The 144,179-nt window shown below is 39.7% G+C and overlaps 1 protein-coding gene across 1 annotated transcript; it reads left to right on the top strand.

The window, feature by feature from the left end:
* Window positions 1-35,327: 35,327 nt before the first annotated feature.
* On the top strand, window positions 35,328-129,189 carry TET2 (tet methylcytosine dioxygenase 2). The gene is made up of 10 exons (XM_063458387.1): window positions 35,328-35,761; window positions 95,217-98,283; window positions 98,630-98,720; window positions 105,616-105,709; window positions 112,677-112,885; window positions 115,468-115,618; window positions 119,753-119,842; window positions 120,234-120,371; window positions 121,020-121,377; window positions 127,223-129,189. The coding sequence occupies exons 2-10, from the start codon at window positions 95,262-95,264 to the stop codon at window positions 128,524-128,526; spliced, it is 5,457 nt and encodes a 1,818-aa protein (XP_063314457.1). The 5' UTR covers window positions 35,328-35,761; window positions 95,217-95,261; the 3' UTR covers window positions 128,527-129,189.
* Window positions 129,190-144,179: the final 14,990 nt, after the last annotated feature.

The raw sequence follows: 144,179 nt of genomic DNA, 5'->3' as shown, positions 1-144,179 counted from the left end.
GTACTCCTCGGATGACACTCTTATGGGCTTCCCATATGGTGATTGGGGATATCCCGGGCGTATCATTTTCCCTGAAAAATTGTTCCAGCTCTTGAATGATTTGTGCCCTGGTTCCCGGGTCCGACAGGAGAGTTTCATTAAGTCGCCATGTCCACCTGGATGGCCGGAATAGAGGGGACTCTAGTTCCATCGTCACCGAGCCATGATCGGACCATGCAGCCGGCTCGATATCTGCTTTATGTAGCCTAGACAAGCCTTCCTGCGTGATAAAAAGGTAATCGATGCGGGAATATCGATCGTGTAAAGCCGAATAATACGTATAGTCCTTAGTCAAGGGATTTAGGGTTCTCCAGCAGTCGACCAACCTCATAGAGTCCAGTGACTCTCGAATGCTTTTAATGTTGCGTTGTGACAGGCAGCTGTGCCCTGACGAGGAGTCTAATGTCGGGTCCAATGGAGCGTTAAAATCGCCTCCTACTAAAAGAATCCCTTCCGTGAAGTCTTCCAGTTTGTGTAGAACGTTACGTAAAAAGGGGGCCTGTTTCTTATTGGGGACGTATATCGTCGCCAAAGTGTAGACTTTGTCGGCTAAAATGCCCTTTAAGAAGAGGTATCGCCCTTGCGGGTCAGTTTCTCGATCTAGTTCCCAAAACGACAACTCGGCTGCCACGACAATAGCTACTCCTGCCCTGTGGGCCGATGGGTGGTTGCAGAAATAGGCGTCAGGATAGTGCCTATTGTGCAATCTGGGTGCCGAACCTTCCCTGAAGTGGGTTTCCTGGAGCATGGCTATCGAGATCTGTTGTTTCTTCAGTACTCTAAGTAAATGCGACCTGCGTTCCGGGGCATTTAAGCCTCTGCAGTTTTGTGTGAGGACCCTCAGGGGTGCGCAGCGGTATGCCATTGCGGAATCGCGGCCTATGCGGTTCAAGCGTCAGTCAGGTCCAGGACCCACGATACAGATCCGTGCCAGAAGAGATGGGGAGAAGGGGAGGAAGGTAGGAAAGGGAGAGGGTGGCCTGTGAGGTACCAGGAGGGGGTTCCTCAAGAGCTCGAGGTGACTGGGAAGAGAGTTGGTCAGCGTGTGTGATGAGTGGGGTTGGGAGGGTCACAACTACTGGCAGTGGTCGTCCTTAGTGTTCGGGTGCGTCCCGAGTCTAGGTTAAATTAGCTGAAACTAAGTCCTTTCCTTGAGGGGGGGGGGGGGGAGGTACAAGTGCTGCAACCAGCGCCGATAAGCACCAGACCTGGGACCTGCCCTGAGGTCGGGAGAGCCTACAGCCTGGCTGTGAAGCCTGAGCACTAGTAAAAATGTGATGCAGGGTCCGCACCAGATGTAGAGGTAGAGGAGATAAGGAAAGGTGTAAACAAATGTAGAGGATTTGAGGTCACCCGTCCCCTCCCTCTTATCTGTTTTGAGTGTTAGGCTTGCAAATGCGTTGTATGCAAATGGTCACACGTGTCAAATGTGTACAGACATTAATGCAAGATTGTATTAACTTTCAACATGACAGTTTCGTTTCTTAACCAGACATAGCAATACTTTACATGAAATATGAAATACAAAATATGAAACATGAAATACTAAGTATTAATCATTAAATATTAAAGATTAAAGACTACCCCTGTGTCCAGGTTCAATTCCCTTCAGGCTATGCGTCATCCAATGAGCTCCTGTATCACTTCACCCCATGTCCCATCCCCCCTCCGAGCCATGTCACCTTCGTGGCGTGTAGTCGGTCACCGCTCCCTAGGTGCGAGACCACCCCCCCCCATATGTGTGTGGGTTCGTGTGAACCTCGAGGTCAGGATCAGTGTCTCCCCCACCCACCCAGCGTTAAGTGTGCCTATGAGATGTCATACAAGTTAGGGTCGTGAAGTGGGCAGTGTGTGTGTGGAACTTCCAGTAGTTAGGGTGAGCCATCCAGCTCAGGGGGGGCCTAGAGAGGTCTGAGGGGTATATGTCTTGCCGTGTATCATCAAAGCCCACATATAAATTATCTACAGTTAGTTGCAACATATGGCATGGGTGACATGGGTGAAGTTCTGAACACCCCGTGTCCGGGCCTTAACGGCAATGTAACGTGGTTAGAGTCAGGTACCATACGCATGGGAAACAGTGATCAAACATGAATAAGTTAATATAGAGTTCAAATAATTAACGTTTAGATTGCATATTCACGTGTTCCGCTGTGCTGCAGTCTGGTCCGGTTCCTGAAGACTTGTAAAAGTTGGCAACTTGGAGACTGACCCCAAAACCCATATTCCTCAACCTGGCATCCCCCACCCAACATGTATCCCCAGGGCCCCGGTAACAGCGGAGTCAGGCGGGCGGGGGGGGAAAGAGGGGGGCAATGAAGGGGGAGCGGGCCACGCACCAGACATAGTGCCACGAGTCCACAGTCCCGGAGGGATCCCCACTTAAAACCCAGTGTACCTGGGGGTGTCAGCCATGAGCTTTCCGTTCTCATCTTCTGTCGTAGGGAGCCCAAGAAACAACCTTCTCATAGCAGGACGGTGAGGTTCCTTCAAGGTAAGCCGGAACAGTAGTGGCGTTGAGGCGACACTGAGCGAAGGGCAGACCGGGACAAGTGAGGACTCTCAGGATGATCCTTGGTAGCCGTCATCGGGTTGGATGTTTATTCTTCAGGAGAAGTTGGGTTTCTGCGTCGCCTGGTGAGCTGAGGCGGTGGGGATCTTGCTTCCCTGCGTCTGCTCCCTCTTTGCGGTCTTGGAGACAGGCTTGGAGGGCCTAATATCCAATTTGGTACTGGCAGTGGGGGAAGGCCGAGTTCTTCCAGGAAACCCGGTACGTCTTCTGGCCCCCTGAGAGATACCCAGTGGTTACCATGTCGTGCCATGAGGGCAAATGGGAACCCCCATTTATACGTGATGTGGCGGTCCCTGAGGGCATTAGTGACCGGGCGGAGTGCGCGGCGTGCTTCCAGAGTTAAGGGCCATGCCGGTCGGTCCCGAGCCTTTTGCATGATGGCATCTTTCGTTGGGAAGGAATGTAGGCAACAGAGGATATCCCTCGGACCGTCCTCCACAGTTCGTGGTCGCAGTGTTCTATGGGCCCTCTCGAATTCAATCAAGCGTGGGGTGGGTGTCTGGAGTATAGAGTGGAATAACTCCGTCAGCACCCCCTCCACGTTCTCTGTGCCCTCCGATTCCGGCACGCCACGGACCCGGATATTACACCTCCTGCCCCTGTTATCGACATCCTCAAGGTGTCTCCTCATGGACAGGAGTATCGCACCCTGGCGTGCCATAGCTGTGTCTGCGGATTGGAGGCGCGTTGTGAAGGCCGCGGGTGACTCCTCCATGGCGGTAATGCGGCCTGAGTGTGCGGCTACTTCTGCGCGGAGCCCCGCCAGTTCCATCCTTACCGCCTCTTGAATGGATGTGGTAAGGGTCTGCAGGTCGGCTTTGGTGACCATTGCAGCCGTTAGGTTCTGCAGTTTCTCCTCAATCCTCTCGAAGGGAGCATTGCCGGAATCCGTCGAGGACGGCGGCGCCATCTTGGGGCTGCCCGGTTCCCCGCTCGTGGTAGGATGCGGTTGCAGATAACCGTCCAGGGGTCTTTGAAGCTGAGTCCTCGGAGTCTGGGGATGATCTGGTCGCTTTGTGCGACCCATTTAGCCTTGGCAAGCGCTGTTAAGAGCTGTTATGAGGGATGGTGGAGCGGAGCTCTTCTCTCACGCGTCCATCTTGGTCGGCACCTAAACCACCCCATTTAGGAGTTAAATCCCTTTGTTTATGAACCCTAGTCACACCTCCCTGCATGTGACTTGCACAGCCTTCCATAAACACTTCCTGTAAAGAGAGCCCTATTTAGGCTTTCTTTATTGCAAGTTCTGTTTAATTAAGGTTTTCTTATCCCCTGCTATGTTAATCGCTTGCTAGACCCTGCAAGAGCCTCCTGTATGTGATTAAAGTTCAATTTAGAGATTGAGATACAATTATTTAAGATTATTTAAATTACATCTGTTTGAAAGTGAAACCAGTTTTTTTTTTTTCATGCAGGCTCTGTCAATCATAGCCAGGGGAGGTGTGGCTAGGGCTGCATAAACAGAAACAAAGTGATCTAACTCCTAAATGACAGTGAATTGAGCAGCAAAATTGCAGGGGAATGATCTATAAACTAAAACTGTTTTATTTAGCTAAAGGCGAAATTCTCAACCACCTACTACCGACGCAAATTGACCTAACCCCGGAGATATGTCTCCTGTACATATGGCCCGAAAACTTAAATAAGGTGCAATCCAAACTCTTATTCCGCACACTAATAGCCGCCTGCACCCTAATAGCCAGAGCATGGAAAATGACATCCATCCCCACGAAACACACGCTGAGACAACAAATCCAGACCAACTGGGAATATGAACTCATGGCCGCTCAGCAGATTAGTAAGTCAGGAGCAATTACAGAGGCTGGACGTGTGTGGGAGACATACTGGCACACGGTGAGACATCAGGGAACAGGGAATGAATGTGCGAGCGAATGAGATATGCAGCTGCGAAGACGGCAAGCGGCCTTTTAGATACATAGTCAGAAAGTCCTACCCGGTCAGATAGGGACGAGCGAGATGCCCTGAAAGAGGCCGCTTCTGTTGGTCGTTGTGTGTAGGAACTAGTAGCAAAGAAACTAGTAAAGAGAGAGCATGAACCACAACATAAGATCTCTATATAACATGACCAAACTGGAGGTGCTGCTCACCGCCCCACACCACATCTTGCCATAGGGCACCAGTCAGATGATGAAACGAATGATGAACCAACTAAAGTATTTAAGTATAAGCAAAATGTCACTATGTATTAAGGGGCTGAGAACTGCAAACAATGTTATCTGATCACCTGAGTGCAAAAAGTATCTCACCTATGCCAAGATTTCAAAGTGGTATTGTTGCACAAAAATGTACCAATATGTTATAACTGCAAAGTGTCTTTTGAACCCTACCCCCCCACCCCCTTCCTTTCTGTACCCAACTCCTCTTTGAAAAAAAAAAAAAAAAAAGATGTTTGCACAATCCAACAGCTGACTTTAGATTTTGGGGTTTTGTGCTTTTATTTTATGGCAATTAGCATCTGCTGGTTATGGCATGTTGCCACTGTGAAAAGATGCCAGGGGAACCACCAGTGTTGGACAAGGATATTTAAATATCAGGCGTATCTGTAACTTAGGGCATGGAGAAAAGAAGTAACAACAAAAAAAGACTCATTATTGCTTTTGGTGGATTGCATTTTTGGATCAGTTTAAGTTAAATGCTGCACGGTAACTTTTCAGATGTTATCCAACCCATGTGTTGGCTTCAACTTTAAACCGTCTTAGAATCTTTGTGACTGGTATTGAGATATTAAAATCTTTAGCATCTGGTAGGTGAATCTAACTTATATGTTGTGAATAAACACTGTAAGTCAGTGTGCAAGCAGCAAAGCCTTGGAAATCCGAGAAAACCTGATTTAACTGCTACATAATCTAGAAAACTAGATTGAAAAATGAAAAACAGGCATTAATGTTTGTGTGCATGATCCGCTAATTTAAATCATTTTTCTTTTCAATTATCAGCACTAACCATCAAGTGCTAGAGGAATGTACTATGCTTTAAACACATCTTGGATTTAAAAGTGTTATATAGGTGTTTTAGCACAAATATTGAAGCACTAATGCGAACGTATCTTTTTCCCCTCCCTCCATTGCAGATTTTACATTCCTCAGAACCCTTGCAACCGATGCTCTGTTCTTGCTGGGAATGCTTCATGGGAATGTGAGCTTGTAGCTGGTGTTTTCATGGGTTACAGATCTGTAAGGATTCGATTGAAAAACCCAGGATCCATTAAGAGTCAGTGTAGGGTATTTAACAAAGCAACCAGAAGGTGTCCAACAGTCACACGTGTGCAAGAGAAAGGCAGCAAGAACAACATGGGCTACGTCTTCTGTGCACGAGTCTCTAGAGCTGTAAAGCCAATAACAAAGGGTAAATATGTGTATTTATTTTACTTCGCAGTTTCATGGTTCTCTTACAGTACTGGGTATCTTGTTGGTAAAATGGGAGGTGCTTAGGGTTTTTACGTTTTACAATCTCTGCTTTTGAGTGACTGAACAAGCTGAAACTGTTATTCTAAACCTTGTTTTGAAAATAAGTATTCTTCAGGCTGTAGTGATTAAAATACATTTAACAGGGGCTACACAAATCATGAGTGTTGGGATATTCATGCTTTGGAAAAGGGGTGTCGGGTTTAGCTTCAGTAAGACACTCTTTTTAACATAGTACACCACACATAGTACACCACACATCTTTACAGTGTAACCTCTATACCTAGAACGTGCTAGCACAATTCATTCCTAATTCCTTTCCTTAAGTACACAGTATGGGCTTTCTTGTACTTTAAAAGAAGGACATTTTTTTCTTGTATACATTGTATTTTGGATTTTCCTTTCAATGCCTCATTATTGTAATTGTTGTATGGTTCCTGTGAGCATTTTTGTATCATAAGTATATTTATTCATATACTACACTGTGATACTATATGCTGTTTCAATGAGACTATACTTGAAAAGCAGCCCCCCATGTTTTATAATAGGGTTTTGTGCCTGTGTAAGCTTTTGATTTATTATTGGCATGTGAGCCCAACAGGGTGAAAATGCTTTCTCGCATGCCACCAATATTTATAAACAGTATTGGTAAATCGTGCATTATAGCTTTACAGTTCCGTTCCACTGCAGGCTAGCATTGGACACGTTGTTTTTGTATCTGCACTATTACTTTTTCTATGGAGAAGCAATATTGCAATAGTGTACGTCACACCTTCATTCAGCTAAATTATAGCCACATCACACACCTGGTAATGAGTAGCCAGGAAGATCTGCTCATCCTTTACTACTCTACAATTTACAGGCTTTGTTTTATTTTTTGGGATTTAATGAAAACTATAATTGGAATATTGATTTAGTAACCAGGGTTAATATTCACAATGGTACCGAGGTCTGGTTTTATAGTTATATTTACACACTGTTAAGGTGTTTATAGTAGCTCATTAAGAAAGGAATTGTTATTTTTATATTTTTATGTTATTTCTTTTATCCTGTGTAGGAAACCGGGTTATTCACTATTCTGCTCAATTCTCTATCATTTACATTTTAATTCACTTTGTTTAATATCCCTAGCCGCACCTCACTGCCTGTGACTTGCACAGCCTTCATAAACACTACCTATAAAGAGAGATCTAGTGTTTAAACTTCCTTTATTGCACATTCAGTTTAATTTAGAATGTATTGCCTCCTGCTCTGTTAATAGCCTGCAGGAGCCTCCTGTATGTGAGCAAGCTTTCGGTCCAGCTAAAATCCAGACCAAATTAAATATTTGTCTGTTTTCTTTTTTGTAGCACTTGAACCAACCAATCAGTGCCCTCTTACTAATTCATAGTGTGGAAATGCCTTTCCCCAAAATGAGAGCGCAGTCTGCGGCGAGTCCTCGGGGGAAGATGATTGATTCATTATATTGTGTTATGTTTTTTTTTTTTTTTTGTGAACATTTTTGGGTTTTTTTTATTCACATTAGTTGCAACTCGATTTATGGATTTTTATTTGCCCCTTTTTTGGGGCTGAAAAAAAGATGTATTAAAGAAAGAATACTTCTGCGTGGGTGGGTGGTTGTGTGTGTGTGTAAACAGGGGGCTGCACTCACCTGAACATGCATAAATGAGGTGCACTGGGGCCAAGTCATACAACAACTCACTGTGACTGTGCTGGAACTTATATATATATACAAATATATAGAAAAATATGTTTATTAACAGGTGTTAGTTTTACTAGGCAGAGAGATGTTAGGAAGGGCTATTCATGTTTAATAGGGTGACGCAATGACCTCCATTTGTTTAAATATACATAGGGATTTAGGAGAGAGCGCAGGTAACTTTTTCTTTTGTTTTTACTGTATGTATTGCGGCTGATGTGTACTGTGGTCGTTGCTGCCGCCCAGGAGTGATGGGAGTCAGCGCAGAACTTATCTTTTTGTATTTGTTTGTGTAGTGTGTGTATAGTGAATGCAGTGTGTGTTTGTGTAGTGTGTGTATATAATGCAGTGTGTTTGTGTAGTGTGTATATATAATGCAGTGTGCATGTGTAGTGTGTGGATATAATGCAGTGTATGTGTAGTGTGTGTATACAATGCAGTGTGTGTATGTTTCTGTAGGTATGTAATTTAGGGGAGGTGGCATTTTTATTAAATTTCTTTAAAAAATATTTAATTATTATTTTTTTTATTCCCCCTGGTGGTGCAGTGGCATGGAAAGTACAGAGGGGGACCCGCAGCAAGCGCTTACTTACCTTCCCTTCAGCTACCTGTGTAAATCTCGCTGCCAGGGTGCCGCGCGGAGCCTTGCCATGGTAACCCGTGGCAACGCTCTGACAGCCGCGGGACTTGCAAGATTAACACAGGGAGCTGCTGGGAAGGTAAGTAAGCGCTTGCTGTGGGCCCTCCAGGACTGCCAGGCTTGTAATGGGCCCAGCGGTCCTGGTATGTATTATCGGCAATATCAGTATCTCTATATGCCGATACCGATATTGTAGAAAATAGTGAATATCGGCCAGACCGATAATCAGTCGATTCCTATTCCATATCCTTATTGCTCTTACTGTAAAAAATACATTTTCTTTGCTTTCTTCTGGCCTAAATGTGTGACCTTGTGTCCTATGTATTGCCCTGTTTATGAATAGATTTCCAGATAATGGTTTTTACTGGCCCCGAATATATTTGTATAATGTTATCATATCCCCTCTCAGGCGCAGTTTTTCCAAGCTAAAAAGATTCACATTTTTTTAACCTTTCTTCGTAACTAAAATGCTCCATTCCTTTCATCAATTTTGTAGCTCTTCTCTTTTCTAATGCCATGATATCCTTCTTTAGAACAGGTGCCCAAAATTGCACAGCATATTCAAGGTGTGGTCTTACCAACGATTTGTAAAGAGGCAAAATTATTTATTCATCCCGAGAATTGATTCCCCTATTTATACATGACAAAACCTTACTGGCCTTAGCAACTGCAACTGACATTGCATATTGCTGCCTAATTTGTTGTCTATAACAGTTCCCAAATCCTTCTCATGTGTGGGTATCCCTAATTCACTACCATTTAGGGTGTAAATTGCTTGTTAATTCTTAATCCCGAAGTGCATAACTTTATGCATTTCTCTACATTAGAAAAAAGAAAAAAATAGAGTCTCGATAACAAGAAAGAGACTCTAAACTGGTTTTACAATACAATTAATAGGACAATAATAATTATGGTGACCACACCAGAAGGCACTGTTCCATTTAAACCTAAAAATGCATCAGATGATATATGGCATGATATAAGGAATTACATAGCTCCAAAAAGTGGCTCAATAAAAATAAAACTTACTTTATTGGTAAATAAACAGGAGAGAGGACACTTTAAATGGAGTGTAATAAATAGGGCTGAATACAATATATCAATGTAGAGGCTAAATACCACTGTGCAAAAAATAAGAAGGTAATTGGCAGTTTAGCAAAGGAGCAGTAAAGAATAAATCCCCAGAGTATTCAAAGGCGGCTCAATCTACTGACTCCTAAATAGAGAGCCCCAGGAAATAACCCTATGGCTCCTATACAAGGCACCTTCCAGGATGCGCTAAGCTGCCCTTGTTGCTATATAATGGGGGAGAGAAGTCCCCAGATGAAGCAAGGCAGCCAGTGACAGGAGTAGAGTAAATATAAAGAGCAGAAATCCCTGTAACTCCTAGAAACACCTTCGAGGGTGTTCCATACTGTCCCTATATGAGAAAACAGAAAGGAGATTGACACAAGCAGCTCCACCAAATTACTCCTAAGTAGAGAGCCTAAGGAGATAACCCTATAGCTCCAGTAAAGCAAGACAGTCTGCCACAAAGGAAAATAAATAAAAAGAACTGGTATCCCTGTAGCTCCTAAATAAAACACCTTCAAGGGTGTTCTGTGCTGTCCCTACATGGGAGAACGGAGAAAAAAGGCAGACTGACTGCAGCTGAAATCACCTTTAAAGTAAATAGAACAGTGCTTTAAAAAAATAAATCAAACAACTAGTGCTACCATTAGTGTAGAAAAAGTGATAAGATTAAACCCGACGCGCGTTTCGGTGCGTCTGCTGCACCTTCGTCAGGGGCTAAAAATACCTCTGTCAGTGGGGAAGCTTTTAAATCCTAAATGGCCAATCATATGCGCAGTCCCATCACCCCGTAAGTATCAGCCGGTGTATGCACGGAGCATATTGTGGGAGGAGCAAACGGCCGTCATCTGGTACTTCTGATGAACGGTACGCCAAAGTGTGCGTCACAACCCACGTGGGTATCCAAGGGCGGAGCTAGGGGCGGCGAAAGGAAGGGTTCGCTCCTCCCTTACTCCAATCCGGCTCGAGTGTGCCGAAGTAATGGGCGTACGGGGGGAGGTAGGGACCAAAATACCGATATGAGAAACTCTGGCAAATTGCAATATATTATGCCGAGAGTTCGAAACATCAATCCATGGAATCATGAATGCGGAATAAATAAAAGTATATAAAAACCCAGAGCCAGATATTTAGCCCTTATAGACTAGGCAAAGTGTCATATATCTAGGGCTAAAATGCTGCATACGTATATGTAAAGAAAGTATATTATAAGGGTTAAACTGGATCTCTATATCAAATGGTGATTAACCAAATGTTCTTATTTGAGACAAAGGGCGAACCCATACCTCACATATATCATATGTATGTCATATGTGGTCATAGGAATCTAGGAATTAACTTTGATTTCCATGTAATGTGACTGAAATAGGAGATAATTCCACATTGAATTCTAGAGGTAATATTAAAAGATAATAAACGTGATAACAAATAGTGATGATTAGAAATGGTGTGATTAAAGTGTCATGAAATTTATTAAATGGAAATCCTATAAAAGTATAGATGATGTTATTATAATCAGAGATCACTAATGAAGGGGGAGTAGGAAAAACCTTCATTCAATCCCTTAGGGGACAGTGTATTAAGGCGATAAATCCAAAAATTGGTCAAACTTGACAAAAGGAAGGGGAATTTGGATAAAATCCTTAGGAGGCGAGAGTATTTTTGGATTTATCGCCTTAATACACTGTCCCCTAAGGGATTGAATGAAGGTTTTTCCTACTCCCCCTTCATTAGTGATCTCTGATTATAATAACATCATCTATACTTTTATAGGATTTCCATTTAATAAATTTCATGACACTTTAATCACACCATTTCTAATCATCACTATTTGTTATCACGTTTATTATTTTTTAATATTACCTCTAGAATTCAATGTGGAATTATCTCCTATTTCAGTCACATTACATGGAAATCAAAGTTAATTCCTAGATTCCTATGACCACATATGACATACATATGATATATGTGAGGTATGGGTTCGCCCTTTGTCTCAAATAAGAACATTTGGTTAATCACCATTTGATATAGAGATCCAGTTTAACCCTTATAATATACTTTCTTTACATATACGTATGCAGCATTTTAGCCCTAGATATATGACACTTTGCCTAGTCTATAAGGGCTAAATATCTGGCTCTGGGTTTTTATATACTTTTATTTATTCCGCATTCATGATTCCATGGATTGATGTTTCGAACTCTCGGCATAATATATTGCAATTTGCCAGAGTTTCTCATATCGGTATTTTGGTCCCTACCTCCCCCCGTACGCCCATTACTTCGGCACACTCGAGCCGGATTGGAGTAAGGGAGGAGCGAACCCTTCCTTTCGCCGCCCCTAGCTCCGCCCTTGGATACCCACGTGGGTTGTGACGCACACTTTGGCGTACCGTTCATCAGAAGTACCAGATGACGGCCGTTTGCTCCTCCCACAATATGCTCCGTGCATACACCGGCTGATACTTACGGGGTGATGGGACTGCGCATATGATTGGCCATTTAGGATTTAAAAGCTTCCCCACTGACAGAGGTATTTTTAGCCCCTGACGAAGGTGCAGCAGACGCACCGAAACGCGTGTCGGGTTTAATCTTATCACTTTTTCTACACTAATGGTAGCACTAGTTGTTTGATTTATTTTTTGAAAGCACTGTTCTATTTACTTTAAAGGTGATTTCAGCTGCAGTCAGTCTGCCTTTTTTCTCCGTTCTCCCATGTAGGGACAGCACAGAACACCCTTGAAGGTGTTTTATTTAGGAGCTACAGGGATACCAGTTCTTTTTATTTATTTTCCTTTGTGGCAGACTGTCTTGCTTTACTGGAGCTATAGGGTTATCTCCTTAGGCTCTCTACTTAGGAGTAATTTGGTGGAGCTGCTTGTGTCAATCTCCTTTCTGTTTTCTCATATAGGGACAGTATAGAACACCCTCGAAGGTGTTTCTAGGAGTTACAGGGATTTCTGCTCTTTATATTTACTCTACTCCTGTCACTGGCTGCCTTGCTTCATCTGGGGACTTCTCTCCCCCATTATATAGCAACAAGGGCAGCTTAGCGCACCCTGGAAGGTGCCTTGTATAGGAGCCATAGGGTTATTTCCTGGGGCTCTCTATTTAGGAGTCAGTAGATTGAGCCGCCTTTGAATACTCTGGGGATTTATTCTTTACTGCTCCTTTGCTAAACTGCCAATTACCTTCTTATTTTTTGCACAGTGGTATTTAGCCTCTACATTGATATATTGTATTCAGCCCTATTTATTACACTCCATTTAAAGTGTCCTCTCTCCTGTTTATTTACCAATAAAGTAAGTTTTATTTTTATTGAGCCACTTTTTGGAGCTATGTAATTCCTTATATCATGCCATATATCATCTGATGCATTTTTAGGTTTAAATGGAACAGTGCCTTCTGGTGTGGTCACCATAATTATTATTGTCCTATTAATTGTATTGTAAAACCAGTTTAGAGTCTCTTTCTTGTTATCGAGACTCTATTTTTTTCTTTTTTCAAATACTTTAATCCGGGTACAAGCCCTTTATTGGTGGATCTGGAACCACCACTCTGACCCTGGGTGTTCCAACACTCTCACATTTTGTGTGAGTGGTTGATACACTCTTATGTTTTTCTCTTTAATATCTCTACATTAAATTCAATCTGCCATTTTAATGCCTCGTCCCCCGATCTATCCAAATCCCTCTGCAGCAAAGCAATATCCTGCTCACATTTTCTTACTTTACAAAGTTTTGTATCATCTACAAACACTGAAACATGGCTTTCAATGCCTATATTCAAGATAATTTATAAATTTGTTAAATAGAAGCAGTCCCAAAACAGAACCCTGAGGGACACCACTTACCACTTTTGTCCAGCCTGAAAATGTATTATTAATGACAACTCTCTGTACTCTTTCCTTAAGCCAGTGTTCCACCCAAGAACAAGAATAATCATCTAGACCAATTTCTTTTAGTTTGAAGACTAACCTATTGTGAGGAACCGTATCAAATGGCCTTGGCAAAATCCAAGTAGATCACATCCACTGCAACACCCTGATCTATACTTCTACTTACTTCTTTGTAGAATGCAATTAGGTTAGTTTGACATGACCTATGTTTCATAAAACCATGCTGATTATTGCTATTAACAAAGCTCTTACCAATGAATTCCTGAATATTATCCATTAATAGCCCTTCAAATATTTTCCCCGTCATAGAAGTTAAGCTCACATGTCTATAATTTCCAGGCAAGGATTTTGAACCCTTTTTAAAAATAGGAACGACATCTGCCTTCCTCCAATCCTCTGGTACAATACCTGAAACAAAAGGATATTGAAAGATTAAATACAGAGATCCCTTATTTCCCCATTTAGCTCCTTAAGTACTCGTGGGCGAATACCGTCAGGCCCCGGAGCTTTATTTATACAGGAAGTGCAGAATTATTAGGCAAGTTGTATTTTTGAGGATTAATTTTATTATTGAACAACAACCATGTTCTCAATGAACCCAAAAAACTCATTAATATCAAAGCTGAATAGTTTTGGAAGTAGTTTTTAGTTTGTTTTTAGTTTTAGCTATTTTAGGGGGATATCTGTGTGTGCAGGTGACTATTACTGTGCATAATTATTAGGCAACTTAACAAAAAACAAATATATACCCATTTAAATTATTTATTTTTACCAGTGAAACCAATATAACATCTCAACATTCACAAATATACATTTCTGACATTCAAAAACAAAACAAAAACAAATCAGTGACCAATATAGCCACCTTTCTTTGCAAGGACACTCAAAAGCCTGCCATCCATGGATTCTGTCAGTGTTTTGATCTGTTCACCATCAACATTGCGTGCAGAAGCAACCACAGCCTCCCAGACACTGTTCAGAGAGGTGTACTGTTTTCCCTCCTTGTAAATCTCACATTTGATGATGGACCACAGGTTCTCAATGGGGTTCAGATCAGGTGAACAAGGAGGCCATGTCATTAGATTTTCTTCTTTTATACCCTTTCTTGGCAGCCATGCTGTGGAGTACTTGGACGCGTGTGATGGAGCATTGTCCTGCATGAAAATCATGTTTTTCTTGAAGGATGCAGACTTCTTCCTGTACCACTGCTTGAAGAAGGTGTCTTCCAGAAACTGGCAGTAGGACTGGGAGTTGAGCTTGACTCCATCCTCAACCCGAAAAGGCCCCACAAGCTCATCTTTGATGATACCAGCCCAAACCAGTACTCCACCTCCACCTTGCTGGCGTCTGAGTCGGACTGGAGCACTCTACCCTTTACCAATCCAGCCACGGGCCCATCCATCTGGCCCATCAAGACTCACTCTCATTTCATCAGTCCATAAAACCTTAGAAAAATCAGTCTTGATATATTTCTTGGCCCAGTCTTGACGTTTCAGCTTGTGTGTCTTGTTCAGTGTTGGTCGTCTTTCAGCCTTTCTTACCTTGGCCAAGTCTCTGAGTATTGCACACCTTGTGCTTTTGGGCACTCCAGTGATGTTGCAGCTCTTTAATATGGCCAAACTGGTGGCAAGTGGCATCTTGGCAGCTGCACGCTTGACTTTTCTCAGTTCATGGGCAGTTATTTTGCGCCTTGGATTTTCCACACGCTTCTTGCGACCCTGTTGACTATTTTGAATGAAACGCTTGATTGTTCGATGATCACGCTTCAGAAGCTTTGCAATTTTAAGAGTGCTGCATCCCTCTGCAAGATATCTCACTATTTTTGACTTTTCTGAGCCTGTCAAGTCCTTCTTTTGACCCATTTTGCCAAAGGAAAGGAAGTTGCCTAATAATTATGCACACCTGATATAGGGTGTTGATGTCATTAGACCACACCCCTTCTCATTACAGAGATGCACATCACCTAATATGCTTAATTGGTAGTAGGCTTTCGAGCCTATACAGCTTGGAGTAAGACAACATGCATAAAGAGGATGATGTGGTCAAAATACTCATTTGCCTAATAATTCTGCACTCCCTGTATTAATTTTCTTTAACAGCTGTGGCACCTTGTCTCGAGTCATCCAATCACAAGTTATCTGCAAGTTTTTTTTTAACAATCATTTGCCATTTTCATATACTGAAGAAAAATAGTTATTTAAAATGTCCGCCTTTTCCTGGTCTTCATTAGCTAACACACCCATCTCTGTTTACTTAATGCCTATATGCTAATAACCAATATATGCACTATTTCCAAATAACAAACAAGCTGGCTTACCTATTTGTGTGATCTTCTGGGAGTTGCAAAAGCTATACGGAGGAAATGAGTTCTGGAAAAAAAACAAAAGGTATAGCTGTTTTCAGCCATCAGAATATGCTCCAGAATTTAGGTGTATAAGAAAGGAGAAATGTTAAACAGGGGATTCTTACTTTAAAGGAACACACCAAACACCTAAATACTACTGAAGTGCTTTATGTGTGTAGAATGTGTCCTTTTTTTTTTCATTTTACAAAAAATTCAAATTTTGATAAAAAATAAAATTTTTATAAATTAACATTGTTATACCCCTCTCACTGTCAATCATACAACTGGTTATGTCCTGGTTGTTTAGATCTGTGGATTTAAACTCAAGATGCAACAATTGCCCAGAGCACCTGCCGTGCAAAGACTTCTGAACGATCTGTATTGAGTATTATGTTATTGGACAGCCACAGAAAGTATGGGCTAAGGAAGAAGGTGGCAGCTTGCAAAGCATTGTTTAGATATACTGACAATGAAACAAAATGCAAACTTAAACGCATGCATTTTTCATTGTTGGTATATTTATTTTATTTGGGCAGTGGGGTATCTTCCTGACAGTCACTAGAGGCACTTCAGAACAGAACACTTCAGAACATTTTGACTGTCGCTGCAGGTTATGGAGGCTTTTATTTAGACCAAATTTTTATGAATGAAGAAATAGGGTGAGATAGAAGATTGAAATGAAAATATTTAATCAAGAACATATTAGAAATTATGTTATTTTAGTTAAGTTAAGAGGGCAAAAGGGATTAGGCACGCTTTGACTTTGATAGTATATTTACGACTAGAGGGATTGGGTAACTTTGGGCCCAGGAGCAAGGTCATTAGGGACCATTTACCTAATTTGGTAGTATTACTATTCTTTACCTCATCTTTGAGAAAAGACTAGAGACCATTTGTTTGCCCACTGCTTCGTTTACCCTCCCTCCCAATGCCATATTAAAAGGACACTATAGTCACCAGAACAACTATAGTAGTTGTTCTGGGGAGTATAATCAGTTCCTGCAAGGCCAGCTTTTTGCAGTAAACACTGCCTTTTCAGAGAAAAGCAATTGTTTGCAATTCCTGCCCAGGGACACCTCCTGTGACCACTACTCATATGGCTACTAGAGGTACTTCCTGGTGCAGTGCTGCATCTCTATGAGTAGATGCTGATTGGCCAGAGTTGCGTTTGTCTACCCCCAACCGCGGCTGCTTGACTGAGAGCATCTTTCTTATAGGAAAGCATGTTGATTGGCTGAGATCATCACTTCCGATTATGTCAGCCAAGGACACAAATCTGGGGCCTAGCCAGTGCCGGCATACTGGAATGAAGGTAAGATTTTACTATATATTAGGGGGAGGGGCTAGATTGTGTCATTAACGCTATGTGGTCAGGAAAACATGTTTGTGTCCCTGACCCTATAGTGTTCCTTTAACACCTTAAGGACAGAGGGGATACTATGCCATCCAAGAAAGGGTGGCTCTAAACGCCGGATGGCGACATAGTATTCCCAGCCGTCCTGGACCCCTGTACTCACCTGGACCAGCAATCCTGGGCCAGGGGGACTGCCCGAGACCTTAGCAGCTCTGGCCACCCCGGCCCTGCAGGGCCATGTGATCACCATGATCACATGGCCGCAATAGAAGTCTATGGAGCTGCCTGCAGGGGGACTGTCTGAGCTGTCCCCCTGACTGTCTGAGGCAGTCCCCCTGACACCGAAAAAGTAAAAAAAAAATTAATACTCTTATAATGCAATTATATATGTATTATATTATAAAATGCTTTATTTCTTTTATAACACACAATATATACACTCTACATATATATTTTAATATTAATTTTACATAATTATTTGATTTTATTAATTATAATTTTTGGGACCTGTCTGGCAACCCAGGCAGACAGCCCAGAGAATGTAATTGGCAAGCCCTATTATTTCCAAAACATCATAAAACCTTTATATGGGGGGTATTGTTATCACCAGTAAAAGTGCAGTTTTTGTTTTAAAAAAAAAATATGCAAAAAACAAATAAAAACACTAACTTTGGCCAGCGTTTGTGTCTAAGTGGCTACTACAAAAGACTGTAAAATCCCCCTTTTGAATACCGAATACTCTGGGTTGTCTACATTTGAAAATGGTATGCCATGATGAGGTTAATTCACATTCCAGGGCTACCATATGGTCTCAAAAGGCAACATAGATCCAGCAAGCCAATCTGGCAAACTGAAATGGGCAAGCCCTATATTGACCTTTTAAAACACTATAAAACCTGTACATGGGGGTATTGTTATACCAGTTTTTGTGGAAAAGAAAATGCAAAAAACAAATATGAACGCTAACTTTGGCAAGTGTTTGTGGCTACTACAAAAGACTGGACATACCCCATTTTGAATACCCTGGGTTGTCTATTTTTTCAAATGGTATGTCATGGTGGGGTTAATTTTCATTTGTGGGCTGCCATACCGTCTCAAAGGCAACATAGCCAATCTGGCAAATAGTAATTTTCAAAAACAGAAATTGGCAAATCTTATGTTTGACCCTGTAACTGTCCAAATCACCATAAAACCTGTACTTGAGGGTTACTGTTGTACTTTTGAGCCATTACTCTACACAAATATGAGTGTTTTAGAGCAGTAAAATGTATTATACTGATATCATCGGTGAAATGGCAGTTTGTGTAAAAAAATTGCAATATATATATATATATATATATATATATATATTATATTATATTTAAAAAAAACGCTAATTTTGTCCAGGCTTAGTGACTAAGTGGCTACTATAAAAGACTGGGCATACCCCATTTTGAATTCCGTGGGTTGTCTACTTTTACAAAAGTATGCCATGATGGAGTTAATTTTCATTCCTGGGCTGCCATTTGGTCTCAAAGGTAACATAGACCCAGCAAACCAATCTGGTAAATTTTAATGTGCAAACATGGAAAAGGGGAAAGCCCTACATTTGACCCCTGTAAGTTTCCAAAAACCCATAAAACCTGTACATTGGGGGCACTGTTATACTCGTGAGACATTTCTGAATACAAATATGTGTATTTTATTTCAGTAAAATCCAACAGTATTATGACCTACACAGTTTAAACTGCGATGGAGAACTTGAAAAATAACAAAATTTCTTAATTTCTCATACTTTTTTAGATTCTATTCATATTAAATTATGTTTCATATGTAAATATTTGATATGAAATAAAAGTCCTGTTTCTCCTGAACAAAATTATATATAATAAGTGTGGGTGCACTTAATATGAAATAAGTGAATTAAGGTTGAGCCACATATAGCGCAAATTCCAGGTTTTCTTTACGTTATATTTTGATCAAAACGTGTACAATTGGTTCAGTCCTTAAGGGGTTAAGCTTTTGGCCGGAACAAAAATGTTTGTATTTATCTATTATTATGAGAAAATGAGTGAGTAGTCAATTAGCTCAGTGTTAACTCTCTATTTTTACTTGCTGGGTCCTCACAGATCTAATTACAGGCTGATTTGAACCTATTTAGGCATATTGGATTAGCTGTAGTGTGGTTCAGGCTAAATACAAGCCGCACATAGAACATAGTATGTTAGTGTAACTAAGCGTGTTCTGAGTTAAGCGCATGTTTGTTAGGTCATGCTAAACTAGCTACGGGCTAAGTTGGCAATACATAGCAGGTTATGGGATCACTGGCAATGATTTGGACAGAAAATCGATGACTGTGCTAGTGCGGGGTAGTCATTATGGGTTAAATAAACAAGTGCCAATGGAGAGATCTATCTTATTAAACAGAACTAATAATAAAACTAATAATAAAGACGTTCCCTGGGGTCCCCCAGGTCAAAAAAAGTCCCGCTCTCATCAAGTCGGCAGGTTTGAGTGTATGCCCTCGAGGTCGTGAGTTCCTGCAATATCTTTGGGCAGGTCTCACGGTCAGGAGAGCTAACGTCCCGGTTCACCCGATGCCTCTTTGGTGCTGCTGTTGCCCGCGATGGTGCTTCACAGCATAGCTATCGTGCGGGTCTGTGTGGAGTCGGTCGTTCAGGCCATGCCGCTTGGATAGGGTCACTCCTGCTGCTCTGGGTACCTGAGGCGGTCTGGAACTTGGCGTCGATGGTCCCTTCCACTGTGTGGACTTGCTTGGAAAAGGTAAGTGCTTTACCCTCTGCCGTCTCCTGATTTCTGCCATCTTGGGCCTTGTGTTTCTGTCCCGAACCCGTGGGGTTGGAGGGGAGCAGTTCCGATCGAGCCCTCCGGCGTGGTGTCTCACAGAAGGGGCTGTATGCATGCGGGAGGGTTGATGTGGTAGTAACCCTGGGATGAGTCTCTGTGAGGGATTTAGGCGACTCACCCGTGGTCGAGTATGGGGTTGCTTTTGATGTCGGCCCCGCTGCGTCTTGAAGGCCGCTCTGGAGTCACGGAGTGGGTTTCCCTGCAGGCTGCGCCGAGTGGCCGGTCGGAGCCATGCTGTCAACTCTCTCATAGCCATCCTGTACCGCTGTCTCTGGGTCTTGAGTCTTGCCCACAGGTAGGTACTTAAACTATGTATATACTCCATTGCATGCTTAGGCGGTGTAATTAGTGTGTGCTTGGGCCTGGGCTGCGTCCCTGCCGCCATTTGGGCTGGGCCCTGTAGATCCCGTTTGGTCGACAGCTTTTTCATCCCCATGTGGGGTCTGCCAACTTGCTAGTCGCTTGTGCCCTCACCGGCAGGGGGGGGTGATCGGGGTCTTAAGCGGTGCAGTCAATTCCCGCTGGTCCGTCGGCGGGGAGGTCGGCCGCCTCTCCCACGCCAATACGCACGTGTAGGCCGCAGTTCAGTGTCAGCTACAGAGTGCCTCTCTGAGTCCGGTGATCCGGCCCGGTAAGTCCCCGGGAGCCGCCGCTGCTCTGCTGTGTCCGATTAGAGGGCTCAGGGTGAGATAAGGGTTATAGATCGCTTTTTAGTCGGGTTTTCTCCCGGAGCTCCTGTTTAGTGCGACCGGTCTGCTCAGCGGTCAGGCCCCGCCCCCAATTGTACCCATTCTAATCAAAACAAAACCTGGCATTTGACTACATGTCTGTTCAACCATAATTCACCTCTTTCATATTAAGTGCACCCACACTTATTATATATCATTTTGTTCAGGAGAAACAGGGCTTTCATTTCACAGCAAATATTCATATATAAAATGTTTAGAAATAGTGTTACTTTTCAAGTTCTGCATGACATTTTAACTGTGAATTAGGGATCGAATTAGGGATCGACCGATTATCGGTTTTACCGTTATTATCGGCCGATATTCGGTATTTTTTTTACCGATATTGCCGATAATACATACTGGGGGGGGAGGGGGGAGGGGCGGCAGCAAGCTGTGACTTACCTCCCAGCAGCTCCTCCAGCTCCCCAGTGTAAATCTCGGGTTACCATGGCAATGCTCAGCGCGGCACGCAGACCACGAGATTTACGCTGGAGGAGCTGCTGGGAGGTAAGTCACAGCTTGCTTCCTCCCCCCCCTCCCACTGCTCAGCCAATGCCACTGGACCACCAGGGAATGCTATATCTCCTCTCCCTGGCCAGGTAACCAGGGAGGGGGGACTAAAAAAAAATAAAATATATAAAATAAAAAGCCCACCCCCACCCCCCCCGCTCATTTTACACAAATTACATCTCTTCACAAACACACACACACACACACACACACACACTGCATTCATTATATACACACACACTATACACACTGCATTATATACACACACACACTCTGCATTCATTATATACACACACTACACACACACACTGCATTATATACACACACACACACTACAGAAACACACATACTCTGCATTCATTATATACACACACTACACACACACTGCATTATATACACACACTGCACAAACACACACTCTGTATTCATTATATACACACTACACACACACACTGCATTATATACACACACTGCACAAACACTGCATTCATTATACACAGACACTACACACACTGCATTATACACACTACACAAACACACACTCTGCATTCATTATATATACACACACACACACTGTATTCATTATATACACACACTACACACACACTGTATTATATACACACTACACAAACACACAAACTCTGCATTCATTATATACACACACCACACAAACACACACACACACACATACCCTCTGCGTTCATTATATGCACACACTATACAAACACACTGCATTCACTACACACACACATTGCATTCACTTTACGCACACTACACACACACTGCATTCACTTTACGCACACTACATTCACTATACACACACTACACACTACATTCACTATACACACACTACATTCACTATATATATATATATATATATATATATATACACTACACAAACACACACTCTGCATTCACTATACACACTACACAAACACACCCTGCATTCATTATGTACACACTACATAAACACACACTTCATCCACTACACACACACACACACAGCTCCCCTGTCTAAACACACTCCATCCACTACATGTGGCGTGTATATTTTGTGCATTTACCTTTAGAAATAGTTTATTTTTTCAAAATGGTAAATGTACAGAATATCGGAAAGTTATCGGCTATCGGCCTGAAAGTTCACAGATTATCGGTAACGGTATCGGCTCTAAAAAAACAATATCGGTCGATCCCTACTGTGAATGTCATAATGCTGTTAGCTTTTGCTGCAATAAAATACACATATTTGTATTTAGTGATGTCTCACGAGTTCAGCAGTACCCCCCATGGCAAGGTTTTATCTGATTTTACAGGATTAAAAATAAGGCTTTCCCTGTTTACAGTTTTTACATATTAAAATTTGCCAGATTGGTTTGCTGGGCCTATGTTGCCTTTGAGTCTGTATGGCAGCCCAGGAATGAAAATTACCCCATCATGGAATACCATTTGAAAAAGTAGACAACCCAGGGTTTTCAAATGGAGTATGTCCAGTCTTTTTTAGTAGCCATTTAGTCACAAATGCTGGCCAAAGTTAGCATTCATTTTAGTTTTTCTGAAGTTTTCACAAATATACTGCCCTTTCACCAATGATATCATCAGCATTATAAGTTTTATTGCTCCTAAACACTCATATTTGTGTTCAAGTAATATCTCACAAGTACAGCAGTACCCCCATATCAATGTTTCATGGTGTTTTGTAAAGTTATAAGGCTTGCATTTCAGTTTTTTCACATTGAATTTTGACGGTTTGGCTATCATGCCTTTGAGACCATATGCTAGCACAGCAATGAGAATTACCCCCCATCATGGCATACCATTTGAAAAAGTAGACAACCCTGGGTATTTAAAATGGGGTATGTCGAAAGTGGACAGTCGCATGGCCTCTGAACTCAGGAGTATCGGAGGGGGAAAAAAACGCATAATTCTGCCAACCCACGCTCACAAGTATCACTGGGTGACCCCAACAACTACACCATGGGGCGGAAAACAAAAACCTGACAGACCCCGGCTGGGTATGAGCATCAGTGATCTGTGGCGGCAGGCACATGGCAACCGCGAGCCCAAGATGGCGGCCCTCCACAGCGGCTGTTCTGACTTCTCCGACCATCAATACCAGCGACAGCCTGCCCGGCACCACCATCAACGGGAACAGACGCCGCACCAGCGGCTATCAAGGAGCTCATGGCGGACCTCCACCAGAAAATATTTGATGTGGCCATGATAAGGGAAGACCTGACTGGCCGCCTTGGCGTAGTGGAAGGTACCTCACAAGAGCATACTCAAAAAATCACGGAGGTGAAAGAGCTGCAGCAACGGAGCCTAACCTATGAACACAGGCTCGACGCCCAGGAGGATACAAGAAGGCAGAAGAACCTGAAAGTCCCGGAGAATGTACTGACGGCTGAACTCCCGCACTTCGCTCGACACCCCATGGCAGCCTTGCTAACCCCGAAACAGGCAAAAGCAATGTCTCTAGATGGAATATTCCAACTCCCGAGACCTGCCAAAGCACCACCCGCAATCTCAGGGGACCTAGTGGTCCAGTTTTAAAGCCATAAGGATAAATCAGCGGTAATGGCCGCCATTATATATTATATTATTTATAGAGCGCCGTCAAATTCCGCAGCGCTTTACAATGGGTGGACGAACAGACATGTAGTTGTAACCAGACAAGTTGGACACACAGGAACAGAGGGGTTGAGGGCCCTGCTCAATGAGCTTACATGCTAGAGGGAGTGGGGTAAAATGACACAAAAGGTAAGGATAGTATTAGACTAGTGACAGTTGCAGAAGAGGGGCAGTCACCTTACAGCTTTGAGGAGATGTCACTAGCCTTTTATGTGTATCTCTCCGGGGGGGACTCTGGCCTGGCGGTGATTACTTCGCAAGTTCACATCCCTCCTACTGGCAAAGATTATTGGCTACCGATGGTGCCCAGCTCACACGCTGCTCATCTCACTGGGAGACTCCACCATCTCCATCCATGACCAAGCTGAAGCGGCAACATACCTGCAGGCTCTGGGTCTTCCTCCTGATTCCCTGGGCCCATCAGTACAGGCTGCGGGACACTCGAACCCTCATGGCTGGGACCCAGCAGCCACCCGGGACTTTGTGCCTAGATGCACTACTTCGAACTCTTATGGCATGGCCACAACTTGATTTTCTATAGGGCACAGCTGCCACTACTATTGTAGCATGTACCCCAAGTGAACCACCTTTACAGTTCCCCACACCGGGACAGAACGCACAGTTTCCTGACTATAACCCACACGATGTCTCCCACCCCCCCTCCCCTCTACGCCTCAGGATAATTCAGGCATGTTAAGTTCACCTTTATGGCCAGCACAACGGGTATAACCCCGACTATCGTAAATTAAGAGATAGTCATAACAACATAGCCTTCTTAACCCCACATTTCTGTATGTCCCCCTATCCATTAGATGACTTAACGATCCAGGTCTTACCGCAAGCATAAGTCAGCAGATACGTATACGACAGGAGCATACACATATGAACACCCAACTTCCGCCACCTACAACTTGCCCACTATGGGGTGCCCCACACACACAGGCACGCACTATTCCCGACTGGTACGGCACTCGGGGCAGGCATAATTAGTAGATAATATATATATACAAGCAAAAAAGGCGCTAAGTGATATAAGTAATAATATTACTATTTACAAATCAGTGAAACACTATGTATAACTAAAAAGCTGCACCTCAAAGTGAAAAATAGCTCAAAATCACTGAACATACAATAGAAAAACGAATAAGGTGCGCTGTACCTTTAAAAATATATAAATAATAAGTGCATAAATAATTTAAAGTGCAAGTGCAATGTGCAACACGTGAGGGTACCTTCAATAAGGATAAAACACACTTACAAATAGCAGCTGGAACATATAGTTCAGTATGCCCTCAGGGTAATATATAAAACAAACACAGAAAAAAATCATAGGGTAATATGCAATACCAGAGATAAAAGACTAGGAATTATAGGAGTAACACTCACAATGGTAGAGCAGTGAAAGTCTGCTCTAACTTGAATGGCATAAGTCCTCTTTTCTCAGGACTCAGAGACCTTTAGGATCCATACAGCAGCAGATTCAACCTTTTAAAATAGGTTTATTGATAGACGTATGTATAAAACAAAATTCAAAGTGATATGCCTCTTACAGCCCGTATAGGAGATATGAAAAAGGCCTGTTTCAGGGTTTTTCAGCTCTCTGTTTCCACTCACAGGAATCAAACACAATCGAGATTGTGTTTGATTCCTGTGAGTGGAAACAGAGAGCTGAAAAACCCTGAAACAGGCCTTTATCATATCTCCTATACGGGAGTATAGTAATTTGGAGTAATTTTGTTTTATACATACGTCTATCAATAAACCTATTTTAAAAGGTTGAATCTGCTGCTGTATGGATCCTAAAGGTCTCTGAGTCCTGAGAAAAGAGGACTTATGCCATTCAAGTTAGAGCAGACTTTCACTGCTCTACCATTGTGAGTGTTACTCCTATAATTCCTAGTCTTTTATCTCTGGTATTGCATATTACCCTATGATTTTTTTCTGTGTTTGTTTTATATATTACCCTGAGGGCATACTGAACTATATGTTCCAGCTGCTATTTGTAAGTGTGTTTTATCCTTATTGAAGGTACCCTCACGTGTTGCACATTGCACTTGCACTTTAAATTATTTATGCACTTATTATTTATATATTTTTAAAGGTACAGCGCACCTTATTCGTTTATCCCAGGCATAATTAGTACCCGCATGATTAGAGAGGGGGCTCACAATCCCTTGCAACACATGGCTATCTGGGGATACTCACCCACTTATGTGCTTAGACCACCAGTTGATCTTTCTATATTTACATACAACTGGTCAGTCCACACGAGCAGTTAATCTTTAATGCTAGCATTACACTACTGTTTATATCACCTTAAATTACAAAATGTGCACGGTTATAAATATCTAACTATTATTATATGTTGATTGAAACGCCAGCAATAGCTGTTGGGGCATTGTCCAGTCTTTTTTAGTAGCCAATTAGTCACAAACGCTGGCCAAAGTTAGCATTCACATTTGATATCTGCATTTTTCACACAAAAACTACACTTTTACTGATGATTTTGTTGTGATACATTTTACGGTTTTGAAACACTAATATGTGTGTTCAGTGAAGTCTCCCGAGTAAAACCGTACCCCCCTATGTGCAGGTTTTAGGGTGTATTGGAAAGTTACAGGGTTATATATAAAACTTGGAAATTACATTCTCTGGTCTTTCTTCCTGGGTTGTCAGTAAAAATTGGGTTGTCAAATTTTAATTGGTAAAATATACATATATATCTATTTAAACTCTATGTGTATATTTATGTAATTATATGTATATATGTGTATTTTTTATTATTTTTAATTATTTATATTTTTAAAGGGTTATATATTATTTCATTCTAACTGTATTTTGATACAAATATATAAATATATTAATATTTAAAATACACTTAGGATGGAATTATTGGAATTACACACACACACACACACACACACCATATATATACAGGGAGTGAATAATTATTAGGCAAGTTGTATTTTTGAGGATTAATTTTAATATTGAACAACAACCATGTTCTCAATGAACCCAAAAAACTCATTAATATCAAAGCTGAATAGTTTTGGAAGTAGTTTTTAGTTTGTTTTTAGTTTTAGCTATTTTAGGGGGATATCTGTGTGTGCAGGTGACTATTACTGTGCATAATTATTAGGCAACTTAACAAAAAACAAATATATACCCATTTAAATTATTTATTTTTACCAGTGAAACCAATATAACATCTCAACATTCACAAATATACATTTCTGACATTCAAAAACAAAACAAAAACAAATCAGTGACCAATATAGCCACCTTTCTTTGCAAGGACACTCAAAAGCCTGCCATCCATGGATTCTGTCAGTGTTTTGATCTGTTCACCATCAACATTGCGTGCAGAAGCAACCACAGCCTCCCAGACACTGTTCAGAGAGGTGTACTGTTTTCCCTCCTTGTAAATCTCACATTTGATGATGGACCACAGGTTCTCAATGGGGTTCAGATCAGGTGAACAAGGAGGCCATGTCATTAGATTTTCTTCTTTTATACCCTTTCTTGCCAGCCACGCTGTGGAGTACTTGGACGCGTGTGATGGAGCATTGTCCTGCATGAAAATCATGTTTTTCTTGAAGGTGCAGACTTCTTCCTGTACCACTGCTTGAAGAAGGTGTCTTCCAGAAACTGGCAGTAGGACTGGGAGTTGAGCTTGACTCCATCCTCAACCCGAAAAGGCCCCACAAGCTCATCTTTGATGATACCAGCCCAAACCAGTACTCCACCTCCACCTTGCTGGCGTCTGAGTCGGACTGGAGCTCTCTGCCCTTTACCAATCCAGCCACGGGCCCATCCATCTGGCCCATCAAGACTCACTCTCATTTCATCAGTCCATAAAACCTTAGAAAAAACAGTCTTGAGATATTTCTTGGCCCAGTCTTGACGTTTCAGCTTGTGTGTCTTGTTCAGTGGTGGTCGTCTTTCAGCCTTTCTTACCTTGGCCATGTCTCTGAGTATTGCACACCTTGTGCTTTTGGGCACTCCAGTGATGTTGCAGCTCTGAAATATGGCCAAACTGGTGGCAAGTGGCATCTTGGCAGCTGCACGCTTGACTTTTCTCAGTTCATGGGCAGTTATTTTGCGCCTTGGTTTTTCCACACGCTTCTTGCGACCCTGTTGACTATTTTGAATGAAACGCTTGATTGTTCGATGATCACGCTTCAGAAGCTTTGCAATTTTAAGAGTGCTGCATCCCTCTGCAAGATATCTCACTATTTTTTACTTTTCTGAGCCTGTCAAGTACTTCTTTTGACCCATTTTGGAAGTTGCCTAATAATTATGCACACCTGATATAGGGTGTTGATGTCATTAGACCACACCCCTTCTCATTACAGAGATGCACATCACCTAATATGCTTAATTGGTAGTAGGCTTTCGAGCCTATACAGCTTGGAGTAAGACAACATGCATAAAGAGGATGATGTGGTCAAAATACTCATTTGCCTAATAATTCTGCACTCCCTGTATATATATATATATATATATATGTGTGTATATATATATATATATATATATATACACACATACACACACACACATATAATTTATGTTTTTTGGTATTTTACTTTTTTTTTTAAATGCATTCATTATTTTTATTATATATATATATAGTGGAAAATGCATTCATACTTACCGTAATTTTCCTTTACTGGCTATTATTCATGTCAGCATATACATCATGGGTTAGCTCTGCCCCTTACAGCTGATAGGACAGGAAAAACACCAAAGGCTTTAAAAGGAGGCTCCATTCCTAAGGTCCTCAGTCAGTAACAAGCTCTACAGTAGATAAATAGAGACATTGATGGGTGGGTAGTATATGCAGCTCCAATGCTCAATGGATACCCTTTGGCAGGATTTTGCTAAATGCAAGATAACCATATTCTGTTGCAAACTAGTGTATTAGGGGTTAACAGAACCAAGCCTGGAGTTCACACATTCTCTTTGCTGAGGTACCAGCAACAGCACTTTCTGTGCTACCACCATGGAAGCGCCTGCTAGAGGTTCAAATGATGGTTTAGTCAGAGCCTGTGAGACCAGTAGTACGCCACATATTGGCTTCAACACCCTCAGTGGAGGCTTAGTTTAATCGCTGCTTACATGAAGCAAAGCACCAGGGGCTCCAATGTTCAATGGGCATTGATGGCTCCAACCCATCAATGTGGAAAGTGCAGATATGTGCTCCTCTAGAGTGTTATAACTCAGATCGTTTCTAGGCCTGATGGAGGAGTAATTCCAACCTATATTCTTGAAACCAACAGACAAATGCATGCCAAGTTTTGTAAAGTATTTATAGGACTGTAAGAGGATCTCAATGACCGTCTCAGGGATGCCTATACTTACAGAGACTCCCGCATCAACACCAGAACTTGAGGATCTTGGTGTGTCAAGGGACCTTGTAATAGGTCTGGACGTACTGGAATTACCCTTGGAGGTTCCACATTCATCTTACTCATCACAGGAATTTAGCGTTTACGTGGCCTTCCACTGTCTCCTTTTGAATTACCTTTAGGAAAGTGGAAAACTGGAAATATATGTACATCATACTAAAATCAAATTTGAGTCAGCGTATCCTGACCTTGAGAATTCAGCTTATAATTGACCAATGAGGTTCTGTTCACTGGAAACCCAGACATATATTCTCTCTTTTCAGCTACCAGGTAAGGTGTAACTCCACTGATGGTGACATCGTCAGTGTCTGGTTCCAATTCCTCTCTCTCTTGTTGAACCAAGATAGAAAGAACCTTTGAGGAATCCTGAGATGCCATTGGGCCCATCTGACAAGTCTGATGGTGGAAGTCAGGATTCCTGGTAGTTGCATATACTTTCTTGCGGTTACCAAGCAAAAATGAAGAAACTGGAAGAGAAACTTTCACAATCTGTGGAACTGTTCCTGAGATAGGGAAAAAGCAGAGCATAGAATTTTCCACCCAGAAATGTCAACCTCTGAGCTGGTGTGAAACGGCTTTTCTTCATATTCATCAAGCAGCTAAACTTCTGGAGTTCTGAAAGAACTATATTCCTCCGTGTGCCTGCCTTCTGTGGGTCTGAGGTTACCAGAAGTAGATCATCCAGATAGGAACCAGATGGAACCAGGTGGTTTTCTGGACTCTCAATATAACTATAAGCATATATAAGGTTCTTGGGGCTGCAGTGAGGCCAAATGGTAGGGCACTAAATTGGAAGTTCTCTTCTGAGATAATGCTGAAGATCTAGTGCTATTGTGATAGTAAGCATCCTTGAGATATATAGAGATTAATACAATTATCCTTCCAAATTACTTAAGATATGGATCTGATTGACTCCATCCCGAAGACTCTGACATTCAGCCTTTTGTTGGCACTTCTTAGGTCCAGCATAGGCTTCCATGTGTTTTTTATTTTAGCACCAGAAGAGAGGCGAATAATGGCCCTGGAACCGCTCTTGTTATGGAACCTAAGAAATCGCCTCTTCGTCCAGAAGGCTTCTTACATATTCCTTCAGTGCTATACCTTTTGATTTATCTCTCTGAATTCTCTTGTCGGTATAGAGACTCCTGTATCTGAAGATAAAAAAACTTCAGTCTATATCAATCTGGGCTATGGATACCACTCAAGTCTCCAGAATGTGACGAGCCGAGGTATGTCTGATCAGAAAAAATAAGGCTCCTAGTACAGAGGACAGACACAAGTTTATTACTGAAGAGCAAAATGATTGCTTCATATCTCTGTTAGAACCTCGAAAGGCAGGTTTACCAACTGCCATGAGTTACCTCTAGAGCAGGGCTGTCCAACCTGCGGCCCCCCAGATGTTGCTAACTACAACTCCCATGATTCTCTCAATTAAAAAGGTAGCCAGGGAATCATGGGAGTTGTAGTTCAGTAACATCTGGGGGGCCGCAGGTTGGACAGCCCTGCTCTAGCGTATTCCCTGCAGGGTCAGTAACTCCACGTATCTCAGAAATGCTGGTCACTGGAGGTTCTCCTGTCTGACCATGAGGAGCTGGGATTTTTGGATCTTCAGTCCTGAGGTACAAATACCTTGCAGCCCTCAACCGCCTATGGATCCATCCAAAACTTTCCCAAACAGCAGCTCCCCTTCAAATAGAATGGTGTAGAAGGCAGACTTGGAGGATGAGTCATCATCCCAGAAACAGAACCATAATGCTTTCCTAGCTGCTATAGATAAAGCCAGAATTTATAGTTACATCTAGGGAAGCTAATGTGAAGAAGTCAGTTAAAACCTGAAGACTTCAGACTGCATCTTCAATTTTGGCTCGTAATATCTCTCTCCATAGTAGCCTTTAGATCTTTAATCACACTTTTCATGGTTCTAGAAAAAGCAGTGAAAGCTACAGCTGGATGACATCCTGCATCTGCAGGCGTATAAATTTGGACAGGTCTGCGTCCACTTTTGATCTATAGGCTTGCGTAAAAAAAACAAAAAACAGAGTGGTCAAGCAGTAGCATCGTCCACAGGCTACCCTGGAAATCTGTGCATCCACTTCAGGTGGTGTAGTCCAGGGGGTGGAAGTACCTTCCTCCACAGGGTAAAATGTGGCCTCTATTTCTTACGCCTAAGGCCTCTGAAATACTTTGGAACTTCCTTTGTAAGCCATGACCGCATGTCATTTGGCTGCACAGGTATAGGTGATGCTGAAGCAGCTACCTTCTGGAGACAGTCAGTGCATAACGGTTTTCCTTCCACTGCATTCCCATCACAATCAGAACATGGTGTAGATTCAGACATCAAGTAAACAACAAATAAATAAATATTACCTGTGGCAAAGTACTAAAGTAAAAAAGAGCACTGTCAAATTCTATTATCAGGAAACCAGTCAAACAGATTTAAAACTGTCTGAAAACAGCACTTACTCATGTCTGGAGACCCTGCAAATACTTTCCAAATAATTTTGTGAGGTTTACTGTAATTTTCCCTCCATTTTAGGTACTTTCTGCGCAACATGTATTCCCATAATGCAAGCCATCGTTATTGGGTCCTTTAAGGCACAAACTGCACATGCGCGGGCGTCTTCTGAGTGCATTTGCCGTTTAGAGAGCGGGGAGAGAGCTCGGTCTGCAGCATACATGGCCCCTGAACACACAGGGAATAGGGAATAAATCTCTGGGACCGAGGGGAAGCATAAGACATAATGTAAAAATGCCTGCAAGGTGATTAAAAGGCAACAAGGTGCAAAAGTCAAAGTATATACCACTGTTTAAAGGCATCATAGTATAAAAGACATTACAGCCTAAGGCACAGCTGCATAATTCCACACAGCTTAAATACATCACAGATTAAATGTATCACAGCATAAAAGCATTACAGCATAAGGCACAACTGCATAATGCACCACAATTTAAAGACATCACAGTAAAAGTACCGTAGTATAAAAACCCAACAGTATAAAGTCACCCTAATATAAAAAAGAGAAAACACATACATGTCCATAAGTAAAGGGAGCAAATTGCTCACATCCTAACGGCTGTAGGACAGGAAGAAGACTGAAGACCGTAGCAATGGAGCCTCCTTTTAAAGCCTTTGGTGTTTTTCCTGTCCTATTGGCTGTAAGGGGCGGAGCTTACCCATGATGTTTATGCTGCCATGATTAGCCAGGAAAAGTATATATACAATATATATAATTATTGTGTGTATCTATATAAATATATATACAGCGGGACCTCGGTTTACGAATTTAATGCAGTTTCCCCCAGAATGTTTCTTATTGCGAACAATTTGTAAACCGAAACATGGTTTCCCATAGGAATGCATTGAAAACCAATTAATCCGTTCTGGAGGTCAGAAAAAAAGTCAAAACCAACCCACAATGCAGAACACATAATAAAAGGCATGCAAATGACGAAGCTCAGCTCCCTACCTTTCCACAGCTTGAGAAATGCACCAAAAAGTCCCAAAACAACTGCAAACAATTTCCAGAATGGCTCCAAAACTCAATGCAAAAGCCTCTCCAACACCTCCACACTCGACGCCACATGCTACCCACAGGCTCCAGCATGCAGGGGGCAGTGCTATAAACCTCCCAGGTGCAATGCATCCTGGGAAAACTTGCTTTGTATTGCAAAAAAAAAAAATTGTAAACCGAGGCATTATTTTCAATGGATTTTTATTTGTAAACCGAAAATTATGTTAACCGAGGCATTTGTAAACCGAGGCCCCATTGTATATATACATATATATTCTATATAGATGTAATTTCATTCTAAGTGTATTTTTATATTAATATTTTATATTTATATATTAATATAAAAATACACTAAATATGAAATTATGTATATATAAGGTGTATATATATATATCTTATATATACATATATTTAATTAGTGTGATTTACTAATGATTGTTTTTCCATTTTCAAACAGCAGGGGGACTGCTTGACAGCCCAGCAGTCCCCCACAGGCAGCTATGCCAGCCATGTGATCGCCCTGTGAGAGCGATCACATGCCGAGTGGGGGCCTGATTTGTCAGGTGGAGACTGCCTGTAGTGTCAGGCAGTCTTACTAAAGCGGATCACGGCGGGGATAAGTAATTTGGAGCTCCTGGGGCCGAGAGACGTTTTGATGTTCCATGCTGCTGCAACGGCTTTAAAGCCCATTATAGTGGGGATGGCATGGAACACCCTAATAGCATTAAGTGGTTAAAATGGCACTGTCACCATTTGCAAAGCCCCTTGATGGTGACGTCGCTGCTGGTGGTCCGGTGGCCAGCGGGTGGGGGCAAGCAAAGGTGAGTTTAACTTGTCTGAATATGTCCCTCGCTGGTGTTGCCATCTTTTTGTTCTGGCCAGTCCTCTCCACCAGGAGCCGACGTCACTGCTGTACTTTTGTACATTAAAAATGTTAGCCCTTTCAATCACTGCACGTAGGAAAGCATTGGGAATATAGTGTGCATGCGCAGCAAAATGCTGCACTGTGCCAATCAAATGGTCTATATGAGACCATAATGTGGAAGCACCTCTAGTGGCTGTCAGTGTGACGGCCACTAGAGGCATGTTAACCCTGCAATGAAAACATTGCCATTCCTGCAGAACGGTAATGTTTTTAGTTGCAGGGATAAAGTGACAAGGGCATGGCACCCAGTCCACTTCATGACTTTCTGAGATTAAATTGTCTGGGTCCTATAGTGTTCCTTCTAGATTTATATATTAAACTCTGATTTGTACATATTTGAAAACAGAATAACAACATTTAGAAAAACATTTACTTTTAGGAAAATTCCTCCTACTTGGCAGTTTTAGCCCCATTTTTGCAATCATTTTTTTCAGTTTATTACAGTTCAGCGTAGTGAAGAAACGCCGCAATGTATTCGTAGCTCAACTTACAGAACCTACTGAGCAGTGTGCGATTTTTGAAAATATAGGCAAACATAACCCATTATTAATGCATTATTAAATGAAGGTGGGTGCATATCTGTCATTAGAGATGACAGTCTAAAAACAAGCCTCAAAAGAGCAGAAAAGAGCACTGTCTGTTGTTTAATCAATCTGCTGCACATTTCCTTGTTGAGTCTATTGTCGTTGTTTTTCCTTTGTTTCTACATACTTTTATATATTCTTGTAGTTCTAAATTAGGCCACATGAAGCTATTAGCTCTAATTCTTCAGTCAGTTTTTAATATAGAGTGCTGGGGGAGGGGAGTGGAGTGCAGGATGTCTGAGAGAGATTGGTTGGATCATGTTTCATCCTCCCCCTCCTCTAAAGAAATGTAAACTGCTTTTAGTGCAAAACGTTGTCCTCCCATGTGATTTGTGTATTTCACAGCTTGGTCTGTAGTCAGACACTTCATTAAATGTTATTTTACTATCACTGCAAGCCAGTTAGAGAGTGTGCTAAAACCAGGAGGCACGCTTTCCTTTTGGATATTTTGAATGGTCGCTGGAAATACCTGTACATGAAATGCCACTTTTCTCTTTTTGCAGGTAACCTGATGTTTTTTGGGGGGGCTAATATTATGGAGGCAAAATATCGGAGGCATCATTTTATTTAATTACTTTTAGTAATTGTATAAACTGTGAATGAACAGAAACAAATTGTCATCAGAGTATTGCTACATTGTTGTTGTTTTGTTTGTCTTTAGGGGTTTATTATTATTTGTAAAGCGCCAACAAATTTTGTAGCGCTGTACAGAGGTTTTTTTACATGCCTTCTAGCTTATATAGACATTGTAAACAAGTGGTTGTTATTGGCATGGCTTTACTGAAAGAATAAAAGTGCTGAGTTTGGAGAATTGTTTAAAACTTTTGGGTCTTATTCAACCACAAATCTAGAAACCTGAGCACAGTCAGCCAGCAGGCAACCAAACCGGACTAGTGTGTGCATAAGTAAATGCAGTACTAGCTGGCTTTCAGATCAGTTTAAAGGAAGGAAATGTGTATGTAATAAGGCGTGCTTAAAGGGAGGGAAGATGAAAAGGAGGAACTTCTGCAAACATACTGTAATCTGATATTCAGAAAAATCAGCTATGTAATCTTGCCTGCAAATTCCTTCCCCCTTTAGTATGCTAGAAACCAGTTTACTGTGCTGTGGCTGCTACAGTGTAGCTGAAGGCAGTGTCTGTGAAGTTGCTCTGCCATACTTAGAAGGAGACAGCCAGGTTACCAGTGTGATCCACTCCACAGCTTCAGTGCAACCCAGGCTTCTGCTTACTATTGTACAGCCAAAAAAAAAAAGTGAGGCTTTATGTGGGAAGCCCTTAGTAGGGAACTGATTTACATTAACCAAGCTAGCAGGCAGAGCTCCTTGTCAGCAGAGGTTGCTTTTTGGGTTGGTTCACATGCCAGTCACGTCCACCCTTTGGAACAGCGAACAGCAACACTGGGGCTTCATCAAGTGATGAGAACAGACGTCAAACTGGCCTATGAATATTGATGTGGAGGCTAGTCTGCTTTCGTAGAGGAGCAGAAGGAAGCAAGATGGCTGCCCTTTAGGATTTGTTAGAAAGGAGACCCAGACTGTGTTTGCTGGATTTCTGCAAAGCTGAGGGACATTTAAGAGGTCAGAGATCTATATTTATTCCCATTTGTTCTTGCCTAACCTTGTCTTTTTTGTTTCTTTTTTTTTCTCACTCTTGAAAGTAGCACTGGTTTTGTGTAATGTGCAATAATAAAGAGGAGAAAATATACTGATTCTTCTCCAACATGGCTGACAAATAGTTTTTTTTTTATGTGTTTTTTTTTTTTTAAATAAGACATCATTCCACCACCTTCTTTGTCAGACATTCTTTGAGTTTAATACATATATTGTATAGATTTTTCTTTCTTTAGTGTGCAGAACTGCAGAGCTTCTGTGGTGTGTTTTTGCCATTTTTCTAAATGTTTCCTGTTCTGTCTCAGTGTAAACCATGTCTGAATACTTAATAATTATGCTTTCATTTACAGTTAAAGTACTATATAGCAGATATTTTGACTCCTTGATTTTGCCTTTGTTTAATATATTCAAGCAAACTGATGTATTATTTGAAACCATACTTTATTTTTTTTATTTATATTTTTGTTGAGCTAAAGTCACATGCTTAAGAACATAATCTGTAAATTCAGCATTTTAAGACATGGTATGAACTAATTTTTTTCCTTTGGGCTCCCCGGCATGTGTTTGAGAATACCTTGAGGTTTTTTTTTTTTGCCTTTGTGCTGCTAGTGAATCAGCTATTCTTTGGATTGCTGGTGAGTGACAAGCGGACACACAAAGACAGGCACAGTCAAAGAAACATAAGAATAGAGTGGCAAAGAAGACAATTTTAGAGTTTGAAGCCTGCCAGGTTAAAAGGTTTGAAGGATGCAAAATGTACTCCAGGACAAAGCATTTAAAGATCCCATATTCAAAAATGGATCTGTCAATTATTTTTTCCGTAGTATTGAATCATTAAAATGACGAAGCAGAGAGCTTAGTATAAAGATGATAAAAATCTCCTTTTGGAAATAAGAAAGTAAAAAAAAAGTCACGCAAAAGATATGAGACATCACTTAATCTTATGATCTGTTTGGCACCTCCTAATGGAGGGTAGATGGTAGATAAGTGTGCAGTGTTATTTGTGATGTGTGACCATTAACGCCTACTCAGTGAAGCGTTAAAACATATTGGTGATCATGCTACCTGTATTTCAGTAAAGCCTACATGAAATGACCTAATGGCTCTTTATGCCTTGCCTTTTTTGATGTAAGCAGTTGGATAATCCTATGTTGAGAAATGATTTGTCAGCCCGCTATTTCCATTGGTAAGTCAGGTAGATGAAGCAGGCATCAGCTGTTCATTATAAAATATAAGGTCATCTCAGTGCTGTTGGTTTCGTCACTGCTTGGCTGAACCATACACAAAGCGAGGAACAGTGCGCGGCTGATCCATTCAGAAATCTACTTCCTAGTTTGGATGTGCCCACTTATCAATGGTCTTTTTCCAGAACAAATTTAGGTGCAAGTGTTTTGATGCAGGTTCATAGAGGTAGTTCAAAATTTATTTTAATAAATGTTGCAAATAGTGCATGGGGGAAGCACTGTGTAGATGTAATTCTATATTTCATGTGTATTGCAGCACAAGCAGTGAGTTTGTACATGCTTTCACTAAAATGGAAGCCTTTGGGAACAGGACAAGGTTTGGAGATGTTAATTCTTATTGCTAAAACAATAGCAGTTTAAATTGGGCATTGCTAATTGATTTTCAAGAGTTTCTACACATGTTGATTATGAATAGTTTCTAAATGTCAGCGACCTAATGCCTTTTTAGCTTCAAATTCATAATTTGCTAAGAGGTGAAAAAATGGTGAGTATACCATAGATTTGTAACCATAGCTCATTTTTTTTTGGTAGGGACACTTATGGGCAATATGTACCCTAAGTCTACATTTTCATCAGGGCTGCCTACCAAAAAAGCATTTTTCACTTGAATATAAAATTCCTGAGACATTCAAATACAGGGCCCTGTTCTTTTTGCAAACTAAAACAAATCACAGCCGTACCAGCCAAAATCTAGTTGCTGGTAAAGATTTATGTAATTTTTAGTTTGCTCACAGATGTTGGTCATACCCCTTCTCAGATATATGGCAGTCTTCACTACTCCAATGGTTTGCCTTTATTTAAGTTTCTCTCAGTAGTGGAGATTAATAAAAGTGTTGCAAATAATAAAGTTAGGCAAACTGGAGTAATCCCAGTGAAAACCAATTCAATAATCAGTCAAATTCCTTGGGTGTCGTAGTGATTTTGGAACTTTTATAACTTTTCCCAATATTTGTATTTGCAGACGTATGATGCATTTTGTCCTTTTTTTTTTTTTTTTTTTTACAAAATATTACCATATTTCTGTGTACTGTGTAGGTGTGAAACATATAGGGCAGCAATTTGCTGCCATCCTCGTGGTTCTAAATTAGAATACAGGTACCAATAACACTCAGGCATACCATGCAGATGGAGAGCCTTCAATAATATCACATAAAGAGATAACTGCTGGCTTCTCAGTAAAAGAACTTAAACTGGAAAAACTAAATTTCAGTGAGTTAGCTTTCTGAGCCACAAATGCTTAAAATGACAGATTTTAGCTGTGTGAAACATAAAAAGGAAAAATTGAAACATAAATCCAAAATTAGTGCTTCTATTTTATTAGGTTTTTTTTTCTCAAGATCCCATTATCATTTTTGTCCTGTCTCAACATCTGCATCTTTACTTGTTGACAGATTTGTTAAATTGTTTTGGGTTCAGTCCTGGTATTGGTAGTGGAAGTTTGTATTTCTCATTCAAAAGAGTACTGGCACTCATTGGACAGTTTCTGGCATTAATCCAGGGCACTGGAAGTGTTTTGATGCAGCGCGTGTGGTCTTGGCCTCTCCACATGTCAACATTGTTTAAAGAACAAGCCACATGCGTTGGGCTCAGGGCTTGTTATGACGGAGACATTTTCAAGGTAGTTTATCAGCATTGGGGTTGCGTTAGGTAATAGCGCTAGTACAGATTTGCAAAGAATATGGCATTTGGTAACCGAACAATCAATATGCTAACCCTAGGGACAAAATGCTCCACACTTAATATTCAGTGCAGAGGTTCACCAAAAAATTGGTTCACATTGTTTGCCTCTGTTTGAACCTGCAGTAATTTATGGTGTACAGGATGAACTGTTTACCCACTCAGCGGATTATACCACGGTCGAATTTGCATACAGAGAAGTCTACCCATGCAGCCAGCTAGCTTTGACACTGGTAGATGCAGGGTGCCAAGTTTCTAGGAACGTCAGTGGTTACACTTGGAAAAGTAGTCTGCAGAACAAGACCACAAATGATTTTGTCTGATACACAATATTCTAGTAGTAAATACTGTTTTATGATTCCACTTGAGGATTCTAACCAAACATTGTACATTGGCAATGTTTTTTTCCCTGCTAGATAATTTATTATATTTACAATTAAATAATATAATGCAGTCATAATTTTGTTTGTGTAAATTGATGAAATTGTGTTAATCCCTTAAATATTAACTGGGCTGTCACAATACTGAGTCAAGCACCGCTATTTAGGAAGCTACTTGATTTTAGTTGAAGTTGTGCTCAGTAGTTTGTCTTTTGCATCAGAGTTTTGTGGTAACGTTTGTAGGTGTACTGGTGTCCTGGAAGCTGTCATGGTCTGTTGAGTGACTGTCAATGACATTAGGGACTCCACAAATTTCTTAAGACTAGAACATATTTTAGGGTAAGAAAAACTCATTGCTTTGTCAGATGTTCAACAATGATGACAGGAAATGCAAATTCACAGGAATATCAGTGGATAGTCATGCATATATTTCAGATGTAATTACACTTGCCAGGAATAATCAAAAGTGTGCATTGTAAATGGTTTGATTTTTATTTCAAGAAATATGTGCAAGTGTCAAAATCTGTGTCATATCCAGTTATACTGTACAAGTACACTGTATTTGTGGCAGGGTAGTGCATCTTTTGGTTAGACAAGGTTAGGCGTGACTGCCATCCAGTTTAATAACAATTAAATGCATTTCCCATGGGAACATTGTTATACTATGTTGCTAAAGTAAGCCAGCAGTTTACAAATTGATAAGTAATGATACCTGTGTATTAGAGAATTACACCACCTAATGACCTGAATGCACTATATTTTTTATTTTCGCAACATAATGTAGCAAATGATACATTAATCTTTGGGAATGATCACAGGGTATACAATGTGTCTTTTTTTTTTAGTTGTTTATACATTTTTCTATAGTTGTATGAGTTGTAGGTCTGTAACAAAACTATAATCCCATGAACACTTTATAAAATGAACTTCGTGCAAAGAAAAATTCTACATATAAGCCAGTGGACTTTAGTTTTTATTTGAATCAAATAGCACTTGCCTTACTACTAACAGTTATTTTCTAAAGAGAAAATTCAATGCGAATCCAAACTGAATGAAAAATTTAAGATCGAAATAGTTGAACTGGACAAAGTCTTTGTCATCTATCCTTTCAGTTTGGCTATTCTGGCCTGTAACCCTGTAAGAGCATTAAAGGAACACTACAGTGTTAGGAATACAAGCTTAAATTCAATGATTTACCATGAGCTTTTGCATCACGTGACTGGGTTTAACTCGGTCAATGCTGCAGAAGCTTCTCTAAAACTAAACGACCACTTCACCCAGACCACTTTGTTGAGATGAAGTGGTATGAGTGACTTTCGTGGTTCTTTAACATTTAACATGGATTATACGGGAAGTGGAGTCTGACATACCCCAGATGAGAAGTTAAAGTGTAATAATGACTACTTAAAATGGAGGGGACTCAGGGCATTACAAGTATCATAACCATTATAGAGTGCTTTACTTGTTATGGTGCTTGGAGTCTTCATTAAAATGATATTTGTAACAAGTTTAGGTTTAAGCCTGCACAATGGTTCTGCACAATGTATTGAACAGGTGTTACATACGTTAAAGAATAAAAGTATTCTATTTGCATGCTCTGAGCAGGTGATGCAACCATATCATGCAGGTATCCATACATTTTATTTTTGTCGTGATTCTAGGAAAGTAGGTTCTTAGGATTAAATGTGATTTTAAAAGGTAGTGTGGTTTGTTTGTTTTACCTATTGAGGTTTAGGTAAAATCCAGTACAGAATGAAATATTGAAAGTAGTGTTGGGTATTGGAACATTTGAAGCAGGTATTAATGTGTAGATTCAAATATTATCCTCAAGATTTTCTTCCTAATATTATATTCTTACTGGCTCAGCTATACTTTTCAGAAAATTATATGGAATATGCTAATGATTCACCTTTGCAAGCAGCATTTCCACATTATTATAATCAGTAAGTTATTGTGTGACATCAAAAGATACCAGCAGCCAGAGAGATTGACTTGAATAGTTCTAGGATTGCTTGCACGCTATAGTGAGATACTTGATTAATAGGAGCATAGGGTATAGAAATGTACTGTTTTGGAGGGTGGAATGTCATGTCATTTTAGTTACTGGGAGCCTCAATACTAGAATATGAAACATGCAGACTTATTTTTTTTTTTTAGTCAAGGGAATTCCCTCACAAATTCAAATTTTCCTGATTTTTCTAAAAAAAAACAAAAAACACAAAATCTGGTCTTTTATAGCAGCAGATATTGGAGCCTAGCTGATTAATTACTGCTTGGAAATAGGTTCTCAATCAATCATTTATATGAAGAAATAGCAAATGTATGATGTGTTTATTTAAATTTATTTTTTGGAAACCTATTACATAATATTTGTTGTGTGGCCAACTGTTGCACCTACTGAAACTTGCAAGAACTGGTTAATCCGGTTCGTATTTTCTGCACTGTAAACATTGCAATATGCAGTGTGTGCCACTTTGTGCCTAACCCCAACTTTTTATATATCTTTTTATTTTGTATTGGAAAGAACTAATATTTAGGGTGAAACTGCCGAGGTCACTGACCTGTGTCCATGGAATCAATATAGGGGACCCTGATTAATTTCCCTGTATCAATTTCATTTCGTAACAAGGACATGTCAGCAGTAAGAAAATCCCACAATGACTGCCACTAATTGGTTGGGGCTCATGCAAACTGGGCATGTCTTCATTCTGATCAGCTGACCGGTAATGATACGCTTTAGTGTATCTGTGATGTGCATCTAATTAACTGTACTCTGAGAGTCGAAGTATTGTAGCGTATGTTTCTATTAAAAGATTGAAAGCAGAATTTTAGCACCGCTTCATTGTAAATCACTTTCCCATGATTCTTTTTGCCTCTTTTATAAACATCATGAACATACCTGCAAGATGAGCTCTTTTGAAGTTGGCCTGGACCCGTCTCACTATGTTGATATTACTGTCTTTACTTAGAATGATAATTAAATTTGCAAAAGACAGTACAATTTTGAAATTCAATTACTAAAAATTCTGACACATTAACAAGATGAAAGATTGATTTGGTATCCCAGGGCTTGACAAATTTGTTTGGCACCAAGGAGCCAGCTTAAAAACTTTAGCATCCTGTTAAACTAACAAATAATTATTTTCAATGACAAAAATGCAATTCTTAACCCCTTAAGGACACATGACATGTGTGGCATGTCATGATTCCCTTTTATTCCAGAAGTTTGGTCCTTAAGGGGTTAAAGGGAAACTATAGTCACCAGAACCACTACAGCTTAGTGTAGTGGTAGTGGTGTCTATAGCCTGTTCCTGCAGACTTTTGAATGTAAACATTGCCTTTTTATAGAAAAGGCAGTGTTTACACTGCTACCTTATAACACCTCTAGTGACAGTCACACATACGGCCAATAGGTGCTTCTTAGTTCAGTGCTGCATAGTGTGCAGCACCCGTGTTCAGTGTCTCCACACTCTGCATGGAGCCGCTGAATGTTCCCTATAGAGATGCATTGATTTCCTTTGGGAAAGCATCACCTTGGTTGAGATCATCAAGCTTGATGATTTTAGCCATGGAGGTGGAGCCAGCCACAGCAAGACTGGCACAGAGTGCGAAAAAAGTTGAGTAAAAGCATCTTTCCCATGTTATCGGAGAGGAGCCAGTCACCTAAACAGACACACTCACTTACAGACACAAACACATACTGACAGACAAAACACTCACTGACAGACGGGCACAGAAACACACTCAGACACACACACTCACTGACTGACACACGCTCACTGGCAGTCAGACACACACACACCCAGACACGCACACTGACAGACATATATACAGACACACACATTCACTGACAGACACACTGACTGACAGGCATACAGACACACACACACTCACTGACACACACCTTTACTGAAAGACAGACACACACACTCACTGACACACACCTTTACTGAAAGACAGACACACACACTCACAGACAGACAGATTCAAACAGATCATCTCACACATTGAAACATTATTATTAAGTCCACCCAGCCTCCCTACCTTTGGGAGAGCTGGAGTGGATTATTTCACTGGAGAACAGTGTGGTTGCAGTAATCTTCCAGCTTTTCTATCTCTGCTCTGTCACACACCATTTAGTAATGCCGGGGACAGAGTTAAGTCATATCCGCAACGGGCATGACAGCAGAACGCGCGAGGGAATAGAGCAAGAAGAGACGGATGATTTAGCTCCTTAGATGCCTGGCTCCACTCTCGCTCAGCCTGCTGCCTCTACTGGTCCTCTGCCGGCTCCACTCTACCTCAGCCAGATGACTCCATTCTCCCTTGACACTGAATGGGCTGACAAATCTCAGGTACTGGACAAAATTCCTTGTCACCATGGCAACCTGCATATGCATTTTGTTAATGCATTTTGCATTAAATATAAAAATGGAGCTCCTTAATCCAGAATTTCATTCAATTGCTGCAAATCTGCAGCTTCTGCAGAAAACATTAGGATGTTTCCCAGCCAGTCCTAGTCTTATCATTATTTACAGAGGGATTATTGTGTTTATCAAATAAAACCTGGCCCAGCAGTGCTAATGGTATTAGATTGCCATGTAGCTTCATTTATTTGTTTCATGATTGAAACTACTTATGTGGAAAGCTTTTTTTACTGAAAAATACAGAGTGTAATAGAAGATTATTGTGTTTTGAGAGCTCCTTTAATTATTTTTATAGCTTGTGTGTTTTAGGCTGTTTATATTTTTTCATTCGTATATTCATTGAGTCCTTATGGCGTTAGTGGAAGCATATAGAATATATTTGTGGACGCAGTAAAACAAACATCAGAGGCTGAGGATTGATACGCTAGAAAATGTGATTTTATTATTGGAAACCATGAACCTTTGGAGATTTCATATAACATATTACAGTACTTTGTTTCACATTGCTAATATTGCTTTCAATTATACTCACATATTGTAAAAGTATTTATTTTTGTTGTAATTTGTTAATGTAGCTTGAAATCTGCTATATTTTGTGTCTTTGAATGTTTGACCGTGTGGTTCTGTAACTCTGTCCATATCTTCTGATACGTTGCTTGCAGGAAGAGTTAATTTGATGTGGGTTCTGTGCGCACGTGGCTACACTGTTTACAAAGTGACGGCCCAGAATTCTCCGGGACAATTACGTAATGAACTCTAGGTGGAGGATGACAAGTTACGTCTACAATTCTTACACTGCAGTACCTGGTTTTCTGGTGTCGCTCGCCTGTGGCATTAACCGAGAGTATACGCTATCCCTTCAACGAATTTAGCTTTAATCTTCCTTCCAATACTGTTATCCAAGAGATATGGAGCACCACGAAATAAAGCGATGTGTTCTACAGTGAGCCAAAAATAGACTGCAGTCAGCCTCCCAAGCAAGAGGAGCTGTGGTGGCACATGCTTTACACATTTGTAATAATAACCTTTGGTGTTTTGTAGAGGAGCTATAAATATTGTTGGTCATGGAAACCTTCTTAAAGTTTGTCAACAAAACACATTCATTACTGAAATGAAACACTGTGAGGGCTCAAATTTGTTTTGTTTTTGTGTTGCAGTAATATTTCTGCTTGATACCACAGTCAGTGTTTTGTTGCCAAGATGCATTGTGTTGTTCAGACTCCTTGTCATTTCAAAATGAAGTGAAGTTGGGCTGGGACTCCATATACCTGTTACATAATACCAAAGAGCAGGAACAAACAGACTCACTCTCTATTTTTTATTACCTTTCTGTAGATGTTCCTCATGTGTTTGAAAAAAAAAAAATGATAAGCTGTTTTATGCCCCATACAAATTAAATTAGAGATTTCTTATAGCAGAGCAGTCCTGATTTGTAAAATAATATGACTCCTCATAGCTGCATTACGTGTTAATAATTTCCCAGAACATCTTGTATTTTTTCCTGTGGCCTGACTTGAACTGTATTGCTTGCAGCCATTATCAGTCACTATGTGTTACACTGTTTTATCATATGTGTGTGTTGGATTCCCTTATTAGAAGCAGTGAATGAGCTTCCTCTGTACTTTGTCCTTCTCTGCCTTGTGTTACGCAAGATTACACTGTATGTTCTCACCTTGTATGCCCTCCTTGACCGTATTCGACTTTTCTTTTGAGTGGAAAAAGTAATTCCCACTAAAGTACACGACAAACAGATGTAAAATTTCAGTTGTTGCTGAGCTGTGCTTTACGTAGTACTGAATGCTATTAATAGTCAAAACTCTGATGCCAATACATTTTTGTTGCCTTGTTTTGGTTGATCCTTCACTAATGGTTACCGTAGAGAGAGAGAGAGAAAATGTAGTGCTCCTTGTGAAATTCCGGTTTATTGGGAATTGATCACTAGTAGATTAGCCTCTTGCATTGCTGTATTCTCAGTTGCGTGTGTTTTTGTTTGTGTTTGCAAGCATGCACAAAGGTTGCTTCACAAACCTCTGACTCATATATAGATATCAATACAGAGCTGAGGCTTGCATCAGGCCTTTTAAAATGGTATGACGTAAATAGGGAAAACCTGCCAGGTTATGCTTACCTTTTTTCTTTATTTTTTTATGAATATTTGACACAGTTCAAAACATTTTGCCAGCCGAGAGATTGGGAGAGAGTTAAAAAGGTTCCTGGCCATGCTGTATTGTTACTAGTGCCAGAGGTTACTCCACAAATAGTAGATTCCAGGTCAGTGCTACGCCTCCTCACGTGGTGACGCGCACATGGCTACAGTGTTTACAAACAAGTTCCCAGAAATCCTATGGAGAGAGACTAGCGGATGCGGCAGTCCTATTAAATATCAGAGTTGCTGGGCACTAGCACAGAAAGGAGGGACCAAAAGCCAAAATTGAAAACCCCATGTACATAACCGGTGAAATGATGGGAAGCTGTTAACAACAACACAATTTGTGAATATCTCTAAAACAAAATCCGTTTGTCTTAAATCAAGCAAAATTAAAAAAAGAACGTAATCAAGACCTACTTGTTGTAATGCAATTAGAGAGAGCGTTAGTAGGCAGTGCAGTCTATGCTTTAACCCTTTTAAGACCAGTGTACTCAGTCATTATTCTGACACAGAATAGCTGGAGTATTGACTCATGGGTGGGCTCTAAAGAAGTGCTTTCTTCTACCTAAATAGGAAAAGGTCAGGTTGTATTTAAAGGTGCTCTTCATGCATCAGGTTTGCATGCATATAAAATGTACATATTCTTGTAGTTGGCATTGGACATGAGTAGGATGAAAATTTATTTTATGTTAACTTCTGCCTCTACAACATTCCTGTATAGCTTGATATTGGTCAAAGAAGCTGCCGTGCGTTTGGTATGGTGCATGATTGTTTATTGACAGACTGTCAGTAGCAGCCATGCCCACATGTGCAGGATAGCATTGATGGCTTCCACTGATTTGAATGAAAGCCATTGTGGTAATACTGCACATACAATGTCATGTGCTACTTCTGCTTAACGAGGGCAAATAGCTTGGGGATTAGCTGCAGAAGTGAAACCAAATGTTTGGCGTGTGTCGTATTTTTTAGAGATAAAATTAATTATCACTGTATGCACACTCAAGGTTGATAAAAGCCCTTTATGTTTAGGATTCTGCTGACTTCACAATAAGGGGTTACTTAGTAAAATAAATGCGTTTATTTTTGTATTGAGTTGTTCTAAATTAAATGTAATGTTACCATTGGAGAGCTCTACGGTACTTTCAAAATTTTAGAACACAGAAGCCATTCATGCTCCTGTAATAGTTAACCAATCTTATTTTCCTTCTGTTTTTTTTTTTTTTTTTTTTTTCCTTCGCACAAGCTGCAAAAGAAGAGGTATTAGCTGAGCGTCCTGGAAGCTCCTCTCACCGGATTTGCAGGATGTCAAGATTGCAAGAGTGTAACCAGGTCATGTTGGGACATTAGGAAAATAAATACATTTCTGTAACATCATTCAATGACTCTTTTAATGTTCATTGATGCTGTTTACTGAATTAACATGCTCTTTAAAGGGACTCTCCAGTGCCAGGAAAACGGATATCCGTTTTCCTGGCACTGCAGGACCCCTCTCCCTCCCACCCCCCGTCCCGTGTTGCTGATGGGGTAAAACCCCTTCAGTGACTTACCTGAATCCTCGGCACAGGGTCAGGCTCCACCCACGCTCCTCCCCTGCCGATGTCAGTCGGTGGGGGAGGCCTAATGCGCATGCGCGGCAATGGCTTGAGTGTGCGCATTACACCTCCCCATGGGAAAGCATTACTCAATGCTTTTCTATGGGGACTCTGGCGACGCTGGAGGTTATGCATGAGGACTTCCAGCGTCACTTTTCGGGTTTCAAGGACAGCCACTAGAGGAGGTCTTAACCCTGCAAGGTAATTTTTGCAGTTTATAAGGGTTAAGGGTGATGGAAGTTGGCACCCAAACCACTCCAATGGGCAGAAGTGGTCTGGGTGCCTGGAGTGTCCCTTTAAGTTCCAGTCTTGGAGAGACCAACATCTATATTTTATATAAATCATTGTGATTTTTGCTTTCCTGCAATTTATTCTGCATACCATCACTTGTGTCCTCTGCTAAACACCTTGTATGACCACTCTTTAAACTGCACTCTCAATTCATAAAACATAGGAACACTATATTGTTAGGAACACAAACATTTATTCCTGACCTTATAGCGTTAGAAACACTGTCTAGCCCCCTCTCCCCCTGACCTCCTAAATATAGTAAATTCTTAACACTATTCCAGTCTGCTGGTGCTGGCCCCTAATATGCCACCTTGACTGACATCATCAGAAGTGAGGATCTCATCTAATCACAATACTTTCCCACAGGAAAGCATTGGAATGGCAGAGATTGACAATCAGCATCTCCTCAGAGAAATGCATTGAATCAATGCTTCTCTATGAGGAAAGTTCAGAGTCTCCTTGCAGAGAGTGAAGACACTGAATGTCAGTGCTTCACACTGTACAGCACTGCCCCAGGAAGCACCTCTAGTAGCCATATGAGGAGTGGCCCGTGGAGGTATCCTTAGGCTATAATGTAAATACTGCCTTTTCTCTGAAAAGACAGTATTTAGTGCAAAACGCCTGCAGGGACTGACTATACTCACCAGACTAACTACATTAAGATATAGTTGTCCTGGTGACTATAATGTACCTTTAACCCCTTAAGGACAACTTCGGGAATAAAAGGGAATCATGACATGTCACACGTGTCATGTGTCCTTAAGGGGTTAACAAATAGTTGTTCATACATCCTTCATATGATTGGTAATGTTACATAATTAAATAGTTACATAGCTGAAAAGAGACTTGCACCCATCAAGTTCAGCCTTACTCACATATGTTTTTGCTGTTGATCCAAAAGAAGGCAAAAAACCCAGTCTGAAGCGCTTCCAATTTTGCGACAAACTAGGAAAAAATTCCTTCTTGAGGAAAGTTCAGTGTCTCCTTGCAGAGGGTGAAGACACTGAATGTCAGTGCTTCACACTGTACAGCACTGTCCCAAAATTCACACTGTACAGCTTCTTGACCCCAAAATGGCAGTCAGATATCTCCTTGGATCAAGCAGCTATTACCCCACTAATTAGAAATTATATCCCTGTATGTTATGTTTTTGGAAGTATTTATCCAATTGCTGTTTAAACATCTGTATGGACTCTGATAAAACAACCTCTTCAGGCAGAGAATTGCATATCCTTTTAGTTCTTACTGTAAAAAAAACTCTTCTTTGCCTTAGATTACATCTCCTTTCTTCCAGCTTAAATGCTTGTGTCCTATGTATAGCCCTGTTTATGAATAGATTTCCAGATAATGGCTTGTACAGGCCCAGAATATATTTGTATAATCATATAATAATAAGAACAAGAATATTCATCTAGACCAATTTATTTTAGTTTGTAGAACTACTGTGAGGAACTGTATCAAATGCCTTGGCAAAATCCAAATAGATCACATCCACTGCAACACCCTGATCTATACTTCTACTTCTTCGTAGAATGCAATTAGGTTAGTTTGACATGACCTATGTTTCATAAAACTATGCTGATTATTGCTAATAACAAAGTTCTTCCCAATAAATTCCTGAATATTATCCCTTAATAGCCTTTCAAATATTTTACCAGTCACAGAAGTTAAGTGTCACGCTGCAGATAATGGCTTGCAACCCGAACCCTGCAGACAGCAAGGCGTGACTGCCCCTTTAACCCCTTAAGGACCAAACTTTTGGAATAAAAGGGAATCATGACGTGTCTCACACGTCATGTGTCCTTAAGGGGTTAAGAGACCTGGCTGGGTTTGAACCCAGTCAGGTTCTCTACCATGCTGTCCACCTTTCTGCATTATTCTGCTTCCTGACTCCTTGCCTGGATGGAGCAGTGCTGATCCACCTGCAGCCCCTTTCCAATTAGGGTCAGCTGCTCCTAATCAGCAGGCTGTAAAAGCCAGCTCTGCTTGAGACCTAGGATCTGGTCATTTTGTTTGTTCGGTGTTCCATCTGGTGTTCCATCCTGCCGGATCTTTGTTTCTCTTCTGACTGATTTCCTGGACTCTGACCTCTGCCTGCCTTACTGACTACGATATTCCGCTGCCAGCCCTGACTTGTGCTTCTCGTCTGACCCTGCCTTCTCGTCTTACCCCTTTATCTGTACTGTGTTTTTTGTTTTTGCCTCCTCCTTGTGCCATCTCCTGCAGCTGGGCTCCAACTCCCTGGTAAATTGTTACATTAAGCTCACAGGTCTATAATTTCCAGGCAAGGATTTTGAACCCTTTTTAAATACAGAAACGACATCTGCCTTCCTCCAGTCCTCCGGTACAATACCTGAAACAAAAGAATCTTGAAAGATTAAATACAGAGGTTCACTTATTTCCCCACTTAGCTCCTTAAGTACTCATGGGTGAATACCGTCAGGCCCCGGGTCTTTATTTACATTAATTTTCTTTAACTGTTGTAGAACCTTGTCTCGAGTCATCCAATCACAAGTTATCTGCAATTTTTTTTAGCAATCATTTGCATATATCTTGCCATAGGATCCTCATTAATATATACTGAAGAAAAGAGTTATTTAAAATGTCTGCCTTTTCCCGATCTTCATTAACTAACAGAGTAAATAGAGTTGAATCCCAAAAAGCATGATTAGTGAGTGCCAAGAGGACACCCAACCAGACATATAGTAAGTATATTGCTCCAGCTTTTTGTCAAACATAGACTTCACCCCTGACTGCACAGAGAGTTAAAGTGCAACTATGGTACATTTCTGTCCCACCCTGCTATCCAGCATTTTTCCTTTTTTGCTACAATAACACAGTGCTACAAATAAGCATCACAAGGGTTGATAAGTAGAAGGCTGATAAATGAGCTACAACTCCCAGAAACACTTTATATTTAAAAATATATATATATTTTGATTTGGTAGTTTCCAGAACACGAATGCCATGTAAGCTGGAGAGATAGTTTAGTAGCTTGCATTATATTTTATATATGTAATGCATCATTGTATAAAAATCAAAAGGTTCTCTTTCTTTTCAAAGGATATCCATGAATAGAATAACAATGTTATGTATTTGTGGATTAGTGAACTTAAACCACAAATGCATAATATCAAAATTGCTAACATTAGATTATAGAAGAAAATAGAACCAACCATTGTCTTCCTTCTTTAAAATGAATATTTTCTTTACTAGCCACAAGAGTTTATGCATGTACAATATTAAAGGTGGGGCGATGCAAGCACTCATCAAAACTATTTTTTAATATAATAATCCTTTCATCAAGTTTTGAAAATAAATATTTTTTTTAAACGAAGTATATGTAAAGGAAAAAAACAACTTTAGTATTTGACATGATCCTTTAGCTATATACATGCAGCTTGAGTCAGACAGCGTTTGAAAGTTTGAAAACTGACCGTCTCAATGGTTTGCTTCACCCCCTCCACAGAAGCACTGTCTGACCCAAGTTACCTGTATATGACTGACCAACAGTTAACCTCTGCTCTTCTTTGCAAGGAATGTTGCAGGGAAGGTCATGGAGAATGTCAGTTTTCAAACACTGTCTGACCCATGGGTCGTCAACCTGGTCCCTACCGCCCACTAGTGGGCTTTTCAGGATTCCAGGTGGGCGGTAGGGATTTCAGCTGCTAAATCCTCAGATTAAGAGAGTGGGTGGCTGGGCTGGTGTGGCTGGGGCCGGGCTGACAGCCCTAATGGTTTTTATGATTATTCCTCCCCTCGAACTGTGCCAGCCTGTCTGTTTGAGGGGAGGGAGGATGGAGGAGGGAGGAGGGAGGAGGAAGGAGCTGGGGGCTGGTGTGACTGCCAGCAGCTGCAGGGAGACCTGTCAGTCTCCCTGTACACTCTGAAATCATTCCGGCCGCATGACCCGCCCCCAAATGGAAGCCCTGCCTCTCGCCCACAAGCTCCGCCCCCACGCACGTTACTGGGAAGCTGCCCACCGGACCAAGAGAACACTGAAAGGTATTTACCTTTTTCAGCCCCCTACCCACCATTCAAACGCCCCCCACCTCACAGACAGTCCCTCTACCCACTATACTGCCCCGCTACCCACCTCACAGCCCCCCTACCCACTGTACTGCCCCCCTACCCACCTCACAGCCCCCTACCCACTATACAGCCCCCATACCCACCTCACAGCCCCCCTACCCACTATACAGCCCGCCTACCCACCTCACAGCCCCCTACCCACTATACTGCCCCCCTACCCACCTCACAGTCCCCCTACCCACTATACAGTCCCCCTACCCACCTCACAGCTCCTTACCCACTATACAGCCCCACTACCCACCTCACAGCTCCCCTACCCACCTCACAGTCCCCCTACCCACTTTGCAGCCCCCCTATTCACCTCACAGTCCCCCTACCCACTATACTGCCCCCCTACCCACCTCACAGTCCCCCTACCCATCTCACAGCCCCCCTACCCACTATACAGCCCCCCTATTCACCTCACAGTCCCCCTTCCCACTATACAGCCCCCTATCCACCTCACAGTCCCCCTACCCACTATACTGCCCCCTACCCACCCTTTACAGCTCACCTACCCACCTCACAGCTCCCCTACCCACTATACTGCCCCCTACCACTATACAACCCCCCTATTCACCTCACAGTCCCCCTACCCACTATAGAGCCCCCCTACCCACTATAGAGCCCCCTACCCACTATAGAGCCCACCTACCCACCTCACAGCCCCCCTACCCATCTCACAGCCCCCTACCCACCTCACAGCTCCCCTACCTACTATACAGCCCCCCTAACGCAGCATCAACCTCAAGGACCTCATTAATCACTAGTAAAGGTAATTTCAATTTACTTTATTGTTTTTCTCATTAAACTTTATAAAGTTAAAAACATTATAAACATGGATAAAGTAGAAATAAAAAGATAAATGTACGTACATTTATTTTATTTTTAAAAACACCCTCCTTTCTAAAAAATATTCCGCACTTGCGCGAAAACTGGTGGGCGGTAAGGAAATTTTTCCATCAAGAAAGATGCATTAGTGGGCGGTAGGTAGAAAAAGGTTGCCCTTGTCTGACCCAAGGTGCATGAATAAGGCTGACAGATTGTTCCCTATACTAAAGATAGGGATGTTGTTTTCTTCACTGTCTTGCTTATTATACTTCATTCAAAAATTCTATTTCCTTTCAAATCTCAATAAAAAGGACCATTATGCTAAAAATGGTTTTGAGGTGACAGCTGTCACCTTTAAGTCCAAATCGATTTCCAAATATATATTCATTAGGACAGTTTATCTGTAGGAAGAGCTGAAATTCATAACTTCTAAATACGTGGACCATGAAAATGTAGCCAGAACCATCCAGTTACTATTAGGAGCTTTCCACAATCAGTCTATTCATGATCCCTGCTAAAAAGGCATATGATTTTTCTGCTTTTAATTATGTAAGATAGAGATGACTCAGTGTTAAGATGTTAGAACTCTGTTAGGTGGTGATGTCACATTAGGTTTTGGCACCTTCAAATAGACTAATTATAGAGGTTTTCCTCTACCGACCATGATGAAACATGGCAGTGTTTGAGCATGCTACCATAGAAGAAAATATTTAGGTTTCATACCAAAACATTAACATTACAAATAATATGTGCTGTGACTTTATTAGAATGTATAGCTCAGACAACACGTTGTGTCAATATGTATCACAGTTTTTATCTCCAATAATCTTCCACACATTTTAATGGAAAATTCTCAAATTATGAGTGTATGTGATGTATATGAGACTTACAAAGGTAGGATGCACATGGCCACTTATTCCTTTAGTTTATATAATTTTTTATTTATTTATTTTATTTTATTATTTTTAGTAGCTTACAAAGGGATTACGCTATAAAGCTTGAGATGTGTGTGTGTGTGTGTGTGAGGAGTGGGAGATGCTGGATGAGAAATGCAACTGTTTTTCGAGGGATTCTGAAGGCATCCTTATAAACTTTGAAAATTAATTTGTCTATAAATGTCTCAAGGTCACAGATAGGAATTCATTTTCCCCTAACACACTTGTTGTGCATCTTTTACATTACATGATATTAGTAGGGCTGATGTTAGGATTAGGGTAGGGCTTAAGGGTCAGGGGTAGTGTAAATAGTGTAGTGTAGTGTATGGATTAACATTTTATGTAAGGGTTATGAGGAGGATTTTATTGCTAGTGAATAGTGATGTCGCGAACATAAAAATTTTCGTTCGCAAATTTCGCGAACGGGCGAACCGCCATAGACTTCAATAGGCAGGCAAATTTTAAAACCCACAGGGACTCTTTCTGGCCACAATAGTGATGGAAAGGTTGTTTCAAGGATACTAACACCTGGACTGTGGCATGCCGGGGGGGGATCCATGGCAAAACTCCCATGGAACATTACATAGTTGATGCAGAGTCTGTTTTAATCCAAGAAGGGCATAAATCACCTAACATTCCTAAATTGTTTGGAAAAACGTGTATATGGCATCGATTTTAGGAACCGGGAGATGGAAAAAGATGCTTGGTTGGTCCTCCTACTTCAAATTTGGGGCACTGCGCGTGTAATCTAATGTGCCACCAGATAGGAGTGGTGTGTTAAGTAGTCCCCCTCATCAGGCCTTTTTTAGTCGAATGTATCACCCACTGTCAGTCCCTTAGGGATCCATCCCTCATTCATCTTAATAAAGGTGAGGTAATCTAGACTTTTTTGACCTAGGCGACTTCTCTTCTCAGTGACAATACCTCCTGCTGCACTGAAGGTCCTTTCTGACAGGACACTTGAAGCGGGGCAGGCCAGAAGTTCTATCACAAATTGGGATAGCTCAGGCCACAGGTCAAGCCTGCACACCCAGTAGTCAAGGGGTTCATCGCTCCTCAGAGTGTCGATATCTGCAGTTAAGGCGAGGTAGTCTGCTACCTGTCGGTCGTGTCGTTCTCTGAGGGTGGACCCCGAAGAGCTGTGGCGATGCATAGGACTTGAAAAGCTCTGCATGTCCTCCATCAACAACACGTCTGTAAAGCGTCCTGTCCTTGCCGGCGTGGTTGTGGGAGGAGGAGGATTACTTTCACCTCTTCCCCTGTTAGATTCCCATTGTGCTGTGACATCACCCTTATACGCTGTGTAAAGCATACTTTTTAATTTATTTTGTAACTGCTGCATCCTTTCCGACTTGCGGTAATTCGGTAACATTTCAGGCACTTTCTGCTTATACCGGGGGTCTAGTAGCGTGGACACCCAGTACAGGTCGTTCTCCTTCAGCCTTTTTATTTGAGGGTCCCTCAACAGGCACAACAGCATGAAAGACCCCATTTGCACAAGGTTGGATGCCGAGCTACTAATGCTCCGTTCCTCGTCCTCAGTGATTTCAATGAAGGTATGTTCTTCCCCCCAGCCACGTACAACACCACGGGTACCAGATAGGTGACAACGAGCACCCTGGGATGCCTGTTGTGGTTGGTCTTCCTCCTCCTCCTCAAAGCCACATTCCTCCTCTGACTCCTCTTCCTCACATTCCTCTTCCAGCGTTGCCGCAGGTCCAGGCTGTTTCTGGTGGTGATGGTGAGCACAACTCTTCCTCTTCACGCTCATCTACGGCCTGATCCAGCACTCTTCGCAGGGCACGCTCCAGGAAGCAAAACAAATGGTATGATGTCGCTGATGGTGCCTTCGGTGCACTGACTAGGTTTGTCACCTCTTCAAAAGGACGCATGAGCCTACAGGCATTGCGCATGAGCGTCCAGTAACGTGGCAAAAAAATTCCCAGCTCCGCAGAGGCTGTCCTAGCACCCCGGTCATACAAATACTTGTTAACGGCTTTTTCTTGTTGGAGCAGGCGGTCGAACATTAGGAGTGTTGAATTTCAACGTGTCGGGCTGTCGCAAATCAAGCGCCTCACTGGCATGTTGTTTCGCCGTTGGATATCTGAAAAGTGCGCCATGGCCGTGTAGGAACGCTTGAAAAGGCCACACACTTTCCTGGCCTGCTTCAGGACGTCCTGTAAGCCTGGGTACTTAAGCACAAAGCGTTGTACGATCAGATTACACACATGTGCCATGCACGGCACATGTGTCAACTTGCCCAAATTCAATGCCGCCAACAAATTTCTTCCGTTGTCACAAACCACTTTGCCGATCTCCAGTTGGTGCGGAGTCAGCCAATGATCCACCTGTGCGTTCAGGGCGAACAGGAGTGCTGATCCGGTGTGACTCTCTGCTTTCAGGCAAGTCAACCCCAAGACAGCGTGACACTGCCGTATTCAGGATGTGGAATAGTACCTGGGGAGCTGGGGGGGTGCCGTTGATGTGGAGCAAGACGCAGCAGCAGAAGAGGACTTAGCCGAGGAGGTTATGGAAGAGGATGGAGTAGGAGGAGTAGAGGAGTTGGCAGCAGGCCTGCCTGCAAGTCGTGGCGGTGTCACCAACTCCTCTGCAGAGCCACGCATTCCCTGGCCCTGACCATGCTTTGCAGACCAGGTATCAGTGGTCAGATGGACCCTTGCCCCAACACTGTGTGCCAGACATGCCATTACTTCCTTTTGCACAATCGAGTACAGTTTGGGGATTGCCTTTTGTGCAAAGAAATTTCGTCCGGGTACCTTCCACTGCGGTGTCCCAATAGCTACACATTTTTGGAACGCCTCAGACTCCACCAGCTTGTATGGTAAAAGCTGGCGGGCTAAGAGTTCAGACAAGCCAGCTGTCAGACGCTGGGCAAGGGGGTGACTTTGTGACATTGGCTTCTTACGCTCAAACATGTCCTTAACAGACACCTGACTGCTCAAGGCGAGACGGAGAGGCGGATGGTTGAGAGGGGGCATGGAGGACAGCAGTGGTTGACGTGGCTGAAGATGCTGGACCAGGAGGAGGATGGCGGCTTTGAGTTTGTGTGCTGCTTGTACTCGTGTGTTGATCCCATAGGCGTTTGTGATGTGCGATCATGTGCCTTCGCAAAGCAGTTGTACCTAGGTGGGTGTTGGACTTCCCACGACTCAGTTTCTTTTGGCACAGGTTGCAAATGGCATCGCTGTTGTCAGAGGCAGACACACAAAAAAAAATGCCACACTGCTAAGCTCTGCAATGACGGCATTCTGGTGGTGGCAACAGCATGCGTTGATTGGCGTGCTGTCTGGCTGACCCCGGGTGCCGATGCATGCTGTCTGACTGTGCCACTGTGCCACTAGCTCCTTGCGACGACCTCCCCCTGCTTCCAACTCGTCTCCTCCTCCTCTCTGTCTCCCCATCTGAACTTTTCCCCTGTTCTCCTTCTCTTCTAGCGGGCACCCACATGACATCCACGGACGCATCGTCATCATCAACCGCTTCACTTGTATCCGACAACTCAGCAAAGGAAGCAGCAGTGGGTACAACATCATAATCATCACACCGTACGTCCATGTGTGTAATGCTGCCTGACTGAGACATATCCCAGTTATCTACATCCTCTGGCAATAATGCTTGCGCATCACTCATTTCTACCAACTGATGTGTAAATAACTACTCTGACATATCAAGTGAAGCAGCTGTGGTGCTAGTGTTGGTGGTGGCAGCAAGCGGGCGAGTGGAAACTTGAGAGGTGCCCGAAGCTAAGCTGGAGGAGGATGGTGCGTCAAGGTTCCGAGCGGAAGCTGTAGAAGATTGGGTGTCCTGTGTTAGCCAGTCAACTATGTCCTCTGAACTTTTCGAGTTCAGGGTACGTGGCCTCTGAACACTGGGCATTATTCTAGGGCCAAAGGGAATCACAGCACCACGACCACGACGGCCCCTGAGGGGTGGCCTGCCTCTGCCTGTCATTTTTTTTTTTTTCGATTAGTGGTAATATGCGTGCAAGCTACTGTGACAACAGATATGAGTGGCACTGTGCACTGGCAGAAGTTGGCAGAGTAGACGCTGTAGGCCTGACACACACACTTGCAGACAACTAACTGCTATTCAATCTATTACAGTCAAAAAATTATAATTTTTTTTTTTTTAAATGTACACTACTGTTACACCAGATATGAGTTGCACTGGTGTGACACTGTGCCCTGGCAGGCCCTGAAACGCACGCGCGTGAAGGAAACTGTCTGCTATTATATTACAGTCAAAAAAGTTTTTTTGTTTTTTTTTTTAAATGCAAGCTATTGTGACACCAGATATGAGTGGTGGCACTTGGCAAGGGGGCTCAGTATACGCTGTGAGCCTGACACATGCTGGCACGCAGGCAACTGCAATTAGATTACACAGGGAAAAAAAAAAGCAGACTGATGTTCTAGCCCTAAAAAGGGCTTTTTGGGGTGCTGTCCTTACAGCAGAGATCAGATGAGTCCTTCAGGACTGTAGTGGACACTAGATACACTAGCCTAGCTATCAATTTCCCTATTAAATCAGCAGCAGCACACTGTCCCTCCTCTCACTAAGAATGCAGCTTCAGAATGAATCTAAAATGGATGCTGTCCAAGAGGTGGGAGGGTCTGGGAGGGAGGGACTGCTGCTGATTGGCTGGAATGTGTCTGCTGACTGTGAGGTACAGGGTCAATGACAGGGACGAATAGGGGGCGGACCGAACATCGCAAATGTTCACCGTCCGTGGCGAACGCGAACGAGCTATGTTCGCCAGGAACTTTTCGCCAGCGAACCGTTCGGGACATCACTACTAGTGAAGCACATATACTGGAAGACACCGTCTAAAGCTACAGCTATTTCAGTTGCTACTTTTAAAATGCCACCGGCTGCCACTGAAAATTGTAACTCCCACTAATCACAGGCAGGTACTAATATGCATATTCTGGTTCTGCCCTGAGATTAGGGTACCATAGTGTACATAGAACAATATGGACACCCCACCATGCGGTAGGTACAGTTACCAATAAAGTTTGAGTATTCATATTTTATTTTTGTAGGTTTTGTTACAAATTATAGCAAAGCTAAAATATATGTAATCTGGCAATAGAGATCGCACACATCAGCTTTAATTTAGCGTGTTTCACAAACCTACACGCATTAGTAATGTGAGGTTTGTTTTTTCACCTGTTACTGAGGCCAGGGTAACATGTTTGTTATGATATATTTAAGCAGACAGCAAGCAATGTTCGTAAATGCCAGTAGTATTGCCACAAGCAACAATACAAGCCTTGTAAAGGGCTGAGTGTCTCAACAAGTGAACAAAAATCCTGCTTAGCAAGTTATACAAAAAGCACACCCAGTTTTCTTTTTTCTTACACAATATGACAATGTGAAAACGGCTGTTTACTAGAAATATGAACACCTGTTTCATACCCATCCTCTTTAAAAATCCAGCATTCACTCTCTATCTGGTCTTATGTATGTCAGCTATCACATAAGCAAGACAGGCCGTCCAAAATATAAAGCAGCAGATCTTGTGGGTAGTGATTATCATTTAAAGCAACCTTTATGCCATCTGTTGTGGTTCCAAAATTATTATTTGCTTGACAACAACACAAGTTCTGTGTTGGAATAGTGCATTTAATAATAAATGCAGAATAAATACAGGAGTAATTTAAGATTCCTCTTTGGGGCGTGCCAGTAGAACATCTATTCCATTTCATTTCTTTTTGTTTACATGATATATTCAGCAGATGTTTTATAAAACTGACATTTCATTAGAACAGTAATGGTACTTTGTAATCTAATGTGAAATGATCCTTCTTTGTCACTCTGTATGTTAGAATTTGTTAACTTGTGGACAAGATATATAGATAGATAGATTTTTTTTATGATTGAAAGCAATAAAAAAAAAAGTGATGTCTACGTCTGCTTTCTGCAAAATTAAGTGCTTACTTAAAGTTAGACCAGTAGTTTTTAAAATACCAACTACAAAAGAGATTCTGCATCTAAGGATGTATAGGAAGTTACCAGCAGAGCTTCAGCTTCCACTACTGACTGCGTTATTTACTAACGTTAGATTTCAAATATTCCAAAATAGCTGAACTTGAAAAATTCTTCAAGTCTAAAGGTTCTACTACTTTTTTAAAGGTTTTAAAATCTTAATTCAGTTTTAATTTACTTTGTATTTTTTCACTTTAGTGAATAGCCCTGTTAGAGTACAACCAAGGAGGAAAGCTGTTCAAAATTCACAATATAGAGACAATTATTTAAAGGGACACTCCAGGCACCCAGACCACTTCTGCCCATTGGAGTGGTCTGGGTGCCAACTCCCATCACCCTTAACGCTGCAACTGTAATTATTGCAGTTTTTATAAACTGCAAAAATTACCTTGCAGGGTTAAGACCTCTTCTAGTGATTGTCCTTAAAACCCGAAAAGTGTTTTAGACGACGCTGGACGCATGAGGACCTCCAGCGTCGCCGGAATCCCCATAGGAAAGCATTAGATAATGCTTTCCTATGGTGAGGTCTAATGCGCGCACGCATGGCTATTGCCGCGCATGTGCATTAGGTCTCCCCCACCGGCTGACGGCGGGGGCGCGTTGGCGGAGCCTGACCCAGCACCGAGGGACACTGCAGGATTCTGAAGTGCCAGGAAAACGGATATGTTTTCCTTGCACTGGAGAATCCCTTTAAGAGGTATTTGAGTGCCTTAGAAATCCCACAGGAATTGAGATCCATGTGTGCAAACTTACAAGACAAGAACCATAAGCAGGACAAACAGGAAAATAATGGAAATCACCATGAGTGCATCAACAAATAACCAGATTAGTGTGGGGGATGAGAAGGAGAACAGTTTTGGTACAAAAGAGTGTTACTAGTGTCACTGAGCTTTCCTCATAGAGATGCATTGAGCAGGGTTGTGTTTGGCTTGTGCTGGCTTTGCCCTGATCTGCATAGTTGACAATCTCAGCCAATCCAATTCTTTCACCATTTCTGATGATGTCAGTCAAGGTGGAAGATTAGGGGCAGAACCATCACCAGCACACTAGATTAAAGGTAATATTCCACTATATTTAACCCCTTAACGCCGTTACGGCGTTCTATGCCGTCGCGGCTTTAAAGGGCTTTAAAGCCGTTGCGGCGGCATAGAACGCCGTAACGGCTTGCAGCCCCAGGAGCAGAGGTGTACTCACCTCCGCCGCGATCCTCTTCTGGGGGGCTGTCTGAGAGCCCAGGCAGCCCCCCTCCGCCAAATGAGGCCCCCGGGGGCCATGTGATCGCTCTCAAAGAGCGATCACATGGCCCCCTATAGCTGGCTATGGATCTGCCAGCAGGGGGACTGTCTAAAATATTAGACAGTCCCCCTGCTGGTAGGTAGTGTAAAAAAAAAAATATTAAAATGTTATAAAATAAATTAAATGCCTTTTTATATATATATAATATGTATATATATTATATATATAATATATATACATATTATATATATGTAACGTCATACGTAATGTATTTTAATATTAATATTAGTATATATATTAATATTAAAATACACTTAGAATGACGTTACATATATATAATATGTATATATATTATATATATAATAGATCTACATATATATATTATATATATATATACGCACAATTACAATAATAAATAAATAAAATAATTAAATAAATAAATAAAATATTGAAACAAAATATAAAACAAATTATATATTCATATGTAATTTCATTCTAACTGTATTTTGTTATTAATATATATATATATTGGAAACAGAATACACTTAGAATGACATTCTATATATATCTATCTATATATAAAATACAAATAACCGCAAATATATATATAGAGATAAATACATATAATTACATAAAAGATTACATTAGTATACACGTAGAATTTATATACCTATAAATGCATATATATTAAAATTCTACGTGTATATTTAAGTAATTTTTTAACATAATTATGTCATTTGATTAATTAAAATTTGATTGACATGCCTGACAACACAGGGAGAAAGTGCAGAGAATTTAATTCGCAAGCACTATATTAGACCCTGTAACTCTCCAAGACACCATAAAACCTGTACATAGGGGGTACTGTTTTACTCGGGAGACTTCGCTGAACTCAAATATTAATGTTTAAAACTGGTAAATTGTATTACAACGATGATATTTTAAGTAAAAGTGACGTTTTTTGCATTTTTTACAAACAAACGGCACTTTTATGGACTATATTATTGTTGTAATATGTTTTACTGTTTTAAAACACTAATATTTGTGTTTAGTGAAATCTCCCGAGAATAACAGTACCCCACATGTACAGGTTTTATGGTGTTTTGGAAAGTTAGAGAGTCACATATAAGGCTTGCATTTCATTTTTTTGACATTGAAATTTGCCAGATTAGTTATGTTGCCTTTGAGACCGTATGGTAGCCCAGGAATAAGAATTACCCCCATGATGGCATACCATTTGCAAAAGTAGACAACCCAAGGTATTGCAAATGGGGTATGTCCAGTCATTTTTAGTAGCCACTTAGTCACAAACACTGGCCAAATATTAGTTTTTTGCTTTTTTCACACAAAAACAAATATGAACGCTAACTTTGGCCAGTGTTTGTGACTAAGTGGCTACTAAAAAAACTAAACATACCCCACGTTCAATACCTTGGGTTGTCTACTTTTTCAAATGGTATGCCATTATGGGGGTAATTCTCATTCCTGGGCTACCACACCGTCTCAAAGGTAACATTACTAATCTGGCAAATTTCAATTTGAAAATGGAACGTTCTATATTTGACCCTGTAACTTTCCAAAACACCATAAAACCTGTTAATGGGGGGTACTGTTGTACTCGTGAGACATCGCTGATTACAAATATGTGCATTTTGTTGCCGTAAAACCGTATTATGACATTTACAGCTAAAATGTGAGGCGGAACTACAAATTTAAAAAAAAAATTAAAATTTCTCACAGTTTTTTTTTATTTTATTCATAATAAATTGTTTCATATACAAATATTTTATATGAAATGAAAGCCCTGTTTCTCCTGAACAAAATGATATATAATAAGTGTGGGTGCATTTAATATGAAAGAGGGGAACTACGGGTGAACAGACATATAGCGCAAATTCCAGTTTTTGTTTACGTTTTGTTTTGATCAGAACGTGTACTATTGACTCCGTCCTGAAGGGGTTAAGGGGGTAAAAGAGGACCAGAGGGGCTAGATAGGGATTTTAACACTACATGGTCAGAAATACATGTTTGTGTTTCTGACCCTATAGTGTTCCTTCTGATAAATGAATGCTTTACTTATATCCCTATGAGCAGAATCCTTTTTACCATGTGTCTGTATTTGTAAAATGCTAGATTTTGTGTGGGTATCTAATTGAGTTATATGCCCAAAGTCCCATTATTACAAAGAATGCCAAGTTTACACATCCACTTTTCTTGTATTTGCAGACATGCCGGAGATCACCACATTATCAAAACATGTTTAGCATTTAGAACCTTGAATATAGTTTCCTTACCAAAATGGTCAAGTTATAAAAGCGAGAAGTAGGAAATATAAAAAAGGGAACAGCGCTAAGAACACTTGCTAGTTAAAATAATATTGATGGGAGGCCGCTAACCCCTGAACTGGGTATCGCTCTTCCCCGCTTAGGTGACAGTAAAAAAGTAAAACAACAGAATGGGTAGCGCCACAGAGTAATATAACCTAACTAGCAGGGAAAAACAACTTAAATATGGAAAATATGATTGTATATACAGAAATGTCCAGATTTTAAAGTCCAGAGGTTGGATAAGCCCAACACTAGTATTCAAATATGGATGCAAGTTAGCCAGGAGTGGTATCCGGAGGTTCAAGCAAGATTCTTCTATAGGGATGTCAGAGATGATCAGCAGTAGATCCGTATGTGTAAGAAGAAAGGAGCTGATGGTGCAGTGTATTCTATAAAACAAATAAGATATGGTCCTACTCACGTTTTATGGAGCTAGAACTAGCTCCAGTATGGATAGCATGCAGTGGTATAATCCCCACTTTAAAGGATACGTGAATAAAGCTTCTCATTTGTGTGAGGACCATAAAATATAAAAAGGAACGACAAATAGTGCTCACAGTTTAAAGGAACACTATAGTCACCTAAATTACTTTAGCTAAATAAAGCAGTTTTAGTGTATAGATCATTCCCCTGCAATTTCACTGCTCAATTCACTGCCATTTAGGAGTTAAATCACTTTGTTTCTGTTTATGCAGCCCTAGCCACACCTCCCCTGGCTATGATTGACAGAGCCTGCATGAAAAAAAATGGTTTCACTTTCAAACAGATGTAATTTACCTGAAATAATTGTATCTCAATCTCTAAATTGGACTTTAATCACATACAGGAGGCTCTTGCAGGGTCTAGCAAGCTATTAACATAGCAGGGAATAAGAGAATCTTAATTAAAAAGAACTTGCAATAAAGAAAGCCTAAATAGGGCTCTCTTTACAGGAAGTATTTATGGAAGGCTGTGCAAGTCACATGTCACTTGTTTTTCCCTGCACCTTAGGTTATAAAAGTGACTGAAATCTGTAGCAAGGATGAGAACGATCACAAGTGTATAGTTTACATTTTGAGGATTAATAACAAACCTTCCAAAAAACTGTGCATGAAGTAATATATTTCTGATTGTTTACCCACAGCAGTATTCTTAAATTGAACAAATCCTCTCTCTCTAATATTTTTTTCCAAATATTAGACTCTCCACGTTACATAGTATTTAAAAACAAATTATTATTTTATTGAGAAGAATAAATCAGTATATGATGCTCAATGTTGAACACTGGCAAAGTGCAAAAGCGAGGAGATAGATACCGTTCTAAGAACAGTTTTATGTAATGAGGACATCAACGTTAGTACACTCAACAAATCCAAATACTGGATATCATACAGATACAATAACATTGAGCAAATAAAGAACAACATGAACCAATGAATAAAAGCTGTGCAAAATAGAGGGAAGCAAGACACTGACCACTGAACACAGGCTATATGAAGACTATAAAAATATCCAGAAGCACGAAATGTTTTAGAAACAGATATCAGTGGCTTAAATAATACACTGTAATATCTGTGTTGATTGATAGGGTATCCTAAGGAAACAGACGAATAGTGCAGTAGACATAAGTATAAAACACATTTAAGTTGGTAGCAGATTTATTGCATGCTGCTCTTTAAAACATAACGGTCACAACTACTATATTTGTACACCTTGATAGCTAGGTAAAAGTTAGCTATTGGTTGTTCTATTTTAAATCTCAATCTTTTCTGTGCTTTCATTTAAGTTGCATGTCTGTTTGTCCTGAGCATGCATGATTAATCCCCATATTACCATGTATGTCATTATGGCAAGTAAGCGTATATAATTTCTCTCCAGATAACTTAGTATACTGGAACCACCATGGGGGCAATGAAGTACTGTGGAGGAGAGTGCTTTTAATTTTTTTTCTGTGTTTATACTTTCACTGCACTGTTTATCCTAGTACTATATGAATATGGATTTATTGCACATGTACTTTATCTTTACATGGAAATATTACTATTTATGAGAAATGTGAATGTTTACATTTGTCTTGAGAACTTGCCTCTTGTGGCTGTCAGACCGACAGCCACTAGAGGCACTTACCCCTTTAAACTTTTGATTCATAGTGCATGACCACACCAAATGCAGCTAAGGCTTCTTATAGAGAAGCATTGGATTGGCAGAGTGACGAAGAGTCTCTCCATGTGCCCTTCCCCATTGCTTCTCTAATAAAAGCATTGGACTGGACCAGAGATCATCAGTCTTGATGTTCTAACAGTGGGCAGATTGACTGGCGGGGGAAGCCTCTCATCAATAAAGTCAAGCTCTCATGAATGTAAAGAGAGCAATGAACAATCTTACATTCATTTGCTAGCTAATATTGTGGTGGTGGTGGTGGTGGTAGTGGTGGTGGTGAAATGAGGAGCTGTCTCTCCTAAAGAGTTGACAGTTGCACCTTAAGGTGTACATGTATAACCTACAGTGTCCCTTTAACTTTTGACACCTTTTACATACATACCTGTTAAATATAGGTATAGATAAGTGTGACATTAAAAAACCTGGGAACTGACAGTTCCCTTTGAAGTATGTGCACAAGAAAGTCCTGGTGAGCCATACGTTTGCATCTTCTGCAATTATCAAAGCAGCTTGAAAAGATAATGTATATTGGAACAAGATGTAGACTAGAGTATAGAAGTACTGCAGGTAGCTTCTTGCCTAAAATTATTGACAGTCTGTAGACAAATGACATTCTGTGCTAAACTATAATCAGAAACTACAAGGATGCAGGTGTGTTCTTAATTACTGCTAGAAATTAGAAAAGGTCTAAAAATGAACCCTGTAATTATAAGTGAAAGGTTGTCATCAAACATTTCAGAAACTGTCTTTGTCTACTACAAGGCTTGAGAATTTTCAAATCAAATAAATGCTTTACAGTGCCATCTTTATGCAAAACATATTCTTATCTGAAGTTCCTATTCTTTAAAAAAATGTGTGTGTGGGATAATCTAAATCAGGCTTCCCCAAACTCCGGCCCTCCATATGTTGCTGAACTACAACTCCCATGATTCTCAGCCTATTTATTTCATTTATATAATCATGGGAGTTGTAGTTCAGCAATATCTGGAGGGCCGGACTTTGGGGAAGCGTGATCTAAATGCACACTGCCACAGTAAGCAATACTCCTTCTCAGAATGCAGTGCAGCTGCACAAATTGTATTCTTAATTTACACACTAGCCTCCCACCAGGACATCGTGCCTGTAGTTAAGGTATTAGGTGAGTTTTTCAACATTTGTTTTTAGTTATATAGTTGTAAAAGCATGATTAATAATGTATAGTGTATACTTTGTATAATGTAACTGTGACATTTTTAGAGCCCACTGCAGTATTAATAGCATTGAAATGTTCAAGTGTTGACTTAATGTCTTTCACTAAAATGCATAAAATAGAAGTTACTCAACCTTTATCTACAGGCTTCACATTATCACTAGTGAGGATTTTCTAGGCCAACCTAATGTTTCTCATATAAACCATTGGGATCCTATGCTGATAAAATGCGTATCTATTATTCTCTATGAAAAGCTCTAATTAACCCATTAAGGACCAAGCTTCTGGAATAAAAGGGAATCATGACATGTCACACATGTCATGTGTTCTTAAGGGGTTAAAGGGACACTATAGTCACCAGAACAACTACAGCTTATTGAATTTGTACTGGTGAGTAGAATCATTACCTTCAGGATTTTTGCTGTAAACACTGTCTTTTCAGAGAAAATGCTGTGTTTACATTACAGCCTAGTGATAACTTCACTGGCCACTCCTCAGATGGCTGTTAGAGATCCTTCCCAGGTCATGGCTGCCTAAAATGCATCCAAACATTCAGTGTCTCCTCCCTCTGCATGCAGACACTGAAGTTTCCTCATAGAGATTCATTGATTCAATTCATCTCTATGCGGAGATGCTGATTGGCCAGGGCTGTGTTTGAATCATGCTGGCTCTGCCCCTAATCTGCCTCTTTGTCAGTCTCAGCCAATCCAAGGGGAAGCACTGTGATTGGATCAGGCTACCACTTCTGATGATGTCAGCAGGCAGTGGGCAGGTCTAAAGGAAAAAGGGACAATCTATGCAACTGCAGGCTTGAATTCAAATAAGATTTTACTTTATGTTTAGATTCATGAGGGGCCCAGGGGGGGCTAGATAGTGGTTTTAACCCTATAGGGTCAGGAATACATGTTTTTGTTCCCTGACCCTATAGTGCTCCTTTAAGTAAAGTTATTGAAGAACAATTCAAGCAGTCTGACAGCCAGGAGAGTGCTATTTCTGACATTTATTAAAGTACCAAATGAGGAGGAGACAACCAGTTAACCCATATAGCCAAAAAAATTTAGGTATCTAGAGCATAAAGGAAAAGCTCTATAAATGTAACACTTAGGATAAGTTCCATTCTGTAGAATGAATATCCAGTACATTGTATTGTACAGGTGGTATAAAATAGATTTTAAGTTTCTGTGTGTAAGAAAGTACCAATGTAAGCTCTAAAGCGGATGGAATGCATTATGAGCAGTTCAGATTGTTGCTGGGAGAGAGCTATTTTTAGAAAGCAACACATAAATGATTAGCAATTGATAGAAATATATGTACAGCCTTCGACCTACGCTCTGATAACTCGCACGTTCATTCATCACAGGACCATTACCGACTAGCGTGTCCCAGTTTGAACTCAAATCAACAGTGAGCACTACGCAGCCTTCAACGTCATCCTGTACCCAGCCAATAGACACCACGCATCTATTCTGAGCTAAGGAGAAAGCATTCTTGCATGTGATGAATGCTTATCTTGACGTTTTGTCAGATCTGCCATTTGATTTATTTTAAAGTTGTGCTGTTTAAATTTCTTTAAACATTTAGCTTTTTTAATATATATTTATATGATGCAGCCAGAGTGTCTCGAGCATTGTAAAAAAAAAAGCACAAAACCCTTAACATAGTATATGTTACATATTACATATTTGTTTCCAGATTTATAATGTCTTTTGGGGTTTAGCGTATATTGGTTGGACATTATTCCACCTGCTCTTATTTTAAAGGGTTATTCCAATGAAGAAACAGCGTTTTAAGTACTCCCTACATCCTGATCATCCCTGTCTGATATTTCTTACTCTTGGCGAAGGGGAAAAGACCTATCTGGTGCATGGAGTAACCCTTTAATGTCTGTAAGGAATTGAGCTCCCATACAGAACATATCCATGTTGTCTAAGTTTTAGGGTTTTTTTGTTTTGGTTTTTTACATATTGTCCAGTTATGACATTAAGTGTCTGGTACTTCTTCCTTTAATGAGTGACTCAGATGTCCTTAGCTTTCACTGGCCCAATGCCAGGGTACTGTAATAGTGATTTTTGATTTTTTTTGAGCATGGATGTTCTTTCCAAACTGATGATACTGTGCCCAATTTTCAGTAATAGTTTTTAAGCAGTTTCGTAACAGTACCTGCAAAAAAATCCACTTTTTTTATTTTTTTATTTATTTTTTTTTTTTTTTTAAAAAGGGTTTATTTTACCTAATGTGTAATCATTTTGCTGTCTGCAATTATTGTGTTTTGAGAAAAAAAAATGATGGTTATGTTTATTTTCTAAATTGAAGCCTGCGAAAGTGAAGATGAAACCTGTCTTTCTATAGGTTCTTGATCAGATATTGATATTGCTGATAAATATATTGTCAAAGTAATCACCTTGACAGGATTTATTAGACAATTGTGTTGCCACATGACCTGTTTTGTGGCTAACATAAACATACCTTACTAGCCTTTGGATGTATGGATTCTGACTACAGAAATATGGTTTGCATGTAAAAATATTACAGTATGTTATGGTACTGTTACAATCATTATATTTGCTGTACAAATCTGGTTATTAAATATTGTCTTCTTAGAAAATATTTATGACTAATAAATACTTATTTTAACAGTTTGATGCAAAAAAATCTGATGTATAAAGGAATATAAGGTTTGCACAGGTACTCTTATGGTCAGACCATGACTATTTGCAACAAAAATAAACTTACAGTTTTGTGTTGCTTACTTTCTCATTCTCTAATAATGCCTTCTGTTATTCTGTATTTCAAAAAGGCTCTTAGAGTCTTCTTTACACCAGTTTAGGTGATTCATCCCTACTTTAGTTTGTTTACACAGGCCCATAACCTGTGGCCAGACCAAGGACATGTATATCCAACAATAAATATCTTCAGGTGTATGTTTAATCACCTACAATTCTACTATGGTATGGCGTAGGGAGGAGGGTTTGAGTATTTACCCTTAAAGCCTGCGGTCTCTAATTAACATTGTTAGTTTCTGCAAGGTTTGACCTTCTTTGGGTAATGCTTAAAGGTATACTATAGTCATCCAGACCACTTCATCTAAATGAAAGTGGTTTGGGTGCAGTGTCCTTGTCCTCTAACATAATGTTATGACTTTGGTATTTAGGAGTTCAAATATAATAAGGCAAATAAGTGATTTTTATTGAATTTGAATATGTACCTAGAATCCCTTGTGGTAGTAACATCACTGCAAATGTGGGAAAAGCAAGTCTTATGACTGGTGTGTGCAGATCTGTGTTTAACAATGCATTGCCTATCCACTGTATTTAGATGTTGTTATTCAGTTACCAGCTATCTACAGTAGATAACTGACAGTGGAATAACAACTCCTTGAAACCTTTGTTGTGCCAAAAAAGGATTCCTTTTGATATAAGTTTAATAGTGACATAGATATCTGAGTGAGCATCATTGGCTGAATCACTTCCTGGTCTGGGCAGTGTGCCCTGTAGAAGCCGCTAATCCTGGCTATTTATAAGAAATGCAGGAATTTCACTTTGAGTATTTTTTATTAAATTTAATTTATACTGTTTATACCCATTTTAGGAGTATCTGTAAAAAAAAATTACAAAAATGTGGACTCTTTCTTTTAGCATAACTATGTATTATAAAAACACTTTAACACATTGATGTTGAATGTAGCACTTTCAAATGTTATTTTACAGGAGGTAAGCTTATGCATGCACAAACCTCCCCCACCTTTCCCCCATTATTTATGGTGTGACAGCAGTGTTTGTTTTAAGTGTCAGTAGCACAATGCAGCAGCACACTCATTGCCTAGCTAGCTATAAGTTTACAGGAGCAGGGTATAGTCAATGACTTTCTATACCACAACAACAAAGGCAGTCCTTAAAATAAGTATCAAAAGGATTTGGTGTAAGATTTAACAAGGCTTTGAATGCAGGAATTAGCCAAATTCCAAGATTGTTGTCTAAAAGGGTTATTCCAACCGAAAATAAAAATAAAGACACAAAAAGAATACAACTTCCATTCCAGTTCTCCCAACAGCCCAATCCTCTGTTGTCTTTACTCTGCCTCAGATGTCAGGGAAGGAGAACTGAGGGAAGGACATGGGTGGCACAGTAGGGAGCAAGCATAGCATGTTACAGGCTGACTAATGGCGCCCCAATGATGCAATCAGAGGTGCAGTTACACCTCTGGCACCAGAGTCGTTAAATCGTTAAACTCTGCGTTTGTACAATTTTATAGCACAACATTTCACGTACAGACTCATAACATAACCACTTCGAATTGCTAAAGTGTTAATGGTGCCCTGGAGTAACCATTTAACTTTCATAACAGTAACTATATTTGACTTGTGGCTTATTAGAATTGCATAGGTTTTTTCTAACCTTAGTAACTTGACTTCATATCTTATTTTACATCCTTCCTGTCCTTGTGATGGGTGAAGCTCACATAATAGTGTATTAATAAACGTTTTATCTTTCGGTATCTCTAATCACCCTAGTTCCCTTGAAAGTGAGAAGAATGGCCTGTGTGCTACTAAAACTAAACCTTTCTTATGTTTGTAATAGTTAATTCACTGTCAGAATGGGGTGATTAACCAACTGATACAGCTTATTGTATTATTATATAGGCTACTCGTAAAAATTGAAGCTTATAATTGCCTACCAAAATTGGAAAGGTTGGAAGTTCACTTGGCTATTAGCTAATCCACAGTAGGCACTACCTTTAGGTAGTGGCACTCAAATTGTTTGACACAGGAAGATTGCATCTGAGGAATGGTGCACCATAACCACTGTAATGGTGGTAGTGTTCATTTAAATGCAAGAAATTAGGACACATAAAAACCTGCAATGCTATACACTAATGAAAAATTGTTACTCCTGTAAAAAGCATGAAAGATTTTGTATGGCAAAGTTAATTAATTGTTGCTTTTTTAAACATTCAATACTGTACCATATTAGTGTTAGCATTGTTTTTGTGTAATATCCAAACTAAAAAGTACATTTACTTAAGACAATATGTAGAAACCAAGAAAGGAATGAGTGTTTATTTGTGATTTAGTTGTGTCTATCGAATAAATATATTTTTAATCATAGTATTTTATTTTTGTAACACATTTTACCCTACGTAAATACAGCTACTTATTAAATTATGTTCTCTCTTTCTGTTGGAGTAGCAGAAGATTGTTCTATTTCTGATAAATACAGCTTCAGCAGAGTGTTGGTTGTAAGAAAAGATCACATCAGTTGTCTTTTTTTTCTGCAGCACAGAGGAGGAGAAGGCAGATTAAATGGTGGGTGTTTCCAACGTGAGATCAGCAGTATGGAGTTAAGTAAATACTGGACTGGCTCAGCTGCTAGCCACTGGATTCTGGATCTAAGGATTCTTCAGATTACAGTAGCTGTGTGCATTGCAGGAAGCAGATGGTTTCTTAAAAGCCTCCATGGGACACTAGAAACAAACTGAAGCTTGGAACACATAATGGAATAGTCATGTTTCTCACTGTTTGATATTCTGCACATGAAGCAGAAAAAAGTGCAGTAAATGTAAAAAAGTGAAGTACAACTGCTGCAGTCTGTCCAAATCCCTGCTGTAGTTTGGGAAGGCATGGTGCACTGCAGGGCAGTAGTTGTTACTATAATAGATTTGCAGTGCATTTATTGATTTAGATTCTTACAGGATTAATCATTTCACAGTTTATTATATGCTTATGAATTATAGCTTGATGTAGAATTAAAATTAGTTTTCAACGCCGTATAAAGAGATAAAGCATGTAATAGGAGAGAAGTAAAGAAGTACCTCAAAGGCGATTACAGTGGTTTATAAACCTTGATAATTTTTGTTTTGATATTTTCTTGTGAAAGTTTATGAGGAATTAGGATTTTTGCAGTACATTGTGAAAGATACTGGCTGCCAACAATGTGCAGTGTAGAAGTGAGAGAAATACATTAAATATCAGTAAAGTTTTATTTTGCTGTTGATTCGGTAGATCTTATCTGTAGTGTGCTTACATCTCTTATTTCGGATTAACAATGCAATCGAACAGGTTAAAAGGGACACGCAATGCTGGAATACAATATATAATAGATGAAACAGATGAAAAAAGCATATATACACACACACACACACACACACCTTTAAAATAACAAAAGTTGCTTATTGCACAGGAGAGCAGCAGCAAACACTGCCTGAAACAGGAAAATTATTCTATACCATTAACCCCGAAGGGTTATATAGCTCATTCCTTGGCTGTACTTCTAGTCTCATTGAAGTGGTTTGGGTGCACTGTGTCTGTCCCCTTAACTCTGCAATATTTCTGCTGTAAGACTTCCTCTAGTGGTGCTTCTCACTGGTCATTCTCACGTTGTGCATAAAGTATTTCCCATGGGGACAGCCTAATGCACGTGTGCACGCGCAGCCACACATGTGCATTTGATGTTCCACCATGATGATGGAGGAGATAGAGATGAAGCCTACCTTGTTGCTGGAGTCAGATAAGTGTTTCAGGGCATTTAACTCTTTGATTGACATGCAAGGTGGCCCTGAGGGGGCAGAGGGACACTGTACAGGGTAGCCCATAAGTCCTATCCATATATCGTATGTATCCAGCATATATGTGTGCTGGACTGGTAGGGACTTATGGGCCGCCCTGTAGAGTTAGGAATACAGTTTGAATTCCTAACACTATAGTGTTCTCTCTTTTTTTTTTTTTTTTTTTTAAAAGGGGGGGGGGGACGGATGGACAATGAATGTTGTAAGAGGGTTCATTAACCATACTATTACGCCCTATTCTAAGCGGCTCTAAACGCCGCAGGGCATAATAGTACGCCCTCCGTTATTTTTTTACTTTCCCGGTCGCCGGCGATCGCGGTTGGGGGGACTCACCTGGGATCCCAGGGAGTCCCCCGCAGCAGAATCTTCCTCCTGTAGCCCCCCCGGCCATGTGAGAGTGAGGTCCTTGCGAGGACCTCACAATCACATGGCTGGGTTAGCTGGCTGCTGCATTGAAATGACAGTTAGTCCCCCTGCTGGCTGAAAATAAAATAAAATTAAAATAAGTGTAAAAAAAAAATTATATACTTAGATCATATATATATGTTATATATATATATATATATGATCTAATTATATATATACACACACACATACACAGTCTAGGAGTATTTTACTATTAATATATATAATATATATATATATATAACAAATTACACGTAGACTGATACTGATTATATATATATATATATATGTAATTATTGTTATATATATATTTATATATAATATAAAAAATAAATATGTAAATACGTTAAAAAATAAAATTAAAAAAATAATTAAAAATAAATAATTAGAAAATATATAGATGTGTGTTATTTCGTTCTAACTGTATTGTGATATTAATATATATATATATTTATATCAAAATACCTGTAGAACGAAATAGTATATATATCTATAAACATAAATATATACATATATATCACTATATATATACCTATATATAAATAAAAATATTAAAAAAAAAATATATATATATATATATATTAATTCTACATATACATTTATGTAATGTTTTTACATAATTAGGTATCTTAATTAATTACAATTAGCGGGACCTGCCTGACAACCCATGCCGAAAGTATAGAGAATTTAATTTGCTAGCACTATATTTAACCCTATAACTTTCCAAGACACCATAAAACCTGTACATGGGGGGTACTGTTTTACTTGGGAGACTTCGCTGAACACAAATATTAGTGTTTCAAAACAATAAAATGTATTACAACTATGATATCGCCAGTAAAAGTGACTACGTTTGCATTTTTCACGCACAAACAGCACTTACAGAGACAATATTATTGCTGTGCTACTTTTTACTGTTTTGAAACACAAATATTTGTGTTCAGCGAAGTCTCCTGAGTACAGCTGTACCCCTCATGTACAGGTTTTATGGTGTTTTCAAAAGTTACAGTGTCAAATATAAGGCTTGTGTTTCATTTTTTTCACATTAAAATTCGCCAGATTGGTTATGTTGCCTTTGAGACCCTATGGTAGCCAAGAATGAAAATTACCCCTATGATGGCATACCATTTGCAATAGTAGACAACGCAAGGTATTGCAAATGGGGTATGTCCAGTCTTTTTTAGTAGCAACTTAGTCACAAACACTGGCCAAAATTGGCGCTTTTTGCATTTTTCACACACAAACAAATACTAACGCTAACTTTGGCCAGTGTTTGTGATACTATTATGATACAGTATTATGATACTGACAGTTACAATGTCATGTAGAACTAAAAAAATAACATTTCTTTTTTCTACCATTTTTTTCATATTAAATTATGTTTCATAGCTAAATATTTGATATTAAATGAAAGCCCTGTTTCCCCTGAATAAAATGATATATTATAAGGGTGGGTGCATTTAATATGAAAGAGGTGAATTACGGTTGGACAGACATATAGCGCAAATCTCAGGTTTTGTTTACATTTTGTTTTGTTCACAATGTGTACATTTGGTTCAGTCCTTAAGGGGTTAAAGGAAAAAATATGAATTAAAAAATAATAATAAAAGAAGAGTGTTATAATAGTAAACAGTAATTTACACATGATGCACAGTGCCCATTTAACTTAGATTTGCTTAGGCTAGAACATGTGTAGCACAAGATATAATTCTGTAGAAACATTGTTTTACTCTGTACTCCTAATCAGTGGGAAGTTTAAGTTGAAATCTTGAAAATGTTTAATAGACCATGGTTTAGGCCATTTGTTTGGTATATTATATGGTATATATATATTATTTTTAGCTTATCTTCCTCACTAATATAATAAAACATCACATAATTAAAGAGGTCACAACGTTTATTTTTTCAGTAAGAGAAGCAAATCACACTAAATGAGTTTGGGTCATGACCAGCAATTCTCATGACATGAGGGCCACCTGTACCAGATCAGATGGAACAGTGGCACCACCCTTTTTTTGGTCTGGGTCTCTGCTTTTCACAAAACAAGAGTGATTTGCATTATGAAAAACTCTTTCATTGGCAACTGAGATATAAATATAAATTGTTGCTAGTAATGCATATTGCAACAATGTCTCATTAGTCAATGTAACTATGGTGTGAATAAATGGAGAACAAAGTTAATCTTTGGAATAAAGTGACCTCAATGAATTGAAATGAATATTGATGTCCCTATGGGGTATAACACCTTATATCCAGATTAATTTGTATGGGGTAAAACGTGCCAAAGTCTTACTAGGGGTTAGGAGTATTATGGATGTTTGGAAGTTTGGCGGCAATGTTATCTGATCTAACAATGTAGTCAGGATATTAGCCAGAAAAACGCTTCTTTAAACCCAATTTAAATACTTAACCAATTACCACAATGTAACAGTAGATTAAAGATATATTGAGCATATCTATATCCCTAACGATCACTGAGTCTTAATGCATGAAACTATGTCTACTCGTAGCCTGTAATCGAATATTGTCATATAAGGATAAGATTTGTTGTGATAGAGCCTAATATATCAATGCCGATACCCCCCTCCTAAATCTATACACAGAGGAGCAGATAGACGTCCTAAGTTTAAAACCTAATGGTCGCGGTAACACTCAATGCGCGTTTCGGCGCCAGCATTGCGCCTTTGTCAAGAGCATTATTTGCATTATAAGTAGTATTTTCAAAAAAAATCTGTTTGAGTTCATGTTTTCTGTGTCACAAAAATATGTACCCATGCATGCTATTCACATCTCAGGGAACAACTGAAAATACTGCAAATAGCACTTTTGTCTAATATGGCTATATGTTTAGTGTGTATCACTTTAAATGAGTGGTCTAAAATATGATAATTTTGTTTCTCTCTACTGTTCTGTGCTTCTGCAAAAAAAATAACGTTTCATATGTGTTCATGATGCCTAGGTTTTGTCAAATTTTCTTGATAGATTAAAAAAAAAGCACAATGATAAAATAAACAGATACAAAATGAATTGTAGGCAAAACTAGAAAATGCATTTCTCAACAGTGGTGGTGCTATAAGGACCAAAATATACACAAAATGTAGGTTAAGGAACAGCGCACAGGGGGGCGGAGCCTAACAGCGCACAGGAGCAGTCGCCATATTCCGAAGCTCCTGGGTGCCCAACTTAAAATAGGCAAACATCAGCGACATCTCGCCAGCCACAACATACCTGTAGTTGGCATCATACTCGGGGCACCGTCCGGATTCGACCGATGCCTTTCTTTCTGGCTCCGGGCAGAAAATACCGCAACCGAGGCTCTAAGGCCTACCGCACAGACGGCCGGCCGCAAGTGACAGCGGGAGATTATTGGGGAGACCTGGACTTCACCAACTTGCTACCACCCTACCTCCCGGGCAGTGAAATGGGGAGAAAGTCCCTAAGGACACCCGCAAACGCCGCGAAAACGCAGCGTGAACTAGGCCAGATGTGGCCGTCACAGACTCCAGCAAGTGACTCCAAAGAATCCTCTAGAGAGAGGGACTCGATACCCCAGCAACCGGAGAGCGGGAACTCACCCCGGAGCCCACTCCAGGCCACCCAAGAGACAGCCAGCACGTCAGGGCCTCTGGCTCCTGCCACAAATCAGGACATACAGGAGATGCTCACAGGCCTCCAATCCAATCTCATGGCGATGTGGAAAGCAGATCTGGCAACACTAACCACAGAGGTACAAACAGTAGCAGCACGCTCCCAAGCCACAGCAGCAGAAGTACTGGCCCTGCAACAGGACTTCCAGGCACTAAAAGACAGGGTACTCCAAATCCAAACAGCCCAGACTGAAACAAACAGACAAGTGAACACTCTCGACGATAGAGGCAGGAGAAAAAATATAAAGATTAGAGGAGTCCCAGAAAACATACCCCTGGAAGAACTGCCGCACTTCGTGAGACGACTGGTGGCGTCCCTCCTACCGGCGAAACAAGCTAAGTACTTCACGTTTGATGGGGTGTATAGGATAGCTAAATCCCCTACAGCCCCAGCCACAGCACCAAGAGACGTCATCCTCAGGTGCCAAACTGTTGCCGACAAACTAGGCCTAACTGCAGCGCTTAAGGGGAAATCCCCATATGACTTTGAAAACAGCCATATCTCGTTCTTTCAGGACTTGAGCAGGGCTACCTTAATTTGGCGCAAGAGCATGCAACCACTCACAAGGGCATTTAAACCTGACCTATAGGTGGGCAACTCCAAACACCCTGTGGGTTACTAAGGACGGACAATCCTTCAAAGCTACGGCCCCGACGGACGCACCAGCCCTGCTGACAGCGCTGGGCATCCCCGCTGCTGGAACCTCAACACCGGGAACAACTCATCCCCACCCCGGAACGGATGCCAAGTCATCTACACTAGCGCCGAGAAAGAAGCAGGGACCTACTACCTGAAAAGACGATGACAACCGCAGAGCCCCAAGAGCATCACGCACTGTTTATTGTTGCAAGCCAAGGCTGCTGGGACATATAAGTTAAAATTATTTTAATCAACCAAAGTTCATTTGACAGTTTATTTTCCTTAGTTCCTCTATGTTCACACCTGCTGATACGCTCCACATACACAACCGCAGTAGGGCGCCAGAGCCTCTACTGACCGGGAACCCTCGACATACGGGTTTGGTAAACCTGCCGGGAGGCACCTTAAAGCACCCTCCCCCCCCCCCCCCTTTTACCCTAGGTTACAGGGATAGAAATCACAGGGGCACACAAGGGTCACCACTTACACGCTGACCTCCAAAACAAAGGTCACACCTCCAATGGAGACCAATAACCCCACATAATCATAGCCTAAGTCATGCGGCTCACCACTTGCTCCCCACATAGGAGACTACTGCAGCAGACACGTAGAGCGTCAGGAAGGAGCAATATCTTCATGGCACACCGCAAACAAAAGAAGCGGACATACCTACAGACAAATCTCACTCGGCACTCCCAACAGAGACACACTCACTATGGAGATACATTACAAATACATAGGTCACCCCGGTACAACCACACAGCCCAACCAAAACAAAATGTGCGACTTATTGAATGCCATGTTAATTGTATATCTGTGAATTTTAGACCACATGAAAGTGGCAACCATAAATGATCTGTATTATGCAACATGCACCAAAAATAAAGAATTTAAAAAAAAAAAAAAAAAGGAACAGCGCACAACCCCCCTCTCCCAAAAATACTGTTTTAACTTTTACAAAGCTACTTAAAATCACCTATATTGGCAAACAAATCTACCACTATGTCACAGTACCCCAATATTGATGGGGTTTAAACTAATTTTAACATGGGTGATAAACATGCTAACGGCACTACTTACTGCTTCCAGAGACTCTCCTCAAATTTATGCTTTCCTGTCATCATCTCCAAAGGATCACCTGTACTGGATGGGTGGTGTGCTTAACCCAGAAGAAGTCTAGTCTGGATTCCAAATATACACAGGTAAAAAACATGCCCCCAATTCTTTCTTTTTTCTTTTTTGTATATGCCTGGAATCCAAACTAGATGCTGTAGCTTAAGCAGTAAGTATTGCAGTTAGAATGTTCACCCACATGTTAAAATTGATATAGGACCCACCGATATTCGGGTACTGTGACATAGTGGGGGGCTTAACACAATGATCTCATGGTGTAATTACCCCCCCACCATCCCCCCCAATATGTGTTTGCTTATATAGGGGATTTTAAGTAGTCTTGTCAAATCTAAAACAGTTATTTTTTCTTGTTTTAGTGTGCAGGTACTTAACCTGTATTTTGTATGAATGTTGGTCTTTACAGCAGCACCACTGTCGAGAAATGCATTTTCCGCGTGGGCCCTCAATTCCCATTTTTCTGTTTATATTTGGAATCCAGACCAGATTCCTTTTGGGTTAAGTACCCCTCTACTATAGGTGCCTCTTTTAAGGTGACCACAGGAAACCATACATTTGAATAGAGTCAATGAAAGCAGTTCAGGCAGTAAGTATTGCAGTTAGCATATTTATCTCCCACATTGATATATGTGTAGGATCCATTGATATTGGGTACAGTGGCATTGTGGTTGGCTTAACACAATAATGCCATATGGTGTAACTACATCCCAATATGTCTTTCCTAATATAGGTGATTTTTAGTAACCTCGCAGAATTTAAAACTATATTTTTACATTTTATATTTGTGCGCTCTTCTTGTACCTGTATTTTGTACAATAATGAAGTGGTTATTCACTATTTATTTTTACAAACCTAGAAATAACTTTTCCAAGATAAACTTTCATGTTTGTAAATCTGTAAGAGTAGGGGAAAATAATCTTTTCTTTACCGTTTTTTTTTTTTTTATCCTTCTTTCTATGACCTTGTTAAATTATCAAAACATGACCAAAAGTATGCTTTTTAAATTTGAATTTGTATGTGTACTTGTCTAAAATCTGAACTGGGTAAGGTTTTTGCCCACACAATTTAACCCAAAGCTACAGATTTGCTTAAAATTAGTTTGGCAACTAATTTGGTGATTCATACATTTTTCTGTAGATCCTTTAGTGAGCAGTTTTAAAATGTTAGGCTAGATAATTAGGAGCGTTCACTATGCCTCTCGTCCGCAGCATCAGGTAAAAAGTCAAAGAATTGTAAAATATTTTGACTTCTTACAATGGGAGGAAACCAGGGCACTCGGGCACCATAACTACTACAACACACTGTAGTGGTTATGGAGTGCTCCTTTAAGCAAACTATCTGACTTTTGGAATTTGCCACAAGTGTGCCTGTGTTCCTAAACAGTTTAATTTTTTCACCCTGTAAAACAAAAATAATAATTACAGTACATGTAATAGTTTTTATTTTATTTTTTAAATGTTTTAATTACTTTATTTATAAACATGTCCACTCTGTCCTTGTTTACTGATATAGTTTTCTCGCTATCGTTTGAACAGTTTAAATTATTTTCTCTAGACATTTCATTGTTTTGACTACTCTAATTGCAGGATAACTGTTTAAGGGACACTCCACTTACCAAAAAAAAAAAATACACTCCACTTACCAAGGGACACTCCACTTATCAAAAAAGGGACACTCCACTTACCAAAAAAAAAAATACAATCACTATTTAGTAGATATGCCCTAAATGAAACCATGCATGCATTTTATTATGCATTTTTTACATTGTGCTCTGAGCAATTGTCTGCCTTCTTTAGTTAAGCCTCACGGAGCTAAACATCCAGGATGTAACAGGACATGTCTCCCTGACAACCAGGGGGGCTGTAACAAAGTTGATTTATGAAAGTACCAATTTCTATTGAAATCTAAATTTTTTTGTAAAATGAAAACCGAAGGCAATTTCTTCATGTACAAGGCATTTCAGCAAACTAAAGTGCTTTAGGGCAGGGATTGACAAATTTGCTTTGAATCTAGGAGCCAGCTAAAAAATTTTATGAGTCATTTTTTTATTATTTTTTTCAACTGCCAAAGCTTTATTTTCAGTGACAAAAATGCAATTCTTAAAGAGACACTACAGTCACCAGAACCACTACAGTTTACTATAGTGATTCTGGTGTCTATAGCCTGTCCTTTCAGGCTTTTCAATGTAAACACTGTCTTTTTAGAGAAAAGACAGTGTTTACATTGCTGTCTAGTAACACCTCTAGTGACAGTCACTCAGACTGCTTCTGCATGGAGGCGCTGAATGTTCCCCATAGAGATGCATTGATTCAATGCATCTCTATGAGGAGGTGCTGACTGGTGCAGCGTGGCATTTTGCTTCTCATGCACAGTAGCCTCCCAGTGCTTTCCTATGGGAAAGCATTGGATTGGCTGAGCTCATCAAGATTATCTCAGCCATGGAGGCGAAGCCAGCTGCAGCGAGACAGGCACGATGTGGGGGGGAGGGAGGGGGAGTGAATAGAAACACCTATCCACGTGATTTGGAGGAGGATTGGTCACATAAACAAACACTCACAAATCTCACAGATTAATTGTTCACTTTTTTATTGTATATTTATATATATATATATACACACACACACTGAACAAAATTATAAACGCAAGACTTTTGTTTTTGCCTCCATTTTTTATTAGCTGAACTCAAAGATCTAAGGCTTTTTTCTATGTACACAAAAGGCCTATTTCTCTCAAATATTGTTCACAAATCTGTCTAAATCTGTGTTAGTGAGCACTTCTCCTTTGCTGCCCACCTCCATGCTACCTCATCAGGCATTCCTCTTCTTCCTCGAGCTGGCTGCCTTCGTTGGAATGGGCTCACTGATATCCTGGCTCCAACATAGAATATCTGGCGCCTGGGATTTGTTGAGCCCTGCTTTAGGGTTCTGGGATGTCCCTTTAATCCCTTTAAAGTTGTGATTGAATTGTATATAATTGTATTTTAATCTTTGAGCTGCAGCCTTTGTATATTTGATCATTTCTACGAAGCATTTTGAGATTCTTATTTTTCTGTTTGCGTGGGATTTTGCAGTTTGTGTATTATATGCATCTAAAAATCATTGATATTTGACAGATCTTGTAGAATTTCAAAATGAGAAGTTATTTTATGGCAACATCGCATATCAGAAAGTTAAATTCTATAGCGCAGATGCTGACTAAAATGTGTTTATAATGTGTGTTGTCTTAATGGTTAGACATATACGCATCATAAACCATGGTATACATGGTCACTCATGGGTCTTCTTGTAGCAGTAAACCGTTACATTTTATTCCATTTTACAAACAAAGTCAATGTTTTCGACCTTCATTGGTCCTTTCTCAATACTAATGCCATCCCACATAACACACTATATATAATCTTTGTAATAAATCCAAAACCAATTAGAAGAGTTATCTCATACCTCTGTGTACAATGCATGGCAAATACCGAAATCCAAAGTGCTCCGGTTGCCATAGTGATTCTTAACACCGACATCGCCGTGTTCACTGTGTGTGTGTGTGTACAACACCTACTCATACTCTGTGCCACGTTATTAGGGGCAGCATTTTAATATTTTGTATGTACCTAACTCTGCCTTTAAACATCCTCAATTCTTTGTGGTATAGATTCAAGAATGTGCAGCTAAAAATTATACAGCAACAGTCTGGTTTCATTACATTCCAAAGGTGCTCTAATGATTGAAACGCGGTGAAAGTGGTAACCATTGGCGTACACTGAACTCATTGTCATGTTCCTGGAACCATTTGTGATGATGTGTGCCTTGTGAAATGGCACGTTGTATTGCTGGAAATATACAGTAGACAATTGGTATATGGTGGCCATAATTAATACTCATGGTAAGTAGAGATGCACTGAAATTCAGGCGGGCGCAAATCAGTCAAATCTGCCGAAAATTACACCAGGGATGCACAATTCCAATTGACACCCCCCCCAACCCGGCGCTGCCCCATGACTTGTGTGGAACGGCCCTGGCGGGAAATGGAGGACAGGAAGGACCTCCAGGTGGTACCTGTCACATGGAATCCCACGGGGGGGGGGGGGAGGGGGAGAATCATTAGATGTCACTCCCAGGATTCACCATCCAAGTCTGGTGGTGGTGGGGGGTCCTGGATACCGGCCGGGATCAGGATGCGGGGACTAGGATCTCAGACCTGCCCACTGGGTGGCCCCTATTGGGGGGAAAAAGTTGGTTTCGGTTTTCGGCCTAGGGCATCTTGAATTTTCGGTTACGGGACAGAGTTTTAATTTCGGTGCATCCTTATGGTAAGCAACAATACTCAGTAGGCTGTGACATTTAAACATTGGTATTAAGGACTTTCTTGTGCCAAGAAAATATTTCCCACATCATTATACCACCACTACCAACCTGGTGAAATGTGTGGTTATTTTTGTTAGTCCCCCTTCTGTCTGCTAAAACCAGTCTGGTCATTCTCATTTAACCTGTCCCGTTCTCATTTACGGTGTTTTTTTGCTTAGAGAACTGCCACTCACTTAATGCTTTTTTCTGTTGAGCTGGACTTGCAGTAATGTGTATTGGGCTCAGATAACAAGTTGGCTCTTGGGGTAAAATAAATATATTGAATTTTAAATTGAACCTTATTGATTAACAGACATCACCAGAGGTGTTACTGTAACAATCAGTGCACAGGAAAAGATGGAGCTAGAGGAAGAATCTGCCCAAGGTCTGCAAGCCTTACAGAGCTTTCCTGTGTGTCAGACACTTAAGCATGAAATCAGGTTTGATGGGATTCTCCTCTTGAAAGCAAATTTGATGTGATTCTGAAATAACTGTAAAAAATATTGTATAAAAAATTTACTCTGCATGAGAAAGCTTCCACGTAATCAATAAGTGGCTCTTTTTAGTGCTAACTTGTGTAGAAGCTTTGGGCATTTATATTAGTTTTTAAATTAACAGAAACTGACAGATTATGGGAAGGTGTGGCTACTGCACAACAAAGAAAAATGAGATGTGAATGTTTTAAATCCAGGGTGCAGCTTCCACATGAAACCATGGAGGTTTATTACTAACCTCAGAATAAAAAGTAAATCTTGAAACTATGGAATCCTTGCAAGAATCTCTCATTACAGTCAGACTTACTAGATATGGAATGAGTTGTCAGTCTGGGATTTAAATGTCAACAAGGTGCTGTTTCTATGTGTTAGTCTATGGCAGGGGTTCTCAACCCAGTCCTCAAGGACCCCCTACTAGTCCAGGATTTAGGGATTACCTGGGTGTGTTTTTTTTATTTTATTTTCTAAACACCTTAGACACACCCAGGTAATCCCTAAATCCTGGACTGGTAGGGGGTCCTTGAGGACTGGGTTGAGAACCCCTGGTCTATGTAGAGGATCAAAAAGCAATTGGATGTTCTGTCTAAGTTGGAAGATTAGGAAATATTTAATTATATGAAGTGCTCAGCTGCCACACTTGCCAGTAAATATTAAATATGTAAAATGGAATTGGATAATTTGCTGAAAATGTGGTGGCACAAGCTCTGGAAATGGACAAAACGTGGACAAAAAAAAATATAATATATTTTATTTATTATATATAATATATATATATAATATACCATTTCCTCTGACTATGTTAGCAGGATGCACAACGTTTTAAGAGGAGTGATGAATATTCCTGCATGGATATGGTGAAACAAGCACCCAAGACAGAGAAGGCATGGCTTGTTTAGTTAGAATACTGTATATTAGTTCCTTTTAAATTAGACACTGGTGCAGATACTAATTTTTATTTCTGAGATTTCATGGGAACAATTCCAACCAAACAACAAGTTTCAGTGCCTGATTAACAAATAATTTTGTACACTGGATATTCCAACAGTGAGCCAAACCATGCTGAACACAAATCATACTTTCACAGACACCTATTGGTTGTGATTCTTTACTTCATTTACAGTCAATACAACAAATATAATTCGACAGTAAGCTGTTTGAAATCACAGGATAACATCTTGTAAACTCTGATACCTTGCTGGAAAAATATGAGTATGTTTTAGTGAACTTGTAAAAACAGCCAATAAAATATAAACAGGAGCTTTGTCAGTGATTCACGCTTTGCTCAAAATACTAGTGTCCCTAGAGACCAAGTTTAAAAAAAAAAATTAGAAAATGCAATGTTTTGTCAAGTTGTATGTGCTAGAACAGGTACCTGAACTGACAAAATAAAATAGAAATAATTGCCATTATTAAAAGTAAACACCACCAAATACCTACTAGCAATGAAATTCTGGGAGAGATGGCCGGTAGCCATTTTATTGTGGTAATTTTGATGCCAAAAATGGGTTTCAGCAAGTGCCGTTGGAGAACGACAGCAGACATGCATGGACTTTTAGTGCACATTGTTGACTGCAATGTTTTCCCTTTGGGGTCTATTCTACTTCTGAAATATTCAACAGGATAATACAACTATTTGTGTGTGTGTGTGTGTGTGTGTATGATGTATGATATGGCATACTAAGGAAACAGAACATTATGAAAGACGTGAGTTGTCCATTTGTCAGTAGTGTCACTAGTGCTATCTGTTGCTAACTTTAAATAAAATTAATCGTAAATGTCTTAACACTGAAATTAAATATGTGGGAGAAATCCTCTCAACGTCTGGTGTAAGCTTGGAATGAGTGAATGATAAATCCATAGAAACAGAATATTTACCTAGGTACCGGAGTATGCTAATGTACTTGGACAAGTTCATTGCTAATCTCATTGTCAAAACCACGAGGCAATTGTTGGTAAAGGCTTTTAGGTTGATATTGAGATAATGAGCAATCTTGTACGGCCATTTCATTGTTTTGTTTGGCACTTTATGGTAATTTTGAATTTAAACATGGAGTTCAGCAGAAATTATCTCTGAAGGCACTATTTGTTAATTTTTTTTATGCTATTTGTTCTTATTTATTAGAAAAGGGGAATTGTGCTGATCTGGGCTAATTTAGTGTGTTTTGGAACTGCGAGCAAGGTGTGATGTCATGAGACTTCAGGAAGTGAGATGCTGCTTGGAAAGGAACAGCACAGAACGTGTTGGCATTTGGAGCTCTACAAAATATGTTAGATTCAACTGAACTTTGTTTATTAATAACAGACAACACCATTTTTGTTTTCCTGATACTGTAATACATGAAATTCCCAGAGATGGTCAATTTCTTTAAAAAAAAAAAATTAGACCATCACTTAGCGTATTGACATGGTCAAGAGGTTTAATTGTTGCTCAACCCAGACATAAAAGAGAAATGTGATCTTTTCTGCACGGTTTGCTTCCAATGGATTAGTCGATTAGATATGTTCATTAAGAAAATATTAACGTGTGTGTTTGTTTAATGACTGTATATATATATATTTTTTTTTTTATAAATTCTTTATTTATAGAAGATTCAGTTTTTTGGGGATAGGGGTACAGAAGAGAAAAAAGGGGGGTAGACAATTACGGTTTGTTTCATACAACATTTGCATTGGTTGATCTTGTCGTTCGAAATTCAATACATCTGGTTACATAGTTCTTTTTGGGCGTTTGTTTTATGTGTTTGTTTGCCCATTGCTACAATCGTGTTCTGTATCGTCTTTTCGTTGTCTATTGGTTGGGGTGGTAGGATATCCTGATGTTTTGCCCTTTTGTCTTTGCTCTGATGTCGTATCCTCTTACTGGATTGTGAGTCTGGTTTGTCTGGTATCTGTTGTGTGTGTGAATTTGCGGGGGGTTGGTTTCGGTTGTTAGGTTGTAGCACTTCTCTTTGGTGTCTGTGGGTGTGGGAGGGTTTAGGTTGGGGGGTGTGTGTCTGATGTTTGTTTGTTTGTCTCTGCGTCGGTGGTGGGTTTGTGTAGCATTTTGGAAGGTGTGTGTGTAGTCGTCTATGTTAATGGTTAGTCATGTGTGTGGGTGTTGGCTCGTGTTGGAGTTTCGATTCGGGGGACTGTATATATTTTTTATGTTTTTTATTTTGCTTTTTACCATACCACTAGAACAAATGTTCCCAGCAAAATATTTTCTTGTAAAACCTTTACTTGGTGATAAAGCTTATTTAGTTTTGCTTTGCTTTTGCCTGTCCAACTATATTTTGTGTCCTCAGCTTGCCCCATTTTTCTCAGAACGAAACCGAAGTACAAAATTGTTAATAACAAACACCCCATTGAGAGAATTGCTACACTTTTAAAGGAACTCTTTAGTGACTGTAGGGTTCTACTCCCGATTTAGTGTCAAAGCCTCCCATAGACACTTTTTCTAGGGTTGAAACTAATTAAATGCATCTGTAGTGGGGAGGTAGGGCAGAGTAGAGAAGTGAGATGCTTCAAGGTGGTATTTTTATTTTTTTTATTTTTTTTTTTACCTCTGACACAGATCATCAAATGTTACAGGATAGATTCAAGTATACAGAGCAAATGAGAAGTATATTAGTAAGGCAATATGGCAGCAGCAGTCTACTGGTAAATAATTCAATCCTTGGCATTCCTCCCAATTGCCCTGCTTTTGGAAATACAGTCCCTAGAGAATAGCAAAATATTCTATGCAATACAATAGCAGAGCGAGGCAGAGGATTAAGGTGACAAAGGGACACCGTCCCTGTTGGTAAAAATAAATAAAAAAAATCAACATATTTAGGAGCTCTTTAACCCCGTAAGGACCAAACTTCTGAAATAAAAGGGAATCATGACATGTCACACATGTCATGTGTCCTTAAGGGGTTAAAGCTCTGAAAAGGACATTGTTGGTGGTTAAGACCACATGGCATAGTTGCCAACATTTTAAAGAGATTCCAGGGACACTTTGCAGCACCGCTATCAATTACTACTATGAAAATTTACTACACCCACTTCCACAAAGCTCCGCCCACTATGTCCTCCCCACATAATCTCCGCCTACTTATAGTGCAGATTTCAGGGTCTACTCAATAAGAAAAAGTAGCAGAGTTAAAAAAAATTCCCTTTCAGCTGCACTATTTTGACCTAAAGTTTGAAATTCCCATCTCAATATCCTGCAATTCTCTCTTTACCGGGTAGACCTTTATAACACCAAGTTCCCACCCGCAGTACCATGCATCCTTGGTATGTAGCACAGCATCTATATCAGACAGGTATTTTTTTATCACTTTAATGGGAGTTGGGTAACATTGGTGACACTGTCAGTACAAATATAGAAAGACCGTGTGCAGATGTGCTTCGTTCAGAGAGTTGTGTCTACACCATAGAACATACATTAGTTCACAAAAATAACTATTGGGGAGTGAATATAGTAAAAAAAAAAAAAAGCTGATAATAGGAAATGAGAAAATTTACAGTATTGAATTAATAAGAGAAATTGGAGCAAGAGGAAAACATGCACATATTCCATTAGCCCCTTTTCATGCCCCCAATTCAACATGTTGAATGTCTCAAATTGAGGCTTCAGTCACCACTCCACTGCTTCTGATTCTTCTAGTTCCAGGAGTCTGCGGGTATTATACGTGTTATATACAGAGAGCAGCACTATACAGGTAGCACTGACAGTCCCTGGATATTATACACACAGACCTGTATTATGTAGAGAGCAGCACTATAGTATTAAACAGATACAGAATAGCACTATAGTATTAAACAGATACAGAATATATATGTATATTTATTTTACAGGTATACAGTAAACACACAAGCTCACTGATGCACAGGCTCAAAGACATACAAGTTCACTGACACAAAACACAAACTCACTGATTCACACAATTAGGCTCACTGACAGACAAAACTCTGACTCACACAAGCTTACTACAGGCAAACTCACTTGTATAGACACACAAGCTCACTACAGACAAGCTCACTGACACACACTAGCTAATTAAATACAAGCTCAATGACACACACATGCTCGCTACAGACAAGCTCACTGGCCCACACAAGCAATGCCACCTTAACAGCGTTATGGCCCCCGGGCAAAGCAGTGCACTAGGGCCCTTCATACACAACAACTCACAGGAATAAAAAATTTAATTATCGATAAAATTAGGCTTATATTTATTGGTACCTCCAACAAATGCAATACATACATGCAATACATACAGACTGCTGAACATATATGCACACACACACACACAGAGTGCATACACACAGTACACTGAATACACACACACACAGACTGCTGAATACACACACAGGCTGCTGAATACACACACACAGACTGCTAAATACATAGAGACTGCTGAATACACACACTGCCGAACGCACACAGTACACTGAATACACACACACACACACAGACTGCTGAATACACACACACACACACACACACACACACGCTTCTTTATACACATACACACAGACTGCAGTGTATGTGTTTTTGTTTAGGGGTGCTGTGTATGTGTGAGGTGTGCTGTGTGTGTGCTGGAGTGCTGTGTGTGTGGGGTGCTCACTACACACAAGCTCACTACAGACAAGTTCACTGACAGGCACACAAGCTCACTTCAGACTTGTTCACAAACAAGCCTTCACATTAGCAGGCAAATACACACACACACGCTGAGTAGTACTGGAGGCTGTTGCTAGGAGGTCAGGTAACCATTTTCTGCAGCAAGGTCTACTTTCTAATGGTTGAGGCAGGGCTTGATGACTGGAGGCGGAGCTTGCATACATGGGTGGAGCTTATGGCGGGGGGCACGCGGCGGAACTGGAGCCTATGTGCAGGGGAAGCTGCTGGGAAATTGGAAGGAAGACTCTAAGTGCTCCCTCCGGCCCCAGCAGCCTCAATGCAGCCGCTCTAGCTCCCAGGACCTCTCCCCAACTTCCAGCACCTCTCTACAGCCCATAACATCTCCCAGCAGCTCTGTCCTGAATTCCCTCGGACTATGTAACAGGCTGTTACAGTCCGAGGGAAAATAATAAAAGCACATGGCTTGCAAGTTGCCGGGACTGTCCCGTGAGAGTGAATTGCCGGTAACAGACTACAGCTTGCCTGGACTCTCCTGGCAAAACGCGGGACAGTTGGCAACTATGAAATTTGTTATGCAGTATGCTGGTTAAGCATGACTGTATAAAAAAATAAAAAGCCAGACCTGATAACGTTACTACATATATCTGTTTGACTACTGTGTCCTGGCAGAACAGGAAACCTAGTAGGTTTATTTATGTACTGCATTAGAAATACTAGTCTCAAAAATGTAGAATTATTGCACGAATATTAACGTTCTATTTTTTTAGTGTTACCTAGAAACTCTGTCATAAGTATATGAATTTATAAAAAAAAATATTTTATAACAAGTGTGTCCCTCATAATAGTAGAAGGCTTTTTAATGCTGTGAAAGAATTCTTAATTTAATTAAAGGTATTCTGGTCTTCTGCTTTTATTTACTGCACAAGAGTCTTTTTTTAATGTTAAAATCATCAGCACGGGGGTTAACATGGCCTGATCTTGTTTTTTGCTGTTTGCATGTTGTTGATACTTGTTAAAATGACCTTGAATAGCTTCTGAAACTAGGAAGATGATAAGTTATATTTATGTTTTGTCACATTGAAAATACTGTGTCGATAAGGGTTCTGGTATAAAAGAGAAACTTGGCACCCTACAATTAAGTAATGGGATTATCGCTAATCTTAAGAACTATTACTTCTGCCTGGATTCCAGCCCCACCCGGAATATTATTCAGGTGCCAATAGCGAGTTTTATATTCCTATTCGTTTTATTTTTTTTATTTTTACTGTGAAAGCAAATTGAGAAAAAAGGGTCTCTGACTTTCAATTTTGTCGTTCACAGGACTTGGTGTACAGGAGAATAACTCTATGGTTGAGTGCCTGATTTTAAAACATAAGTCATAAGTGGATATTAATGAGAAGGCATTATAATTCCAAGAGATACAGTTTTTTGTTTTAAGATTATTTGTAATGTCAAACTGTCTGTTTAAGGCCCTTATTCTAATTATATACTGATTTCTATGACAGAAAAAATGGCCTTAAAGGAACACTATAGGGTCAGGAACACAAACATGAATTCCTGACTCTTTAGTGTTAAAACCACTGTTTAGATTGCTTGACCCCAACCCATGCCCTTTTAGAAAGGGTTACAACTTATCTTATTTTCAGCCCTCCACAGGTCTACAGGCCCTCAATATGCCTCTTTGGCTGACATGATTAGAAATTATTTTCTCAGCCAATCCATTGCTTTTGCACAGGGAAAGCATTGGATTGGCTGAGATGCAGAGGAGGTCTGGCCAATCGGCATCTCTTCATAGAGTTGCATTGAATCAATGCATATCTATGGAGAAAGTTCAGTGACTCCATGCAGAGGGTGAAGTGACTAAATGCCAGTGCTGCACAGTGTGCAACACTGCCCCTAGGAAGCACCTCCAGTTCCCATATGAGGAGTGGCCACTGGAGGTGTCCATGGGCTTTAATGTAAACATTGCCTTTTCTCTGAAAAGACTGTGTTTACAACGAAAAGCCTGCAGGGACTGATATGTTGTTTTGATGACTATAGTGTCCATTTAAGTTTTAAATTCACTTAGAATTTCTGATAATACTCACTTTTTAGTAAATAACACTATAAACAAGAACAACTTGTTTGTAAATGGAATTTGCAAAACATACAATGAACTGTAAAGGAACACTGCAAGCATCATAAACACTCAAGTGCACTGTAGTTGTTAAGGTGCCAGGAGTGAGCGGCCAAACAGATTGCAGAGCTATGGAGTCGGTTCACAAAATCTTCGACTCCCAACTCCTCAATTTATAGTACCTTTAACTCCACAGTGCTGTATGTATATCTGTCATCTGACACTCTCAGCCAATCAGTGCCTCTCCATTCATAACACTGGCTTGAAAGAGGTATGTGTCTTTTCACGCCAGTTTTATGAATGGGGAGTCACTGATTGGCTATGAGCATCAACTGGCTGCTCTCAGCTAATTGACAGTCCCGCTGCCTGATTCTGCAAAAGCCTTCTGGTTTCCTGATTTAAAAAAATGTAAGAACCCCCATTGACGTTCTTCGAAAAACTCTGTTTCCCTGAAACATCACAAACACAACTAATCACACTACTATACCAAAACCTATGCTCACACACGGAGGAGAGGGAACAATTACGATACACGGAACTATGGGAAGCCGACCTGGGGGAGACTCTAGAGGGAACAGACTGACAAGATAAATGGGAGGCGAGCGCCAAATCTTCAATATGCGTGACAATACAGGCGCAATCATACAAGACACTCTTTCGCTGGTACATGATGCCAGTGAAGCAGTATCACATGAAATTAAGGATTACCGATACCTGCTGGCGACTATGTGGACACAGGGGGCGCTACATTCACATGTGGTGGCAGTGCCCCAGGGTACAGGAGTACTGGCAGAGGGTAGAGACCCTCAGTTCAGATATCCTCCAACGAAGGGTGCCCCTGGACCCATGGGCTTGCCGACGGCATACACAAATATGAGCAAAAACTGCTCAACATGATCTACTTAGCAGCACTCAGGGCCCTGGCCCAACACTGGGCCACTCCGGACACCCCACAGATATCGCTAGTAATCAACAAACTACGGGACAACTACCTTATGGACAAGTTAACCGCACAGGTCAGAAACACCACCACAACCTTCCAAAAAGTATGGGACTTATGGAAACAATGTGACCCTTAACTTCCAAAACAGCACCAAACAGGGAGGGGAGCCGCAGACCTTCGGGCTAGGAGTGTACAGTGTCCCCTCAAGGACGCACGGGGAGGACCACATGACACCAGGGCACCGTGGGCATGGAAGCCCAATAACGGTATACCACCACACAGATAGTACTCTGACACCGAACCAAACAGAAGCTAGGCGACAATTGAGTCTGGAGACCACTACCTTTGCTTATACCGGGCCACAGCCCAGTGGCACAGCTAAGCCCACTGGGAACCACGACTCAAACATCATACCAGACGACCACAGGCAGGAGGAGGTTGTTGTGACACCATAGACCACCCAATAAGATTACCATGACACTAGGTAGCAATGCATTGGAGGTGCATGAACCATGTGCGACCTCCGCACGAGCCAAGACCTCGCTAACAAACAAAAACTCGCAACCACGACAGAACAACAAACCACACATAGGCGACCAAGGCACAGAAGCCAGTCCAGCTCACAAGCGAGACATACCAGAGGTGTACACTGCAACAGCACTACTGACCCACACTTAACCCATCCACACAGACAGAGCGCACAACACATGGGGAGAGACGTCACAGGTGGACCCTCTACCAGGCTGGGGGACGGGGGACGGGGACGGGGGGGGTGTCTGGCGAGTCATTCTGCCTCTCTAGGCTCAGAGAAGGGGCCACAGGAAACAAAGACCACAACCTGGAGGGCCCTTACCCATCACCACTATACCTCACGTATCATTCAGCCCGTATGGCAAAAGTCTTCCTAAATCTCCACTAAGATTTATATGCTTTTGTTGAGTAAAGGTTTTGTTTATTTTTATGACTCATTCAACAAGTAACTTAAATATGTTCAGTGCTCAAGATCCAGCATACTCACTCACTAAACAGCAATTTCAAAGCTCGCTTTTATGTAACGTTTTGTTTTGGTTTTTAAAACACCTAACCTAGGCAAAAATAAAAGGGATTTTGTTACAGTCTATAATCATACATTGCATAAGCCTGTCACAACATCAATGCACCCCAATTCTAGAAACCTAATGCCTGCTCTTATGAGATTAACCCACTTACTTGGGAAAAGCCTCCTCTTGGGACTCTCTGCAGTGCAAGGTTGAATAGGGCACAGGAGTGAGGCACCCTTGTAAAGTGTGCACCCTCTTGGTGTTTATAGAAAATATAGATTTGCTAGTAGTCTTGAAGCTATTTAACACTGCAAGTTCTATTCATCAATGCATAGTGCCGAGTGGAAATTTTGAGCCCTGTATGTGTGTGAGAGAAAATGTTGTTTGCATATATGATATGTAATTGACACGACAGGGCTGTGTTAACTTTTTAAAATAATTCTCAAAATAATACGCTAGCCTAGCGCTTGCTTCAAGTGCCAGCAGGCCTACCTACATTTACAACTCAAAACTATGGCATGGCACTTCCATTAGGCCACTTAAGCGGTGGCCTAGGGCTCAAGATCACTGAGAGCGCCTCTTGCAAACCTACAGCTGTAATGATGTATGGGTCTGTCCGGGCGACAGGGCTGCCCAGGTATACCCTGTAACGAATTGTAAAAATGGCTAAATGGCCAGACAGAGACATGCTAAGATTCCGGATGGCAGCCATGCTGCATCTGCACAGCCATTATTCACACAGTGCTGAACTATCTTCTGGCCGCTGGTGCACTCCACATTGGCTGCATCTGATCCACATTCCATTAGGCAGAATTGTGCATGGAAACATGTGAGAGGGATCAAGGATTTAGGATGCGGCAGGCATCAGACCTGGTAGCCTAGAGTATCTGTCTCAGCAGGCCCTTCACTTGGTGCACTTTAGACGCCAAATGCAGTCTCCGTTGTGTGTAGTGAGCTTGTGTGTGTCAATGCTTGTGACTGTATGTGTGTTTGTGCCAGAGAGCTAGTGTGTGTTGGATCATATGGGTGATACATTATATTGCCACACCAATTGGATACTTACAGAGGTGTGGTGCGTGTGATGTCATACCATTAGTAGAGCAAAGGGGAGCAAATATCCTTGCACCGGACCTGATTCTCAAATACTGTTCTTGGTGTGTCTAAAAAAAAAATCTTCGTTTTGTGTGTACATAGTATGCTGAAAGAATATTTTACATAATAATGCAATCAATCCTCAAGAATATTTTACATAATAATGCAATCGATCCTTAATTTAACTTACAAGTAAACAATAACACTGAACATATTTTTATACATACTATCAGCTAAAAGGGATATGATAGGCATCAAAACAACTTTAGCTTATTAAATCAGTTTTGGGGTATAGATCATGCCCCTGCAGTCTCACTGCACAATTCTCTGACATTTAGGAGTTCAGTCACTCTTGTTTCTGTATATGCAGCCTTAGCCACACTTCCCCTGGTTGTGACTCACACTGCATGCATTTAAAAAATGGTTTCATTTTTAATCAGAGGTAAACTTGCTTTAGAATTTATCTCCTGCTCTATAAATTGAACTTTAATCACACACAAAAGTGTTTAAGAGGCTATTAACAGAGCAGGATATACAAAATTCTAGATTAAACAGACAGTGCAGTTAAGGAACCCAAAATACCTGGATTACTTTTCAGGAAGTGTCTAGGAAGGCTGCAAGTCACATGCAGGTAGATGTGACTAGGGTGGCATAAATAAAGGGATTTAACTCCTAAATTGCAGAGAATTGAACAGCGAGACTGCAGTGGCATGAACTATACACTAAAACTACTTTGTAAGGTAAAATTGCTTTAGTGCCTAAAGTGTCCCTTATAGCGACTGTAGCATGAACACCACAGGATCTGCCTAGGTGTCCTTAATGCTTTCATGAAAGGATTTTCTAAATATAATTTTATATAGTGTGCAGTTTACTATATTTTATTCAATAATTGTATTTTTATTTATCTACAGGTACGTTTGCGAGGAAGCTTTTTGGATGGCCCCGGAGCAGGCCAGATGGAAGAGGAAAGTACCAACCATCATGAGGGCAGTAGATTGGGTCCACTCCTAATACATCCAGTGCCTGCTAGCCAAACCAATATCTCACAGCAACAAAATGGGAACCTGACATCCGAGTGCTCTCATGTCCAAGTTAATGGAGACAAGTATTTAGCAACAAAAAGCAGCTTCAGCATCACACATATGAAGGGAAACCAGGAATGTGCCGATTCTGACCCACTGCATGAAAACAGAGATTATCCCAACCGTATTGAAAATGGCGGCTTCAAGCGCACTTTTAGTGATCCTTTGATTTCTGAATCCATTCATTTGAAAAAAGTGAGAGGAGGCGAAACAGTTAATGGAGAAAAACAAGGTGACCTGAAAAATATTCAACCAAGTGTCTTTGATTTTGGCTGTAAAGATGATTCGGCAAGAATATCAGAACAGAAAAATAAAGGGTTTCAGGTTCCCAGTGAGCAATGTAAAGACGTGAATTCCCATAACAGAGACATTGTCTTAGGTCTTGCGGCTAGGACAGTGCCAATGTCAAACGGTGCTAGCTTTTCTGCTTCTTCCATGGAAACTATTCACCAGGAACTCCTGGAGAAAACAGATCCTCAATATTATAACAACAATGTTTCCACTGCAGTGCAGAAGCAACCTCCTCACATGGATGCCATTAACACTCAAACGGATGCTAGCAATGAATTGTCTACCCAGACAATTCATTCATCACATACCTCAGGACAGATCACCTCCCAACAAACTTTGAATTTGGTGCTGCCTCAAGAGTCAGATGCAATGGCTGTTGAGGCTTCCAATGGTGAGAGCTTCAGTGAGCAAGCTGTAATATCCAGAAACTACTCACTTCACATACATGAACAACAACCACTTCCACAGGATACACCCAAATATAACTCCCATACACTAACATCTAACAGGAACTGTAACTCACGTGGACCTGCAGAACATGCTTCAAACCATCAACAGGCTGTTTCTACCAATGATTCTTTCCTTTTCAGAAATATGAGAACTGATGAGAAGTTAGATCATGAAAAGAAGGATCCTTTTACTTCCCTACAGTTCAATAAATTGCTGTATTCCCAAGAAAGTGAAGGTTTTAATTCCAATCAGAATACGTATGATGAAACCATTTTCAATTCTTCCCTATCCAGTCAATCTGGTAAGCTACATGATCAAGCAGTTTCTTCTCAGTCTGCTGTTCTGCACCCCCCTACAGTTATAAAACATATTATGCTACCCACAGAATTACCTTCACCTCAGTGCACAGCAGTGAGAGAGGCATCATCCGAAAGCTCTATTGCTAACAGATGTATCTCTAAAAAACAGTCAGAAAAACAAACACCCCTGCAAGAGATTGGCCAAGAGAGTTGCAATGGTGTAACAAAAGAAAGGGAACAATTCATGCAGCAAACTAATCCATATTTGAGGACAAGCTGGTTAGAACATCGGCCCAATTACTGTAGGCAAAAAGATTCTTCTCAGAAGTCATCAGAGGATTTATTGCAATTACTAATTCAATCTCAGTCGCAAAGCCAGATGAAGCTAAAGCAATATACAAGAAAACCTGGATTAGTTGATCTTAGTCCGCGTAACCCTGAATCACCAACAAATGGGGTTTTACATCAGTCAGATAGTCCTGATCAGCAGCAACATTTCCAAAAGCACTTATCACAAACAAAGATTGACTCCCAGTTACAATCCTATACACAGAAAAATAAAGCAAATTGTTTTGGCTTTCAGTCTATGCCAGAACAAGAAACTCAGCATGCATTTGACCAAGTCTTGAAACAGCACTTAAAATTACAGACTTCAAAGGAAGAGTTAGTTTCCCATAATTTGCAACATGCAATACACCAGCAACATACAAAACAATGTGAAAGTCCACGGCTAAACCTTAACAAACATCTTCAGCAGAAACAGGACAAAGAGGAATTATCACAAGCCTATGCTAGCTCTGTGTACAAAAGTAATCAATCTAGAGGGAGCACACAAAACTCCTTAAATCTAGAAGAAAACACACATTCAATAAATCCTTACCCAAATTCCCTTGGTTACCAATTTTCTGCTGAGGACTTGGAGAGGGAATTGAGGAAATACCCAAGCAGCACAAATGCAGCCCTTCATCAAAATCATGAACCTAACATGCACAGTATGGGACCTTCTTGTGTAGGCAAAGAGCTATATACACCAGAGAAGATTGAATTTGGCAAAAGTAATGGTAAAGACATGACCGAGGAATTGCAGCAACATATGAGACATTATCAGAATCATAATATTCAACAGCATGACACACACAATTACAACAACAAACAAAATAACAGGGTTCCCTTTTCTAATCCTCCACATCCGCTGAGTCAAGAGAACAGCAGACTAAACCATGAAGTTCCAAGAAGCATGGAACACCAAAAAAGATACTTACCACAAAGCCATCCTACAACTAGTCTTTCACAAGATCAAACAGGGTATCATTCTCAGTTTGCAAATCAAGTAGATTGTATCCCAAAATATGCTGCTCTGAGGCATCACTTGCTTCAGCGCAGAGAGCAACAAAAGCATGAAAGTTCTCATGGGCGTAGATCTGCAAAATTAGAGAACAACTGCATGCGTACACCCGGGGAAAACAAAGCCGGGAGAAAAACAATCAAGCAGGAGAGTCAGCATTTTGGTACAGAGATCATGCAACAAAAGAGTATAATTGAAACACTGGAACAGCAGATGAAACCGTATCCTGGCAAATCGGTGTTTCATAATCATATATCAACAATTAAATCACCCAAGCATGTTAAGGTAGAGTCATCAGGTCCCATTACAATTCTAAGTACACACACTAATTCTTCTACACTAGACCAACAACCCATTCCTCCTCAAGAAAAAACCCCAACCAAGAGGGCAGCAGGATCTGCTCTGAATAATTTTTTAGAATCGCCTTCAAAGCTTCTGGGCACACCTATTAAAAACCTTTTGGATACCCCTGTGAAAACACAGTATGATTTTCCATCATGCAGCTGTGTAGGTAAGTGATAACTTTGCTATACAATACATTTTGCAGGAGAAGCTGTAATCATTTTTGTTTAAATAGTAACATCAAGTTTTACAATCTGTCACTTTCTAGTCATGATTTTTTCTTAACGGCTTATATGTAATTGAGATAAAATGTCACAAAGCGTCTTAACTTTCCAGTTGTACAGATTTCGAAAAACTTTTTCATTTTCTATATTTTGACACAGAATCCTTTTTATCTATCTTATGCAAAGGAATAATAATCTAGTGTGTTGATGTTCAGAGTGTGTCTTATCATCAGATAACGTGTCGTGATTTACATGTATGGATTAAAACATCTGAAATTTTGGTTTGAACAGAACAAATCATTGAGAAAGACGAAGGACCCTACTATACACATCTTGGAGCTGGACCTAATGTAGCCACCATCAGGGAAATGATGGAAGAAAGGTAATCAACATACACAGCCATTTAAAAAATAAATTATGCTTATATGGGTTACTGTTAAGCTTCTAAGCTGTTAAGTATATTAAATATAGTATATACAACATATGCTGTATAGGCGTAAAATGTATCAGTGTGTGGGCCCCATTTCAGTTGCTAATTCACTCACAATCCATCAGTCAAAAGAATCCCACCAAAGGGCAAACTGCAGACATTGTGGACAGAGGAGAAAAAAAATGGAAGCGCTCAGATATTGAAATTCAGCACAAGGAAGTAAAGATAATTCTTATTAACTAAGCCAAATAACAAACTCATCTTACAGGGCTGTGCACCAAACTCCAGATTCTGTCCAGATCGAAAATATTCAATCAAAATTACTGAATTCCGATCTCAATTGCAATTCCCTTATTTGCTGTATCTAAACGTTGACGGGACTCTGTTAACTCAGGCGAATCTGTTGCAATTGAGATGAGTCAAACGGGGGGATAAAGAAATTATAAAACAGATGTTTTATAACATATTTATTAAAATAAAAAAAATATATATATATATATAATATAATGAGGACAAACAAAGAAAAAGAAAAAGAAAGTTCAAATATAAGTCCAAGTGTGAATCCAAATGGTAAAACTTGCTGGAAGATAAAACCTCAAAGAGTCAGGGTAGTTCCTCGTGAATGGGGCCAGATCAGTGTATTCTTGGCAGCCATATATGCAACAGAAAGAGAGAACTAAGGGTGCAGAAAATCCCAGAATAACATAAAAGTAAATAAAACGTCTTTGGTCCTACTTACAATTGATAGAGCTTGACCTAGCTGAATGTCATATAGTTGTACAATCCCCACTTATAGGATAAGTGAGACGGTGTAGGTAGGCTGGTGTATCATCGGTATGAAGATCATAAAAAATATAAAAGAGACAGCAATTGTGCTCACAGTATAAAAGGTACCAGGAGTATAGAATATAGAATAGGTACTCACATTTAATTGGGCAGATTAACTGCTCAATGTGTAGGCGTAAGTGGTATAATCCCCACCGTGGATTCTTTTAGAGTAGTCCTCACTGGAACTTAAAATCGGATGCCAGGTAGAAAATAATAAAGTAAAATGGCACACTCACAGTGGAAAGAGGCCAAAATACCTTTATTAAAATACAATTTAAAACAAACAGTTAAAATATCCACAATGCGTTTCACCAAAGTGGCTTTCTCAAGTTGAGGTAGAAAAAGTTAAAATGTTGGTATTTTTATATATCTTTTAGTTAGGTATATTAAGGCTGATCCTTTTTTATCCTTTTGTCAATCTGCTGCAATTGCCCTGATATATTTAGTGTCTGGGTTATAATCTGTGCTTTTGCATTTAAATGTACAAAATATATGATTCAGAGAAATCACAAAGCATTGATTTTAAACTGAATGGGGACAAAATGCATGCAGCTTAATACATATTTATAAATTATCGTTCACTTGCTTTTATGCAAGTGAATGATAATTTTAATTAATATTTAGTCGTAGTTGGATAACCTTAGCAATGCAAGGGTTATTTATGTGGCAACTGGCCGGTACTTGTGAGCCATCCGCCACATAAAATAAAATTGATGGGGGTTAAAGGACGGTTCAAAACCTTCCTCTGCCCACATCTACCATGCATGTCTACTAAACATATAAGAATAGCGACTAGGCAGCCATTGGGGATGGTTCATTCAGACATGAGTAACCACACTAATCTTAAAACATCGAATTGCATGTATGCAGTTTGCTAGCAGAATTGCTAGCAAATGTCTAGATTTCTATAAATTTAGAGGTTGAATTGCAATACTTTACTCCTCTGCCCAGTCACTTCAGGCTGTGCAGATCAGCACAAATATAAGAACGCTGTGTTCTGCATGCCTGTTATCAGGGAATCCCCTGGATGTCTATACTGCTTGAATTTACCCTAAGAGAATGCAATGTCTGCAAGTGGAAGCAGGGGGAGGGGAGGCTCAGTGTGAGAGCAGCAGCCACAAAGTGGAGAGAAACAGCCAGAAGGATTTATTGTAGGAGCTTTGGAGGCAATCTGAGAACGCAAAGAGAAAGAGCAAATACTTTATTTTACATACATAAAGTGATGGGACACTTTTTTTCTCAGTCTGTTTTTAATTGAGGCACATATTTTAAATACAGATGTGTACAGTTATGGCAGGAGTAAAGCCAAGCATTGGAGATAGAAACAAGCTTCACAATACATGTCAAGGGCCTAACTATGACAATGAAGAGTAACTAAGAGCATGCAGAGACATATGTGACGTATAGATGTTATAGGCCTTATTTTATATGAAAAGAAATGAAAGCAATAATATACAGTGCAATGTGACTAATCCAAAATAGTATCTTAACATAATGATGTACTGATAGTGATAAGCAAACAACAATAGTAATAAAGTAAATTATGCAAGGTTCACATACGAGAATAATGTGCCACCGCGGATGGCTCTAGTGGTAAATGCGAATGTCCAAGATATATGGGACATGTAATGTGTGGTCGGCAGAAAAATAGCACTATCAACTTAGGAGAAAAGGACAAGCAGTAACATATAATTGAGCTAAAGAGCAAGGACACGCCAAATCCATTATGAGTTCTCCCGGCTGTGTGTGATGGGAAAATGAACAGATCAACCTTCTGACTATTCATCCTATGCCAACCATGGGTAAGGTGCTGTTCCAGGTTATGGAGTAAGTTGGTAGGCTTAGGGACACAGAAGTGGCCGATGCAGCACCTATGAGATAGGGTGTCTCCCTCAGCAACCTCTGCTCTCTTCTCACTGCTGTAATCCGCTTAACCTCCGTTGGCTTTGGAAGCGCCCAGCTCCGATGCAGGCCGGAACTCCTTGCCCCATGTGTGCTGGCGATGCATAATTTGACCGGTACATCAGCTCAGCTGAGTGATTCTGTGAGTAGAGCAGGCTGCTGGAAGAACACCTTCCTCCAAAAATCATCAAGGAATTTGTACAGCCTGGATAGCACTCCGGACATCACTCCTCCATAATCTGGTGCTGGGCATGCGGCATCTGCTATTTAAAAAAAATGCCAATTTGGGTACTGTTGCTGTTTGTGGTGAAACACATCACTGGTGATGTGAAAGAGCCTCCAGGGTGGGGACCGTCAATGTGGCTGAAGATCAACGTAAGCTGGTTGGGGAGAACGGCACCTCACCCTTCTGCGCCTGCTAACCCTCACACCAGTCAGCAGAGAACTCCATCCGGATGGCTGCTACTGACCGCTGGAAGTACTCCCAAGGCGACCAATCGATGCAGAGTACACAAGCCTCACAGCCTGACTCCAAGAGAGAGCCGAGGACCCAGGTAAGCGGTTCAAAATGTACGATTTACACTGAGCATCATAAAAAGACATCTGGCCACCATTGCAGTCAAGCCCTAATCGCCAGTGATGAGTCTTTTTACCCATTATGGGATGCAAATATGTACCTCCCAAACAGGGGTGTGCAGCTGAAGTGAGCATGTATACCACCCATTAAAAACATTGATGCTTTCATTGGTAGACAGGGGTAATGGCAACAAATTTAAAATATAAGTGTTTATTAATAGTATTACAGATACATGCAAATCAACTAATAATGAATAGTGCTAGACTTTTATATTCAATTATAGCAGCTCCAATCTTTCTTGGACTGCTTTCATATAATTTCTTATTTTGGAATATTGCACCCTTCTCTGAAATCAAAAATCTCCAGTACATGAATGGAAATTTGCTTTGCATAGGTCCACTAGTACTTTGGGCCTAGCACTGGTGTCAATGTTTAGATTGAATGATTTCATAGTTTTTTGTCTTCTGGAGAACATGATATTCCATTTGAATTTGAGCATAGTAATGTGTATGGAACATGGGAACCTCAGAAGAACCTGGTTTTCCTGTAAAATGGCTGTTCGACAGCAGTTATAAGACCATGCAGAATAATTGTAGGATTTAATGATTCCCATAACATGGCTTCCCATACCATTACAGACCCCCAACATGTTTAACAGTTGGCAACAGACATTGAGGCTTTGAAGCAATCCTCTGAATTATTTGGAAACTCAAACCCATATAGATGCAGAAAAAGAATGTCTAAGATAACTTGGTGGATTATATTACATTTTTCCATTGCTCTGCTTTAAAAATGTTTTTTTTTGTTTTTGTCGTCAGTCTTAGGTTTAAGTGGTTGGCAAATTCCAGGTCTACTAGCCTCACCATGTACACAATTTTTGCTGAGACCAGATTACTGTGATGCTAATTCAATTATGTGTTAATTTGTAATGCAGTATGCTTATGGCATTTAGAAACTAGCAAAGTTACTTTGTCAGTGAGGTTTAACGTGAAACTGTTGCTTTGCTCCACATTATCAATACAATTGTTCTGTGTGACAGATGTCAATATTTTTGAAAACGTTTTACTTTACCAAAAATTTCACCTTCTGAGTATTCAAAGCAAAAGGAAGCCGTTATCAAAGGGCAAATTGTCATAATAATAATAATAATGTTATTTACTAGTTTGTTACTTCAAAGTATTTTTTTCATATAGTAGTATTTTTTTCACCCAATGTATGTCTGGGGTTTGTAATCCTATATAAGAAACTGTGTGCGTGGCTATGAATCTTTATGTAAAAATGTGTTCATAATGTATAGAAAGGGCATTTTATGTTAAACATAGACAGTTAAAGGGACTCTTCAAGCTCCATAAACCCTAGACCAAAGTAATATATAGAATAATTTAGCAGGCACTAACCCCACAATTTACTTCAAACAAAAGATTAGAGTCTTATATATTATTATTATATGGTAAGTCATTAAATAAATGCCTGAAAATAGCATAAAAGTCCTTGATGATAAAAGTCCAAAAGTCTCTATGTGAAAATTCCGATGTGTACAATTCCCACCAGAGTGAATGGAGTTTGCAAACTAAAATGAGCTCGTTTAAAATAGCATTTTATTTGACACACAATTAAAAGCACAAAATTACTGACAAAGTAAAGCATAACTTCTTAAAATCATTTTTATGACCACAATTATCACTGCAGGTTATCTCCTCAAGAGCCCAGATTAGTGCCGACTTCTCCTCTGCCCTTTGTACACTGGCACAATATGTTCACCAGAAAAAAAAAAGACAGTGTGTGTGTTGCAGGAGCCAGCTGACCAAGACAGGATGCATGCCGTAAACTGTAAAACAAGGAACAAAGCCCAACATATTTTGCTAATACAATCCATATCATCAGAGGCAAGCCTGTCTTAGGTGGCTGGCTGCTGCAACACACGCTGCAATTTCTTCTGATAATTGTAATCTGCCAGGGTACAGGCGATGGAGGAGAAACCGGCACTCATCTGGGCTCCTGATGAGATAACTTGAAGCAGCAATTGCTGTCACAAGAATGATTGTAAGGAGTAATACTCCTGTTATGCTTCACTTTGTCTGGAATTCTGTGTTTTTAATTATGTGATGAATAAAGCGCTATTTTAACAGAGAGCACTTTGTTCTTCTAATTTTTATTTTGAAGACATCATTCCTTCTGGTGGAAAAATGACATATGGGGTGATTATATTGTTGACAAACACACACACTTATTTTGTGGGTGCCTTTCTAGTGACTTGGCAACTGGGTATCCATTGCTGTTAGTTTTAAATATTTTATAGCACTGCCACCATGTTGCATGGCAGCTGGGGGCATAGGGAGTTTTTAAACCTCCCTTAAAGTAATATAAGGTTTTTATTGGCCCCCATAGGGGTTTATTATTTTTTTAATTTGGTGGCTAGCCTCACAGCGCCACAAGTTTTTAACTATTGTTTGGATTTTTTTAAATCTGAGCCCGGCTTTGAAGTATTCGGTCTGGATTTCAGCTGTCCGGCAGTGTTCTGTTTCTGTCCAGCTAAAATCCAGACCTGTTTCAGGCTTATTCCAGACAGGGTTAAATAAGATGACCAATGTCTGGATCTTGCAGTCCACGAGGCCCTATACATAGCTGGATGGTTTTACCCTGTTTGATACAGGGTCATACAGACTTTAGTGAACAGCCCTGTTGGTATGTAGCTACTTTTTTTTTATTATAGTTTTCACAGTACTCTTGTATAAAATGTTAAACAAATCAACAACAAAATATACAGAACATGGAACTCCTATATTAGTAGCTCTTGTGGTGGTTTTAGTGCCAACATGGGTGAGTCAAGGGGTAATGTAAACCAGGTAAAGAATATATTTGGCACCCACTGGGGGCGTGCCTAAACTATTTTATGTCCTATTGTATGTCTGGTATTTTAATATGTTTCATCCTTTTCCTTCTGAATGCTGACTAATCATCATTGAAATATAGTTCAGAAACATCTGGGAAAATATGGTTCGTGGTAATGACTAACCATTTGACTGCAGATATTTATGGCTCACATTTCCTATTATGCCGTTATCCTGACTGCATGTCTGAATGGCTACTCCATTGGTTTTCATAAAACACATGATCTGTATGTTCCGTTTAAATCTAGCTTTACAACATCACTACATTATTTTCAGTAGAAGAGTGGAAAAATTATTACAGTTGCAAAGTCTAGCAGTATGTTCTTCAGACTCACCGATGGAGTCTGCAGTAATTTCTTGTCGTTGCTGACTTTTTTTCCAGAAAGGCTCGCTGAGAGTATGTCTGAACTGGTACTGGTGATCTCTTCTGTAAATCAGTGGTTTTAGTCCGGCAAGATGCCTGCATAACCCTGCGTAGGGCAGGAGTTTCCGTTACCAGCAGTTTTATATTTGCCCCCACCCGCTGCCATGTCTGGTGGTGGAGACATTAGGTGCATTTTAATGTACTCTGAATGTTGGCAGATATCCATAACTGAAAGGGTTAAACTATAGGTCACTCAACTTGTGCACAACCATGTTTATCTTTCAGGTTTGGTGAGAAGGGTAAAGCTATCAGAATTGAGAAAGTGGTGTATACAGGAAAAGAAGGCAAGAGTGCTCAGGGATGCCCTATTGCAAAATGGGTAAGTGAAATCCATACATCAGTTGTACCGTGGGTGGTGGTCCTTCTAATCAAGATGGATACGTTCATTTTTGCCTTTTTATTTTTTTATTATTTAAGTAACTTTTAATTACTTTCAGACAAAATGTGTGTATTGTTTTGGAACAGATACATATAGGTCAAAGATACATAATGCAATATTGATTTATACTATATTGCCAACACTACCAACATCCTTAATTGTCACAAAGCTATTTGGTAACCTCAGCTGGAACCAGATAAATACAACATCTGAGACTGCTTTATTTTAAGCAAACAATGTGTAACAGAATACAGTCAAGGCAAGCCCCATTACGTTGACATCTTGTAAAAAAAAAAAAAAAAAAAGGTTTTAAAGCGAAATTGGTCAGAAATTAGGAAAAGAACAGATTCTGGAAGAGAAAGGTAAGTTTGAGGTGACAGAGCAATTTTAAATAGCCAGTGATGTCTTCTTTTGTAAATGGTATGCCATGATGGGGGTAAAGAACAGTTGAGACCTTCTATATTGTCACAAATGTGATCTGATCTCAGTAAATCAACTGGTGAAAATTTGAAAAATGAAGATTGCATGGCTGTCATTTGACCCTAACTTTTCTAAAACCTGGTCTAAGTTGCTGTACTCGGTCGCAGTAGCAGAATACAAATTTAGGTTCTTTGTACTAGCTATAAATAAGTTGCCTAATAATCCCTATCCCTATCACCCTAATAATTCCTATCACCTACAAAGATAGATATACTATCACCTGGTGATAGTATACACCATCAAACAGAAAAACGTTGTGTGTCATAATGAACTGTGAACCGTGAAAAGTTGTACCGTGAAGTCACTATGTTCATATAGATGTGTGCCTCTTTTCCGTAGGAAGTGACTTGTGTGTTCTAGGCCTAGAGAGTGGGGGATGGAACTTACAGAGACTCCACATCCAGACTACATAGAATGGAATGTGGCGGCATCCGTATCTTTGTTAATTCTGCCAGAGTTTGTTTTGTGTCTCTCAGATATGATGGAAGTCGGGTAACCAATGGTTTCAAGATTTGGTCAAGGTATATACTTGCATTTTGAGTTGGGTTGTTATTGCCAGAGACTATTGGCCTTCCTGTTAAAGTACTATATTGTTTGTGTATCTTGGGGAGGCTGTAAAAGGTTGAAATTTGTGGACTGTCACCTAGAATGAACTATTCGTTTTTGGAAATCAGTTTTTGATTGAACCTTTTTCTAGAATCATTTTTAATTCTTCCTGAAACTTTTTGGTCCGGTCATGTTGGATTACTTTGTAAGTGCTTACATCCGTTAATATTTTCTTTGTCATATTGACGTAATCGGTAGTGTCCATAATAACTACATTACCCCCCTTGTCGGATGGTTTGATCGTAATTTCCTTGTTGTCTCTTAAGGAATTCAATGCACTCACTTCTGTGGTGAGATTTGAGTTGGATTTGAAGTCTAATTTGGATATCTTAATTTTTTCGATCTCATTGCAAACTAACCTGACAAAGGTCTCAATGTATTTAGAATCTCCAAGTTTGGGACAATATCGACTTTTTTTCTTTAAGTTGGTTAGAGGATGTGGTGCTTGTTCGCCACATTCATTTTCCTCTAGGAGTTCTACTAATAGCATAGTCATTTTATAGTCCTTGGAATCTAGACCTAATGTTTTTGCTTTTTGATCCACGGTGAGGAGATAGTTTTTATGTAATAAGAGTTTGCGGGCAAAAAGGTGGATATCTTTCACCCAAGTAAACTTATCGAGGTACCCTTTCTTTTGTACCCTGGGCAATACATTTTGATGCAGAGCTATACTATGTATCTTTTTTTGTCTCTCTTTTTCCAAGGTATCTCTACATATCTCTGAGTTTATATTGTAACAATATACAATATCTTTTTTTTTATTGCAAGACTTTGTAGCTGATTTGTATACACTGGATAACTCTTTTTTCGTGACTTTCATATCATTACAAACATTATTAGCATATAAATGCACCCTTGTTATTTTTAAGGGGATTATCTATTAAGCGCTAAAACCTATATCAACACTATTGATTTTAAGTGTCATCGCGTGTCGTGGTCATCCCCGCTACCTGATACCTGGTTACTAAATTATTTAGCCCCCGACCCACCTCTATCTCCGGTGCCCCCCTGGGGCCACCCCCCCCATGCCCACCGCCCCCCAGATATGCACCACAAGAAATGAGAAAAAAGAGAAAGAAGAAGGAAAGAAAAGAACCGAGGCATCCAAATCCATTTGGATGCAAGGAAGCACTGGTCTCACCAGTAGCCAGTGTCTTGTGGGAAGCATGTTCCCTCATCTCCCACCACAATCAACGTAAGAAGGGAGCAAGGATCCCTGAGCTCCTTCTCCTACGCGCCCTGTAAAGTTTGAATTTACCTCTATATTACTTTGCCTGGTTAGATGTCGGGAAATATATACACTTACCCCATTGGGTCCCCCTACCCTGCCCATGTACACCATAAGGTTCTGGGAGCTCTTTGCTCAGCGTGTCCGCTACCCATAGTTCCAGACTATCCGCCCACCGCCCCCCCCCAAATGGTGCTTATACAAGTGGGGGCTGAAGGGGGGGGGGGCAGAAAACCGGAAGGGCCTGCCCCTCCGCGGGCATCCCGCAGGCAGTCATGATCCCCAAAAGATTCCCCAACGATGACATGCAGTGGACCTGAAGAAAAAGGGAATAAAGAACACACCCCTCCCCACATATTTATGCCACCAACTCACAACGTGTTTGTCAAGGTGGTATAGGTTGAAGTAATGTGAAAAACTGTGAAGCATTAACCCGGCATGCCCCAAAACTCGGGGAGATTCTACGGTACCTCCCAACCTCTACTAGAAGGTTTTTACCTAGCCAGTAAAACTGTGTATAACGCCTTATTCTATATTTGTTAGTTTTTATTCTGACATTTTAATTTCTATGGTTTTTTTTGTTTTTTTTATTCAGATTTTTAATTCTTTTTTTTTTTTGATTGTTTCCTATCAAGGAATAGTTAACTGTAGTGCCACATAGAAAAAGTAGATACTTCTTGCTGGCAAGTATCAATTCGCGCCCCCTCCTGCTAGGAGGCCAGTGAGGTGCGGGGCGGGGGAGGAGGGGCAAAGGGTCCCACACTTGGCAGAAATATATATAGGTCACACAATTTATTATTATTTTTTTTTTTTTCCTTAGTCTCCCTTTTTCTGTTATTTTTACCCTTTTTCCTTTTTTTGTTTATCTTGTTTCTTTGATTGTTTGTTGGGAAGGATCAACTTATGGGTCATGGGGGGGAGAGGAGGGGGAAGAGGGGGGGGGAAGGAAGGAGAAAAAGGGGGAAGGGGGAAGGGAGGAGAGAGGGGGGAGGGAGGAGGGGGGGAGGAGGGCCACTGAGAAGTGTCAATACCATCAAGTCACCAGTAGGGCCAACCTTACTCCCAGGAGCTCCCTCGGAACCCCGACCAAAAGAAAAACTTTTGTCCCATAAGTCACACAGTAACGGGGTGTCCTTGACAGGTGGAGCTGGGTCACAGCCGTCTTGTTGTTTCAGAATAGACGTCGAATTAGGGTAGCGTCAGTCGCCATAGGGAGTTGGGTCACACATGCTTCTACCTCCCGACGTGCTGTATCGGCTCAGAAAGACCCAGGCCCTTGGAAACACCCATCCCTGAACCCTCCCAAACCAATCGATAAGCGTTTGGAAACTGAAGTTATCCCCTCCACCCCATGATAGGTACTGCATCCCCTAGGAAAGGCATCGCAAGAAAAAACTGTGGGGCAAAAAAACAAAACAAAAAACTGGAGTGAACACAGCCAAAGTGAGATGGCTTTAACTGTCAAATCGGGACCCTACCCCCGTACCCCAACCACATGAACAAATATAAGGTGGATATCACCATGTCCCGCACAGACCCCCCATCCTCAGCCCCCACCCCAAGGGGCATGCAATATAGACAACCCACTGTGGTCGTTCCCAGAAGGCTGTAAACGGTTGTGTATGGTGCAAGAGAAATACGATACCCTCTGCGCATCAGCGATGGCTCCTAGCCCCTGCTTCACGCCACTCGGTCTGCAACTGCGGAAGATCATCCGGGTACAGGGAGAAATCCGGAAGCCCTGGGGGTGGTTGCATCCCAAGGTTCCGAAAGAAACGTTGGGGGTCGCCTCCTGGTGTCAGAATGTGCGCCCGGTCTCCTCGGAACACCATTAATTTAAAAGGAAAGCCCCAGGCATTCTTCAGGCCTTCTCCTCTTAGGGCCTCCGTTATCGTACGCCACTCCCTCCGACGTTGTAGTTTGGATGGTGCCAGATCGTGATAGAGGGAGATCACGGCTCCTTCACGCCGAATGGGCCCATCGCGGCTTTTCTTCATTAAGGCTTCTTTGGTGCCAAATTGCAGGAACCGAGCGATTACGTCTCGCGGGGTGTGTTAGCGTCCGCCCTTTGGGTTCTCAGGGCTCTATGCACCCTCTCTATGTGCCACTGCTCTTCAGGGAGACTAGGGAGGAGAGGCTGGAGGACGGAAAGCAGGATCTCCCGCAAGTTTTCGTCTTTCTCCTCGGGGAGGCCCCTAAGGCAGAGGTTATTCCTCCGTGACCTGTTAGCCATGTCTTCTAGCGCCAGGTCAGTTTCCACCATATGGGTTGTCACCCGATTCACCCGCTCGACCATATCATTGTGGGCTCGTGTGGTGCTCTCCATGCGCTCCTCCAGAATCGCAGTGCGCTCACCCAGGGCCCCTATGTCCGCTTGGAGTACAGCAGTCGACTTGGCTATCTCCCCAGCTTGGAAAGCCCTGACCTCAGCCAACTTGGCCAGCACTGTATCTTGCTCTGTGGTTGGGACCTCCTTGTCGGCTGGAGGCGGTGTGCACGGGGATCCCCCGTCGCCATCTTGGCTTCCCGGCCGACCATGCCGCTGCGTGGCGAAGTGGTCTAGGACGGAGCCCCCAGAATCCACGGCTTTTTTCCCCTGCTTCTTGGGTATCCTCTTCTCCATATTGGGGAACCCTGTGTGGGGTATTTCCAGGCAAAGAAAGGTCGCTTTTGTCAGCTTTTGGCGCGGTTGGTGCGGAGCTCTACCGAGACACGTCTAGGCTCATCAACGGTCCGGCCACGCCCCCAGAGTGATGCTTTTCTGAGACAGTAAAGCAGCTTCCACACTCTATCCTTTTTTTAATGTGTAAGAAATTCATTCCGATTTCAAATGCTTTTTTAAAATGTTGGCAATATCACACATTTTTCTTATTTTGTGTTTTATTGATGGTAAAAAAAATCATGAGAAAGGAGCATAGAATCCAAAATAGTAATAAAAAGCATTGAGGGGAAAAAAAAAAAAATATATATATATATATATATATATATTTCAAACAATAAGTTTGGCACTCTGCCTATTTATATGGAAAAATAAAGATACTGCCAGGGTGCAAACCCACGGTGTGTGTTTATTAATATAAAACAAAAGTAAAGGTGCACTCTTGGACTTAGTTTCGTGCTTCTGGTTTATTGTGCAAAAAAGAGATCTTGAGAAAGACCTGAATAGGTCGAAACGTTGATCGTCTTTTTTTGCACAATAAACCAGAAGCACGAAACAAAGTCCAGGAGTGCACCTTTACTTTTGTTATATATATATATATATATATATATATCGTTTTTTTCACTACAGAAAAAGCATGAAAAAGGGCACCAATGTGTAAAATGTGAAGTAACCATTTGTATGTAAGAAATTAACACAAAACACAAACTTAAAGAAACACTATAGGGTCAGAAACACAAACATATATTCCTGACCCTATAGTTTTAAAAACACAATCTGCCCCCCAACCCCTTTAACCTTTAAAATAAACAAAATCTTACTTGTATTCTAGTCTGCTGCTGCTGGCTCTGCCCTTGATATGCCTACTTATTTTTATTATTATTTATAAAGTGTCAACAAATTCCGTAGCGCTGTACAATCAGTGGACTAACAGACAAGTATTTGTAACCAGACAAGTTGGGCGCACAGGAACACAGGGATTGAGGGTCCTGCTCAATGAGGTCACTTGCTAGAGGGAGTGGGGTATAGTGACACAAAAGGTAAGGGTAGGGTAGAAAAGTAGGTTGCTAGGATAGTATTCACTGGGGGCTTAGTGTTTTGTTTTAATGACATTGTTTGTTTTCATCAGAAGTGATGTCCTAAACCAATCACAATGCTTTCCCAAAGGAAAGCATCGGATTAACTGAGTATGTGAAAGGAGGCAGACGAGGGGCAGAACCAGCACAACCCAAACAAAGCCCTGGCAAATCAGCATATCCTCATAGAGATGCATTGGATCAATACATCTCTATGAGGAAATTGATTGTCTCCATGCAGAGGGTGGAGACACTGCATGGCAGTGCTGCACAGTGTGTGTCCAGCACTGCCTCAGGAAGCACCTCTAGCAGCCATCTGAGGAGTGGGCAGTGCAGGTATCCCTACATTGTAATGTAAACATTGCATTTATTTTTTTTAAATACAGTGTTTACTGCAAAAAGCCTGAAGGGAATTATTATACTCACCAGAACAAATACAACAAGCTGTAGTGTCCCTTCAAAGGAATCCATGTTTCAAATGGAATAATGAGGCAAAAAGCTGATTATTTGTTGCACTAATTTGCATATGCCAACCCAGAATCCCTTGCAGTAGCAACATGACTGCAAATTTTAGATTTCTGTTCGAAAAAGCAAGTCTTATGGCTTGACTGGTGTGTGCAGATCTTTGTTTAACGATGTATTGACTACCGGTAACGATATATGTGTGTGTGTATATGTATATATGCATGTTTTTGTTTTTTGTTCTTTCCCCCCCCGATACCCCAGTGTGTACAGTAAAACTTAAATGTGAAATTATTAGAGGATCTTCAGAAATGCAAAACATCTTTACTCATAGAACTGTGCTGTTACATGGCTGAAAAAACTGACTGTGTTGGCCTTTCTTATTTCCATTTACAGGTAATTCGGCGGAGTGGAGACGAGGAAAAGCTGCTGTGCTTGGTGAGGGAGCGGGCTGGGCACTCCTGTGAGACAGCTGTGATTATAATTCTGATATTGGTTTGGGAAGGAATTTCTGTATCGTTGGCAGACCGGTTATACTCTGAGCTCACGGAAACGTTAAGGAAATATGGAGCCTTGACAAACAGACGATGTGCGCGGAATGAAGAGTAAGTTGTAGAAGATTAAATAAATCTCTTAAAATGTGTTATCTATGATGCTTCACAGTGTGTTTTGTAGGAGGGTGGTAACCTTTTAAGAGCAATCGCTGGCTGTAGGAGTTAAATGATTACAATTCTTTAAGATGCATCATCTGAAAAAATGATTTAGATTCCTTGAAGTCTTAATATTCCTCTAATTAAGAGATTGCAAGTTGATAGTAATCAACCGTACAACTTCAGGTGTCATTTAGTAAATATCATTATTAAAATGCTCTAGTTAGTTGATAGGCCATTTCACACCGCGTGCTAAAGGCATTTTTTGCAGTCAATTCTTTTAAACACCAATGTTTGTGATTTTTCTATGACTGACATTTAAAAAAAAATCCAAATGTTAAAAAAAGAAAAGGAAAAAAACTAAATTAACAATATTTACAAGTGTAAACTCACAACCTTTGCATTACACACTTTTAAACTATCACTTCAATCCAGTTCAGATGTCCATCTGGAGATTAAATGGGAGGCTTCAAAATTCACATGTGGTATATTGGGTTTGCCTGAGGTGCTCTCATACTGGAAAGATTTCAAAACCAACCAAAATTCTATGCGTGCTCATCTGCCCTCGATAGCTTATCCAGACAGTCACCATTCATTATCAGTGAGTCAGTTTGTAGTGTAGTTGAGGAAGACTAGGAGACATTATAGCACAGCTGTAATTTATGGTGAATGTTTACCATTTATCGAAATGTGAAAATTAACACATTCCCAAAGGAAAAAAATGTTTACCAATGACAATAGTTTTTTTTTTTATGACAACAATTACCTTGTGCGGTAAGTCCCCTATTCTAGAAAATATTTCTCATACCCCTCTAAGATAAAGAGAAGATTTAAGAGCTCCATTCACTAGATAACTTACTATGATTTGTAACTGAGATCACCTGCATCGTGGAGGGAGAGACCTGTCATATGAAAGGGCCAATATTTCCCTTTTAAATGAGGATGCTATGTTATCTCAGGTTAAACAAAGCTGGACATAGGGGCTCCATTAGAGCCTAATGCCTAAGACAATAATTATATTTTTTGCAATCACATCTGTGATTTGAAAGGACAGATTCTGCATCTTTAAACAATGGCTCTGCTGCCATGATGGTGCAAGGGTAGAGATATGCAGGATGGATAAAGGCCTTTCGGGATGAAGAAGTGCCAATTATTTCCATCACTGAATTCGTTGCATGTGGCTTCACCACATATTATGTCACATGGCATGCCTCTTGGTATAATGAGAGAGGATCTTTTGATCCATCTTAATTCTGTAGCAGTGTATGTAAAGAATGACACTGCCTATATTTGTTTTCATCTGGTAGCTCTCCTATAAAATAAATGACAGCATGGACAAATTGTAATATGCAAATTGTTAATGGATTCTTAAATTAACCTTACAGGCACTACTGTCAATAGCAAACAAAATGTAAAGAAAAAAAACTGAAATAAGCATTCAAGACTTTGCAGGGTTTTCTATTTTTTTGTATTTTTCTTCTGTACTTATCTGATATTTTGCTTGATCAAAATATCACGCAAAACAAATCAATGAATGCAATTACACATGAAGAGTGCATTTGGAATTGTGTTATGCTAAAATTAGTATGACTGTGCTGCCCATGCATCCCCGTACATACTATCAGCAGATTTCCTATAGGCACCCACAATTACTTGCACCTGCTGGATATTACAAAACTGATTTTTGGTCTTGTGACCTGATTTGTGAAATTGACAGAAGGATTGCAAAACTTGGGATAGCATACAATCTCTAATACTATAAAAACAAGCCTCAGAATTCTGCCAGTGATAACTGTACAAAACAGAATGAATTATATTTTCTTTCTTCACAGCAGTTTGTGCACAGCACTGGCATTTATTCTTTGATTAATGTGCTTGGCATACATACCTTCTTTCCAAAAACATTTTTAGATTTATTTTTACTATGTAATTACAATACTTAAAGGGTTTCTGCAACCAAAAATAGTGCTTTAATATTGCTTTTTTCTGATCATAATATCCCTTCTTCCTATATTGGTCAGCACACACACCAACTAAAATATAAAGCTAAATGTCCTCTGTTCCAATGACGGGGCCAAGTTTTCCCTGCAGCTCAGTACTCCTCAGCTGATGGCACTACCCATAGAGGGGTTTATTTCAGGGAGGGCAGGCTGAGAGGAGAGATGGGCTGATGGAGTGGGGTTCATGGTGCTGTTGGCTGTTTGGCATCGTATGCTGTTTGTGCTGGCGTCAGTTGCCAAATATGCACAGAATTGACATTAGCCAAAAGCCTTGTTCCAGGCTGGGCTTATGACATCCCAGTGATGCGGCTGGAGGAGGAGTTATACCCTCTGCAGCAGATGGCTTAAACTCTGTATGTGCAATGTTTCATAGCGAAACACTGCACATACAGTTTACAGGCACCATAACTACTTCAAATCATCCTTTTAATATGGAGGTTTTGAACTCTGATTTACACTTAGAATGTTTTTTGTTTTGTTTTGTTTTTTTAATATATGTATATGTGCACTTTATAATTAAATCCATTCTCTTTCCAGGCGCACTTGTGCTTGCCAGGGGCTGGACCCCGATACCTGTGGTGCCTCATTTTCTTTTGGGTGCTCTTGGAGTATGTATTACAATGGGTGCAAGTTTGCAAGAAGTAAAATCCCTCGGAAATTTAAACTTCTTGGGGACGATCCAAAAGAGGTTGGTGATCCTATATTTAGGATATAACATTCAGCAATATTTTACCCAAATGTTACTTTCATGTAAACTCCAATATGGAAAGTGTAAATATAGCTAATTGTTATATCCTCTTGCATTGATACTGCTGGGTATTTATATAAAAATGTGGTGTGTTCTCTAATTTTTAGATTGACAGGTGTGTTCAGTTGTAACATGATTAATCATCAGTGATTAATATCACCAGTGGTGTTGCCTCTGGTCACTTAGGGTGTGCTGCTTAAAACAATGGGGGTTGTTATACACTATTAATGGCATTTATTTTTCTTTAAAAAAAAAAAAAATCTTTGTACAAAGTCTGAGGCTAATTAACACCACTTGTTCCTTGCAGTGAGTAGTAGACTGTGTGCTGTAAATCACTAAAGCCTTTTTGATCTCATCTTCTGTCTATTGTGATGTAGCCAGACAATACCAGAATTGTCTTGCTCCTGTAGGAATTATCTTGTGTTTTAGCACTGCTAATTTTCTGTAGGAATTATCTTGTGTTTTAGCACTGCTAATTTTAATTTACCTTTCTAAAAAAGAAAAGTATTCAGTGTGTGCCTTTCAGCCATGTCCTGCTGGTAGCAATGCTGTTTTGTTTACATTATATGCATATTAGTTGTTTGCTAATTGTGTAAGCAATGTTTCGGCTTAACAATATTCCTGGTAGAAAGTAGGTGGAGGAGAGAGGCATGCAGAAACCTTCATTTTGTAGCAAGTATCATGTATTTTAAGAGCAATATGTCTAAACACAAATGATCTGACAAGAATGTGATTGCATAGAACTGTTTTAAGCAAACTAACATAAACATTGATTATTGAACACAGTGTAAGGCTGTCATTGAGCATAAAGCAGACAGTAATCAATAGGACAGTGTCCATATTAACATGAAAAAAAGACTTGAGGTCAGCTCATTGTGTGGAAAAGTGTAAAGAACTGACTTGCCCACTGTTCTCATTAGTGTCTAAAAGGGTTGATTCACTAAACAGTGAACTGTTGAGACTTGGAATGAGGGCTGTAATTGCAAAGCTCTAACTATACCTGACCATATCTATTTTAGCATAGATATTGCAAATCGATTTCTCTATTCACTACATATTGATGTGTAGTAAGGACACCATATTTCCTATCCCATCTCTTTACACCTGCATGTTTGAAGAAATGTAAACATTGAAAAGTAAATGTTCAGGGATGCACACACATACATTTCTTTAAAAAAAATTATGATTTTATATATAAGCCAAACCATTTTTCTTTTTCTGCGCAAGCATATTTTATTAAAAAAAAATATCTCTGTGGACACACCAAGACAATAAAGGTTGATGATGATTTACTACAAAATTCTGTAAAGGTTGTGGGCCTTTGTTCTGAATTCATTTATGAAAGGTGTTTCACTTTATTATCCACCATTGCATTGGAAAACTATTTCTATTGAGAACTCAAACCTTTTCAGTAGTTCTAGTCATTTAAATGATGACTCTTAAATCACTTGACGTGCTTACCTAAAAATATATTCCGTCTTTTTATCAGTCAGGAAGCTGTGCATTATAATAGTACTCTGAATACTTGGGTTGGAGTGGCCTCTACTGCTTTGCATGGGTTTCTACATGTGCAAGAACAAAATATAAACAGTCACAGGGAATGATGAATGCTGCATCATAAACACAGCCAATTACATAGCAGCCAGTCCACATTATTCTAGCTGATTGATAAAAGATAAAATTAATTTGTTAGTTATGATCACTTTGGCAAAAGACTCAAAATCCCAATCTTTAAGGTGATAGCTGTGTTTCCAAGACAGCACGTCAGACCATACACTGAAATATAGCACTCTAAAAGGAATTAACTATTGGAAACTTGTAGAACATTATATGGAAGTCTCACAAAACTCTTTACTTTGATTGTCCAAACTAGGTGTCAGCTATTTGTGCATGCAGCACAAATATAGGTCAGTGAGGTTGAATGCATTTGTTGTCGATGCAGCAAAAAACAAAACTATAAATATTTCTGTGCTGTTTTTGTATGTTTTACCAAAGACATTCAGATTAGTTTTTTTTCACTTTGCGAAGATTTATGGGAAAACTTTAGTTTTTGTGTTTTCAGTTTGCTTTCTGTAGGAAGTATAGGACAGAGATAGAGATAAGGTCAAGCTTAAGTTAAATTCAGGAATTTTTTTTGCAAATATATGCATGTGGTAATATACTTAAAGGACCACTATAGGCACCCAGACCACTTCAGATTAATGAAGTGGTCTGGGTGCCAGGTCCATCTAGGATTAGCCCTTTCTGCGTTAAACATAGCAGTTTAACATTAGGGTTAATCCAGCCTCTAGTGGCTGTCTCATTGACAGCCGCTAGAGGCGCTTCTCACCATGATTTTCACAGTGAGAAGACGCCAGCATCCATAGGAAAGCATTGAAAATGCTTTCCTATGGACTGGCTGAATGCGCGCGTGGCTCGTGCCGCGCATGCGCATTCAGCCGATGACAGGGAAAAGAGGAGGAGAGTCCCCATCGCCGAGGGAGCCCGGCGCTGGAAAAAAGGTAAGGGATTAACCCCTTCCTCACCCTAGAGCCCAGCGGGAGGGGGGCCCAGAGTATGTTTTCCTGGCACTATAGTGGTCCTTTAAATCAGGAAACTTACAAAATTGAGGTACATACCTTGTTTCAAGCAATATGTTTGTTTCTTAAAATTGTTAATTTGCATGTAAATATTAAATATTTAAGATTAATTTGGTACCTATTCCCCTCGGTGTTATATTTTCTAGTCTCAGCAGATCCACATCAGCGATTCAACATTACAAATCTTTGTGCTTCTCAAATGTCCAAACAGACAGAACAGCCCCAATTTTGTATCCATATAATCCATCCCAGGTTATTTCTCGGCTTAATAAACCACTATCCCACTTGTATTTGTTGTTATGTGAGCAGGAGACAGATCATCTTCTAGGTTCTTAGGATTGCAGACCTATCAAGTCACACAGTAGCACTGAGTGACACCTGTTCTTCCCTCCTCCTTTTCACCTAACAGACTGCCTATGTCACAATATGTTGGGAGAGCTAAAATAAAAGTGCTTTGAGAGGACTGCATATGCAAGACTTAATTTGTACGCATCTAAGCCCATGCATGACTTCTTCAGCAGTGTTTCACATATAGGCAGCCCTGTATGGTTTCCCTCTGTCACGCAGTGCCGTCTTTCAACCTGCATGTGTGTGCCCTAGGATGAGAGACACATCTGAAGCAAGGCTGCTGTCTGTGATGCTAATATCGTCACTGCAAAAACAGAAAATATGAGAACTCTGAGAATGGGCAAAAGCTTAGAGCAGCTCAATAGCTTGCCCTTCTGTAAATCCTTGCTGAGGTCTCAAAATAGTTTTTTCTCACTTGAGCCGTTACAGAGAGAATCTATACTATTTTCATATCAGACTGATGCCATTTATAAGGGCAGTCCAGATTCGATATGCAAGCAAGTCCCCTCTGCACGAAAGGTACAGAATCCCAGATAGCCTTCTTTGGACCTTGTCAGTGAGGTGTAGCTGATAACCCTCTAGGCATATAGCGCACAGGGTCCACGTCTGGATTACCCTTTTGTAAATCCCGCTCAGGTTTTAAAATAGTTTTTGCTCACTTGTGCCATTACAAAGAGAACCTATACCATTTGCGTATGAAACTAATCTTGCCCAGAAGGGTAGTCCAGATCTGAAATTTCATTACAGCCATGCCCCCATTCGTCCCCTCCCTTTTCCTGAAAACAGACTTGCTAGAGCTGTGAGGTCTAGGTATGAAATTAATAAAATATAATCTTTCACCAATCAGTTGCACTGCACCGATGAATGTGTTGCCATACAAACTAAATAATAAATTAATTTAACATATAGGTAGGCAATAATCATTTGTATCTATTTATTCTGATATCTCTATTTGTTAATGTGTTAACTGCAACTTACCTTTACTGGTATGAAACATGCTAAATACATTTTCATTCTTCGGCATTTGATGTTGAAACTCTGTATAGCAAGGTGGTTCCTAATGTACATTTTCGTATTTACAGTTGTGATGGAAAAATGCCACTTCCTTATTTTATTTTGTATTAAACTTTATTTTTTCTCTGTAAAGGAAGAAAAGTTGGAAGCCAGTCTACAGCACTTGTCAACCATGATGGCTCCAATCTACAAGAAACTTGCACCTGATGCATATAACAACCAGGTACCTACCTTAATGAAATAACTTAGACACTGACATAACCCATATTAGTATGATGTCGGCTATTAATAAAATGTGTCTGTACACATTGTAAAACTGTCTGTTTTTTTCCATTCTTAGTAGTATTCATAGTAGCAAACTATGGGGTGTATACAGACATTGTTATCCATAAAACATGAACATGTTTGTTTGTTACTGAACCTTATTCCTTATTACTAGCGTTTGTGTGTTTCCTATATATTAAAATAATAAAAACTGATTAATCTACGTTTCCCCTGGTGTGATTAAAAAATGTATTCCTTCCATCTTACAAATTTAGGCTGTATAAAATGTTTTCGTACATTGCTTGGCTAAACCTATAGTTGCTGATCTTCATTTTACTCTCCTCTTCCAGATTGAGCATGAGCACAGAGCTCCAGACTGCCGTCTTGGTATGAAGGAAGGTCGCCCTTTCTCCGGGGTCACTGCCTGCTTGGATTTTTGTGCTCATTCCCACAGGGACTTGCACAACATGCAAAATGGCAGCACGCTGGTAAGTATAAGTGCAAATGTCATTAATGCTAGTTATTTGGGGGTGAGAGGTCCAGCACGATACATAGAAATTGTCTAGGTGTTTTTGACATTATTCAAAAATGTAATGATTCCTTGTTTATGTAGTGTTTTTTTGTTTCTGTTTTTACAAATAAACACTTGTTCCGAGAAAGGGTGCTTTAAAATTTACCATAGACTTTGTCACAAACCTGTAGAAATATTATTTCAGAAAATGGTGGGTGACATATCAATACAAATATTTATGTATGTTGATTTAGTAAACACTAAAGTATGTACCTAATAAATTGTAATACATGGTATTTACCATAAACCTCTAAAGAAAATTGGGAATATTCTACATTCTATATTTCAATATTATTTGAAAAATATTCTAAGCTAATAAGCATATGCAGTTTGATTGGCAACAGTATCAATTGAAAAATGTAAACAAAAAAAAGTACCCCAAAACATCATTGTATTGTTCATGCTTTCATGACATAATTGGAAACAAGAGAAAGTTTGATGTATTTTTCTGGTAAAACACGTTTGGAAACACTTTGGAAACAGTCTGTTTTCAGTACATTAGTCTGTTTTACTTGTATTTATTTTTCCAGTAAGCCAAAAAACTGTTTATGTTCCATTTCCTCAGGTTTGCACTTTAACCAGAGAAGACAATCGTGATATTGGCAAATTGCCCCCGGACGAACAATTGCATGTCTTACCTCTTTACAAGATTTCTGATGTGGATGAATTTGGAAGTACTACAGCTCAAGAGGAGAAGAAAAGTTCAGGTGCTATCCAGGTTCTTTCTCATTTTCGTAGGCAAGTGAGAATGCTGGCAGAACCAGTAAAAACATGTCGGCAGAAGAAATTGGAGGCCAAAAAGGCAGCAGCTGAAAAATTGTCTGCATCTCTTGAAAACGGCAGTAGCAAAAATGAAAAGGAGAAGCCTTCACGACACAAGAATTCACATCTGGAAACTGCAGCACATGAGAAACAGCTAGCAGGTATTGTATGCCTTTTAGATCTTTACTACTATCTGTTTGTCTTAGTCATGGTTAAATAATGTCTCTGATATAGTAACGTTATACTTAAAGCAGCTCTGTGACCTTCTGGGGTCTTTGCATGTTTTGCAAAGGCTTTTGATAGATACATCGCTACTTGGTGTGCAATATCCCTGGGGTACAGCAGAGGTGAGTTATACATACCTGATACAGTTCCCAATATGGGTCACCATCTTCAAACTTCAGCTCATGGTGCTTCATCTGTCAGTAGCTCTTATCTGTGCTGTACCCTTCCACATGCACAAGAGTACAACACTGAAGTCTATGGAGCATTCTGTGAGACTCCTTAGATATTTTCTCACGATAAGTGGGAAAAAATGCCTTAGTCCCACTTTTGTTGTTTGAGCGTTGATGTTGAAGTTTTCTTTAAAGGGACACTCCAGGCACCCAGACAACTTCTGCTCATTGGAGTGGTTTGGGTGCCAACTCCCACTACTCCTAACCCTGCAAGTGTAATTATTGCAGTTTTTTATAAACTGCAAAAATTACCTTGCAGGGTTAACTCCACCTCTAGTGGCTGTCTACTAGGCAGCGACAAGGGACATCGCCGCTGCCTCAGGTAAGTGACTGAAGGGGTTTTCACCCCTTCAGTAACTGGGGATTGGTGGGGGGGAGGGAGAGGGACCAGTCACTGGAGTTTCCCTTTAACCCCTTAAGGACAGAGCTTCAGAAGCCTGTCTTTCACTTAATGACAACGGCATTTTTTGCATTTTTTGCTGTTTGCGTTCAACTGCAATTTGCATTTTACTAATTTATTGCACCGACGCATATTATATACAGTTTTTTAAAGGACAAAAAGGGCTTTAGTTTGATGTAACATATATATATATACATAAATGCTTATTTATTATAAAAAAATACAGAAAAATGCAAAAAAAAAAAAAAAAAAGACATTTTTAGGGTTTTTTTTTTACAGTTTTTGCAATAATAATGTATGCACAATTAGTGCAGGTTAAGGAAAGTAATTAAAAATAAATTAATTTAGTTGTTCTGATTTACAGAATATATAATGTGTCTGGGATTTTAAGTTTTTTTTGGTAGTTACAGGTCACAAAGCACAAGGAGTAAAATAAACTTTTAATGTGGAGCGATTTTAGAATTTGGTATGTTTGTCTTGTAAGCTTAATAGCCATAAAAGAAAACAAAATTGCCACACAAAAGTATATATTTATATAAAGTAGACACCACCGGCTATTTACCTAAGGTTGTTTTGACACTTTCTACGTAGCCATTTCACCACCAACCTCTGCTAAATATTGGAGTAAAATTTTATTTTTGGGGGGGTTTTGGCACACAAACGTATAACAAAGAACTTCTCATGTGTATTTTGTAAAGTTGGTGTGTGCTATTCCTGTACAAAGTTTTATTTTGTATTCAGTTACATCTGCTGAGTAAAATGATACCCCCATTGTATGTCTCTGGCACTATTTTGTGAAGCTACGGTGCCATATAGGAGACCTGTCCTTTTCAGTATTCACGGTAGAATTTTGAGAGACGGATTTAATGCGCCTATGCTTCCATTTTGGGTATTATAGTAGTTTGACTGTTCAAAAAAAACCCACAAAGGCCTACCATTTGTAAAAGTAGACACTCCAGGGTATCTCATAAGGTGCATATTGTGCCTTAACATGCCCCCATTATTTCACCAATATATGACAAAGTATTTGGTAAAAAATAATTTTGTGCATTTTTTACATACGGATTGCATTTTTGCTGGGCATTTTGTATATTTCATATGTGCCACTAAGTTCAAACCCCCCAAATTATGCTCAGCTAAGTCTTCTGAGTAAAAGGACACCCCCAATGTATGTGTTTGGCACTATTTCGTGAAGCTACAGTGCCATACTGGAGACCTGCCCTTTTCAGTATTCACAGTAGAGTTTTGAGAGACGGATTTAATGAGCCTATGCTTCCATTTGGGGTATTATAACAGTTTGACTGTTCAAAAAAACCCCACAAAGGCCTACCATCTGTAAAAGTAGACACTCCAGGGTATCTCATAAGGTGCATATTGTGCCTTAGCATGCCCCCATTTTTCCACCAATATATGCCAAAGTATGTGGTAAAAAATTATTTTGGGCATTTTTTTTTACATACGGATTGCATTTTTGCTGGGCATTTTGTATATTTCATATGTGCCACTAAGTTCAAAACCCCACAATTATGCTCAGCTAAGTCTTCTGAGTAAAAAGACACCCCCAATGAATGTATTTGGCACTATTTTGTGAAGCTACAGTGCCATATAGGAGACCAAGCCATATCAGTTTTTACCGAACTTTGAATTTTGACGCTGGGCCTATGTGCAATTTCCAAGCATCTTCGCAGGTTTTAAATTCAAACTACCCCACAAAGGCCTGCCATTTCTTAAAGTAGACACCCCAGGGTATTTCAAAAGGCATTTTTTGAACTTTAGCGTGGGATCATTTTTCCGCTAGCGTGTACCAAGTGTAGTGGTAATAAGTGTTTTTTTTCTGCCTTTTTGACACACAAAGTGAGCTTGCACAGTATATTTTGCAAACCTTATGTGTACTACCACTGTATAATACTTCATATGTTGCTCAGCTATATCTGCTGAGTACAAAAATACCCCCGTATGTAACTTTGCCAGGTATATGTGGACATCGGAGGGGCACATTTGGGACACAGCCATTCCATTTTCTTTTTCAAACTTTAAATTTTTACGCTGTGCCCATGTCCCATTTTAGAGTATTTTACCAGGCTATATAATCCAAATACCCCATAAAGCCATACCATTTCTTAAAGAAGACATCCCAGGGTATTTCAAAAGGCATATTTTGAACCTTAGCGTGGGATAATTTTTCCGCTAGCTTGTACCAGGTGTAGTGGTAATAAGCGTTTTTTCTGCCTTTTTGACACACAAAGTGAGTTTGCACAGTATATTTTGCAAACCTTATGTGTGCTACCACTGTATAATACTTCATATGTGGCTCAGCTATGTGGTCTGAGTACAGCAATACCCCCGTATGTACCTTTGCCAGGTATATATGGATGTTGAAGGGACATTTGAGACGCAGTCATTCAGTTTTTTTCTAACTTTGAAGTTTTATGCTGTGTCCATGTTCCAATCTGGAGTAGTTTAGATGGTTGGTTATTGAAACTTCCCCACAAACACATACTATTTATTAAAGAATACACCCTGGGGTAACCTCGTCCGTCACTCGTCTTTAAGGGGTTAAGATAAAAGTTAGCAATATGAGTTTTGTTTGTTTGTTTTTAATACTGTATGTTTGTTTATTTTTGTAATTTATTTACATTGTATGCCTGGTTGTTCTCATGTTGTGCAATTTAAATTAAAGCGACACTACTGGCACACATACCAATTCATCTCTCATTGAAGTGGTCTGGTTGCAGGGTCCCTGTCCTGCTTAGTCCTGAAATGTAAAACATTGCAGTTTCATAAAAACTACAATGTTTACATTGCATGGTGTATGCCTGTCTCTAGTTGCTGTCTACCAGACTTAATTCAACCTGATGCCCCTATGAGTTGAAACGTGAATGACACATGCAGCAGGAGTTGATTGATATCCTGGCACCTACTGCCTGCTTCTATGCCAGCCACCAAGAAGAAGCAGGAAGGAATCTGTGCAAGCTAAGGCACAGATCCCATGATTCACTTCCACTAGACAACAGGGACATTATCTCTAGCCTCCTCTATCAAACCCAGTGCTGACATGCAGGTAAGCTGAAGTTAAGGAGAGGGCTTTATCCTTAAAGCTGTGTTTGTATGTGACTGTGTCTTTATATATATATATATATGTGTGTGTGTGTATGTATGTATATGATAGAGATATATGTGTGTGTAAGTCACTCTGTATATGAGTCTGTGCATGTTTGTGTTTCTGTGTGTGTATGTGCTTACATGTGTGTGTGTGTATATATATATATATATATATATACACACACACACAGTCATGGGATAAATAAAGTACATCCCCTTTGAATGACATAACCAAAATCTGCAGGTCTTAATACTAGGTAAATACATCAGATGAACACATGACATATTATGCTGTGTCATATTTTTTTTAAACAAAAATAAAGCCAAAATGGAGCAACCATGTACCTGACCGGCATTGCTAATCAAATCACCTTTGATTAATTGATCATCAGTAAGTGTGACCACCTCTATCAAAGCTGAAGTGTTATCAAGTTTCTGGTCTGAAGCATTCATGTGTGTTAACAAAATGCCAAGGAGAAAAGACATCAGCAATTATCTTAGAGAATCAAATGTTGCTGCCCATCAAACGTGGAAGGGTTATAAGGCCATTTTTAAACAATTTAAAGTCCTTCATTTTAAAATGATAAATATTTTTAAAAAGTGGGAAACTTTCAAGACAGTTGCCAATCTTCCCAGGTCAGAATGTGCAATCCTCAGCAAAATTGCAAAAAAAATTACATCACAGATCCTACAAGTCTCATTTTTGTGATATGTTAACGTTCATGACAGTATAATTAGACTGGATAAGTATGGTTTGTTTGCAAGGGTTGCCAGGAGAAAACCCCTTCTCTCTAAAAAGAACACAGCAGCATGGCTTGGGTTTGAAAAGTTGCATCTGAATAAAGCACAAGACATCTGGAACAATGTCTTTAGAACAGATGAGACCAAAGTGTAGATGTTTGGCCTTAATGCACAACACCACGTTTGTGCTGATATGCTGTGTTTGGTTTTCACCAAACAAAGCATACCAACAGTCAAGCATGGTGGTGGAGGGGGTGATGATTTGGGTTTGTTTTGCAGCCACAGGACCTGGGAACCTTGCAGTCATTGGGTTGACCAAAGTATTCTACAGTCAAATGTGAGGCCAGTTACTGCTGCTAAAGGTGATTCTACAAGCTACTGAATCATAAGGTGTACTTAGTTTTTCCACACATGGCTTCTCCACTTTGACTGTATTTATTAAATCTTATGTCATATGTTGTTGTTCATCCTAATTTTAAGCTCTGGTTAGGAACAGATGATTGTCCTGATATGTAAAACCCTAGAATGGAAAGAGAGTGTCCTTTTTTCACTTGGCTGTATATATGTGTGTGCATGATTAAGTCTATGTATGTGTGTGTGACTGTGTACATATGTAACTTGCTGTGTGATTTTTGTCTGTGTATGGGACCGTGTGTTTAATTGCATAACTTTGTATGTATTGCACTGTGTGTATCTATATATTTGTCAAATGATTGATCTGCTAGGTGAATATCTAGTCGTATCTGTATGTGAGGGTAAAGCATAGAGGAGTGGGTGTATCGTCTTGATGATTAATTTAATTTAAAGGCTTTATCATCACTATATCAGAAATGGCTATTTTATAAAGATAAATTATTTATGAAATACTCACATTCACTGTGGTGTAAGTTCGCTTGTAATTTGCCCCAGCCAACACCAGTGATGGCTGTAGGGGGAAACTAGCTCTTTCCATGGAGGAGCTTGAGTGATCCTCCATAGACCTTAATGCTGTACTCTTGCATATGTGCGAGAGTACAGCACTGACGTTTGCTTCTGTCGGCTAAAGCACCAGGAGCTGAAGAGGACTGCACAGAAGAGGTTGGTGGCACCCGCGAGGGGCAAGTTCAATATAACCTTCCTTCCCCTTCTCCCTATGTTACTAGACTCCCAGCAGCGACACAAATGTTGGGGGTCATTGCAAATCATACAAAGATCCCAGACGGTGAAAGACCTGCTTTAATATTGCAGCATTTTCAGCTTTTAATGACGTTTAAGCTTTTGTGATGGCATATAATTCAGAGTAAACATCTTTTTTTTTATTATTTGCAGATCTGTTGAGAAATTCAAGACCAGTTATGCCGCACAGTTCCATTCCTAATGTCAACCATACTAATCCCATGGCCTCATTTTCAGGCTCAGATCATTATGCAAGCCTTATGGATCTTTTCCATGCCCCTCCTAACTCAGCAGTTGCTTGTGCCTCCAATCTCATGAATCCTTATCAAGGATCATTAAATCAAGGTAGCCCATGTCCTCCTTACCCATGTAACGGAAATGTTCCTATGGAAAATTGTTCAAATTATATTGGCTCTTACCCTCCACACCCACCTCCAATTGACTTATATAAGTTTAAAAACCAAGACTCCATGAATAAATTAAGCTTGCCTCCAGTCCAGTCATTGTACCAGCAGAAGTTCACTAATAACCAAACATATGGCCACAAGTACTTGAATTATGGGAACGAGGACATGCAAGCTGATAATTTTAATGGATATGATCATAAACTAACTTCTCACCCTGCAGGGCATTTTAATCCTTATTCTTTGCATTCATCTGATCATTTGTTAATAGATGGTGCTTCAAAATCCAATTTATTTAATCCAGATTACTCCTCCATGAACAAAAATGGTGACTTTACCTTTCCACACTCATACCGGCCTCATGAGACTTCAAGTACCTTGGAAGGCAGAGCTGGCTCTCTGCATCCTTATGGTGAAAATGGTGAAATAAGCTCACATGCAGCCAATGGAATATCAAAAATGCTTCCAGGTCTAAACCATGATAGGACTACGCTTGGAGGCCTCACAAGAACTAATGGTGCTAATGTTCATGAAAAGTTAACACAGGCCACTACTTCAGTACCAGAGGAAAAAGAAGAGGTTTGGTCAGATAGTGAGCAGAGCTTTCTGGATCCTGAAATAGGAGGCGTAGCAGTGGCCCCAACTCATGGATCAATTTTAATTGAATGTGCAAAGCGTGAACTCCATGCTACAACCCCATTAAAGAACCCCAATAGGAATCACCCTACCAGAATATCCCTTGTGTTCTATCAACATAAAAGCATGAATGAGCCAAAGCATGGCCTGGCGCTATGGGAGGCAAAGATGGCAGGTAAGGCCAGGGAAAAGGAAGAGGACTGTGAAAAATATGGCCCAGACTACGTGGCTCCAAAATCTTACAAGAAAGCAAAGCGAGAACCAATTGAACCAGCACATGAGTCTGGCGAACCAGCTTATCTTGGTTTCATTAAATCTCTCTCACAGAGGACAATGTCACTTACCACAGATTCACTTGTCATGTCATCTCCTTACGCCTTAACACGAGTTACAGGTCCTTACAACAGATATATGTAGTCTACTGGGTTACCTCATTTACATCTAAGTGGTGCAAGATTTTTTTACAGGCTAGGCAGTGTGGTTGTGTGGAATGTGCATTGTACAGAGGAGAGGCAGTATTTGACTAAACCAATCTGGGAATGAATACCAGCAATGCAAGTTTTATATTTAATATCATTGTTTTCTTCTTTAACTTAGAGATGGTTACAGGATGTGTTGAGGAAGAATGTAAAATCATCCTATGCAAAGGTGTTCAAAAGATATTGAAAAACAAAACCTGTTTTAGTGGATGAATTATAAAAGTATTTTTTTATCTTTCTCCTCAAATAATTGTACATCTGTGATCACTTTTATAGAAAATATAAAAATATAGTGTATAGCTAGGAGCCAGAGCTGAACTTACTGTAGTGTTTCCACATCAGGAATCTTACAAATAACATCTGGTGCTGAATTCCTGTTGTGCTAAGTAATACTGGAAATGCAATTTTTATTTTAATTTTTTTGTTTCGGTTTTTATATACGTGGTATAAAATTGACCTCCAGTGTATGTAAGTAGTCTAGATGCACAGTTTTTATTATAGAGGGAGGGAAAACAACAACAAAACACTGAAGATATCTGGACATTCTTTGGAAAGATTGGTGCTAAAAAGAGTGTCCTTATAAGTCTATATGTTTAATGCCTTGAATAACATACACAATTTTAATGAGAATAAATTAATTGAAAGATTATTTTTTACATGTTAACCAAATCACTCTGCATTTTAAAATGTCAGTTTATAACTCTTTTGATTTATATTCATACTGTTTTACACTTACTATTCCTTTTTTTTTTATTGAATCAACATATAATGTGTTCATTTTAACAGATGAAAGGAGAGAGGCTTAAATAATCCCTATACTGTCTAACATCTGTTTTTGTATATATTGTTTCCCCAGGAAAACTACAAAGAAAATGTTACATTTTCCTGCCATTGCTATATGTGCAAAGACTTTTATATATTTTTTTTTTCCGTTTTTCATTTAGACGTGTATACAAACTAATAACATTATAAATCTAAAACTTTTTTTTAAATTGAGCAAAATACATATATTTATATTTTTAATCATGCTGAGGAATACGAAAGGAGAAAAAAGCTAGACCCTTGAGAAATCAACAGCCTTTCTGATTCTAGAAAGGGACGTCACATTTATAAATCTTATATTATTTTTTTTTTTAGCTTAATATAATTCAATGTTAATGTTCTTAAACAAGAAAAATATAGGATTTTATTTTTAATGGTGCTTTACTGTATTTATTAAGTAATTTACTTCTTAAAACTGCGTTTTTATGCACTTAAATACATATTGGCATATCCATGCAAACAAAATCTTGAGCATCTTACAAAGTTGGTGTTCTGATTAAACCCGACTACTGTGCCAACTACCATAAGCACATTATTGGTTTCCTGTTGCATTGCAAATTAAGATTAAATAAACTCCAAATATATTCACCTACACTCCAGTGTTGGTCTCTGCCAGTTGAGAAATGTCTCACATAGCTCTTTGGTCAGTTGCTCTGCATAGAGGATGGACTGTAAATGAGTTAGAAAACCTTCCACGCTCTACAGGGAACTGTGGATTACTGCGAACAGCACCCGAAAACTATGTAGGGAGGACGTTTGAATTTCAAGTGTCTGGCCTTAAACTGACAACTGTAGTTACTGTATATGGGTGTCGCTCAAGATATCTGTTTATTTTTAGTCGCACGTACTCAAACATACGTACAAAAATGGCATTTCTGCTTCTCTGTTGGTATTTAAGATAAAGGATACAATATAACCTCTAATGCATTATATTTCCCCCATTGATTTTGCACAGGATTAAAAAAACTAAATCTATTTCCTTGAATTTACAGAATTACATGTTTAGATGTAGTTTTAACACAGTCTAAAATAGTTTTTTTTTGTTTTTTTAGCATTGCATGCGGTGTATCCAAAAATAACTGTGGTGCAGGTATTTTTAAAAGGCCAATATATTAGGTAAATAACAGAGCAGCATATCATTAATTCACTGGTTTACTGAGAGAAGATTTACAAACTATTTCTCCAGTGCACTAAAGATTAAGTAATTCCCACAGTGTTTTATGTATGCAGAGCATGAAAACAGTAGTATTGGGAGTAAATATGCAAAACAAAATTTTCTACAGGTTTTTTGTTTTTGTTTACCATGTTGATTAGCTATGTAAGTCATGTCACAAAATGGTGCCAATAAGTGAGTGCTCAACATTTTTGTATTTCCTTTGAAATGCGGCCAATTTTTATTCTGTATAAAGCACCAACATATTTTGCAGTCCTGTACATTAGGTAGACTAAAAAGCAAGTACTGAGGATGTTGCTCTGGATTTAGCCTCACGGTTACATTACAATATTGAATTAACCATTTAAGTCAAAATAGTATTATATTTGACAAATTATGGGATGATTTATCAAGTGAGAACATGTGACCTTGTGTGTGCAAAGTGCTAAATGTTGAGAAACATTATATTGGTTTATGTGGGTATTTTACTTATTTGACACATTATCCCAGAGCAGTATCTGTATTTGCCTTGATAATTTCCCCCGTCATAAGCTTTAAATTAGTAGTAGTGTTATTTTTATGGGTCATAAAATTGCATACCTCCCAAAATTTCAAATTAACAAAGGGGGACACTTTCATTTTAGGGGCATGGGGTGAAGGTTGGCTGTTCTGAGAAATTTTAGGTGAATTACGAATTACAATTTATGCAACTAAAATATAATTTAGAACTAGAACCATGCATCTAATATACACAGACTGATTTCTCAACACATTTATTGTAGTTGGAAGACACATTACCTTAAATTGTATTGCTCTGGAGCTCTGTTATACACTCATTTGGGCCCTAAATCGGGACATTTGAGAGGTATGAAATTGCAGATATGATCGCAGTACATGTGACAAAGCTTTAACTATAGCCTCTGTGTATTTGTGAAGCAAGTACACCAGAGTGCTAAAGGATGCTGTGAATTAACGTTGACAACGGAATAGGTAGCACATGCTCTTCAAATACAAAGACTCCTAAATTAATATGATAGCTAGGCATTATGCAACAAAAAGACCTCATGAGGCGCAGATGAACTTGGTGATGGAATCCTAATTAGTCATGTGAGTTTAAATTGTCAGTCTGTACTGTTCACAATACTGGTAGTCCAATATAAAGACTGTTTTGAATGCTCTGCATACAATAAGTAGATTTAGGGGGAAAAAAACTACATCTGAATTTAAAATGTATGTCATAAGAGATGCAGAGATGGATAATAATCAATGATTAGATAAAAATAAAATGCAAATGGCAGGGCTGGTGGCACTGTGCTCATTCAACAAAAAGCTATGTTATTTTGGTATACCAATGATTTTTGCCATCTACCAGTTATACCCCCTCTACGTTCAGAAATGTGGAGATTTTAAGGTCCAGTTGTGTTTGACTAAGAAAGTTACTGTAGACTGGCATTCTGAATCTCACAATGTAACTGTAAGGTTTCTTGTGGTGTTTTATGATGTGAATTAACTATACATTTCACATAGGCCAGACTTCTAACTTTCTATATAGCAGTGAGTAGGGGCTCGTAATAAAATGGAAATTTTGCGTAACGATTATCGATCATTTAATAGTTCTTTAAAGGCAGCTGTATGTTTAGCTCTTTTATTCTAGGGATTAAGGATCCACTGTCTTTTTTATTTATTCACCGTGTATTATTATTATTAGCATTTTTACATAGCATCAGTATATTCCGCAGCTCTTTACCAGGGGTAAGCAACCTTTGGCACTCCAGATGTTGTGGAATACATCACTCTTTTTGTTCTTGCAGCCATAATGCTGGCAAAGCATCAGGGAGATGTAGTTCAGGCCATATGGAGTGCTGAAAGCTGCTTATCCCTGGTCTATACAATCAAAGGAAAGGGGTATTTGGAGATTGATTTCCCCGTTCTATGATATCTTAAAGTTTCCAATAATTATACTCACCCATCTATTTGCCTTTATTTATACTTACTACTTTTTCTACCTTGCTGGGAGCTGCCATTTTGTAAATGTTGGTCCATATCTGTGGTTTGACCTTCTCTGGGCATGTGCTTAGTCATGCACACTCTACAGATTAGCACAAGTCATGCTTTTTATTACATGAGACCGATGTTCTATCAAATTCCCCTACCTGTCAAAATCCCCTACCCTCGTCACTTCCGGTTAGGGAAACCCTAATTTGAAGCCTCACTTAACCCTAAGTGTCCCGTGTGCCTAAGCTTAGTGAATGCACTAAGGAGTATCATGAGTGCTAGCACGCATGTGCAGCACAGGATCCAGCTGATTTCCCTCACCGGAAGTGACGAGGGTAGGGGATTTTCTCGGGGTAGGAGATTTTGATAGAACATCGGCCTCGTAAGAGGATAGCCAGGCCAGAGGTTACTAATTCATCAAACACTTTTACTTTTGGGTAAATTAGCTTGGCAACAAAAATCAAACTTTGCTAAAGCTAAATTCCCCACTTTAAAGTAGTGCATTCAGTAACATGACCTACCCATTGTACAGTGCTATGGAATTTTGATGGCGCTATATAAATAATAAAATAAACAATCATTAATAACCGTTGCAGTGTATATACAGGTAGGTATATTACTTAAGAAATAATGTAATGAGTAAACACTGCTTCTCTAATCTCTAGATGAACAAAGTTTTGAATATGTCTGCTGCAGGTGCTTTTCCATGAGACGTTACAATGGGAGTTCAGCTTTGCCTAGAGAATGTGATCTCTGACATCATTTGGCACTGCTGACATTCAGTGTACATTCTTTTTGACAAATTAGAACTTCCTGCTAGCTATCTGTTGATAGATATACAAAGGTTTGTTTGTAACCATTTCTCAATTAGGCACAATTTGGCCTATTTTAAAGAAAATAGAGAAAATGTCCTATGTTCATTCTTTACCATCACCACCAGCCTAATTTTACATCCTAATCAGTACCCTTGTTCTTGGCTAGAAATATTCTTGTAGGTAAAGGTAATTGTTATGTGCGTATTTGCAGAACTGGTGGGTTTACTTGGAGTCTCTGTGTTTAGTATATCCACCTCAAATTCCAAAATAGGAAATGTAGGATTTTTTTTTTTGCCCCTTCAGAGTACATAAAAACAGGAGGCTTTGATGCACACATTCCAAATCAATAAAACCTTCTAGTAAACATTGACATTAAGGAAGATAAATGAAACAACTTGATGAGATGGCTAATAGTTTAAAAATAGTACCGGTAATTACATTCTTGTAAAGCAGAGATGTTCCAAATTGAGTCCGGTACATTATCTGTATTCAGTAAGCATGTATTAGGATTAAATTCTGCTGTATTTTATCATTATTTAATAGGTTGAACGTAAAAAAGTTGGTTAACAAGGGTAATTAGCTTTTTTTACTTTTGTAGTAAGAATATGATCCACTTTACATTTGTCATGTTACAATGATAAATAACTTGTGGATAAGATGTTATGTTATTTTTGGTGCACATTAATCCATGTATATTTTAAATAATGGAAACCTTGCATTTAAAAATGCTTTAATGTCCAGAATTATTTAAATAAATTGTTCAGCTATAGTTAATGGTTTCAAAGCATGCAAAAAATCCTCCCCACGACATAGATTTTTTTATTCTTTGGATCTGTTTTTTTTTTTTTGTTTTAGATGGAATATATTTATAGTTTCAGCCCAGCAGCATCTCTGACTGTCACAAACAATGGCCTTGTGATATGGGAGCATAATTTTTGAACCTGCTCTCCTTACTTGAGGACAAAACAGGCAACACGTTAATAGCCTGACAAATTAGGCAGCTGCTCTTTCAAGTTATATTTAAGTTTATGAATTTATAGAAGAAGAAAAAAAATCATTCTTGTACAATAAACTTTTTTTTCTTTTCGTACTGTATTTTTATTTTCTTGCTTTTAGGTAACAAAAAAATAAAATTGGAGGTAATTAAGCTTATTTTTTAATGGTGCTACTCAGCCTGATACCAATGATCATAATGTGACTTTAATACAGATTACAGGTTTGAGTGATGTTTCTACTTGTCATATACCTCAGCACTAGTTTGGCAGTAGAGCATTCAGTAATCGAGTGGAAGAGTATTGCATAACACCAGTATTCCCCAACCACCTAGGAAACAAGAAATAGCTAAACAAAGAAATTCAAATGTTTCTTAATACTTGATATCTTAGCAAGTATAACTTGAACTTCAATCTTTTCTTCTTAAAATTCAGGGATATTTCCGCTTGCATTCTTATTATGCCAATGTATCATGTGTTTCTGTGAGGTTGTTTTAGGCTAATACTTTTTATTTTGATATCTTTCTCCTTGGGGATAATGCTGTTTCGTCCCTGTTTTAAGTTTGCTTTTACATGTTTTCACAGTTGTAAATGAAAACATGTTGTAAATGTGCTGTTTTTTTTTTTCTTTTTTTGTAAATATGTACAGCTTAGGATATTTGTTTCAATTTCCCCACAATTATGAATGCACTGAGCTTAAATTAAAGGGACAATTTTAAGGCAGGAGTTTGGCAAGTGACAGTCTTCTATGATTTAGGTACCATACCATGTCACTGGTTTATACCAGTGTTATTTGCCATTGCCTTGGATTCTTCAAATGCATGCCTAATTTAGCACTCATTGAAATGGCTGTAATGGTGAAGGTTAATGTAGTGTGAACCTCAATATGAATTCTCATATTGGAAGGCTATTTATTTCATGTTAGTGATGAGCTAGCCTCAGGACCCCAGGTATTTGTCAACTGCATTACCAACAATGCTCCGCAGGTCTAAAAGCAATCTCTGCTAATCTTTGACACCCCCCCTCCCCCCTCCCTTTGTAGTTCACACACCAACATCAGACCCAGCTGTTCTAGAATATGGAGATCTTGTGTCTATTGTATTTGTTTTATCAGTTACTTACTTTTTTGGACAGTGTTCATGAGATGGAAATAAGTAGTGAGACCTTCATATCCATGTACATGTACACTGTTGATGGATGTTAAGACTAGAGCTGATGAGATTATACTGAAATGTACTCTACTTGCACAGTTTACCTGTGTGTTTTATCTCTGTAATGGTTTGACATTCTGTTGGAAACTGTTACAATAGTTACATGTATGATCGGGCTTCTGTCTTAAGCTAGCTGATTATAAACAACATTTTAAAATTCCTGCTGTGTCCTTACAAAATCTCACTGCAATTAATTGGATTATGTTGTCCTCTTTATATATAATTTTTTTATTATTATTTTTTATACACAAGTCATATATTCAGAGACACATTTATTTTTAAATGAATGTGGTGCTTGCACACATGCGAAAATCCTTTTAAATATGTATTGTGCTTGTTTACAGAAGTTTTGTTTTAAACATAAATAGGATAATTTCTGTTTATCTTTTCTAGATCTGAAACTCTTAAGGTATTTGCAAAAACTGATACGTGATTTATATTTGTACCAAATTTTAGAAGCTGTGGACTTCTGGGTGCACATTTATCATTTAGCAGGAACTTGATTGTATTGATTGGATATGGTATTCAGGTGCTTGTTCTGTGAGGATAGTTAGACTTAATAGAAATGACATCATCATTTGTCATTTCTGTTTTATTTTAGACACAACACACACCGTCATTTGCCAAACTGCTTGTTAAAAGTATGTGTGTGTGTGTAATAAATTATATATATATATATATATATATATATATATTATCATAATATATAATTTATTACACAGCATGTTATGTAAATAAAGGCTGTAATTTTGGTGTACAGATCTACATGAAATAGCAGACATGAAATAGCTTGTATAGGAATTTGCCAGGTTGATTATAGCCATACTTGAAAACACTTTGAGTGGTGTCAACTATACTTGAACGAATCTTTTCATCTTGATGCATGCACCACACTATATGTGTGTGTGTGTGTGGGATTCACTTCTAAGCTAATGGTTGACTTGTACAGAAAATCATGCAGTTTGACACTAAAAGTAATGAATTTTGCGTGCATTTTTTTTTCTTTTTACAATTTTTTTTTCACTCTTAAATGGCAGCAAGATGTGGAACGCACTGCAAAGCAAATGCGTTGGGTACACTTCTGGCATTCAAGACCACCATGTTTTGTTTTTCATTAAATGTTGGTATATGTATAAAACCTGATGATGGTTATAAATACTGTAAGTATTGTAATGTAATGATGCAGGCTATTTGAATACTGTTTATTATATCATTCCCGATAATACTGAGATGTGGGTGTTTTTAATAAAAAAAAAAATATTATATTTATTTAATGCATTTTAAGGCTGAGTTGTGTATAATTTCTTAAATGAGGTGTTTTCTTGTCAATAAAGCATATGCTGTAAAATGGTTTCATCAGATGTTTCGCACAATGGCTTTTATTAGGTTTCACCATGCATTTCCCAGACCATTTTCTAGTAACTTTGTTCAAATAAAGTTCCTTATGGAAACAAAAAAATTTCACCCAGCTACACCAAACATACTTTTCAAAGGTAGACGATATTGTTGATGTTATTCATCAGACACTCAATGCAAAAGTGTGAATTGTTCTTAAAGCGGCACTGTCACTGCCTTGGGATTTTGCAGAATTTGCCAGATGAGGGTGAGGGTGCATACATGAGGGTACAACTATGTACAACTATAAAGTCTATGGAGGATCCCGACAGACCGCGAGATTCTCCATAGATAGACTCAATTCCCTGCAGTCGTCATTAATGACAAGTGAGGGGATTGACACTTCTAGACGCCGTTAGCTCTGCTTAGTGTCTAGAAGTGTAAGACAGAGAAAATATGCAGAGAAAAAGTAATCCCCTCTTTGTCTCTGTATATCTCTTGACCGGGTTGGAATTTCAGTGAAATTCCAACAGTCAAAATGGGTATTTCTTAAAGATTCTATCTATATGAAATACTATTTTTTTCAAGGGTGTGGCCGTGCCGCTTTAATGCAAATTTAAAGCCAAAATTACAAAGCATGGCTGATTTGCAGAAATTCAGTTATTCCAGGCTAATTTTGGCCTTACATTTTTAATTCACTTGAACTTCCTAACAACTCTTGCTTTGGTTCATAACCCTGGGCATTTTACCTGCATATATTTCCTTTTCTATCCCTCTCACAGAACATTTTGTCTGTATTCTGTCCCCTTCCCTAGTTCTTTCATCTATTTTCTAGATCTACATTCTATAACCATTCTATATTCCCTCTCATCCTTTCTGTCTTGGGTGTCTTCCCTAAATTGTAAACAATTATTAATGTTTTCCTATCTTCTATCCCTTTCTTCTTTTAATTCCTTTTTCTTCTACATGCGGTCTCCTTGCCCCTCTGTAAGGTGGTTTTTCTTTTGCAATATATCAAATAACAAGATCATGTCATTTGTGGACAAACTAACCATGCAGCACTATATAAGAATATATCCAAGCTATGACTGTAGTATATGGAGGGGTTACAGTTTAACCATATTCCTATTTTTCCTCTTACCCTAAGCTTTATTTGAATATAAAAATGTACTTACTGCTTCTTCTGTGTCTGCATTCATTTTTAATTGTTTGTGCACATTTTGCAATTGAAAAGTTGAAAGTGCTGTAGAGCTGAGACAACTCCCAGGAAGATGATGGTGGCAGCCACAAGGGATAGTGTCAAGTATTGTGGACACCAAAACAATGGCACCTTTGCAACGTTTAAAAAAAATATGCAAATTTCAGTAATTTAACAGCAAGTAGAACCTTTTCTTCTTACTGAGAAAAAAATAGCAATATAAAATGGAAGGGTTTTTCCGCAGTCAGAGTCTATCCTCCAACACCATAGGCAGAGGAACAGAAAAACCTTAAAATTATTGATGCAATCTTGGGCCATGTGCTTTTAAATGCGGGTTGCTAGTTCAGCAGTACTGAGCTAGGTTATTCAAGGTATAATTTTCAAGTGACTCTTATTGAAGTTACTCTGTGATAATTAAACATAACTGGCCAATATTCTAGAAGAGAAAATGTGACCTATACATTGCTAACCTACAGTGAAGGGGGGGGAAGTATTCGATCCTCTGCTGATTTTGAATGTTTTCCCACTGACAAAGAAATTATCAGCCTATAATTTTTAATGGTAGGTGTATTTTAACAGCGAGATACAGAATACCAAAAAAAAAAAAAAAAAAACCACCAGAAAAACGCATGTTAAAAAAGTTCTAAATTGATTTGCATGTCAATGAGTGAAATAAGTATTTGGCCCACTATCAATCAGCAAGATTTCTGGCTCCCAAGTGTCTTTGATACAGGTAACGAGCTGAGATTAGGAGCAATCTTTTAAAGGGAATTGGAATGCTGCCTATGACCCCAAGAACAACATCCCCACCGTCAAACATTGAGGTGGAAACATTATGCTTTGGGGGTGTTTTTCTGCTAAGGGGACAGGACAACTGCACCGCATCAAAGGGGCAATGGACGGGGCCATGTACCGTCAAATCTTGGGTGAGAACCTCCTTCTGTTAGCCAGGGCATTGAAAATGGGTCATGGTTGGTAATTCCAGCATGACAATGACCCAAAATACACATCCAAGGCAACAAAGGAGTGGCTCAAGAAGAAGCACTTTAAAGTCCTGGAGTGGCCTAGCCAGTCTCCAGACCATAATCCCATAGAAAGTCTGTGGAGGGAGCGGAAGGTTCGAGTTGCCAAACATCAGCCTCGAAACCTTAATGACTTGGAGAGGATCTGCAAAGAGGAGTGGGACAAAATCCCTCCTGACATGTGTGCAAACTTTGTGGCCAACTACAAGAAACGTCTGACCTCTGTGATTGCCAACAAGAGGTTTGCCACCAAGTACTAAGTCGAAGGGGACAAATACTTATTTCACTCATTGACATGCAAATCAATTTATAACTTTTTTTACATGTGTTTTTCTGGATTTTGTTTTATTTTTTATTCTGTGTCTCTGTTAAAATACACCTACCATTAAAATTATAGACTGATCATTTTTTTTGTCAGTGGGCAAACATTAAAAATCAACAGGGGATCAAATACTTTTTTCCCTCACTGTATATTTATATTGCAAATGTCAGACAACTGCCTATATAGACGCAGTTCTTGGCAAGTAGTGTATGGTATGACATAATGGCATCAGAGACCAAAGCCCTTATGTGCATTATACCAATTACTTTTAAATTTTTATTAGTATACAGATAGAATTGTTTTACTATCCCAATGAAAAATGTTTGAGTTATACTTTCACTTTAAAGAAAAAATATAATATATTTTTTTTCCACAGCATTAAAACCAATTGTAGCTCAGTCACACAGGTATTGTAACAAAGTAATAATGTATAGAGACAGCATAAACACGCACACTTCCTTCTGGGCTTGTTCATCGTGAAGCTCAAGATGGCAGGTGTGGAAGTGCTAACGAGAACTTGTTGGGCCTGTGGCTTTTCTATAAATCAATGGATGCCTAATCACATTTCACCTTTTATTTCCCCAATGTCCAGTTCATTTCATTCTTAAGGAGGCTGAAATCTCCAATCTGCTGATCCTTGAAAGACTTGGTAAAGTTTGCCCAGGGTCGATTCCCTTTGTAATTAAAACCTTGCTGCTAGTTGCAATCATCAGTTGTTGAAAATACATCAATTACTAAACTTGACGCAATTTACCCTATGCAAAAAATATTGCTGGTGGTGATATTAGCTTGTTAATAATAATTGTATGCTATTAATAATTCAGCTTTTTGGGCCATTGAATAAACCTTTAACATTACTTGAAAATATTAAATGCAATCGTAAAAATATAAAATTACATAAACCTTGTCAAATGTTTGATAAAATGAGAATAAGAACAAAATACAATGGATGTTTGCTACAAAACAGTTAAAATGAGAAATGTAAACATGAAGTTTGTAGATATTTCCAAATAGTTATGTTTTTGTGGTCCATCAACTTGGGTATAAACTTTTTTTTTGCATTAGTCATGATATTTGTGTTGCCATATTAGGCCAGTAATGTACATGCAAAATAGTGAAGTATTGCAGTATCTTGTAATACCTTTTTATTAGAATAACAGAAACTTGTATTGACAACATTTTGGAGTTCCTTCCGTTATCATGTCTAACTCAATTGCTAAATGAAGTCCAATCAAAAATATATTCAAAGAAACTGCAATATTTCACTATTTGCACCTTTTAAGTATCAGGGTCTTCCTAAAATGTTTAAATCAAGCCTTGAGAGAGTTATATTAGGTTATGTAGCTCAGTTTACTGAGCTGTTGTACTCTCTATTTTTTTTTAATTCTATATTTTTAAAAGAAAAATTAAAAAATAGAAATAAAAGTCACAGCAGCAATTAAAATGAGAAGATTGTGAGGCGTGTCCTGAACTCATAGGAGAAAAGTTGCATGTGCTGCTAGCTTTGTGAGGAACTGGCCATCTTCTAGTGAAATAGCCAGTTTAAAGCTACCAGAACAGCAGGCTACATATGTCCCACCACAGGGGGAAAAGGCAGACCAACAAACTCAATTTTTATGGGTATGAAATCAGGGCAGTCTAAGGTCTTACTGCTCCAGGAGGATGGCACCGACACGGAAACCTACCAGGCCCAAGGGCGTCCCTCTCCAGAGACACCACTCACCAGAGGCCTACTCCAAACTGTGTTGGATAAGATGGTTTCCAAATTTTAAGGCTATGCAAAAATAATTTAACATCTCTGACAAGATATACAGGAACTGGATACTTCTTACTAGAAAACAAGATAGCGGAGTACGTGAAGTCCCACAACAGCCTCGCTTCTAAAACTGAGGATCTTATAGCACAACTTGAAATATATGAAAATAAGCTGTCTGACACGGAGGACAGGCCAAGGTGCAGTAATCTCTATATAAGAGGCATCCCAAAGGAGGTGGGTATGTGAGATCTGCAGACTCATATCACTAAACTCTTCCATGGGCTAGTGCCTGACCTCCCTTAAGATATGCTTCTCATGGTCTGGGTACATGGAATTGCAAAATCTTCTCTTCAAATAAGTATTAAGGGATATTATCCTGAAAATGCAGTATTGCTGCACTAAATAACTTGTTCTTAAAGTTAGCAGATCCAACAGTATCTTACCAACAAAATTCCAATCTATCAAGATCTTTGCAGGCATTTCCGCGGTCACCGCGCACAAGAGAAAATCCTTCACATCTGTCATGGGCCTACTCCACAAACAACATCTGATGTACCGGTGGGGATACCCGACCAAACTACTAATCCAACACAACGGCATTACAACCGCGATTAACATGCTGGAAGACGGCATGAAAGTTCTTGGCAACTGGGACAGAACAACAGCTGAACTGTCCAGAGAGGAAAAATGTATCTCCAACCGTACCGCCTGAATAGAAAAGAGTCAAGCAATTGTTATCAGGCTTGCCACCTGCTTACTACTCGGGTCGTCTGCTCACTTCCCCGCTGCATGCATGTGCACAGCGTGCATTTATGTGCACCAGAATGCGGTCTTGAATTCGGCAAACCAAATATGTCAGGGGTCACATGAATGGAAACTAGAAGCTTTAGATGCCTTTGAGACTTTGAAAGCCAGTTGTGGTACACCCTGACTTGGCACTACCTTTTATACTAGAGGTGGATGCTTCTGAATCTGGAGTAGGAGCAGTCCTGTCTCAGAGAAAAACCCCAGATACCGTTTGCATTCTTGTTGCTTTTTATTCTGAGAATAACATTTGGAAAGGAATTATGATATAGGTGTAGTTTTAGTGTTGGCATTTAAATAATGGAAACTTTTAATAGAGGGTTCCAAATATCCTGATCTTGTATTAACCCTAAAAACTTTGGCTTACATCGCCGAAGCTAAACATTTGTCATTCAGATAAGCAAGATGGTATCTATTTTTGTTACGTTTTCAATAAACTATCAGGTACAGACCTGGTTATCGCAACATTAAGGCATGCACTATCTCAAGACAATATGTACCTCTGAAAAGAATAGAAAAGGCACCAGAAACTATCGTTCCTCCCACTAACATAATCACAGCTCCTCATTTTACTGTTTCTTCACAGTTGGTTGATGATATAAAACATACCAGAATCAGGCACCTCTGGATACGCCTACTGCCTTATATGTTATGGAAAGGGAAGGATGGCTCCTACCTACGTTCCAGGTGTTAGGGTATGGTTATCCTCTAGGAATTTATGCCTTAATGTTCCTTCTATGAAACTAACTAAATATATTGGTCTGTATAGGGTTCTGCGTAAGTTTAATCCTGTCTCATATTCCCTGGCGTTGCCTCCTTCTCTTTGTGTTCCTGACACTGTTCATATGTCCCTCCTCACAACTAAGGATATCCCTGTCGCAATGGTGACCCAGTAATATCCTGGTTTCTGTAACCAGGTTTTATATTTATGTAACACTTAAACGCTTAACACAAACAAACAAAAAGAAAATGGAAAAAGCAGCTTGGTTAGTTCCTCACCCTCCATGCTATGTAACCTTGCACTGCACGCTGAGCAACATTCTAGGGCTTTGACACACTAGGAATTACTTTGAGGACTTGTACAACAGTAGCTCACCCAGGACAAAAGCCAATGCTTCTACCCCTGTGGCACCTCTTACATGCGCCTAGCCCATTTTATGGCACTTTTCTTTGTTTCTGTGTTTCTTATTTTATGTAGAACTTTTTTCTTGTTATCTATGTACATTTGCACTATTCCATGTCTTACCTGTACTGGGGCCGAATGGACAGCTGGTATTCTCTACATTTTGCTGTGCTCTAGGCTTTAAAACCATCACGGTTGGAGAACATACTATGCCCTAGCTGAGCACAGGAGCCTGGGAAGGGGGGGACAGACACCAAGGAAGGGGGCAACTCCACTGAATGCGTTTATGAGATCTTTACGTGCATGGACCGCATTATATGACCCCACCAAGAAAATTTATAGTCATAATGTTAGAGGGTTAAACATATGGTACAAAGACACATGGTGCAGATGTGGTCTGCTTACAAAAAAAACGAAGCACACCCTACAATACTTCAGTTTATATACCCATACCAATTTCATTCTACCTAGTCTACTTAAACTAAAGGAGTATCGATATTAATCAGCCAAGTGGTAGCGTTTGAACAACAAGCTCAAATAATAGACAAAGAGGCAAGACACATTATAGCAGTGGGGGAAATCAACAATATCCTTTATACGATAGTTAACATCTGTGTGCCTAACTCAGAACATCGCAACTATTTACACAAAATTCTTCAAAAACGTGCCAGGGTCCAACAAGGTATCACATTAATCTGCTGAGACTTTGTCCATATCCTACACCCCGCCCTAGATAAAACATTACTACCCTATAGCCCTCAACATAAAGCATTGAAAAGGCAATGCCATCTTAGAACACCACCAACATGACATCTGGAGAACCAACCACATTAGCGATAGGGAATATACACACTTCTCAATGGTACACAATAACTACTCCAGAATCGATAGAATTTTAATGAACGGGTCAGACTTCAACCAAGTGGTAGATATAAAGGTCGGGCACATGTTGTGGTCTGATCCCAGTTACCTTGAAAGATATATTTTAAGAACCGATGCTGCTTGAAACGTAACAAATCATTATTACGTGATCCTGACTTCAC

The sequence above is a fragment of the Pelobates fuscus genome, chromosome 6 (assembly GCF_036172605.1).
Source record: "Pelobates fuscus isolate aPelFus1 chromosome 6, aPelFus1.pri, whole genome shotgun sequence".
Classification (NCBI taxonomy): Eukaryota; Metazoa; Chordata; class Amphibia; order Anura; family Pelobatidae; genus Pelobates; species Pelobates fuscus.
The sequence above is the reverse complement of the archived record's forward strand: the minus strand, read 5'-3'. Positions and strand labels throughout refer to the sequence as shown.

Coding starts and splice junctions, on each gene's coding strand:
- TET2 (XM_063458387.1), top strand. CDS start 95,262: ATGGAAGAGGAAAGTACCAACCATCATGAGGGCAGTAGATTGGGTCCA. Junction 105,710..112,676: donor GATGCCCTATTGCAAAATGG/GTAAGTGAAATC, acceptor TTCCATTTACAG/GTAATTCGGCGGAGTGGAGA. Junction 119,843..120,233: donor CTGATGCATATAACAACCAG/GTACCTACCTTA, acceptor CTCCTCTTCCAG/ATTGAGCATGAGCACAGAGC.